The sequence below is a fragment of the Sturnus vulgaris genome, chromosome 10 (assembly GCF_052056855.1).
Source record: "Sturnus vulgaris isolate bStuVul1 chromosome 10, bStuVul1.hap1, whole genome shotgun sequence".
NCBI lineage: Eukaryota > Metazoa > Chordata > Aves > Passeriformes > Sturnidae > Sturnus > Sturnus vulgaris.
The window spans coordinates 16,704,166-16,846,697 of NC_142252.1; the positions used below are offsets into that span (position 1 = coordinate 16,704,166).

The 142,532-nt window shown below is 42.2% G+C and overlaps 6 protein-coding genes and 1 long non-coding RNA gene across 15 annotated transcripts in view; 3 read left to right on the top strand and 4 right to left on the bottom strand.

Moving 5' to 3' along the window:
- Window positions 1-2,780: 2,780 nt before the first annotated feature.
- On the bottom strand, window positions 2,781-16,020 carry LOC106850355 (cytochrome P450 2J4-like). Of its 3 annotated transcripts, XM_088170922.1 has the most exons (11): window positions 15,700-16,020; window positions 14,806-14,850; window positions 12,099-12,212; window positions 10,636-10,798; window positions 8,943-9,092; window positions 8,192-8,352; window positions 7,281-7,457; window positions 6,392-6,533; window positions 4,924-5,111; window positions 4,422-4,563; window positions 2,781-3,188 (listed from the first exon to the last, which is right to left on the bottom strand). In XM_088170922.1, the coding sequence occupies exons 4-11, from the start codon at window positions 10,760-10,762 to the stop codon at window positions 3,010-3,012; spliced, it is 1,266 nt and encodes a 421-aa protein (XP_088027048.1). In that variant the 5' UTR covers window positions 10,763-10,798; window positions 12,099-12,212; window positions 14,806-14,850; window positions 15,700-16,020; the 3' UTR covers window positions 2,781-3,009. The 3 variants fall into 3 exon arrangements, with proteins under 3 accessions (XP_088027048.1, XP_088027049.1, XP_014727091.1); XM_088170923.1 differs by lacking the exon at window positions 14,806-14,850; XM_014871605.2 differs by lacking the exons at window positions 14,806-14,850; window positions 15,700-16,020 and having other exon boundaries at window positions 12,099-13,911.
- Window positions 16,021-18,068: 2,048 nt separating this feature from the next.
- Window positions 18,069-26,538, top strand: LOC106850358 (cytochrome P450 2J4-like). The gene is made up of 9 exons (XM_088170924.1): window positions 18,069-18,415; window positions 19,434-19,596; window positions 20,109-20,258; window positions 21,672-21,832; window positions 22,690-22,863; window positions 23,065-23,230; window positions 23,860-24,047; window positions 24,157-24,298; window positions 25,995-26,538. The coding sequence occupies exons 1-9, from the start codon at window positions 18,245-18,247 to the stop codon at window positions 26,171-26,173; spliced, it is 1,494 nt and encodes a 497-aa protein (XP_088027050.1). The 5' UTR covers window positions 18,069-18,244; the 3' UTR covers window positions 26,174-26,538.
- Window positions 26,539-26,927: 389 nt separating this feature from the next.
- Window positions 26,928-39,886, bottom strand: CAPN10 (calpain 10). The gene is made up of 13 exons (XM_014871602.2): window positions 39,742-39,886; window positions 39,160-39,368; window positions 37,694-37,825; window positions 37,255-37,451; window positions 35,815-36,032; window positions 35,179-35,320; window positions 33,502-33,668; window positions 32,701-32,960; window positions 32,051-32,253; window positions 31,451-31,706; window positions 30,215-30,414; window positions 29,579-29,624; window positions 26,928-28,254 (listed from the first exon to the last, which is right to left on the bottom strand). The coding sequence occupies exons 2-13, from the start codon at window positions 39,301-39,303 to the stop codon at window positions 28,225-28,227; spliced, it is 1,995 nt and encodes a 664-aa protein (XP_014727088.2). The 5' UTR covers window positions 39,304-39,368; window positions 39,742-39,886; the 3' UTR covers window positions 26,928-28,224.
- A 4,216-nt stretch (window positions 39,887-44,102) lies between these two features.
- Window positions 44,103-63,564, bottom strand: RNPEPL1 (arginyl aminopeptidase like 1). The gene is made up of 11 exons (XM_088170928.1): window positions 62,758-63,564; window positions 56,277-56,417; window positions 55,499-55,650; window positions 54,955-55,071; window positions 53,553-53,788; window positions 51,161-51,274; window positions 50,027-50,139; window positions 49,217-49,325; window positions 47,600-47,827; window positions 47,189-47,331; window positions 44,103-46,522 (listed from the first exon to the last, which is right to left on the bottom strand). Exons 1-11 carry the CDS (start codon window positions 63,469-63,471, stop codon window positions 46,250-46,252), a joined length of 2,340 nt encoding a protein of 779 aa, XP_088027054.1. The 5' UTR covers window positions 63,472-63,564; the 3' UTR covers window positions 44,103-46,249.
- On the top strand, window positions 62,905-69,040 carry LOC148222681 (uncharacterized). 3 transcript variants are annotated; one of them, XR_015805749.1, is made up of 5 exons: window positions 62,905-63,025; window positions 64,370-64,589; window positions 65,254-65,316; window positions 66,881-67,149; window positions 67,772-69,040. It is a non-coding gene; the product is annotated as an uncharacterized LOC148222681 (long non-coding RNA). The 3 variants fall into 3 exon arrangements; XR_015805750.1 differs by lacking the exon at window positions 62,905-63,025 and having other exon boundaries at window positions 63,739-64,589; window positions 65,846-67,149; XR_015805748.1 differs by lacking the exon at window positions 62,905-63,025 and having other exon boundaries at window positions 63,636-67,149.
- Window positions 67,736-110,945, bottom strand: ABCC5 (ATP binding cassette subfamily C member 5). Of its 5 annotated transcripts, none has more exons than XM_014871597.2 (30): window positions 110,771-110,945; window positions 109,432-109,606; window positions 96,713-96,870; window positions 96,303-96,458; window positions 95,439-95,586; window positions 90,571-90,804; window positions 90,285-90,458; window positions 88,862-89,009; window positions 88,211-88,359; window positions 87,515-87,622; window positions 85,366-85,716; window positions 83,833-83,904; window positions 83,580-83,704; window positions 82,892-82,964; window positions 82,102-82,305; window positions 81,302-81,445; window positions 79,468-79,573; window positions 78,619-78,803; window positions 77,464-77,610; window positions 76,998-77,127; window positions 76,303-76,456; window positions 76,060-76,188; window positions 75,522-75,708; window positions 74,513-74,602; window positions 73,283-73,472; window positions 72,401-72,560; window positions 71,896-71,974; window positions 71,183-71,296; window positions 69,945-70,109; window positions 67,736-69,252 (listed from the first exon to the last, which is right to left on the bottom strand). In XM_014871597.2, exons 2-30 carry the CDS (start codon window positions 109,558-109,560, stop codon window positions 69,151-69,153), a joined length of 4,311 nt encoding a protein of 1,436 aa, XP_014727083.1. In that variant the 5' UTR covers window positions 109,561-109,606; window positions 110,771-110,945; the 3' UTR covers window positions 67,736-69,150. The 5 variants fall into 5 exon arrangements, with proteins under 5 accessions (XP_014727083.1, XP_014727081.1, XP_088027052.1 ...); XM_014871595.2 differs by having other exon boundaries at window positions 96,713-96,873; window positions 110,771-110,894; XM_088170926.1 differs by lacking the exon at window positions 96,713-96,870 and having other exon boundaries at window positions 110,771-110,894.
- Window positions 110,946-128,202: 17,257 nt separating this feature from the next.
- EIF2B5 (eukaryotic translation initiation factor 2B subunit epsilon) overlaps window positions 128,203-142,532 on the top strand; it is an 18,982-nt gene continuing 4,652 nt past the window's right edge. Inside the window, exons 1-13 of the mRNA XM_014871594.2 lie at window positions 128,203-128,381; window positions 129,473-129,597; window positions 130,346-130,531; window positions 130,628-130,805; window positions 132,003-132,083; window positions 132,744-132,821; window positions 132,902-133,214; window positions 133,792-133,937; window positions 134,230-134,365; window positions 134,818-134,919; window positions 135,558-135,665; window positions 136,543-136,633; window positions 137,433-137,556. Of these exons, the coding sequence (XP_014727080.1) occupies window positions 128,229-128,381; window positions 129,473-129,597; window positions 130,346-130,531; window positions 130,628-130,805; window positions 132,003-132,083; window positions 132,744-132,821; window positions 132,902-133,214; window positions 133,792-133,937; window positions 134,230-134,365; window positions 134,818-134,919; window positions 135,558-135,665; window positions 136,543-136,633; window positions 137,433-137,556 (1,821 nt within the window). The 5' untranslated portion in view covers window positions 128,203-128,228. The remainder of the gene's footprint in view (window positions 128,382-129,472; window positions 129,598-130,345; window positions 130,532-130,627; window positions 130,806-132,002; window positions 132,084-132,743; window positions 132,822-132,901; window positions 133,215-133,791; window positions 133,938-134,229; window positions 134,366-134,817; window positions 134,920-135,557; window positions 135,666-136,542; window positions 136,634-137,432; window positions 137,557-142,532) is intronic.

Genomic DNA, 142,532 nt, shown 5'->3' on the forward strand with positions numbered 1-142,532 from the left:
CTGAAAAGTTCAGGCTCATCAATAGCCACCATATGCACCAACCATGGGCTCTGCTACTTAACCCACCCCATATTTTTGATTCTGATGTTCTCTGCTATTCCTTTAATATTTTTCCTCACAGTTTAATTGAAAGGTGTTTGGGGGATGGCTCTACCTTTTAATTTTTTGCCTAGGACACACAGACAGTAAAAGACTACAATTGATCATTGGGTAACAGGAGTTTGATGGCAATAATGATGTAACACCCAAGTGTCCTCCCACTCTCTGATCAGGGAAGCAAGGCTGCAGTCTCCTTGACTTAGCAGAAAGCAAAATTTCTCCACCCCTCCACCTGCCTCTGGCTAATCTCCCTGGATTGCCTGCAGCAGGAACAAAGATAACATACAGCTGTCTCTGAGAACTTCTTTCACAAGTGCTCTCATGCAACTGAGCAACTTCAGCTCTGCAAAGGGTGGCATTTGATCATGATCAACACAGATTTGGCACCTGCACAGGAACAGCATTAACTTAGACTTGTCTCATCTGATTTAGCAGCATATGGGACTCTGGGAAGGCACCTAGATGGCCTTGCTGCTCATGTATCAAACTTACAGAACTGGCATGGCTAGAAATAAAACTTGTGAGGTGTGAAGGACATTGGTTACTCCAGAAAAAGGGCAGAGAAATAACATTTACCCATCTTGCTGGCCACTGATCAAACTGAGAGCAGGGATCTGCCTGAAAAACCGAATTACTCATTTCAGAGACCACTTTTGGAACTTTTAGCTCCTTCAGTGGTGTTGCATTTTCTGTATCTCAAACTGCTCCCAACTCTGAGTTTAGTATTTTCCAAAGTGCTCCTGGGAGGAGACTCACAGCCCCAAGGTTTGTTTGCCCTGCCCACTTGCAGCCCCACCTGGCACAGTCCTGGCTGGCTGCTCTGCACCTCCCCTGGCCTTCCAGGCTCCCTCTGACTTTTCCACACAGGTTAGCCACATTCTGGTGATTGCACTTCTCAGCCTAGACGTGAACTGCCTGCATGTAGGAAGGCAGCTACCAAGCAGCTTTGCCAAGTCTTTGGGAGAGATGTCAAAGGGAATAGAAATTGCTTTTCTCCTCACACAAGATGGTTCTGGAGGATTGGGAAGAGAGAAACCTGATAGGGTTTTGTAAGTTATATTTACCAGCTTCCATTAAGAGAATTGAATGCCTGGGGAAGCAGAGGTTAGAGCTGGCTGACAGCTCAGAAGAACAGAAAGGTATCCCTCTAAATGTGAATCCTCCTTTCACTCTTGCCAGGAAAGCTGCTGGCCCATTCTCTTCTTCCCCTTCCCTTCAGCCCATGACACAATGGATAAACAGAGCAACGCTGACTAGTCCTTGAAGCATACTTGAAATAACAATTGTAAAGTCTTTTCTGTAGAACAGATTGTGGAAAATTAGGAATGGGGCTTCTGAGCCTCATCCCTAATGGGGTACAGCTGTGTAAGACAGGTGGATGGTATTGAAGGAAGAGAAGTGAGGAATGCTGATGGGTATTGGCCATCACAAAAGAGTAAATGGGCACACAGGTGTTATGCATGTGAGGGAAAAGGGTATAAAAGGTTGTACTGGGAAATAATAGTGTTGATGTTTGTCACTATCTTTGGTGTCAGCTTTGTGTCCTCTGTTGAAGTGCATGGAGCAGCCCAGGAAGACAACAGAGAACAGGTATGCAGGTTTTCACTAGAGGATAATAAACTGACCGTGTCAGTCAGGTTGAGACCACTGTCCAGAGGTGCCAAGTACCAACACTGATACTTTTCTTCGAGGAAGGAAATGGGTCAAGTAACAGTAACCCTCACTCTGACCTTGGGTTTTAAACCTTACTGGGTGGGTAACAAGGCCAGTCTCACAGTGAGAGTGGCTTCTGGTGCTTGCCATCCACTAGCCCAGCCTGAGCACTGCTCCTGCCAGCTGCACCTTGCACAGCTCTTTCCCTCAGTGTGCATTTGGACTTAGCAGGCTCAGCTGTTAGAAGGCTGCTTGTGTGCAGCTGCCCTTCTGCTCATAGAAAACACTCAAGAGCTTTGCTTCTCCCACAGCTTTTGGGGAACACCACATCAATGTCTCCTGCCTTACCCCTCTCTCTGTTGCAGGTACCAAGCTTTACTGCACAAGTCTGCAAACACTGCAAGCTGCCCCCTGAACTGTGCTTTTGGGCATCAGTGAAGTGACACGACCAACCTAATCTGTTATTTATCACTGGCATATTATGAACCTTGGTGTGTGAGAGGACTCTCACCTTCATAGAAATGCCTCTAAAATGCACCACAGGAGTATATGAAAAAAAAAAAAATTAAAAAAAAAAAAAGATTTCCAGGCCAGCCCACTGGTCCTTATCTGTTTTCCCCCCACTGCATTTCACCAGCAGTGGGGCTTCCCTCCACAATTTCCAGCGGGCAACAATAGGAGGGGTTTGCCTTTGCTCTTGGTCTGAGTCACAAGCCTCACAGCCAAATGAAGGGTTACACTCTTATGTCTCTGTTATTTCCAGTCTCAAGCAATCATCTGCCCCTGGCTCTTGGCTAAATAGACAAAGCTGCTCCCAGCAAGGTGAGATGCCTTTCCACAGCTTTGTGTTCCCATGCGACCGTGCCTGGAAGCTCTGGCAGTGCCCAGAGCACCACCTCTGGGAACAGCATTCCCCACGCCATTCTGGATGTGAGAATGTAAGGAAAGACTCCTCAGAATCTGGCTCTGATGTTCCTGCTCCCTCCAGCAAGATTCTGCCGAGTTTCTAGTAAGACTAGACAGAGCAATAATTGTATATGTTTATTTCATTTGTAACATAGCAGAAAAAAGAAAGTACAGACACTGTCCAGACGCAGAAAAAACAGAATATTTTTCAGGGCTGGCTTCTAAGACATAACACAACAAAGAGAGATTTGCACTGAATTTGAGCTAAAAATGATAACCACAAAACTGCAGAAATCCTAGCACACTACCAAACCTGTGTCTGTGCCTCTTAAATCTCTAATGCTGAGCAGCCTAGCGCAGAACTGCACAGAGCTTGTATGGATGGGGTTTCATGGTGCTCCCAAAGATAATGTCTGTGTTGATTTCCTTAACTCCTTCTGGTACAGTGAACTTGAATTTCTGCAACAGGCTGCAGAAAATAATAAAAAGCTCCATCTTGGCCATCACCTCTCCCAGACAAACACGGTGACCTACAAGGGGAGAAGGGAAAGAAAAGTCAGTCCCCACCAAGGTGTGTAACCAGCACCTGTTTCCCAGCTTTTCAGAGGAGTATTGCTCACCAAGGAATAAAGAGCTTTGCTGAATTTGACAATTTCCTCTCTGATTGAACTGGACACACACAACTGAGATGACTGCAATTCATCTTTGCAGGATCTCCCCAGATTACAGAGACAATTCCAGAGCTGTTTCTCAGAAGTTTCATTCTTGCTTCCTAATCTACAGGACTCCCTAGTTTTATAGGGATTTTATAGATAGATATAGATATAAAGGGTATTATAGATATAAAGGATTTTCCTTTATAGAGAGGGATTTCAGTCTTTTGATTCCAAATAAAAACAACAAGAAGGCATTTTTAAAAGCATTTCTGCTTAGTACAGGCTGACTTACTTTCCCTAATAACACTGAAAAATCAGAAGACAGGACATTCTACACCTGATGAAACATTTTCCTACATAACTGTTTCAGTGAAAACAACTTGTTAAAGAAAAATCTCTTCCAAATTTATCAATTAACTCTATGCAGAATGTAATTCCCAGACACAGACAGTGGCAAGCTCTGAAATGCAGTGGTCAGGTCATTTAATTTGGATATGAGAATTCCTCTTCTGTACAATTTGGATCAGAAATCTGAGCCTGACATTTTCACATCTCAGCTGACAGGTCTGGAAACCAGGCTATTTCCTCCTGGTATGATCCCCAAGGGCTTTTGTTTGTTTAAGCTTCTATAAACTCACACACTGGTGAAAGAGTGGTTCCAGAAGCTCCACGGGAAAGACAGACTTCTGGATGTATTTCATCCAGCTTCTGGATCTCCCATTCATCTCTCTGCACTGATTAATATTGAATTATTTATACAAAATAAATCAGCTGAAGCACAGAAGCCTGCCACAGAATGTCCACTGTAATGGCATAACCTAGCATACACATAACCAAGGGCAACAGTGTATGAACTCAAGTCCCTAAGTGATTGGGAATTCTGGGACCTTACTTGTTTTATCTTCTCTGCATTTTCACAAAAATCTAAAGATCAAGTGTTTATATAATTGCCAAACAACTTATTTTTGCAGTCAAACATTTTTCTGGGCTGTTAAAACCATGTGCTCCTGCAGTTTGGGGTTACATTCCTCTTTGACCTTCTCCACAATGAAAACAACGTAGCTTCATCTAACCCACACAGCTGGGCTCAGTTCTCAGTGCACTCACCTGCTGAGAAGGCCAAGAAGGCCTCTCGGGTCACAAAATTTCCACCCTCGTCCAAGAAATGGCCAGGGTTAAACTGATGAGGCGTCTCCCAATAGGCAGGGTCAAAAAGAGCAGAATCTAGATTTGCCATAATTAGAGTGCCCTGAAAGGAAGATGCAGTTGGCACAGTTCTGTCTCTCACACATCAAGAAGAAAAGGACACAGATTCCAGATTTTGGGGGGAAAAACAATAATCTCAAGGGTTCTGAGGGGTATTTTCTCAAAAACAAAAAAGCAAAGAAATTTCAGTATTTTGGGTTCAGGGATTTCCCTGCTGTATTCCTTCCTGTCTCCTTTTCCAGTCTGTTAGCAAACACCATAGCATGTATGGTCTGCAGTTCTTCAGCACCTTATCCTAAATCTATTGAAAAGATCTTCCTGTCTTGAACTGGAGAGGAAAGGTTTAATGGTACAACTTTAACTATGGCCAAAGATGCCATTGGAATAGAAGGGATATCTGTACCTTTGGAACACGATACCCCAAAACAGTGGTATCCTTCACAGCTTCTCTAGGAATTGTGATTAAAACAATGCTGCTGAAGCGGAGGATCTCATGGACCACAGCGTTTGTGTACGGCAGCTTCTTCCGGTCCTCGTAGCAGATGAGATGGGAGGGACTCAGAACAGCATCCAGCTCTTGCTGGACTTTGTCTAAAAATTTTTTTAAATATCCATTATAGATATAAGAACACTGTTTTGCATAAAATAGAGCTTTCATTTCCTTTTTGGAATATAGTAGTGATAGAAAAAATTACAATATATAAATAAATTGTACTTACCATATCCTACAGTGTAAATGCATTTATACAACCAGCTGTTTATGATTTTACTACACTCTGTTTCCTAGCTGATAGGTTCTATGTTCAGACCCTCTTTCCACAAGCCAAACAGATTTATGGAGCATTATAGTTAAAGGAGGGGGAGAAAACTCCAAGTAATACAAGAGCTTCTTATTAAGAGATCAATTCAGTTAAGCTGTTGATTTTACTCCAGGTAAATATAGACTCACAGCACACTAATTAGGGTGTTGCAAGCAAGCCATCACATCAAGCTGATAAATGTGTAGTGCTGAGAACTGAAACGGGATCATATTACTAAACCATCACCGAGTGTTAATCTCTTTGGGCTGCTATCTAACCTTCAGTAACGAGCACACCTTATACAGTCTCAGATGGTTTGGGGTCACATTTCATGCTTAAAACTTGGGGCTAGTAAACTAAGAGGCATTTTTTTTCTTTTTAATTTATCAGAATTTGAAATGCATGCATGTGCACAGGGCTCTGTTCTTCTAGCATTCTAGCACCACAAGCATGAAAAGGATTTCTAGCCCTCAGCCTGAGTCAGCAACATGTACTTGACTTAGCAATTCATCACCTCCGAAAACCTTCTACCAAATCATCCAAAAATTTTGAAACTAGTGTGCAGCTATGCTCTTGTCTAGAATTTCTGGATCATCTATTTGTCTTCCCATTATTGTCTTCCTTTTCTGTTTAACATTCCCATATATTAGAACAAGTCTATTTTACAGAAATTCAACTGATGTCTCAGTTAATGAACTCAAATAATATAACCTTATTACACATTCTGGATACCAGAAAAGCATCACTTTTCCCTAACCTAAACTCTTATTTCACCTTGTTTGTTTTAAGCCTGTATCTTCCATTATATGCTTACAGTGCTGAAACAGTCTGACAAAAATCAACAAGACCCAATACAGTATCAGAGGCTGAATATCCCTGAAATTATTTTAACATTTCTGTCTGAAATTTTTTTTATGACATTGGCCTATTAAAAGAAAAGCTCAAAAATTATCTTTAAAAGAAAGAAAGCTTGATCTTTAAAAAATCCTTGATCTTAGGGAAAAAAAAAAAAAAAGTATAACAGAAAATTGCTCTACTTGAATCATGTCCATGCTTGTGTGTACAACTCACCTTGGATGTCAGGATAAACCAACATAAAGAGAAGAGCCCAGCACAGAGTGGTGGCTGTGGTCTCTGAGCCACCCAGGAAAAGGTCAAAAACAGACTGCACCATGTTGTCTTCATCAAATGTAGAATTGGGGACATTTTTAGTCTACAAGTGTCAATGAGAAAGGTAAAATGGGGTATAGCTGTGTAACAGCACTGAGCCAGACAGTGATCACTGTATCTAAAGGAACAAGATTTCTAGAGGGCAGAGAAAATACAGATACTTGAGCAGAACACAGATATAGGCAAAGAATTTACTCAAATGAGTACACTGATATTGTTAAATTACAGTAGCTGTTGAATATGTCAGCTGTATAAGTCCTGTTATGCTGCCTTCTAAAGGGGCATGTTGACTTCTGTTAACTTCCACAGCAGACAAACACATTTCAAGGTACCACCCATGCCACTCAGTGCATTTGCTGATTTCAGCAATCTATCCAATATATAATGTCATCCTTTTAAAGATTTATGCTTTTTTTCAGAGCAGAGACTGCCAACATCTCAAGATTGTCATGATACTCATATAGCACTACTAAGCACAAAAATAATACAAGGCAAAAAAGAATCAGAATTAGGCAGGCATTTAAATACCTGCACCTTTTCAAGGTCCTCCCTGCTGCCCAGCTCCTCATACTGGGATTCCCCAGTATGATAACAAGCCATGTAAATAACGTGTACTTCTAGAACAAGTTATTGAAGCAACTATTCAAAGTTCATATTTTGAGTTTTACAGCAGTTTTTAAGCTGTACTTGCAGAGCTCTGCAGTAATGCTGTTGTGGACAGACAACAGCAAGGAAGGGGCAGGGAATCCCTATGGTTGGATCTGTGTCATGTACAACATAAATTACTCACTTTCTCTATCTGCTTCAAGTAAAAGTCAATGAAATCTTCTGGTTCATCTATTCTTCCTTTTTCCCTGTGGCTTTTGATTTCCTGCCTTACAAAGGAACGAACAAAATCCCGGGAAAATCTGGCTTTATGTATAGGTCCTGGAAGGCGCTCTGCAAGCCATGGGAACATTTCACACATCTGGGGAGCAAGAATTCCGCACAGAGGCAGTTAGTGACACTGTAGAGAAGCCTTGTGATATAGCATAGACATTTTTGGTGCTAAATTGCTGAATTTCTCTGGGAAAAATCCTGTGTCCACAAAGAGAAATCTTTAGTACACGTTGAGTACATAAACACACATTAAAACCACTAATTAGGGACAGCACAGTTTTCACCCTGGATTTTTCCGTCCTTACTGCATAACTGTTAATTATGCAGTATTAATTTTCCCATCCTTACTGCCCTGTTAATTCACCAACAAAATATTCTACTTTTGCAGATTGATGTAACATTTATCAATATTAATAAATCTACTGTTAATAAACATTTATGTCTATCACCTTAGCACCAAAAAAACAAAAATAATTTTCTTTCATTCTCTCATTCTCACACAGAGTATCATCATCTCATCTTAACAATACTCATATTCCCATTACAGAAAAGGTCATTATCTCAAGCACATGACCTTTGCTAAGACATTCTAATAAAAATTATTAATACAATATTCATAATTGAATCATGTCAAACCCAAAATACTGCAGGTCCAGTTCATATTCAGTCCGAATATTTATGCATATTCAATAATGCAATACTTTAATAATATACATACTGATATAATTATATTGCAATAAATAATGAGATCGATAATCAAATAAGTTGCATATTAGTAATATTCTAATAAGTAATATATAATATCATAAGTAATATTCTCACATAATGAAAATGGCTGTTCCCAAAAGCCACTATAAAATCGAAGGCTTCAATCAGTTGGCGGAAAGTTTTATCCTCGAGGGAGAAACGATGTCCAAACACCACAGCACAAATCACATTGGAAACAGCATGGACAATGGGGAAGGAAGGGTCGACAGCTTCTCCTGCAGACAGAGAAAAACATTCATCTCCAAAGCACTTCCTTCTCCTCCTTTGCTATTTGGGAGAACAAGATTACAGTGACATTTTATAATGGATGTCTAGGATATTTTTACTGTTACTCAGAAAAACCCAAAATTCACTAGGAAATGTAACAAAAGAAAAACTTTGTTCAAAAATGAGGATAGAAAAGCTTTGAATCTTTAACTCCTGGCCTTGTTTTTTCTTGCTTTCCTTTTTGCTTTCTTTTTTCTTTTTTTTTAATTTTTTAATCTCAATCCTGGTATTGATCCCAAAACACAAACTGCTGACGTTCATCTGTACAGTAAACTCAAGGGTTCTGAGGGATTTTTTCTCAATAAATAAATAAGCAAAGAAACTTCAGTATTTTGGGTTCAGGGATTTCCCTGCTGTATTCCTTCATGTCTCTTTTTTCCAACCTGTTAGTAAATGCCACAGAACGTGTGGTCTGCAATTCTTTAGCACCTTATGATAAATCTGCAAATCTAAGGTGTGCTCCAAATCAATTTTATTCTGTAACAAAAGTAGTCTTTACCCTTGGAGTTAAGCAGTGTGTATTGTGTCAATGCCATACCCTCTTTGTCTCTGAAGAACTCGACCAGGTAATGGGCCTCGGTTTGTATCCCACGCTCCATTCCTTTATTCCCCATTCCCAGTTTTCGGAGAGTTCCAATTCCAAAATGCCTCTGTTGTTTCCAGATGAGACCATTTGAGACCAAGATACCTTTAGCCATCAAGAATGAATTTTATGTCATATTAAAGTGCATACAATTGTAAATGATAAACACAGTAAGTCATCTTCTCATCATGCTGTCGCTTGAAGGGGAGGAACACATCAGGGCAGTGTTCTTTGAATTGAATGGTGTTAGAGTCAGAGAAAACACCTTGATTAAGATATTCCCACCCTTGCAAAAAACCCACTTGGATCTCTGGACTCACACACCTGCCTTCCAAACCTAGTCCTATTTTTTCTGAAACATCCGTCTCTGGTCTTTGAAGGATCCTGCTCTACCAGGATCTTGACACCAAACATCGAGCTCTCACCCTGGATAGGTCTCTTCTGGAAAGACAATGAAGCCAGGGCAAGAACCACCCAGCCAAAATGAGAAGGAAAAATAAGCTTTAGCCAATCTGCAAACACCTTCTTAAGATCAAGAGTTCCTGTGAGACAGAAAGAAGTCTCAGGCTGCTCTGCTGTGAGTCTGTGTTCTCATGAACACAGACTCACATGAAGCATTTAATCTGAAGCATGAAGCATTTAATCTGCTTGGTGGGAAAACGCCTCTCCACCAGTCTAGCCTGCACTTCCCCTGGCATAGGCAGCTTGCTCCCTAGGACAGCTGCTTCACTACAGACTGGGATAACTCTCCCCTGTTCCTTCTGCTGTCCTGGGAACCAGGGACAGGCAGGTGGCATTTGTGTTGCAGAGTCACAAACTTGCAGATGAGCTGCAGCTGTTTGTTAAAGCCATCCCTGCTACAAATTGAAAGTTTTAGGGCACTTGTCACAACCCCGCTACTTTTCTCCACAGCACCCAGATAAAAAATGGCAATACAGATCCTTCCAAATGGACTGAAATGGCCTCAGACTTAATCATCTCTACACCTTAAAATGTTTTTTCTCTACTTATATTAGCTAGTATTACAAATTAAAGCTTCCCAGACTGTAGTTCACATGAAACAAATCCTGACTGAGGGTAAAGGCATCTGTTGTACATTCTCTGGATAAGAGGCTGATGGAAACAAGTTCAATTATTTCTGTTTAAAACATGTCACTGTCTTTATTCTCCATCCACTGTGATTCAGCAGTGTTTTTGATATCACAATACAATGCTTTGGACACTCTGGCTAATAAATTTAAGGCTCCACTGACCTTCCTGTGACTTTGTACTTTGGAACAAGACTAGATCAAAGTTCTGTATGTGCTTTCCTTACAGCAGCCTTTGCTGTAAACAAACAACTGGGAGCATAAAGATTTACTTTAATCTCAGCTTGCAGAGGAGGCTGCAGGCTCAGGATTATTTCAAATCAGGACATGCAGACAACACTAAGAATGGACAAACAAGGCCATGCTGCTTTGATAAGATTCTGAAATACATCTTGGCCAGAGGGATTTGGAGACCACTTAGGATGACGCTTCAGAATGATACAATTCACCTTGAGCACACAGAAAGTCAGCTGGGAACTAAGGATTTTTCAGTAAGAAAAATACAAGAGTAAACAAAGAAAGTCAAGGATGAAGTCCTTCCACAGACATGAACACCTTACCCTTTCCATTTGCCATTTCATTGAAAATGTAGGTCTGCATTCGCCCCGAAACGTCCTCTGAGTTGTTGGTGAGACCATTCTTCACTGCTTGGAACCCATAGAGCACCACCATAGGTTTGTGACCCATCCACAGGGTGCAGATGTTGCCATAGGTTTTTGCCAGCTGCAGGTAAGATCAGTGCCAAAAAAATACCCAATGGGAGAAACATCAATGAACACATACACATGATGGGCTGCTCTCTTCCAGCACATTACTCAGGGGTTCAGGGAGTGAAAAGGGACAGTGGCTGTGTTTTGTGATAGGAGTGCTTCCCTTCCCAGAAAGGATCTGGGCTCGCTCTGGGAACACACCACCCACAGAAATATGAGCAATGAAAGAATAAATGATCCTTTTCTAGAACCTGGCCTGAGTTACCTTTGTGATACCAACCACGGGGTAAATGCCCTTGAGTGTTTATGGAGCTGTATAAGGTTTCCTGTGAAATTTCACCTGCCCATTCTTGGTTAACCTTTTTCAACTCTGTATTTCATTCCCTTAGACAACAACCAGAACTTCTTGAAATTATGAATTCCAGGACTTCTAATACTGCAGATTTCATATTTCAGTGGTAGGAACTCTCCCCATCTTATACTGAAATACTGTCAACTGAAGCATCTAAGCATAGATTCCCATCTCTTGGTACTGATGGGGACTGCTGTCTGTGGGTATCCTGCAAGGGCAAAGTCCCCAACACCAGACCAAGAACTAGTACAGGTCTGTCCTCTCACAGTGATTAACGTGTACTCATCAGAAAATTTTAGCATCACAGTCTTTTAAGCTCCCTTCAGCTGCAGCCAGATACCCCCTGACCTGAAAGTTGCACTTAGCACATAAGGAAAGGTAGCAATTTGAAAAACACATTAACACATTGTGTTCTCTCGTGACATTTTGGCTCAGTGGAGGATGTTGAAAACTGAAAGAATCTGTATTAACAGGCTTAGCATGCACCTAATTATTCCCATCAATTCTTTCCTTTCACCATCATTTACATCTTTACAATGGATCAAAGGATTTGGCTGTATATGGGATACAATCTTGTTTCCATTCTATGGCAGCAGAAGATATCCTGGTGTGTTTTTCACATCTTCTGATTCAAGATACCTAGTTTTAAATTATTTTCAATATATGCCTGTGATGGGAAATCTGAGAATCACTTTTTCATTTCAAGGCCAAAGATTCCCTTAAAAATAGAAGTCTTTTCTGAGGCAAGATTAGTATGTTCAGTTCTGTTGAAAATGCATACATATCAGCTCTCTTTTGAATTAGACTGTCCACAGGTTTTTACCTTAACTTGTTTAGGCACTTCCCCAATTCACTTTCTCTCTGGGTTCTCCCCATTACCACACCAGTCTATCAACAACCATCACCATATTTTACAGGTTTTGCCTCAATAGCTCTTTAGTTCACATCTGCAAATACATACCTTTTTCAAGCTCCCATGATCAGCTCTAAAGTTTATCCACCAGATGCTGCCAATGATGGGAAATGGGGTTGGTCCAGGAGGAAATCCACGACTCTTCCATTGCAAATTCAGGAACTGTGCACTCAAAAGAAACAAAACCAGGGATATGAGAATTACACTCATCATCGTTTCACACTTCCAAACTTGTATTATAAAATTGCTCCAAATCTGTCTGTTGAAATGACTCTATTATTCTTCTTAACTCTTCCCTGTCGCATTGAAGATTTCTGAATTTTCACCTCCCTTCTTTCCTATCGCTCTTCCTGATCCAAGAAAATGAGGATTACTTCCGTTCTCGAGTGTTATTTAATACATTACTGTGGTGCAATATGCTAACAGATACCATTATTTTAAGATCCAGCAGGGGCTGGATCAGAGAAGGTGGGAACCTCAGCCAGAAACATCCCTTTGAGCAATCAGTTTGATGGAACGTGCCTCTCAAAATACTGACTACATGCATGCCAAGAACTCGGGTACAAAGCTGCAGCTGTCAAATGAGGGCAGGAGCACTCAGCAGGTAGCATTCTTGGGGCAGAGGTAAAAGGAAGCAGCCAATAGCCTTGTACAACAGTGGGTGCAGATGCAGACTAGGGAACCAAGAGCAATGAAGTGTTGTAATTTGAATTTTCACAGTAAAAAATACAGTGAACAATCAAACTTAACTAGTGCTATTGGCAAAAAGTGTAACAGACCTCACATTAAACTCCATTTTGGTGCTGAGTTCTTGTCCCTTATGAGGCTTTATGAATTACTTTCTGCCTTATCTCAGTAGCAGGAGTCCTGCTCAGCAGAATTAATTCCAGAGCCTGTAATTCTTAATTTTTAACTCATAGCACCTGAAGCAGCACATGCAAAGACCTCTTCAACACAAAAAAAAATCCCTACAAACAGGAGCAGTTCTTAGAAGATTCCTAGAGTACAACTATTGGAATAGGTTTGGGATGTTGGTACTAAGCTGCCTTATGAAGAACAGCAGACCTTACAGGGATGGGGCTGTGCAGTGCTCCCCAAAAGAGAGTCTTTAATTCTGTCAGACAGGATGAATCTAAAAGGCTGCAGAAGACAACTCCATGTATGCTGACTGCTTGCCCAAAAATATATAGCCCTGCAGAAAGAACACAAGAAGGCAATTACTGATCTTAATTGCTGTTTCCACCACACCCCTGCTGTCTTGCCCAGTGCTTTCTCTGAGGCTGTTGTTCTCACAGCAGAGATGTCCCTGTGGGCTGTCATTCTGTCTCATGATTTCCTGTCTAAAAAAACAACTTATCCTCACAACTCCACTTGCACAATCCATTGGTGTTACCAGCTGGTTGAAAGGGCATCAGGCAGGTTTAGAAAGCTCTTTTCACATTTTTTTCACTCATCTAAGTTCTTCAGTAGCATTCACAATGCACCTATCTCAACCACTGTTGACAAGGGCAAGAACACTTCCCTGGAGAAAAAAATCCTTCCTTACACAGTAATTAATCTGGGCTGGATTCCAGAAATTTCTTCCAGTGTTCAGGACACAGTTGCAATATATTGCAAATATATTTGCAATAACCATGCTGTCCTGTAGGAAAGGAGGAGTTGGTCCTAGGCTGTCTCTAAACCTCTGTCCCTGGCAAATTCATCTGAGCAAATCTTACCTCAAATTTTCTGTTCTGTCCACAACTTCTGGCATTCCAAGTGCAGCATCTGGGCTAATAGATACTGCTCTGGAAAATGGTCAAAAAGAATGCTGAGGCTGCAAATACTCAAACATTAGGAAATGCCAGAAGTAAAACTGTCTGTACAACATTAATTACTTCTTTCTGACGCTTTAGTGGGAAAAGGCTATGTGCTATGGTTCATTTATGAAATTCTTGTCTCTGTTCAGCTCTTCTGCAGCTGACTGCAGAGCACTGCCAAGATTACACAGCATTTCACAAACCAGGGAGACTGAAATGGCACCAAGCCTTGGCAGCTCCCACATCAGGACATACAGCACCACAGCACCAGTGCAAGGTCTGCATTGCTTTCACCCAAACTGCATTACAACACCAAAACAGGCAAAACTAACCAAGCAAACAGCCCAAACAGAACAAAAACAATGGGAAAACAAAAAGAGGAATGTTTATAAGAGTCATTTTCCTTCCTAATAGCTAAAGCTCTTGCTTTTTCTAGTTCTGCTCTCGCTGCATGCCAGGGATGCCAAAAACTTGGTATATCTCTATAAGATTAGATATACCAACTGGTTTTACTTTGAGATGATTGGGATGTCTATGTATTACTAGCAGGAAGAGAAAATGATGGATGGTACAATTCATTGTAAAGCAGAGTGACAGAATTTAAATGAACTCCATCAATGTGTGTGAATTGCAGGACTTAAGTGCACGAATTAAAATATAAATAAAGTAATTGTAAGATCAAGCAGGTAGGGGCAGGTGTTTACAGAGAAGCTTTCTGCAAGCAAGTTGTTTTGGGGAAAATTAGTTTTCCTGGTTCCAATATTTTCATTAGATGTGAACAGCCCCTCTCCATGCAAGCCTTACTTATTATTATCTGACACAGACTGCCACAAGAGCTCCTTGGCAGAGATGGAAGATGTTTAGTCAGCCCAGAAAACCCTCTTTCCCAATGAAGGTTTTAGAGCAGAGGAGTGGGAAGAAAATACAAGTAAAGAACAGAATAGAAACAGTCATACCTGCTCTCTACAACTTGACTTTCATTAGTCAACCTTCAAGCTCTTCTGAAAGTGAACATCAGGGTTGATTAGGCCCAGAGAGATAAAGCAAGTTCATGAGAGTCACAGACAAGCTATGAGCAAATCTAGGAAAATAATCTGAAGTTTCAGGTCCCATTCCAGTACTTTGTCTATGCAACCTAAAAAACTCATCAATCTTCAAGTCCCAACAAAACAGATGACAGCAGGAGGCAAAAGCCTGCATACTTTATTTATAATGCATGTCAGCAAAGTTCTATTTTCCTGAACTGAACAGAAACACAGAATGGGAATTTCTTTTGCTCACATTTCCCAGTCTTGTGTTCCAGCTGTGCTGTGAGCCACATCCTCCATCTTTCAATACTTGCCTGGACATGGAGTGTCAGTGTAACACTCTTCCCTCAGAGAAATTCTGACGCCTCCAACCAGTTAACAGCTCCTGTTAAGAAGCTCTTGAAAGTTCAAGGAGTGCAGGGGAGGAAGGGACAGCTAAGCTGACAAATCCTAATTAGTGTCTCCACTGGGGGGTGGGGGGGAAGAACAAACTCTCAAACAAATCCCAAAACCTGCTTAGCAATGCCTGTGCTGTTTAACTTGAGGCCAGGCCGGGCAGCAAAAACACCAGGCAATGTTTTCTAATACCTGCTGAGCCTGCTCCTGCAACAGACAAAAAATGAGCCCTGGTTTTCTGTCAGAGCAGATGACACACACTCCGGGCAGGTGTGCCAGGAACCCTTTCCACCCCCAGTATGCACATTCATCACTTGGCTTCAGACCTGTCTAAAGATGCTCTGCTTTGCTTCCCACTCCTATGGCCTGAAACCTTCATTACAAAAGCAGGTTTCCTCATCTGCTCAAAACAATCAAACTTAATACCTGTCATCTTAAGTGGAGATGCAGCTCTTGAAATAGTATTTGTGTCAGAGGAGATCGAGAAAGATTTACGTGAGCAGCTACTGCTCACATATACTGAAAATATTAAAATACACTGTATAGAAACAGCTTCCTTGCTTTTTCTCACTTTGTGAACTTCAGCCCAAGCTTTTGTGAAATAACTTTGCCTCACTGTATCTCAGTTTGCCCACAGCTCTCACCTAGCAACAGGAAAACACGCTGCCCACAGTGTTCAAAGAGTCAGGCTCAGACTAACACTCTTGGTGGATCCAGACTTATTCAGCTGGACCCAGATTTCTCTCACATTAAGCCCATTTATTTCTATTTGTTTTCATTTCTTAAGTTGCATCATAATCACTGTTATTAATAGGCAACTTCATGACTTAACCTCATCTTAATTCCGATAATTTTAAGTGTATAAATCATACCTTCACTGATGGACATGAGAGCATCAACAGCTTTCAGGCGTCCTTAACTGTTACAAAACTTGCAAACTTAACAAGTGATTTTGTGCACAAGTAAGAAATAGAGGAGCACTCACTCCCTTTTAACTGGACAGCACCAGCTGGATGAAATGGGAATAAAACAAATAAAGAAATGAAGTTCTAATGCACACAAGCAGCAAGTGAAGTTAGACAGTTTCATCAGGTAACTCATTTTAAAGTCTCAAATAACATCAAAATCTGAAAAAATGGATGGATAAATAACAGCTCAATAGCATAACTCAGTAACACTGCAATTTTTGGTATACATATGGAACTGTCAGAATTGGCTGACAAAACCATAAAAGAATTGAATTTCAAATTGCTTCCCTCAGTTTTTTGTTGATTTAACTCTTCAGCTGTAAGATTCATAGAACCATGCTGATGGAAATGATGCTAATCAAATTTTTCTGTTTCCATTTCTCTGCCCAAAAAGACCTAAACAAACAGCTAACAGAGGCACACAGGCATAGTCCTTGGCCTCTGATGGCTGCTCCACTTCCACACTTCCTGCAAAAGCATCTGCACATGCAGCACACTAAAGCAGAAGTGTTGCATGAAACGGCACAGAGAAGTCAAGTGGTGGCAGCTCAGGAAATAAGGCAAGAAAATGCTGCATTGTCACTGCTGCCCTGTGAAACTGCCCCTGTGTTTCCTGTTGGAATCTGAAGTTATTACAACCCACTGCAGAAAAAAAGACCAAATTGTCATCTACACATTTTTCAAGACTTAATCATGCAAGTTGCATTTACCACATTTTTTTTACTAACCTCCACACATACAAAAAAACTGAGCTCATTAAAAAACAAACTTAAATGAGTGTCCATGCCTGTAACTCTCAGTTTCTTGAAGCTTAATTTAGTTCTTAAGAAGCCCATAGATAGCATTAAACCTCTCTTCTTTAGAATTATAACATATATGGATTCCAATCAATAACCTTGATCTTGCAGAAACTTTTTGAGCTGAAAAGTGCAGACTGAAAAATGCATCAAGCCTGCTCAGAGAAATTATGATAAAATTTTGAAACAGGCAACTTGTACAATTGTATGGATTTCCTTAATCTTCTATTTAGACTGGAAGATAGCATTAGCTAGGTTCTTGAACAAAGTGTTGAAAAACACTGTGTAATATATCAGTAATTATGAAAAGTAAGTCTCAAAGTTTGCTACATCCTGGTACAAACCTCTCTGGTAAACTTAAGGGATCCACAAATCAGTAGGGATTAAAAGTTTTGTTTCTTTCTTCCATTTATTTGTTATTTTCCACAGATCAAATAGAACCTGTGCATGGTTTCATCTCCAAAATTTGCACCAGAAGATTTTAAAACTTAGCATAACATTAAATTTTTTTAAAAAGAAAAGTTAGACAACATCATACAATCTGATGGATAGAAAAATAATCTCTTGCTAGTGTTCACATAATATCATAAATATGATAAATGAGGAAAGAAGAAACTCTTCAAATTATTAAATTACCTTTTTTCTTATTAAAGACAGTAATTTAGCTTTATACTGCATAAATTCAATCTTTTACACCTCAGACACCTATGATATTGTGTAGATGTTTCTTCTTCTATAAAGAAACCACACAACAATTGTAGTTTTTCAGAATGACAATAACTAATGCATTTCAATGTTTAAATGCATGAAACTGCCTGAGGTGCTACCATTATGCAAAATTCTTGAAAACCTCAGATAACTATTCAATAACTGGAACTTTGACCCACTACCAAGGCTAAGAAGGAAACGAAATTCTAAGTGAAAAAAAAAAGACAGATCACAATTACATATTATAAAAAAGTGGGTGTGGCTTGGCTAACCACAAAGGATCACATAGTTTGTTTTTCTAAGGACTTCAGCTTGAGAAAACTGTAGATTGTCAGAGAGAGATGGCTACAGGAGGCATATCCTTAGAAGGAGTTTGGATTCAGTAGAAGAAACACATCTCCACAAATCCAAATTTTCAGAAGAAGTTATACACAAATTAAAAAAAAAAAAAAAAAAAAAAAAAGACAAGACCCAGTGAGAAGTTAAAATTTTGATAAAATGTTGGAGATTAGTGAGATTTTTATAGCTCTAGTAGTGTGTCTCCTGATTTTGCAGTTCCTCAAGCTGCAATGGATGCGAACCCAGCTTCCTCCAGGACCAGTTCCCCTCCCCATCATCGGAAATTTGTGGCTGCTGGACTTCAAACTTCGCCGAGAAACGCTCAGTAAGGTATTTCTTTATCTCTGTGGTTGAAAATCAGTCTGAATCTATTTAAACTTAAATTGGACATTGCATAGGAACAGCCTAAAACACTATTTTTTTAAACCTCATGCAAGATTACCAGCTACTTTCAAAGCCTCTGAGGACCCTGCACTATTAAAAATATTTCTGACTAACAAACACTACCATTGCTTTAGTCCTTGCTATTTTCTCTCTCTTTTGGTTACATTCTCACAAGCACTGTCATAGAATGGTATTTCATTGGCACTTTCATTCTCTTTCTATGTTGGTATCCAGCCCTGTAAGCCACCTCCACCAGAGTTCCCCTTTCCTGACACCAGTGCCACTGGAACATCTCCATTAGAAGACCAAACATGTACCCTAAACAGACGGTTTTTTCCTTGTTTTTACAGCAAAAAGATTCTTTGTCTGCTGTAAACAGGTTACTACTAAAACAAAACAGGAAAATCTGATTGCTGTTATGTTTACAACACAACCAATAAAGCCAATCAAAATTACTTTTGAAAAAGTAAGGAATTTGCTTCCCACTATTACAAGGAAAAATATAAGCATGATGTGAGGAATGACAATAGAAGAAAATAAGAAAAATCCTGTCGAAGTTATAGAAAATACAGCAAGAACATTTCTTTGCTTACTTTGTAAATTAGAGATAAGAAAATACCATATTTTTTGTTCATTAATAAAATAAAGATAAAAGCTCTGGGATTTGCCTGTAATCATTTGTTCTTTGATTTAGAGCTGACAAAGTAACCTGCTGGTTTTCCTTCTGTGAAATTTTCAGAGGTGTTCTTCTCAGAGATGTTCTTAGCATCTATCCCATAAGGAGCAATTATCTTCTATTCCCAAAGCACATCAATAACAGAATTTTTTTCTGAAACCTGCAGTTCAATTTGATGCCAACAAAAGGGTTTAATTATAACTACAGAAAACTCCAAAATAAATTGATATTTGAGTGCATGCTTTCCACTGATTTATAGTTACAAATTTCCTGTTATCAACTCTTCAGTTAACCAACATCTACGGAAACATCTATACACTGTGGATGGGACAGACACCTCTGGTTGTGCTGAATGGATACAAAGCAGTAAAAGATGGCATTGTCACCCACTCAGAAGAAGTTTCTGGAAGACCTCTCACCCCTTTCTACAGGGATATGATGGGCGAGAAAGGTACAAGGGGTTACACAAGATTAAGATAGAACAAGGTGCAAAGAAAGATGTTTTCCTCTGCACACACATCACCTACTGCTGTACCAGGGCAGAACTGGGATTTCATTGCAAAAATGCTTCATGCAGAGCTAAGAATGTTAAGGAAAAACTAAAAATGTTTTGTCTTATAAAGCACATCGCTCAGTCTTCTTCCTTCCCAATAGATCCAAAGGAATACTTGCCTGGAGAAGATGATCTTTAGTTGTATAATTTCTAAACCAGGAGACTGCTCATGTAGAAGATATCTATAGACAAAGCTGTTCAGTCCTCACCAAAACCCACTCAGTTTCCATGAACACATTTATGAGCAGCTGGGGGTCATAAAATCCTCAGAAACCAAAACCCAGCTTCTAAAATCTAATATCAGTGTATCTTGTTTGTGAAATACAACCTCATCTAAATCAAAAATTTGCCTCCTGCAGTGAAAGGATTTCCCTTCCCAGCAATGAACTAAATGTTTCTGTGTTTTTCAGGTATTTTCCTGACGAGTGGCCACACTTGGAAGCAGCAGAGACGCTTTGGCATGACAGTTATAAGAAGTCTGGCACTTGGTAAGAACAATTTGGAGCATCAAATTCAAACAGAGGCCTCTCATCTTGTGGATATCTTTACAAATACAAAAGGTAAATTCACTAGAAAAGCAGCACTTAGAGCTTTTCCTGAAATATTAGGTCTGGTAAATGTACTGGTTCACAGTACATTTTTACAAGTAATATAGATATTGTGGATATTAGTAGAACTTTCACTGGCTTCTTAACTGCATTCTTTGCAAAAAATGTTTTGTCTGCACAGTGGGCAATATAAAATTGGGTTTTTTTAAAAAAAGGAGAGTTTTAAAAATTATTATTATCAACACAGCTGGCAATGATTCTTACACTCGAGTATAGAAACACCCTCCTTAAAATACACGATGTATGACCTGCTGGAAGTCATTCTAGGACAGCAGGCTTTTAGGATTTGGCAGAGAAAGAACCCCAACACAAGGAATGTAACGTTCAGTTATCCAAAAAAATTTCTTTTCAAGGTTTGGATGAAATAGAAACCAATAGAATTTTAGCAGGCTGCCAAAATAAAGCAATTAAATATAAATATTCTGGGCAGCCAAATTCCTCACCCACATCATGTTCCATGTGAAAACACAGAGAGGTTGCCTGAGGTCTCTCTTCAACTATCCTTGGACTAGGCCCATCTCTTTTCTGAGAGCAAGATTCACACATCTTTAAAATGTAGGAGATGAAAAAAATCATCTACCTCGAGTCCCTGTACAGCCCAAAGCTTTACCTACCATGCAATCCCTTCTCAATTTAAAATCCAATAAATTTATTTACGCTTTCCAAGAACAACCAAGAGCATTGAACTGAAGTCAGAGATGCATTTTCCATAGGAGTATACTTCAAAGGTTGTCCTTGCCATTGAAATATGTACTTCATTTATTTTCTTCTGGATTTAATCCTTTTCAATGGGAGATATATTCCATCCTATTATATGAGTTTTGCCTTTTCAGTCTGTGGGGAAAAAAACACATCTATGGTTGGATTGTTAAGACAATACTTGAAAACCAAAAAGAGATAAATAATTTCAACAGAAGTAAGAAATGAAAACTCTATTTTTTTTCTGGTTTGTTTTTGCTTTTAGGGTTTTTTTGGCTTTTTTTGGGGGGGGTGGGGTGAGGATTGTTTGTTTTGGTTTTTAACTGTGAAACTTAAATATCTACCTCCATATTTGAAGGCATATGCTCTAATTAATTGTTTGTGTTTCCACACAACCCAGACCACAAGTCAAAGAAGGGAAAAGAAATTGTTTATCTTCTCAAAACTGATAATCATTATATTTTACAGGAATAAAGAGCAGATTGAAAATTAAAATTCCATGCACTTATAATTCATGAAGTTAATATGTATTAAACCAGGCTTCACTCAAGAATTTTTTCTAAAAGTAGAATGATGCCTTGTTTTTTTCACCATTGAAAAAAGTCTTCCTCGTTTTTCTTGCTGTAGTCTATTCAGAAGTTCTCACAGCACCTCCCATATTCACAGGCAAACCTTTTGACCCCCACACTTCCATCGTCCATGCAATTGCAAATATCATTTGTGCTGTTGTTTTTGGGCATTGCTTCTCCAGTGAGGATGAATCTTTCAGCAAACTCATCAAAGCTATTTATTTTGTGATCTACTTTCAAGGTACTATCTGGGGCAGGGTAAGAATCTAATTTTCTTGTTCCTTAAGGTGCATTTGTACTTGACAAGTCAAAAGAAATTAAAACTATTCACAAACATTTCCATTTCTAAACATACCATTGTTCTACAAGCCACAGTGAAGTAATAAATCAATATATACCTTGTATATGTAATTATTGGCTTCTAATCCTTCTTTGTGTCTGTAAATCACATCCTAAAATTAAAATTCTAGATCATCACTGCTTTTCACATATTTCCAATGAGCAATCATTTGCAGAATACTGTCTATTTAAGATTCTTAGTTCTTAAAATGAAAGCACTTCTAAAATGTAATTTTCATTTAGTCTTGCAAATCCAGAAATGCAGTTAAAAAGAACTAAGTCATCAAATGGATGCTCTTTTGAAAAGATATCTTGTTTCAATTCATAATTTATATTACCATGAAGATCTGAGTTATTCTGAGCTTCCTATAAGATACAAGTTACAACTTCATCACACTAAGAATAATTTTTAAGTTCTTGAAACCCTACCTATTGCTTAACTTGCACAGATTTTGGCACACTGGCATTCTACAACCCTATCAGGTTCTTCATAACGGAATGCCTAAAAAAAACCACAGTAAAAAATTCAAGGTTGGGAAAATCTGTTTGTGAGTCAGATTCTGCACTCAATTAATCACCCATTTTCAGAACCCCTGTTACACTACTAGGTATTGATCCAAAAAGCAAAATATAATCATGTTCCCAGCATTTAATCTCTCTTACTTGTGTATTGCCTCCCATGCCAATTTGGTTGCCCACGTGTTGCAGTGACTTCACAATTATCAGGGAATCAGAACTGGGATCTGACATTCCTTATTTTCTGTTTAACACCACAGCTGTACGATGCTTTCCCATGGCTCATGCACCATCTCCCAGGGCCTCATCAGGATGTGTTTGCATACAACGACTTCATGCACACATTAGTCATGAAAGAGGTCCAGGCTCATGAGAGGCACAACACAGGAGATCCACAGGATCTTATTGACTTCTACCTGGCTCAAATAACAAAAGTAAGTTTCTGTTTATCACACTCTCCCTTCCTTGGCTTCAATGCCTACTACAAACACTTGCTGTTCTAATAACTGCCAAAGGATTTTAACATTCACACTCTATTTGATTAACATTGAAGGTGTTTGATTTGGTGGGCTGATCACTGTTATCATCAAACAATGACAGTTTCAATGTGACTGGTGAAATTATCTACTTTATAGTCTTCTTGTAAATATACCCTACAGACCAAGGATGACCCTACTTCTACATTCAATAAAGAAAATATGGTTCAGACTGTGGTTGATCTCTTGCTGGGAGGGACAGAAACAACAAGCACCACCCTTCTCTGGGCACTGCTCTACATGGTGCAATACCCAGAAATACAAGGTGAGCAAAACCACTACCAGAGAGAACTGCATTCAACATCACAATAAACATCATTAGAGTAAGTATTAGCTCAATCACTTGCAAGACATGCACATGAATGGTGCAATATCAGCAATTGAGATCCAGAAAATGGAAGGTCAATAAATGAAAAAAACAGGTGCTTTCCCATTTGATTCACCAGCAACAGTAGCTGAAATTAGTAGTAGCCAGTTTTATCTCACTAGAAGGGGTTGGCAAGACAGAGTAGCAAATTAAAGACATTTAATTAGTCTCCTCCTAACCTTCGAAGTAGAAAAGTTTTTAAAATATACCCAATCTGATACATATTTATTAACAATAGAAATTCTACCTGTCGTTTCGAAGTTTAATATGATTTTTGAAACACAGAATGGTACTATCCTCATCACCAAGTAGGATATGTCTTAAATGAGACATCATCCTGTGCTTTCAGGAGATGAATTTCCTTGATCAACTGAAACCTACACAGCAATCAAACCACATGCCAGTGCATTTCACAGCAACATAATTTCTTTTATTTCCCTCGTACAGGACATTCTCATACAAAAATCTGCTGGGGGGAAAAAGGAGGGGTGGGGAATGGGAAATAATATTATTTCATTTGTCTACAGAAAAAGTTCAAAGGGAGATAGAGGCTGTTCTGGAACCCTCGCACGTTATCAGCTATGAAGACCGTAAGAAGCTGCCCTACACAAACGCTGTCATTCACGAGGCTTTGCGCTACAGCAATGTCACCTCTGTTGGGGTCCCTCGGCAGTGCCTGAGGAGCACAACTCTGCTGGGTTTCCACATTAAAAAGGTACAGATACCGTCATTTCTTACATCTTTGAGCTGTTAACATTTAACATTTATGTGACAGAGAGAGAAGGAAAATCTATGGAAAATAAGATCTCTGCTGCTTCTTGCAGGGCACGCTTGTGTTGCCAAATCTGCACTCTGTGGTGTATGACACTGAGCACTGGGCAACCCCTTGGAAGTTCAACCCAGATCATTTCCTAGATTTGGATGGCAACTTCGTGAACAAAGAGGCATTCTTACCTTTCTCAGCAGGTAACACCCTGACCTTGAATATTCCTGTTTGCCATGTTTTGCAGGAAGATTAAAAATATTACCTCTAAGTTCTAAAATTATAAAAACATACATTTATAAAAATGTATTTGACACAAAGATTTAAAGTCAGGTCTTCTGCTGTAAGAGCCACAAATATTGTTGTGCATTTTGTATTTTTTATATATTCAAACAGAGGATAAGTATGGCTGGGAGACACAATGCTCTTTCCTTGGCATATGCAGGGCTCCTACCATAAGGATATCTGAGCTTCTTATCTCCTAATGTGTTAAATGAGGGTAGTTACCTGTTCAATCAAGATGATTCCCCTAAATCAGGAAGCTGATTTACTTTCACCTTACAAATAGGAAGGCCAATGACAATGGAATGTGATTTTTCAAAACATGCGGAGAAAATCTGTGCAGTAGGAAACCAAACCTCAGTCTCCCAAATCCTACATTAATAGTCTAGCACCAGGTTTTCTTGTATCTGTAGAAAAGTAGTAGATTTTGTAAGTTTTCAGCAGAATATTATTAGGCAACCAGAAAAAATTCGTAGCTTTTCAAAGCATATTACAATATACAACTTAACTAACTTACAGTGCAAAATGCAGGGATTCAAAGATATGGAAGGGGAAAAGAATGCAAAGCAGTATCAAACAACTTTAGTGAGTTTCTCTAGTCCACCACTTTCTCCAATAAACTGATTATGAAAAAAAGCAGCACAAAAGAGGAAAGTGGTATCATTACTAAAAAATTCATCATAAAACCACTGGGAAACAGCTGAGGTTTTTTTGGTGTTACCATGATGTTATACTAACTATAAACTTCTTGTAGCAGAAAAGCAAAGAGCATACTAAGTAACACATAGATTAAATGTAGTAAATTCAGATTTTTTTAGAATTGCCTAAATTGTCTGTAAATCCTACAATCATCTTTGCAAAACAGGTATTTATCATCTTATCTCCTTCACTCACCAAATGGCCATGAATCAAGACAACTAATTTGGGCTCCCATTTCAGCTGTGGCATAGGACTATTTCTTTAACTTGCTCTGGTTGTTTTCTGTTTATGTAATATGAGTATTTATATATTCTGAATATTGATCTTTGGGGGATTTTTAGTTTGGAATATATAGATATCCTGAAATATCCTGTGTAAACAATATGCCAAAATGAGTCACTAAGTCTTTATATCACTGCACATTTCACTCCCTTAGCTCACACATCTGTTCCTGACACAAGGACTCAGTATACCCTTCTGAATTTCTGTTAAAGAAATCCTAATTATATCCTTCTCCTTGGCTTCAGAACTGCATCCCACACTGCTCCAACCCTCCCCTTCTCAGCAACCAAAATAAGACTCCTCAGTATATTAATCTTTTAACAATCTGGCTTAGCTAAGAAGCAATTCATGGCTCTCACAGAACAAGAATCAACAGAGAATCGTTTACGGGCTCCAGGGATGAAAAAAAAAATAAAAAACCCAACCACAACACCAAATCAAACACCTGACAGAGGTGCACAGTTTCCCAGTTAAATGTTTTGTCTCTCTCCTCCTAAAGCATTTTCTGTCCTTATAGAAGGAAATAGGAAATAATTATCTTACATTAACAGAATTTATGGAACTCAGTAGAATTGTGTGCAAAATTCTTTTACAGAATTTAACTTTACTCATGCAACTCCTGCTTTTCTTCTGCAGGACATCGTGTTTGTTTGGGAGAACAGATGGCACGAGTTGAACTGTTCATCTTCTTTACCAACCTCCTTCGGGCATTTACATTCCAGCTCCCCGAGGGAGTAAAGGAAATCAATCTGGAGTACATTTTGGGTGCAATATTGCAGCCACATCCATATAAACTCTGTGCTATTCCACGCTAGTCTGCAACACACTGCAATGCTGAGAGACTTCAGCCTGCTAATAATTGCAGATCCTTTAAAAATGTTTCACTCTCTCAATTCTATTCAGATGGAAGTAGCTCAACACAGCAAGTTAATAGTGTTTTTATTTAGGAGGTCTGACCTCATCTACTGAACTTTCTGAAATGAAAATAAGTCTACCTACCAAACTCATATAATTGAGTCTTAGGCATATACAAATAGACAATATTTCCCAAAAAATGTATTTTCAGGCTTACAGTACCAGTGAATTAGCTGTAGGATGATAGAAAAGTAGCCTGTATCAAGTAGTTTCCTGCATATGTGCTCTGTAAGGTATCACACTCTTAAAATGGGACAACTGCTCAGTACGGATGCTTGAATAAAATTTTCTTCAGTAAGCTGTTAATCTTCTGTGTTCATAGGTCTTTTCTTAGATGATCTTGCAGGAGGTAACAGAGTATACACAACTTAGTGTTGAGGCCTTTGCCTTTCACTCTCCCAGAAAGCATTATATTGTGCAGCCCAAACTTCACACACACAAAAATTATTGTAGTATGAGGCCTCTCATAACCCTGGCCCATTTAGAAATCCTTACAACTTTTTTCACTTCCTCAGTATCCAATTCTATTTCATCACAACTCAGGTCCATGCACTTTCACAAACCTTTCCTTCTGTTTAGAAACACTGTATGATCCAATAATTTCCTATTTGAAGAGAAAGTAATTAAGAAAATAAATGATGTCAACATCTTCAGTTGTTTTATTAGGTAGAGATTTATTACTCATGGTGTTTTCTTCTGTTCTTTCTCCACATCAGGAGATGTGGAAGGTTTTGACCATTTAAAATTCAGCTGAAAGCATCCTGAATCCTTTCAATTTTCAAAGTTAAACAGGAGCCAGCAGAAATTATGGCAGGATGTAGTTAAAAGCAAAAGCAGCATACTACATATTTCTGGGACATAAAACTAATGGAAGACTTGATCCTCCTTGCAAATATTTCCAATTATTCCCTTCCACTAAGTAAAAACCCCAGGGTTTTAACACATGGTAATGTTTGCTACCACAGAACAAATGCATACATCACTTAATCATTGACATTCTTTTCCTTTTTAATAAAAGCCATTTGAAAACTTTCAATGTTACTTTATTTTTATTGAGGAAAATATAATATTTTTAAAATCCTGCTTGAATAAGAAACACTTTCAAACATAAATTAAGAAAAAACTCTTAAACTTCACATTTCTTGCAGTGAGGGCAGCTCTTTCATAAAATACATTCTTACAGATTTACAAAAGCTGTCTGACAAGATATTCAACAGTTTTCAAGTCTTGTCTTTTTTATTTCTGATGTTCATTAAAGAAAAACTCACGAAAAAATAAAATAAAATAAAAATCTTTCCTTAGAACCCACCATCTGCTTGGTTCCAGAGAGGGCCCAAGGTAAAGTGCTCAGCAGCAGGACTGGCAGTGTCAGGTACAAACTTGGACTTTTTCTACTCCAATGTATTTTGATGGTTCTTGAGGTATATCCAGCTCTTCTTCATGAAAACTTCATGGTCACATGAAGTTATTCTGTCAGGTTGCATTCTTTTCCCAATAAAATATTACTTCACAATCATAAATGGTTATAGTTGGAAGGGATCTTAAAGATCATCTTGTTCCAATCCCCCTGCCATGGGCAGGGACATATTCCACAAGACCAGGGTGATCAGGGCTCCATTCAACCTGGCCTTACATGTAAGTTTTCTGGTTTTCTTCCAAAACTGCAGTTTGGATTAAAACATGCACATATTCTTCACCTGTATTTTTGAAGAACTGAGGTACATGATAATTTGCTGTACAATGCTCCTTCTAAAAATGTGGGAAGACAAAATATTCAGAGTGTTCATGATTAAAAGAGGTATTTTTTACAAAGAAGTCATCACAGCCCTGACAGTTGGTACCAGTGAAAAACAGCTGGGCTAAGAGCATCTTCTTATTATTCCATTTAAAACTGAGAAGAGCAAGAGATGAGGCATTCCTCAGCTTCCTGATGCAGTGCAAGAATTCCACATTACCTTTTCATCACAGTTGTAAAGGAAACCTATAAGAAAATGTGTAATACAGAGGAAAAAAAGCTATTTCATCAGGGTTTTTTTTGTCAAGAAGGAATTGAAGTGAATCAGAGAAAAGAAAGATTTAGAAACTAAGGTCAAAATGCAAACTTGTCATCTGAAACATCCTTTTAAAAAACCTAAAAACTTTAAAACTCATAAATCTCATCACTTCAGTAACTAGAGAACACAGTCAAACTTTTAGAAAAGTACACTGACATCAAGCTCTGTTGTTATGTATCTTTTAGAAAGCACTAGCCCAAAGTGAGGCAGACTGCCTGGAACCCTCAGAAGCTAAACCCCTGAAAGTTTAAAATTCAGTATTTAGAAGAGCCCATACTGTTGAAGATTAGATTCAGACATTAATTTCTCCCACTGATAGAAAAATGTAACTGCAATTTCCAGATTCTTGAAGCTGTCCTGAGGAATCTAAGTTGCCTTTGATTCTGTTTCCATGAAACAACATAAAGGAATATAATTTTGATATAATGGTCTTGCAACACTTTGTTCCCAAAACAATGGTAACAAAGGACCTTCATGACATAGTTCAGCCCCTAAATATTAAAGTTCTTAATATTAAAAATTAAACAGGAACCATATGGTACACACAGGTCTGTGCCCACTGAGTGAAGTACACAAAATTCACACTGTGTGGTTTTAAGAAAAAAAATGTAATCACTGGTCAACATGACCCAGATTGAGAAAATGAGTAAGCTAATTCTAAACTTGGGTGAAGATCTTTTCCTACATTTTTTGTTTTGTTCATACCCCAAGAGAAAGACCCAAGTATCTAGATGGTCATGTTCCACTTAATAAGCAGAGTGTTATCAAGGACATGTTTTGATCCACCAACCAAATCATGTATCTCCAAACCACTGTTAAAATAATACTTTATTTTTTAATGAAACTAATTTTAACTAAAGTTCTCCTCTGCACTCAGTAAAAACACCATAAGTATTAGTCACTCAGTATTCACATCTAACTCTTTTATATTACATGCCTATCTAATCAAGCAAAACAGAACCAAAATCTGAAATAGCTGTCATTAACTTGATCAAAACAACTTGCACTCCAGGAGGGATTATAATGGTGGGATGCTGTATGGGCTGGCTGTAGGGAAACAAATAAAAACCTAATCTTCTCATTTTGCTGTACTTTCTTAAGCCTTTAAACACTATATCATCATTAGAATTTTAAAACTGCAATACAGAGGATACCAAAAACCAATCAGATGGAGGAAGGATACAATATGTAGTTAAAACAAGCAGAGCTGTGATGACACCGAGAATAAATACATCAAAATATATCACTTACTTCTTGTAATACTTGTCCAAGTGTCTCCCGGCTGTGAATGCGCTTCCTGTTGAAAACCCAAACCACACTTATTTCTGTACAAAGCATTGGGAATCTTGCAAATATCAAGTATTTAAACTACTTCAAAAAGAGAAGTTATATCAGGCTTTGTTCCATACCCTTTCCCTTAGCAAATCTTTCTGCAACTCTATTGAGACTTACTGCAGTCATATGGAATTTACAATTCTGATTCAGAGCTGTTGTTATTCACATCATAATGAGGAACTACCTGGAATAAGGCTGGCTACTCATTGCATTTTCTCAAAAACAACCCTGATTTTTAAAAGGCATTATTAGCTTCCAACGTAAATCCTAACATTGATGATACAGCAGCTGGTATTTAATTACTTTAGTGTCATCTCCTCCAGCAATAGACATTCAGCAACTGATGCAAGAAGATTTAACAAATACTACCCTTTTTAGTCATTCTTCCAAAATACTCAAAGTGCTAAGTAGTGCATGCAAACACAACAGAAATACGAAGATGTCACAAAAAGTTTCCATCAAGAGAATACATTACTGCAGTCATTTCCATGCGTCCTGTAGTATACGCACTAAAAAGACTAGAAATGCAAATAAAAGGCAACATAATTTTACCTGTCTATTTTGGTTGCTATGACCACTGTAAAATTGCCTTCTGTATTGGGCAAGTATGTAGAAGGTATAATGACATAACTTCCTGCAGGAAGCCTGCAAAGTCGGCTGACTTCCTGGGAATAGCAGTGAGGAACACAGCTCACCAGTGGCTCCAAGTGTACAAAAGAAGTAGTTTGTGGTTTCCAGCTGTTGTTAGGCACCTGCAAAAAAGAATGCAACCATGCCTACCTTTTCATCTGTTTCAGGTCTCACAATGTTTCATTTCTAGGACACTACAGTGTGACATGGGCCATCTCTATTTCAAATACCCGCTCTGCTGTACAGAGCTAGAGAGAAGAGGAATGGAAAAGCTTCCAGAAAACCCAGATGGCAGTACTAAGAACAGATGAATCATTCCTAGCCTGTTTGTAGACAACCTATAGAACCCACTACTCACATAGCTCTAGAGCTTTCTCTGTTGTCTGATCTTATTCCTCCCTGCTGCATCCTAAAGCACTTCTTTTCCACCTCAGGGATCTGCTGAATAGACTGTGTCCTTCCTATATCTAGTAGTCTTTCCTGTACTAAAAAGTGATATTAGACTTCATCTCACTCTCCTATAGGCATAAAAAATGCAATTTTTTCTTCACATATTGTATACTTGAAGTTTTATTATTACTTCTGGCACCCAAATCCAGACTCTTCACTTAAGTAACACCTTTTTTTGAAGCATGTTTTCTAAAAATAAAGCTACCTTTCTCTGTGAAATAGTTACTTAAACTTTTGCTTCTCAGGTTACATTTATGCAGTTGAACACTGGCACACACATGTAGAATCTGTATCTATCCATATCAAATCAAATCTTGTTTTGTTTCTGATCACCTGCTCAGGATATCGCAGTCCTTTTCATCCAATATCATTTGCCTACGGACATTTAATTATTAGACACAAAGAAGGTAAGTTTTCATGATGAATTACCAAAAGGTCTGGTTCTCAATTACTAGGGCACTGAGAATTCTTTGCAAATCCTCAAAAGAGTTCATTATTTCTAAAACTCATTTAGAACCTTGTAAGAATTCAGTAGAACCAATTACCTGGTTACTATGCTAACTACCTAAGTTATTCCATATGTTTCATGGGCATTACTTCCCAGAGCAAGTCTGTGTTTCTCCCAGAAGCAAACTGCAAGGAGCTTTGTGCTCACAGGCTAACCTTCACTCTTGGCAAAAGAGCAATCAAACTGACCAGAAGCCTTACCTGGAAAATATGGAAACCTATTGGACAACACTTGCTATCCAGGCAGTGCTGACGGAGGGTGACTTTCACACTGCTTTTCCCCGGCCCAGCAGGAATGGAGAGGGGAAAGCAGGGATTGGTATGGAAGGAAGGGAAGTTCCTGCTACCTCCAGCACTTAGCCCATTCTTCCAGGATCCATGCAGCTGCACTGTCTCCCATTCACCAGCTGGGAGCTCTTCACAGAGGGCAGCATCTGTGGGTGGTGGCTTTAGTTCACTATCAAACATAAGAGAGAAAAGAAACTAAAATGTATAAAACATGTACTACCAGAATATAAACAAATCTGACCAGCTTTCAAACAGCTACCAACACCATATTTTGACTCTGCATATAGCACTAAGCTGCAGTTTAGAGTCAAGATGCTACTCATCTGGCTACTCCTGGCTAGTATTTTAACAAAAGGTAGTAGCAGCTTCATGACAAAAATCAGGAGCTGGGAAATCTTCATGAATTCAAAGACAACACCATGCTGTTACACAGCACTTTCAAAATATTCTGAACATTCCCACTTAGTGCTACACTTGTATTTTAAGAAACACTCTGTTTTGTTTTAAACCTACCTGAGAGAGATCCTTCCCGTCGAAAATACACGAAGCAAGAAATTGCCTACTGCATCTTTCAGAAAAGTGCTGGGAACAACAAGATAAAAGCCAGGCGAAAGGTCACAGCACACATGGACTTCTCTATCGTAGGAATGGCAGACGGTACCTACAACTGGAGGAGCAGAGAGGGTCTTTGGAAGGTTAAATCGTTTCTTCTCCACCTAGAACAGATGCACAGTGATGTGTGGTGGTTTAGGAAAAATGAGTAGCTTTTAATAAAATTAAAAATTATCAAATATTGTTTAAAATATGTTTAAGCATGCATGTATATCAGCAGATGACCTGAACATCAAAGAGAAGTAGGAAGAGTTAATATTCAGGAGCAGTAAATTTAGGAATGGCTTCAAGTAATCAGCCTGAAATGTCATGCATTAGTCTGGAACAATCCCAAGTGCTCAGTGATAAGAAGGAAGTACTGGTCCAGTAATAGTTTGTACAGACAGTATCTGTGAGATAAACAGAACCATTCCAACATAAACCAGAGACAGAAAATTTGTGACCAGTTGAATCAGTATCACTGGCACAGGAAATGAATGATTTTACTCTAATGTTTCAGTAATGCTTTTAAACTTCTATTTGCAAAGAGAAAAACATTACTTTTGTATTACCTTCCAGACATGCAATCCCACAGCCTGGTAATTCTTTCCCTGTACGCCTTCAGTCAAAGATGTATTTTGAATCCTTCCAGCCCAGTCAGTGCTGTATTTCCTGTGTTTCTGCAGCAGAGCAATGCACACCTCACTCGATTCACAGATCCTCAGCCAGAACTTGGGGTTGGTAGGGAAGCTGCTGTTGTTGCGGCAGCCACCTGCAGACTGGCCTCTCACCCAGGATCCAAAGAGATTCTGTGAGTGATACAGCACTTTCTCTAACAAAATAAGAAAACCATGGTGTGCATTTCAGACCTGGGAAGCTGCTTAATTTTACACAACAGGTATACGGCAGAGATTCCCTAGCCTAAGAAAACATGCTGTCATAGCCTGACACTTCTCCAAAGAAGAAATTAATCACCAAGATTTTGAGAGGCATGAGAATTAATGCCACTGTTGGTAATAACAGACTGATGACGTGATTTTTACAAGAAACTGTTACTAGAAATCTCAAGTGTATCTAACTATTAAAAATAAAACATCACAGGGCTGTCCAGAATAACAGCCCTCTGGACAGAGGACACTAATCGCTCAACCAACTAGCAAGTAACGAGATTTCATAGAAATATCAATGGTTTCTCTAAAGATCTTTAATTTCCTCTTGTTTCAGTAGAGACAGAAAAGGCCTATGAATCTTAAGGAGAGGGGAAAACTGAGAAAGAAAAATTATGGTCTAGTTACACCCATTTGCAATTCAAATAAATTCTTCCCCTTGACATAATGTTATTTGCATGAGAAACATGTCTTCCCATATCACACCTGTATAGAGGCTCTGAAGTTGTCCTTCCTCATTGACTGGAAAGCCCACAGTAATCTCATCAAATTCCCTGAAAAATTCCTCTTCGTCAACCCAGAATTCTCCCTCTTGGATCTGTGAGAGGAGTTCTGAAGCAACTACTGGATCTAGCTGGTTCCATCCTTGACCACTGCACATAAGACAGAAAATAACATTCAGCTCTTTGCCCCGTAGAGTTCCAGAACAGTGTTCTACCAAATATCTTATGGAGCAGGACAGCAAGAAGGGATTTCTTCATTTTACTGTGAAATAATTGCATTGAAAATTTCTCTGCACGTTGCTTGTCAGTGAGAGGGACCATAGGAAACACAAGTCATAACTTAGTAAAGAAAACTTCGAAACAGCCTAATACCAGACTGGATGCAAAACAGACTTCTGGGTGAAATAGGTGCTTTGTTTACAACAGTCACTACAGTAAGAAGTCTGAGAGCAAAATAAGCATTTTTAATTGTTGTTTAAAAAAGAGGCAAAAAAGTAAAACAAGCTGCACTGTGATTGTTCTGCAAGAATTTTAATGCTTTATATCAAAAAGTGCCATTTGTATTAAGCAACTGGCTACCCCCATGAACCTGCTTGCCAAGTCTTGATAAACCAAGAATTTAAATGCCTCATTATTTAGGGTTCATTAAAAGCTAGAATTTTAAACATTTCCCATTGTTTTACTAGCAAAAAAGAATAGTTCTGCACTTGAATAAAACAGGGCTCTAAGGTCACCCAATGAAACTCTATCCTCTTGCAACTACATGGCAACTTACTCCTTGACAAAGAAACTACAAGAGACCAAGCGTATAACCAAAGCACTGTCAAAAGAAAAGAACATCAGCTGAAGTCTCAATAAATGCAATTAAATTATCTTTCTAACTCAGGGAAAAAAAACACTTCTACAAAAATGTTCATTAACATCACCATATTGTTAACATATTTTAATGCTGAATGCCTGTTGCTTTGGTCAAGATTTGCATGTTCTTTTGTACAGTCAAAACATGCTAACATTTTCCAAAATAAGCAAGTACAGTCTGCCCTTTCATTCTTGTTACTTTGCTATTTGAGCTGCTACACATACTTCTGCAGAACCTTTAAAACAGTTCTCCTCTTTATTTCTACTTTATATGGACTCAGTTACAGCTTCTCCTACTTATATCAATCTACAGAAATGAGAGCACAAAAGAAACAATTATAAGTATCCTTCCTTCTGCTATAGTTTTATAATTACTCCTTTACTTGTTTTCTGCAGCTGAGCCAGAACCAAATGAGGAGAGTCAAGTCAAGCTGAGTGACTGCAAGAAACAAAGATGATCAAAGATACTTAGATCTATGGCAGAACAACAGAAAAGCAAAAAAATCAGAAACAAAAAATTAGCCAACACCTTAAGTTTGTCTCTGTAAAAAGATATGATGATTTGATAAACAAAAAATTTATTAAAAAAATTAGATTGTGACAACTAGGAGATCAAATCTACTAGCCTCAGAACCAATAAGCTATGTGGACTCCCAACTCTCTAAAGGACTGCAGACGTATTGAAGTCTCTTCTCTCCCCTGCTACAGATTATTAGTAGCATTTGCCTATGCAATACATAGATAAGCTTTGTGCTTCAGAACGTACACAAACGGTTTTCCAAAAGAACATAAAACTGCTCACCCCTCACACCAAGGCCCTTTCCAGCACCGCCTCCCCCAAGGATTTCGTATCCGTAGTAGGAAGATTTCCTTGCCTGACACTTCAGAGAGATTCAATGCATCTATCACAATAAAGGCATGAAATTCTCCTAGTTCACTTGCGCCTGAACAGAGAAAAAAAAAAGAATCTGTTTTATATTTTACAATAACATTAGTGAAACAAGGCAATTTTGTGATAAAATGAAACTGGTTTTAAATCTGTATTAGAACAGCACAAAGAAAACCCCAACAGTTCATTGTAGTGACTACAGAGAAATAAAGGAATATTGCAAAGTGTATTAACTCACCCCTTGATCTCAAATCCCTACAAATTCACTGTGCTGAAATTCATTCAGGTTTTCAATGGTGTTTTTGAGGTGCTTTTTCAAAGGAGTGCATTTTGGGGAAGGGTGCATTTGTTTTTGAGAACTGACCATATTAGCTTCTAATATAAAAAGCATTCCTCAAAAGCAGCCCCCATCCTGAACTCAGTAACATCCTTAAATCTTCATTTATCCAAACATTTCAAATTATACCATTATACCTTAGTACTAGAATCAGCACTTGTATTTGCTGGCTGCCTTGTGCTCTGAATGTTAATAGAGACATTTACTATCACCTTGTCTGGAGCTGAGGACTGAACAGCTTATTACACACTGTTCCTTCAGATTCATTAATCTTCTAAACACTGCCTTCTCCAAAACCATGCCAGTCTTCTCTTTCTCCACACTTTTTCCAGGGCCTTTCAGGATCCATCTTTCAGCAATTCCTCCAGTCAGATCAACCAAAGCATCTGCCACCTGTCCTGCCCACAACTGCTCATAAGATCCATGAACTCTAAAAAATTTACATTAAAAAAAATTTAGAAACACAAAGAAAAAGTTTGTACACACAGCAGAACGAAAGAAACACGATTCCTACACACTTGCATCCCCACTCTATATCATAGTCATGACTGTGCCCTACCTCATAACCTAAAGTATGTGAGAGAAAGAACATACTAGCTTATTTATATAGAACACAACATCTAAAGATTATGTAAGCCATTCCACTGCTTGATGGGAAGTTTCTTACATTCTCTTTATTCTATTTAAAAACTGCTGTTCTCTAGTACTAGACATTTGTACCTTATTATCCACTCCTTACATTATATTTTGTGATATACGAACTACATTCTATATAAATAAAAATATTTCTTTCTCTTCAATTATTCTTTTTTCACTCTGCACAAATAACCAGAGCAGCACTTCCCTCAACAACCTAAGCAAACCAAGAGATTGCCCCACTTGATGTAGCAGATGCAAAATATAGCAAAAGAAGTCAAGACTAAAACAGAATTACAAGACTGAACAATAAGATCTCTGCAGAAAACAAATATTATATTTCAAACCTACAGAGAAGCTTTAACATGACATTGGTGGTTCAGAGATTCTGCTCAATGTATCTACAGCTGAGTAAGTTACTTTATAATTGAAGTCTGCCTCTGCCCTCTGCTGGCAACCACAAAATCTTCTGCTCAGGTTCTTTGGGACATTAGGTATCTATCTTACCAGTGCATTTTGCTTCTAAATTGCTTTGTTGATGTGCCATACAGCATTAAATAGCTGCATTTTCTTTCTAAAACAATAGACTAACAAATTATACAAAATAGCAGTGAAATTCACATAACCAGAGCCTCAACTAGCACAAACTTACATAATGTTGTTGCCTTCCATGAAAATATCTGCATGCTTTCTGCTTTTCATTGAGCTCTCATCTTCCCTTAACAAGTTAGATAACTAATGGACAGAGACTTAACAAACATTATTTGAAGCCTGACAATTGATTGCAGCTTACTTTTCACCAGAATCATCGCCCTAAGACTGTCTTACTTCATATGCAACTGGAAGCACACTTTACAGACCTACAGTTTAAAGAACAATGTCTGCACAAGCCAGGATGGGACCACCAGCAGCCACAACACTCAGATCTATACCCAAAGCAGACAGGTAAAATAAATAAGCAGAAGAAATACACAAATATTGTAGTTCTATTTCCATCAACAGCAGTGTTCACATACTTTGCATAAGCTTTTTCCAGTAGTGGGAGCCAAAACAAATCCTCTGTCTGACACTGAGAAAAGCAGAGTTTGCCCCCAAGGCAAGGCAGGCGATCATCAATGGTCACTTCTACCCAGTGGCCAAACTGCCAGACCCGGCACGTGAAGCAGCCTTGGTAGGACTCATCTGTCCAGCTGGGCTGACCTGGAGGGATTACCTGGAGGGCAAAAGCCAAAATCAAGGCAAGCAATAATTAAATATTTTTATTTTTTGAAAACAAAACTAGTTTAAAATATACTGAATATCAACCATTTGTAACAAACACAGAAAAAAATATAACAAAATCAGTGAAACTGAGCATAATGAAGGCAATACTCAGATAACAGCTCGGGATTCCAGAACAATACACAAATGTCAATTAGGTGAAGAAAACTTCTCTAACATGAAACTTCTCCATACCTTGTTCAGCAAGTATTTGCTCTTCTGCAAAGCTACACAGGCACACAAGAACCAACAGTCTCCCAAAATTCCTTGTTTTACTTGCATATCCTGCAGATTGTTTGAAAATAACCGAGGAGAGGAACAAATGTCCTAAAATTAAAGAAGAGGAGTTAAAGCCAAATCCTGCATGACATTCTAAGAAAGTCTGTGTTTCAGGGACTGGGAGGGCTCCAGAGATTCTCTCATAAAATAAGGGAATTTTTACTTCTAGAAAATTTCCTTTTCATACGCAGCCTAAGTAAAAGTAACAAATAAATGGCTTTTGAGGGTATTTTGCAGGTACTTCATGAATGTAAATCCAGTTCCCACAAGAATTTTAGTACACAACTGTCACCATCAGGTGCAACCTTAGCAAAAGTGTAGTAAGTGAAAGATAACATAATTCATCAGCTCCTTGCTAGACTTGTGATCAATGTGACAGGGCTGATACCATCCACATTAAACTGCACATTCCAAATAACAAAAAACACAAAATTAGAACGAGGGAAAAACCTTTCCTAAGGCATAAAAAAACAGACTAGCTGGTAGCACAAGAGGGAATTCCAGATGCAAAGTCCTGAACACTTAATCTGATCTGAAAGTGAGTTTGTGAAATGGTTCTCCTTATATATAAACACTGCAAGAGATGGAAGTTAACTCATCAGCAATCAAGGTGTAAAGTACAAGAGCAGGAAGCTGCACATTCGACTCCATGAAATAATTTGTTTGCCAATTACACTTGATAACCAACAGCTCTGTCACTGTTCTACAGACAGCCCCAGACACAGGGGAAAAAATACAGCTCAAGACAACATACTTTTTTCCTCCATTACATTCTTATAGCCTTTTTTAGCCCTCTACATAAAGGTAGTATCATAAATAATTCACTTTAAATGGGTGTACTGCAGAAATGCATTCTAAAGCTTTTAGCCCTAATACAGCTTGCTCTGCAACCCAGCTATAAGTTTAAAAGCAATACAAGTCATATGACAAGTTATAATCTTTAAAAGTTTTCTTTCTTGTTATCAAAGAAATCAACCACAAAAAAAAAGCAATAGGCTCCTGAAAAACTCTAAAATCCAATTACTTATTTTGAAAACAGTCATCCAATATACCAAAAAATTTATGAATGACATAATGCTGCATTCTAACTTGGTATGCACATAATTTGTGTAATGAAACATCTTAATAATAAAATATCTGAATTCCTACTACAGCCACGAAGTTTAAAAGCTCTACAAGAGGATTTAAATCAAGCCTACAAACAAGCACCTAGACTTAAAACTGTAACTCATGTATTGTTAACACTGACACACATTGGTTTATCCACTTCTGTATTTCTAAACAAAAAAACCCACCCAGAAGTAGTCATTCAATGCTACCTTGCATTTACTACCTAAAAGCCCAGTTCTGCTAAAATCAGCCTTTTATACCTTAAAACTCACCTTAGGTCTCAACCAAGATATCTCGCCTCTGAACTGGGCAAGTGGGGTACAATAATCAAAAAAAATAGAGGTATCGCTGGCCGGAAATATGGGGTCTGTGTAAAGGTCTCTCGCCACCATTAACTGCTTTTTCTCTGCCAGCATTTTTCAACACAGTCCTAAGCAGCTTTGCCGCTTGTTCCTACGACTTTATATCGCCAGGCACCAACCTGCAACAGAAGCGAGTGTTACCGGGGAATTTTAACAGGGAAACAAACAGGCATGGCGGATTTATTTAGGGATGGACACCCTCGCACTCTAACACGGAGCACCTGGAACCACCACACTGCTGACTTCTTCCAGCACCTGATACTGCCCTACACCGCTCATCTGGAAGAGAAGGGGCCTCTGAGGAGACCTACACCCACTCAGGTCCCCTCACCCCGCTCAGCGCGCACCCTCACACAAAGCTTCCCGCCCACACCCTTTTCCTGACACTCAGCCCGAACAGGGCCTCTCCGCACACGCCTCCTCCTGTCCCCCAGTCCCCTGTCCCCACACGAGGTGTCGGCTCGGCCGCTCCCGCTCCCGTTTCCCCCTCACCGCGGGGCGGCTCGGCCGCCATTGTCCGGGGCGGCCGTTACCCGGCAACGCCGGCACGCGCGGCCCCGCCCAGCCGGCGTATGACGGACGGCGCCGTCGACCAATCAGCGAGTTCTACGTGTCACGCACCACGCGCTGGCCCCGCCCCTCCTCGGCTGAGGGGAGCAGGAGCGTCCCCGGGATCCGTGAGATTCCCTGGCCGGGAATACCTGGGAGAAATTGCAAACGAGCCTGAGGTACGGGCTCCTACGGGCGGAGGAAAATGACACCAAAGTGTTTTCATGAAGATTGTGACAGAGAAACCCAGAAAAATTGCTATCCTTCATCAAATGCTTTCTTGACATAACGGCAAAGATCACATTTTTGGATAGTTTATCACCATATAGTCGTCCACGGGCTGAACCGTCAAAGGAGATATGTTAATTCCCATATTCTGATAGCTACCACTGAGTAGTGATAGAAATAGGAAAAGTGCCTTAAAAGTACTGCCTAGCTCAGGAACAAAGAACAGAAATGCAGAAATAAGGGCCCTATGAGGCCGTCCTTCAGCACACCAAAGTTTTGGGTTTCAGAGCACACGGAAGGAAGCTGTTGTCTTTTTCATGTTTGGACCTTTCATATCAGTGTTTCTCCAGGAGCTCAGGAGTGGTCCATAAAGAAGCTGCTGAGCCACTGTGGAAGGATGAGGCATTTACGAAAAAATCTGGTTTTCACACTTGCCTGTGATGATGTGTTTTAAGTCTAAGGTCACCTAGTCCTTAGGTAGAGAGGTCATCTGAATGAGAGAGATCCACAGAAAACATGGGTCCGACTGGTTTTTATCACACATGAATGCTGCAATCCTCCTCTCAGCCAACCTTAGCAGATGGAAATGCTGTCAGGTAACTGCAGCCGCTGTCCACCCCCCTGACATTCAAAATAGGTTCTCTGCTCCTTGGTCATGCCTGTTGTACAGACTCAAGGCTTCTCTCCTGCATACTGCAAATTTAATCAACAAACAAGACTTTTCACATTGGAGTTTTGACCCTTTTGGGAGCAGAGGAAACATTGCTGGCAGTAAGAATAACCCTCTTGTCCAGGGCTCATGCGAGGGAACTGCAGCTGCGCGGCTGCGAGTGAGCGACACAGGAGAGCTCTGTTGGGGGATAGAAAGGGGAAAAAAGGCCTCTGTGTCAGGAACAGTGAGGCTCTGATCTGTGTGATTTCACCCCTGCATTCTTTAGGAAACAGCAATCACACAACTGCATAAATTCCATTAGAGGACCGATTCTAGAAAGCAGGATAAATGTTGAACTCTAACTGTAAATACAGGAGGTCTAGCCTGCAACAGTTAATTAGTTAGATACTTAACTATTTATTTATGAAGCTATTAGAAGAAGGAAAGAGATAGGTATCTGTCTTGGTCTCTCAGATACCTGACATGCTTTCCCTGCACCACGGCAAGGTTGGAAAGGGGCAAATTAATACAGTATGCAGTTGATTTTTTTCTGTTAACCCAAAACTCTTTGGAATGAAAGCAGCAGAGAACTTTCCCTGTTACCTCTTGGCAATTCTGCTGGATTAAACTGTTCCTGAAGACAAAACACAGGTCTATTTAGACAGAATGTCTTGAAGATAATGTTTTAAGACAAAATTACACATGCCTTGTTGTCAAACTGTTCCTTAGTCCACTTTAACGCAGGTGCTTTAGAAAGAAGACTGAGAGGGATTGAGTCCCGTTGCTATAGACATTTAAAAGGGATTTGTGTCCAGCTCATTTTCATGTGAATAAAGATGATTCTTTAGAATAGTGTTTGATATTTCCACGGTTGTTTGCCAGTTTTGGGGTTTCATCAATCCCATCTTTGCTTTTGTCTCCAATTTCTGGACGAGGAGTAAAAGTAATTGAGCAGCAGTGGCTGGGTCCAATATATGTGTTTGTTTCTGCAAATTCAGCATGGAAGCTGTTCACAAGGGAGCTCTTCCAATTCTCTGAATCCTGATAGCAGGATTAGGAAGGCACAAGCAATACTCAGCTGACAGTGATCAGACCTGTATCAAAGGAACAGCACAGAGTGTCTTCTTGCTTAAGGGAGATTTTGGAGTGGGTATTTGGGGTTATAGACGTCTCTCATTACCTCAGATACACACAGAGGTAGAGCACAGCTCCAAATTTCCAGCCTGGCTACCACAGCCCACAGGATGCTGCACCTCAGTAAATATGATTTTGGAAAAGGGTCTAATGCTCTGCAAACTCCACTAATGCCATTTCATTTTTAGAGAAAGACTCGTCTCTAGTATATTAGAACACCTTCCTTGTTGGACACAGAGCATATCATGTTCACCATAATCATAACTCTCTAGAGAATAAATCAGAGGCCTAAGACTTGAGTTTTCCAGTGCAGGAGGTACATGCAGGAAGAGGACTGAAGGGAAATTCTCACACAGGCTCAATCATTTATTGCAAGTATCCCTTTGTATAGAGTGAAAAGTCACCTCCAGAATATGGAATAGCTTTTCTCTACCCACCTTTATCTCTAAAAGGTTCTCATGTCCAGGTAAGACATATGCCAACAGGTGCCCAAATTACTACTGTTACTAATGGAAAAAACAGGATGAATAGACAATATTAATAGAAAATTCTTTTAAAGTTCATGTGGAATATACAGCAGCAACTGAGGTAATTTTTGAGAGACAGTGTGCAATTTCCACTTAAAAAGGATATTGAAACATCATGCTCCACCCAAGCTAAATCAATACACAAACTTGTGGAAGACACGTTGCAGCAATAGACTAATCAATCTGTTTTCTTTAAGAATTAAAAGTACTTACATGAGAAAGAGGTAAGTAGTTAATATGTGATTAAGGAGTTTAACTTTCAAAACAAAGCAGTAGTTTCCAGAGCTGGAAGATAAAAGTAGACAAATCCAAACTAGACATTAGGTATGCATTTCAGGGATGTACGTAATCAACAACTAAACCAATTTACTTGAGGATTCAACAAAATCAGTGTCAAACTGTGTCCTCACAACTGACAATAATTCTGTGTCACAGCGGACAGTGGCTTGAAAAATCTCACACAGTGTTTTCTAGTACAGTTTCTCTTGTACACCAAGTCTGATATTGTGGTCAAAGTGACTTTCAGATTTATCAATATATAGTAAAACATGTGAAAAGAAGTGTAATTTTAGTGTTGACTGTACTGTGTTGTTCTATCTTTGAATAAACAGGGAGAGCAAGAAGTGGGCTTGACCTAAGTGAATTGCGCAGCAAATGAGTTTAGATGTACAGAAGGTCCTGTGTTATCTGAAAAAGGCAATGGCCAAGGTCACTGCAGTGCGAGAACTTGAGAGTTCTGGTTGAAGCAGAATGTTTGGGATACTTGATAGAATTGTTCTTGGTTGATGGAGAATATGGTTAAAATGTTGCAATGTAGCATGACACCATAATTACTGATACAAGCTTAACAGAGTACACTGTAGCTAACAAGAATTATATTGAATGTATCAATCAATGTGGCTATGAAATGCTAAAAAATTAAGTCAGAAATATTCCAGTTTATTAAACGGTTTGGCTCTTCAGAGCTTTCCCACAAGTGATATTTTTAGATCCTCTGTTGCTCTGCTCAAAGCTGCAATGAAATAAAGTAATAGTTTTCATTTTCAAAATAAAAAAGATGACCTGATCTCTTGGCATCTGTTTGAATAAAACTGATTTAATGTCTGATATGACTTAAACAGATCAGAAATGAATGTACCAAAGATAAGGCAAATAGTTTATATTTAATCACAGTCTAATTTGCCTGTCAATGTGAAGTCTACTACAAATCAAGACAGCAAGTAGCCTGAAGCACCAATTTATTTTCTGTCAGCGAAAGGAAGGCTTATCTCCACAAACCTGCTGCCAATTTTTTGTCTCTACGAAATAAAAAATGTATTTTTCACTCACAGGAGAAAAATAAGTACTTGGAGGAGGGTGCATGGAATACTTCCAAAAAATCTTTCTCTGCTTCCGTGTTTCAGAAAGTCCTAGGTAAAAAGCCATTTGATGGGATCTCACAGAGATGAGAGCAGAAACACTAACTTGCATCTCGTGTTCTTTAACCAGGAAACAGTCTGTTCAGTTCAGCCAGCATTTCCTTGCTCTGCCGGGTGTCTATGCAAACACAGAGCTGATCTGATGTATTTCAGTCAGTTCTAATAACAATAGATATTTACGTTTGTTCATTAGCTTTTGCCACTTCTCCAGCACCTTCCTGTCCAGCTTTGAAAGAGCTTCCAAACTCCCTCTATGCTACACCCCAGAAAAGAACAAAACAAAGACAATGTACCAAGTTAGCTCTTCCACACAGGGACACCAAAAAACTGCCCAAAAGGCTGAACTTGTCACAAAGCTTAGTTTAATTTGACAATCATCATAAGGCATCCATGTAAATGAAAAATTCCCACCAGGGTCACAAACATTCTCCCACTAAATAAAATGTGTTAAAACAGAGGCTCGTGATTCCAAAATATGCTAGTGGTTCCTGGTCTCGAGCAGGCTGCTGCTGCTGGCAGTGGGGTCCAGGAGACACAGCACCAACAGCGGCAACTCCAGAAGTGTAAAGTCAGCTTGTACAAATCTCTTTCAATAGAACAACAAGTGAAAAGGAAAGAGATTTGTGTAGAAAACATCATTCTCCATCCTTTTTGGGAAAACAAAACAGAATTTAGAAGATAATCCCATTCAAGGAGCAAAGAGCAGAGCTTGGAGTTCTGAAGCCCAAAAATGCTGATGGCCCATTTTTAAAACTAATGAAGCACTACAGAGGCCTGAGTTTATTATTGCTTTATCCCAGTTCAGCCCAGGCTAAGGCTATGGTGAAGTCCAAATTCATTTAAAGCCAGAAAATGCAGATCCAGTAACAGCACCTAAGTCCCCATCCACACATGGGTGTAAACAGATACTTTTGGTGAAGGAAAAAAAAAACCCTCTCAAATTTCCTCCTCTTCCTGTCTATGCAGATCCCCATAGCAGGGCTAAAATTTGCCCTGGAGTATAAAACAATTTCTCTCTCACATCTCTGTTAGCTGAGCCTTTTCCAAATGTTTTGCCTTTTGTTCATAGTATCCTGGTGGTGATGCATCGGCTCAGAGATGCCTTGTGGGAGCTCACAGAGAGCACATGGGTACCCACGTTAAAAAGTTTGTGGCACAGAGTCTAAGAACCATCGCCTGTACTCTGCAATACGCAGGACACTTTGCCCTCAGCTTCCTGAGACCAATCAGCACAGAGGGAAGACAGTGTCTTCCCATTCTGCATGGCTGGCCAGTGATCCAGAGAAACAGCACACCAGGGAAATGAAATGGCACCTTATGCCCACCGTAAGTCAGAAAACAGACTTGGGTAAAGTGGGACTTAAAAGTTTTACATCAAGAAAGATAGTGCTTCCCTCAGACTATCGTATGACAGGGCAACTGTTATTCAGGCAAACATTATTCAAGGTGGTAAAATCTTAGTATGGATATTTTCATGGCTGACTTACAGGCCAAGATATGCTGGGGATCTTAAAAAAATTACAGGTCTTGTTAATTCCTCCAAAAGGACAGAATAGGAGACACACAGAGTGCATCTGATGCATGTGCCACACATCCTGACACACTAGCAAAAGTTGCAGCTAGAGTTGTCAAAACAGTTAAAAAAGATTTAGGCATCCAGCTAGTACCAGAATTGATGGCATTTGGGAACCTAATTTTAACTTTTTTGAAAATTCAAGCCTACACATTTCCTTATTGCTTGTCCCATCGAGTGCAAAGGAAAAATTGAGAGTAGGGTTAACTACAGAAGGATTTCAAATCCATCATAATGTTTCCCTGTTCTTTTTTATATATCTTTTAATATATATAAAGAGCATTATTATTATTATTTAGCCACCTATGGGCAGGGGGGAACAGGAGCTATTTAAAATTAGTTTATCATTTAAGCATTAGTCTCCTTCCTCCCAAATCACAATACCTCTGTCATAGGAAGGAGCATAACATGGAAACATGTTTGCTGCCACTAACAATTCCTGAGTCTCTCTTTTGCAGAACTTTAGCCCAAATATTAGGACAATGACAGCTTGACACATACACACTCCCCAACAACATACACACAGCAAGTAGGACATGCCTCAGTGGCCTCAGACAAAAAAAAGAAAAAAATAGTAAGAAAAAGAACCTGCCCCCCACCAAACAACAAATCCGGAGAAACCATCCAGAAGAGCCTCAGGAAAGGGAACTATCCACTTTCCATGGAGAAGTAACAGCCCAGGAGTCCCTGCCCAGTAAAAACTGAATCAAAATATTCATCACACAGCTGGCAGAGATCTCTGAAACCTGGCAGTATCAAACGCTGGTTACTTGAAGGCACATTTGCTTTGTGTTTTGGGAGAGAAATCCAGTTACAACACACTGCAGCTGCAAGCCTGAAGGAAAGGAGGCAACGCTCGGTATCCTTCCTCTGTTTCTGTCCCCATTTTCAAGCTTCGTGGCTGGCATGAACTGGTGATCTAAGCAGACACGTTGACATCCCTGAGTGAAATGGCACCATTTGTGGCCTCTGAGACTTTGTCCTCAAGCACCATTGCTGGTGTGTCTGTAGTGACTGCTGTAGTGTCTATGGCAGGAAGTGGATTCAAGCCCTGGGATAAGATCTGTTGGATCGTTTTCCGCAAATTGGGGTGTAGCTGGTTCTGGGTCTGGTAAAAAATTTCTAAGGCAAAAGACTTGAGGGTGCCAGTGCAAAGGTCCTCGTAAAGTGGAATTGTGTACATCCGAGACATCTACAAAAAAGGAAAACAAGATAAAAACACTTCAATAAAAGTCAAGAAGTTCAGCTGTTCTACAGCTACGCTCCAACAGCCCCCGAGTAACTTCAGACTGCAACACATTTCTTCAAAAGACAGATGAGTCTATTCTAAGTCTGATGCAAGGAATTTTATGAATGGTAATAAAAAGAAATCTGCTCTCTCTGAGACTGAGCTACTTCCACAAATAACAGAACTATTTTTAAAGGCCAAATAGAAGAGGCCACACTGAACATATGCATTAACCTTTTGCTCCTGCACAATAACAACTACTGAAAAGAACTCGATGAGCCCTAGCCTTGCTTGAAGTGTAAATATTCAAATAATCACATGATTTAGTAGTGCAAAAACTTGTCAGGAAAAGCCAGGGCTGCTACAAAGCAATACATAAAATGCACGGGGCAGAGCTGGGACAAGGTTATTGAGTCAGGCTAGAAAAGCAGAGATTATCTGTAGGCATTTGAAATTACATCTGCCCATTCCTCCCCACCGCTAGCAGGTGAGCCATGCTCAGCCCCTTCGCAACACACCTGGGCTACACTTGGCCAGGAAGCAGAAGTTCCAAGGTCTTTCACGTCGCATGTCTCATGCACATGTCTCATGCACTGAGAGGTGCAGTGATTTTAATCCAGCAGTTAGTACCTGGTTTTCCAAGAAGCGACGGACTTTGTAAAGGTCTGGATAATAGTCATTTCGGACTACAATCTGCAACCAGCGGATACGGATTTCTGCATTCATGGAGTCCAGCTGGGAGGAGTAACATTCCGAGAGCTTTTTTATCACCTCTGAAAAAAGTATATACACAGAGAAAGATGACCTATTTTGTCAATTTTGAGGGTCATCACATTAGTAATAATTCATAAAATCACAGAATCATAGAATCCATTGGGCTGAGAAAGACTTGTGAAGATCACCTATTTCAACCTCTCTGCTATGGCCTGGGACATCAACCTGACTTTAAGTGAATTATAATGTCAACCAGAGGCAGGGATCTTAAGAATTCAATCAATTATTCCAGGGATAATTTTCTACTATCCTGGTAAAAGTTCTCACCATGTGGCAGTGGTGATCCATCCAGCAATCTGTCCAGGAAAAGCACAGTTTGGAACGTTCTCCATTTAGTGAGGTCAACACTGCTGGCAGCAGCAACAGAGTCCAGGGGCTCTGTGGTCCAGAGTTTGAAGAGTGTCTCCACTGGTCTGGTCAGACTGGATCCCTGAGATAAATCTGGCTCAGCTAACGGAGGTCCTGTAGCATTGAGCCAACGTTCAAACTCCAGTCCTGGAATGAGGAGCACCAAAAATGTGGAGCAGAGATCTCTGCAGGTGGCTTGGCTGCCTCAAAGTTCAGAACCACTTCTAGCATAGTTAAGAGAGGTTCCAACAACAGCAACCAATAGTTACAGTGACACAACAGTCTTAGCAGCCTCAGTGGGATAGCCTATGGAACACCTAGAAGAGTGCCAGCAACACCTCTCCAAACCTCATTGTGAGTTTTCTAGAGCTCAACAGTACAGTAAGTACAAGAAACACACGTGCTCTTATAAGGCAGCCAGGTTGACAAGTACCTGCGTTCAATTTATGCTCTAATATTTGCATGCCTGCATTTCCCTCTCAGAGGAAGACTGACAAGTACAGAGAAAACCCATTTTATAAAACAAAAGGAGGTGAGAGGGCTGACTAAACTCCTCCTATCCACCAGTAAACTCAAGCAATTTATATTTATTTATGCAACTAATAACAACAAAAAAAAGTTTCTTCACAAGCAGCAGACCTTGCTTTCCAGCAGAGCTCTTCCTCTTGACCTTTTACCACCTTTTACTTTCCTAACCCTTGGCAATACTTCCTATTCCACACCATCTACACTAAAACTTCTGTCTTCTGCATCTCCTGAATATTAACCAGGCAAAAATTAGCAAATTCTGTGGTTAACTCATTAGCCTACCAGTGGGCCAAATAAAACAGAACACTGAGCTCATGCTGCAGCTTTTGCCACAGTAAACTCTCTCATCTACACCTCTCCACAGGCAGTTTCCTCTCCACAAAGCCTGCAGGCACCCAGTATCCTTAAGAGCTGTACTCTGCCAGCCTGGTTTAAACTGACCAATGGGCTCAACAGCTCCTCAAAGGGATGGACACATGGCAGGATAACGTAAGTCTCATTTCTTAAAGAAAGTGAGATAATAAGCACCTGATAGGCCACAGACCTTCCACAAATCCACCAACAGCTATAAATAGGAGATATAAGAGAAAGTGAATCATTCTGGAAGAGATTTTATATGTATGGGTACGATCTTGGGGAAGTTACAGTTCTCAAGGCATATTTTCAGTTATTAAAATGGATAACATTTCAAAGTGTGTTCACCTTTTCCCTGCATTTAAGCATGTATAAATCTCACAAGCACTGATCATTCTGTCTGCAGAGTGAAGGGTGAGTTAATGAGAAACTTAACCAAGGGACACTCAGCTAATTAATACCAAAAACTGCCAGCAATTGCAGAGGTTCTCATTCCCCAACATAGAGGCAGTAACCACAAATTCTGCCAAAAGTATGTTGTTTCTGAATTATTTTGTTTGCCTTAGCACTTCCCTGTGCATCCTCCAAGTCAAGCACAAAATTTATCATCCAGGTTTTCCACAGTGTTTACAGTTAACTTAGTAAATCTTCTACCTGCTTTGCTCTCAACACATTGCTCTTTCAGCTCTGGAAAAAAATTCAGGAAGGAATCCAGAAGATCTTGAGCCACAACGCTGGTAAATTTATACTTCTCAATGTAGGCCTAAAATAGTAAAATGTTCAAATTATGATTAGGAGCAAGACAGCTTCCTTTTGATGTAGAACCGTTGCATGCCACAACAATAACAAAAACAAAAAAAAATACAAACATAAGAGTAGGAACAATTACTTGAAAGTTTAAAAAAAATGAAGAAAAATATTCTCCCTCCTCACCCAGTTAAATAAAGAAACACCATAACAAGAAAAAAGAATTAGTAGCTGCAAATACAGCCGCTGAGTATTTCATTTTCCTTTTCCAAAACAAGGAGTAGCTGGCAATTTTCTAAAGGTTTTGCAAGCGTGCTTCCAGGCACTGACCTGCCCCAATATAGTAACTCATACCCTTTGTCACCCTGGTTAAAAAACCCCAAGTTAACACTTCTTAGTAGTGAATCGAGTCACATCTTTCCATTCACAGGCAATCTGTGCTGTAACAGCTTTCTAATTACTTGGAGCACAAACAAGAGATAACAAAAATATACTACTATTCTGTATCTAGCACCTCATAAGCTCAGAATCTCAGAAATCTTGTAGAAAGATTCATGTCGGTTGACAAGCCTACAACATTCCTCCATCTCTGACACACTTCTACTCAACTCTACGCTTAAAAATTAGCCATAGTGAAAGAAGCTGTGGAAAAAAACCCCAAACAACAACAACAAAAAATCAGCTCTAAATCTCAAGACAAGACATATTTACACTCACTCTTAGGAAGGAGTCAAAGTGTCTGGGGTCACCACAGAGCTGGGACAGGTAGTAAACAAAGCAGTAGCCTTTCTCATAGGTGAAGAGGTTCATTAAATTACTGGGATTTACACCTGAAAGGATAGGAAACTAATGAGGTGAGTGATTTCCAGCCCTTCTGAGTTATACAGACCCCTTAGAGATCACTAAGGTGAGACATAGTGACTTAAAAAAAGAGAATCTTGCTGTCAGTACATTTAAGTTACTGCAGTAAATTAAAGAGATGCAGTCCAAAGACACAGCCTGAAAAATTATATTCTTTTAAGAATCAATCATTGGAGGTAAGTAGTAATTCTCAATGGAATAATCACTGAAAACAGATCCAGAACTTGAAAAGAAGTAATTTTTTTCTTTTTTCAGTGCCACGTTCTGGGAATCACCATAGCACAAATTTTCAAAGATATCAGTATAAGGTAATCACTACTTGCTCCTTTTTTGAGGCTTCCAATGCATGCTTTTCCATTCCATTTGACTCCAATATCATCTCCACTGGCATTTTAGGTTGTTTTAAATACCATCAGATAGAAGACTGCTTCACCCACCCAACTGTGACCACAGAACTAGAGAACTACCAGTGAAGGAGATGGGTAAATGTGGAGCACAGTCATGCATCTGGCTCAGGGAATAACCCAACAGCCTCTGCACAGCTCAACTTAGAGCAACCTGTTAGAGCTACCGTTTATCTGCATGCTAAATACAATACATACATACTTACATACTTAGCTCTTACATGAACACATAAAGAAGAACATTGAATAGCAGAGGATTTTATATTATGTTTCTAAATATTTCCATTTTAAAATATGTTACTTTACACATCCAGAATTTCAAACCCATATGGCTTTCAAGGCAGATTTTCACATTCTTCTACTCAGTAAGTCTGCTCTTACACAGAACAATATCTACAAAGATGAGTTTTCCAACCTTGAAAAAAGTTTGAAAGCAAAGCTTCCTTACTTATTTTTAGACTGGCTTACAAACCTGGTGTTTGTTTGGTATTTTTTCATAAAGGACATGTAAATATTAGTCATTTTTTGTCAATATTCCATCATGCTGTATAATTTTGTGTAGAGTAGCCTCAGCCAAAAGCAATACCTGGCTCCAGTTTAACCTGAAGCTTGCTGACAGGGTTGTCTTCACCAAGGAGCTTCATCTGTCTGTGGAGAGCATCGAGGCGGAATGCAGTCTCCAAACAAGTGAATGCAGCTCCTATCCCAGAAAGTAACTTGTTAGTTGTGAGAAAATGATCAGCAAAACCTGATCTGTGCAGGACTGGCACAGGGACAAAGTAAAAGCTGCTGCAGGTGCAAGAGACAGAACAGTGAGACAGAACCACAATAATATAATGGCAGAGAAACTTGAATGCAGAACATCCGTGTAATTAGTAATGGAAGTTAGAACCTAACCCAGTATATTTCCTCACTCTGATCATACATCAGGCTGCACTGAAAAACAAAACAGCATGAAAACTATGCTAAAGTTTACATCCTTGGCATCATCTTATTAGATCTTTCAAGATAAGGAGAGCAGCACTGAAGAAAGTATTGTACAGGTAACTCTCAGGGAACAATCAAGTGCTACAAAAACATACTGTCACTGGTAGAACAGCAGACACAATTCCATATTCAGTGCCAAGGATATTACTAAGCAAATCTCACCTCTTGAGTGGAAAGAGAAAAGGATTGGATTTGGTTATTTTATTATAGATCCTGTGTATATTTTTTAAGCTTTATCCATCACCCTACCAGTTATTTGCCCGAAGTATTTCACCTTCCTCTCATTAGGACTTCTTACAGGTGTGACTGGGTAAGCTACTCCTCCTCTTCTCCCTAACTGCAATGTAGAGCATTCCATGTTTTCAAACCAAACTAGCTGTATTACACTGCCAAGTCAAGAGATCATTCACTTGCCCTTGCATACATTAGAAGCTGCAGAAAATGGATATTTAGATTTAGAAGATACTTAACATCCATAAGTATTAACATTTTAACCTTCTTTGCTGAATTTTTAACCTGAATATAGGGCTTGTTACATAGATAGAACCTCAGAGTCTCGATGTAACACTCGAATCCTACATAGCCAAATGTAAATTAAGAACCAGGATATATTTAGAAAACAGGAGAACCTGTATGAGCAGAGAAAGAAGTGGACGTGCTTCCCAGGGGAAAGCAAGAACTAGGATAACTAGTGTTAAGGGCAATTACTTCAAGGTACAGAGAGGAGAATTAAGCAAGATCCAAGAGGAGCGGTAGTCAGTGGACTCAAATTTCCCTAAACAATATCATTGCAAAGATGCCTGTTTACTACCAACAGAAGATATTCCAGAAGTTATGTCAGAAATGGTAAGATTTAGATCAGAGGTTTGTGTTGGAAACAAAATAGAATGGAGAAAGAGCTTACTAAAGAATTGCACAGAAGCAAATGCTTCTTGAAACAACCAGCTCTAGAGACCAGACCAAAATCAGCAAGAATTTTGTTCTAGGTTGGATGGAACAGACTAAGATGATGAATAGGTTGATATCTGCTGACCTACTCACTTCACTGCCATATATAACGTGACTTAGGACAGTACAACCCACTGAGAATTACTCATCATAAAACGGCTTTCAGAGATACATAATATGCATTGTAACATCTCCATAGATGCTCAGAGCACTTCTTTGCCTAAATTGTCATCAGCTCATGTCCAGAAACAATGTACATTAATAAAAACAAATGCTTTCTTCTAAACTTTTTTGCTGCCAAGATTTCTAGGAACTTTTCTAAGATTGTTTGCAATGGATGCTTGAGAAAACACATGGAACTGGCTTTTGAGAACATAACGGGACAAACTAGAAAAGCATACATTCCCATTATTCACTTCAATAACAAGCCAGTTAAACTTAAAAGCAAGAGGAATGATTTACTACTTACAGTACCAAAAAACTGACTGTGAAATTCACTGACACAAACAAAGGCAGGGCTTACAATCCTGCAGGAAGCCTCCAGTACATAAACAGCTACATAAATATGTGCAATTTTTTTTGGTGCTACTGCCATCATTCTTTTTAACAGTAGGTAGCTACTGACTGATCAGAATTAAAAGGACACTTGCTCAGAGGACAGTTATTTCACAACATAACTGTGACAAGATTTCTTACATCTTTCTTTGAAGCATCCTCTGCTCACCTTGCTCTGGCATATCAGCACTTCCTGGTACCCAACTGTAGTTACAAGTCCCCACAGCATTGTGCTAACACACCTCACTCAAAGCCCCTGGTACCACATCAAGTATTGAGCCCACTAAAGCCACGACAACGTCAAACTCTAAATATGCAAGATGTTCAACACAAAGTTTGGGGCTGTGTGTGGGTGTGTGTTCCAGAAATAAAAAAATCCTAACTGAAAACCAGCTCCCCACAGACTTCTGAGCTTCCAAGGCAAATCCTCTAAGCAGGGAACTCTGAGTTATGGTAAGGAGCACAAGGAGAGGTTTCTGCAGCTGTACCGTAGGTCTCGGTGGTGATCCGGCGCTGCGCGTAGGTGGCCAGGCCCTCGCTCAGCCACATCTCCTCCCACGTGGCGTTGGTGACCGCGTTCCCAAACCAGCTGTGGGCAACTTCATGAATGACATCAATGATCAAAAACTCATCACTCTCCAGAATGGAAGAGATGATGAAGGTCAGGCATGGGTTTTCCATGGCAACAATAGGGAAGGATGGAGGAAGAAAAACAATGTCATATCTAAAATTAGGGAGAAAAGAAAGAAGATGAGTAAATTGCAGCTAGAAAACACAGTAACATTTTCTTCTGTCAGAAGGCACAATAACACTTTTCTTCCTTTAGGGAAGGCTAGCTCTTCTGAGACCTTCTTGTGACTTCAGCGACAAACCTTCTAGACCAGTGGTGCCTAATTCTTTGAGCAGAGGATCGCAATTTATTTTGTTGGCCAAGGACCTGCTTGTGTTTGGACATAAAGACTCGACAGTCTTTTAATGTACAGTGGATGCAGCACATCCTGGAAGCATTGTGCTCCCTTCACACACACAAATTCATCACGAGTTGTGTATCTGGGATCCACAAGAATTGTTTACACTATAAATAGTAGTGTAACACAGTGTTGAGTCCCCAGAGGCTCCTAGGAAAGAGAGTTGAAGGAAGCTGTCAATGATTTAATTGATTTCCTATACATGCAGTGTCAGCAAAGTAACTTTAATCTGTCTACTTCAGAACACAACAGTAATAATTGTTTTGTTTTCTAAATTTTACCAGTGATCAGCTCTGGCACACTGGGCCATATTCTCAGATTATTTCAAGCAATATTTTATAAGTGAACAGCAAGGCGATCTTCCTGCTTACCTTTAGCAAAGAAATATAGGAAACCTTTGTAAACATTTTCTCCCATCCAAAGAGTGAAAGTATTCTCTCAAAACCACTCTTTTTTAATACATAGTCAAGCTATTCAATGTTGGTTTGGGGGACTTGGATTCTCAATGACTCTGTACTGAGATTTTCAGTATTCTCAGGCATGCCACAATAAATGCAGAAATAAATGAGATAAAGGAAACAATACATTTACAATTACAATTACAAAATAAATTTTAAATGGTGTCTGGCCCAGTGCTGGACTTACACCACAAAACACTGTAGTATGAGAAAACCTCACTCCTCACGAAAGTTCCACTGTTTAGAAATTTCTAGTTCTGCCCTGCAAACCAGCTAAAACACCTCCATGCCTCCATGATCCTCCCTGCCACTTGTGGAGACAAAAGTCCAGAGTGTTTTCAGCCACTACAATGCTGCCAGTTGAAATGCTAGTTTGCCCTGCTATAGGGAGAAAGCATGATCATTTCTCAATACTGTTTTATTTTGTTCTCATTGCACATTCCCAGGAGACTGATTAAACTCACCTTCCCCATATATAGGGGCCGTACAAACTCTCTGCAGCAGTCAACCAGCGTTCAACAATGCCAGAAAGCTTGCTGATGGCTGTTGGCAGCAGGCAAGGCTCTGCCCACACTCTGCTCCTGTCAGAAAACAGAAAACATCAGGTGATATTTCAGCAAACTGAATTATCTCTTAGGAAAAGAAAAAAAAAAAAAAACCTTGACTGCTTACCACACTTCCATGTATGGTAATAGAGCAAGGAGACCTCCCATCAGACCTGGGCCCTCCTAGACTAATGCTCCATGGAACATGGCACTAGGTAACCAAAAATCCCTTCAACAAGGCAACCAGAAAGCAGCTGTAATGACTTCAGGGAAGAGTAGGCAACATTTATGAAAGAGGAACATGTCTTTGCCAGTGCACTGCCATGAATTTCTTTATACCCAGCTACACTTCAAACTCTCTCCGTGCTCACAGCTCATGAACCCAGCTGCTCCCTTATCAATGACTCAAACATCTTCACTACTTTACAGTATGAAGCCAGAATGAACTCACTGCAAATCTTACCTTGGACCTATGTCTGCATGTATGAGGTCTCCAGCCACCAAGGCCACTAAGTAGGCAGGAACTGGATATTCCATGTAAAATTGATATACACCTTCCTCTTCTAGGTAGGAACTTTGGGTGGCACTCATCAACACCTGTATGCCTGCTGGAGCCTGGAAAACCAACATCATACACATCAACTCACCAGATAATCACAGGTGAATGACTGAACCACAGATCTTTGGTTCCTTTTCATCTATGCCTGATGATGTACATTAAAAACAATCATTTATAGAACACAAAATGTGAGGTTTTCATACCACAATCTGCCCATACATGAAAACATACCAACCAAACACATTACTCCTCCTATAGGAGCTGCCAGCTGTCCCAAAAGCACCCACATATTATTTAATCTATACACAATGCAGCATTATTTGATACAGATTCCAAACAACTTCAGGTTTTTTCTTCCAAAAATTGGTACAATAAAGTTGTGCATTATCATCAATAACCACTATTGGAAGGGACCAAACAAATTCTCATATTTGCATTTCATAATTACCCTTTCAGCATTAAGTACAAGAAAGGCAAGACCCAAGAGTGGTAGGCAACAGAGCTACCTTTTTGGTACTACACTGATTCTGGCCCAAGAACCAGAACTGAACCGAAAAAATTCACTATTCTTTGTAACACTGAACCACAATATTTTGACCAGGTAAACTGCTAAAAATACCTGATGTAACTATGTGTCAACAGCAACTAAGAGCTCCATGAACCGTTCACAGCCATCTCTTACCTTGACAGTAGCTGAGTAGGTGCATTTCACTGCAGGGGTGTCAAAACAGGGGAAGAAGGAGCGGTTACACACCGAGTGTCCCTGTGTGAAGACAAAGGGCTTGGCATTGCCGTATGTCAGCTCTGGATCAAGCCACCAGATCTGTTGAAACACGATGGGAAGAAGAGTGAGGGAAACAGAGAACACGGATAAACTGCCAAAAACAAAACATGAAATCAAGAGAATTGTGGGGGAGAAGCACCACCTTAGCTGTTTAGCTCCCCAGATGAGCACCTGGCATGGGACACATTTCCATCTCTAACAATACCTCTTTCTACTCCAGTTTATTTGCTGGGAATGCTCAGAAAAATTTCTTACTGTTTGAACACTGAGTGGTGACATGCAACAGAGTAACTTCCAGGCACTCACTATTTCTGTTGTATCAATTTGCTTGGTTAATAATAAGTCCCTAACAAACATCCACACAGCCTTCTTCTCAAAGGGACTACACTGGATATCTCCATGTTTGTAACTCACTATGAAAAGGAATAGAAGGACTGAGGTAACATAAGCTGAAGAGGAAAAAAAAAAAAACCAAACCCAAATCCACTAACCAAAAATCCCTGAGGCTGAACAGTGTACACAACATTATCTGTGACCCTGACACTGCCCTCCTGGCTACAGCATCAAACATTTTGACACTATGCAAAAAAGTCAGTATATGTAAGAAACATCTGGTCAAGGACACTGGAGGCCCCTTTTTACGGAATGGATAAGGAGATTCTGGGTGGTCACAAAAGAAAAGCCAACAAAACACACCACTGAGCACGTCAATTTTCAGCACCAAACAGCGAATAAATCACGAGTCAGACCCTCAGCAAATAATTAGAACAGATTAAGAATAATAAGAAAAAGTCCAATTATTTGCCTTTTGGTTTTTCTGTTTCCAAATTTGTGCTTTCACATGCTCCCTACCTCCAACTTTGAAGTGTAGGAGCAATTTAAAATAAGGACTTCCTTGTAATCCTAGAACTCCGGAGCTGAACTTTGATGGAAAATATCAAATATTGTGAAATTTGCAATAAAATTGGAACCACTGGAAGTCTTGGAAACAGTCAAGCCCAAGGAATAAAACTTCTGAGTCTTCTGTATTCTTAGATCAAAGCAAGCAGTAAATCTGAGATCAGGGAACAGCAGTTCGTGCAAATACTAGTTCAGTTCTGGCCCTCAAGGGGTAGGAATGAAACACAGAAGAGAAGCCTGGGTACTAAGTCTGCTCATGTTTTAACAACATATTACAACTCTGTCACCTAGTCAACTTTTGGAAGCTAGTTTTCTCTCTCCTTCTGTCCTATAAGGTTACATTTTGATATCTTCTTCCCTCGCCTTTAGACCTTTTTCCTCAGATGCCAGTGTGCTCCTCTCCCAAATCATTCATTGGAGCAGTACCCCCGGGGATCAGTGAAAGGTGAGGACAGGAAACACAGTCAGCAGCTTTCAGTTATTCCCATGGACTCTCACACTTCTGCTGGCAAATGTTTGGGGTTTTTAGATGGGAGGCATTACAAAATTAAAAACCTTTATCTAGAAGTAAAATTAATCTCTTGAAATTTAAGATTATTCTCTTCTATTACAAGACTGTAAGGCCAGAAACAAGCTTAAAGCAGGACTTCTGAGGACCTCAGTCTGTTCACATCCACGTGCTGCATTTCAGCATAGCACTGCCCACAGCCTTGGGTCACAGCCCAGGGGCACCTACATAGCCACAGATTTCCTACATTTCTCATGGATACCAGCGTTTCACAGCAATGAGTATCATTTCTGCAATGCCGTATTATGGAACTGGAGACAGCTGTTCCAGAAGGCATTTGGGGACATGTCTCATTACACACCAATAACTAGTAACTTCCAAGCAGAACACATATTTACAAAAAAATGAAGGTGCTGTATTTTAATATAGGGCATGGCCCAGGGAAGAGGCTCAGAAATTAAATTTCAAAGATTTGCCCCAATGCCTTTTAAAAACACTCCTCTGATCAGTGACTTTGTGCTTGTATCACTGAGTCTGACTTCCAATCTGTACCAGCTGGCCCTGCTGAGGAGACTCATCTTCAAAATATTGTTTCCTTTGCTTTTTGAGAGACAGAAGAGGCTAACACAGGAAACAGAGAGATAAGGCACCACCACACCTAAGTTGCAACACTTGAGTAGGAAGGAAAAAGGGCTGACAGATGATGCCTTTACAGCAGAGAGATAAGGGGAAGTTCTCCCTAAGCAGTGCAGGAGGAAAACATACGCAGGAAGGGAAGGGGAACCAAGAGCTGATTCTTGTTTACAAGAAGCTCCATAAATTAAGGACAACGTCTTTTCAACCAGTCCCACTTTATTTGACATTTGGTTGAAGTTAAGCGAAGCACCAGCCCCAAAAGCCAAGAGGGAAAACATTTGCAGAGGATGAAGTATTTTTTTCCCCTGTTTTCTAATGTCTGCAGCTACATGGCAAGCCTCTGTCTCGCTTTCCAGATGCACTTGGAACAATGATGAAAGTTATCCTGAAACAATATAAATAGATCTGTAATATAAATAGACCAGGCTATGCTGCCGGACAGAGGCAGAGCTATGGGCTGGGGAAAATGAGTATAAGCAGCATCCCAGAAAGGAGTGTAAGGCACAGGGTGCTGCTGGGGCAGGTGGTGGAGCATGGGGACAGAGCAGTATTTGGGGCTGTATCATCTACTCCACATCCAAAATCCTCCTCCACTTCCCCTTGGGAAATACACATGACATCGTCATCATGCTCTTCATTTTTATCTAGCTTTTCATGTATACAGGAAAGCTGTTTCACACATTAAAGCCATTCTGTGGTGCATTTCAATTAAAAAGACCTGCTTGATTCCTCTGCTGAACAAAGGCTTTGGGCAGCCCAGGCTTTCCCCTGCCTACATACTGCAAAGAAGCTCACACTTTATAAGGCACCTGCCAAGAGTATAATTTTTATTGACTTAGATCATAATCTTTTCCCCAAATCTGGCAAATGACAAAGGCAATTAGCTAAGCCTCTTTTAATTTTAAACCTCTCCATGTTTCTACATGCATTATTGATGAAGGTCGCAGGAAGAGCTGCAAAGCCACAGCTTCTGTTCTAGGCAAACAAGCTGCTCTATCTGATGACAAAGTAAACAAAAAACCTCAGATGTAGAGCACGTGACAGGAGCAAGGCACACCTGGGTGGCAGCAAGTCATTCTATGGGGACTGAGGAATCAAGACAAATCTAAGGAATTACAGGGAAGTTTCTAGGACTGTAAAGAGGGCTGTCCTTTCTGCTAAATCCTGAAAATGAGGAAATGTTATAATTTTTTGTACCAGAACCCAGAGGAGGATTTGCATTTAAGGAAAGAAAATAGCCTTGGTGTTTGGATGTGCACTGCCAAATCAGAGGAATGACACAGTGGGCAAGAGATAGGTGTAGATTTTTCTCAATAGGGAAGGAAAAAAGAAAATATCACATAAGAGTATTACCAAGAAGTAAGGGATGAGGAAGAGGAAGAACAGGACTACTATCCCTGACACACCTGATAACTGTGTGCCTTCAGCCCACACCAGGAGAGATACACAATGATTGTGACAGTCTTGCTCTGATGGAAACTGGTGATGTACTGAGCATATGGTTTCCTAACAGCACAGGGAGCTGGAATGCTCTGTGAAAGGCAGATTTAATCTCTCAGCTGTCTCTCAATGTCCATCAAACACCCAAAGATCTTGGCTTCTTCCTCCACATGAGAAATAATGGGACAGTCAAATAACATGTCCAGATGGCTCAAACCAAGTATATCAAGACAACAGGTTTCCAATTTTAAATACTATCTCTGCTGCTGATCTTACTGCCAACACATTCACACTGTACTGTAACATGCATTTACTGTTTTATAGGTCCCACAAGTATGCTAAAGGTCCCACAGAAAATAAACCCTCACCCAAGGAGAATAAACTCCTAGAATGGCCAAAGAAAACAGAACTTCTAGAAGAGAGAGTTCTGACACTATAAATCTGTGCCTCACTGACAGAGAAAAGGAACTGCCAGAGCATTTACATGACATGAGTATAAAGCAGTTGACCCTTATACACATATGGGTTACTCATCCCTGTTAAAGTGCAGTGCTGTGCCAAAAAACAGCAATGACAGAGAGCACTACAATAGCACCAAACTGCTTTGGATCCAAACAAAATAGTTCAGCATGCTGAACATGAAGGGCTACAACAGGTGCTACTCGAGGACAAATATTTTGCCAGCCAAAACCTACAATAGAGAGTGAGCAAACATGGTAGGATTTATGTCAGTGAGAATGCCTGCTTCTGCTTTCCAGTATCACTTGGAAAGGGCAGTACATGTCCCCAGTGCTGTGACCATCAATAATCTTGACATGAGCCCTTGCAGGTTCATTTCTGTTGAAGCAGGACACACTGTTATAAGTACAATAAAGACTCCAAAAAATAGCATAAAGAATAGGTAGTTCACCTCTGATCCATGGGGAGCAAGACAACAACAGAGGGAATGGAAGAAATGCCCTCTTCCAGCATCCACACAGGACTGCATGTGGGGCCAAGGAGACAATACATTAATACAAGGTGAGACTAAATGAACATCACATCAGTGCCCTGAACCTTCCAGTGGTTTTCACATTCTCAAAGCCAGATCAGTATTCCAATCATACTGAGATGGTTTCTTCATAGATTCAGCAGGACAGGCTGCCCCTTTGGCAACAGGGCTGGCAAAACACAGGGGAAAGCACAGGCTGGCCTAAAATAAAACAATTTGTTCAAGAGGAGGAAAGCATGTTATCGTGTACTTTGGGAGGTGTGGCTCAGCCAGACTGAGAACGATTACGGAGAACACAGCTATGCCAAGTTAGCTTTAAAGCCTTCTCACCATAAACAAGGCAGAGAGTGGACAAAAGAAACAGGTTTCTTCATAAACCTGGGAAAAATAATGAACAGAATTTTCTGAACACACTGTGAGCTACATGGCAGAGTATTGTACAAGGAAATAGTAAAGCCAGGAATTCCAGAGATGAAAAGGAACAATACCCAAGTGGATCTCAACTTTAATAGTGCCAGAATCTTACTTCATTTTTGCACTTTTAGGGAAGGATTACAACATTAAAAAGTCACCACGTGACCACAGGAAACTACTGTCAATAAAAATCTTCATTTGGAACTCACTATTCCAAGTAAGCCAATATATTAAGACTACCCAGATCATTCCAAGGATGAAATTACTTTTGTGATCTTCCCTGTAGTATTAAAATTAGACTAAGAAACATCCAGCAAACACATTCTAATCAGCAAGACTTTCCTATCAAGAGGAAAGGCCTACTATTTACTTCCTGTGGGTTGTTTTGCAATAAGCTTTTATGTTAAATTCCTGCCCTTGTTAAATACACTGTAAAAGTCAAATAGATCCACGCATTTACTGGTTTTGACCAGTGCAACGGCAACATCAAATCAGAGGGCTGAGAGACAATTCCTCTAGGCAAGATAGATGAAATAAAGTTGCAAGACTCTTATTAAAAAAATATTTCTTTTGCAAATAGATTCATGAACCACATGATGAAAATCACCTCAGTTGGCTTTCCAACCTGAACAGACTGTACAGTAATAGAAAGAACAGATGTTTCAATGGGAACTTCATGTTTTCACTGTCATAACATCTTAGAAACACAAGATCTAACAAGCAGCACTAAAAGGCTGGCAATAAGGTGCTTCTAAATACCTGGGGTTTAAAAGGAATGACAGAATTAACAAAGCATTTCACTGCTGAAGAAAACTAATCCACAGACATGGAAGAACCTCCGTGTCTACATCCAAAGGGGCGTTTTGGGCCATTTCTCATCACTTTTTTCATCATAACTTGTAGGAACATGTGGAATCAGCTCTGCTCTTCTCAAAACTCCTGACCATGGCTCGTTGGAACACCAGCCTAGGTGTGCAAGGCCTGATTTTGTTAGCAGCTGGCAAAACCCCCAGAGAAACTCCTAGATTGTGGATGACATAATTTATCCTGAAGGATTAAGTCGAGGCAGGAGTTTGCAAATTTTCACTCTCCTTGCCAAAAACTACAATGTCCTTAGAGAACGAAAAACTACTAAATTCCTATCGTGAGGTGGGATCAACAGGCTTGGGGTCCATGCGATGGGGAGAAGACAGGAGGGAGAGTGGCTAGGTCGGTACGAACATCGCTGCTGAGTGCGGAGGGGACCGCGGGGCTGGCAGTGCCGAGAGCCCCTGCGGGCAGGGGACAGATGCTGCTGCCAGGCGATGGGGCCAGGGACAGGACTGGCAGTGAGATCCTCCCGCCGCCTTCGCTGCCGAGTCGGGGCGCTTCCCCGACGGTCACTTAGAACAGGAGCAAAGATGTGCGACGGGCAGGGGCGGCACGGGAGGGCTCTACCAGCCACCTTGGGACCCGCTTTCCTACGTTACCAACCCCCGCCCGGTACTCACAGCGGGGCCGTCGGCCGTGGTGTAGCGGACGATGATCTGGAAGGGCTGATGTGGCTGGAGGGCGGCGGGCAGGGAGATAGTGAGGGAAGAGCCGTAGTCGGTGAAGGGGTCCACCCTGAAGCCGACTGGGCAGGCGGAGCTGGGCGGCTGGGCGAAGAGGGGCAGCGGCGGCGGCGGCTCGACAGCGGGCGGGGGGCCGGCGGGCGGGTCCCCCGGGGGGGCGGCGGGGGGCAGCGGTCCGGCGGCGATGCAGGGCGCCGAGAGGAAGGTGGCGGTGGCGGGCGGGCTGGCGGCACAGGGCGGCGCGCAGGGCGGCGGCGGCGGCGGGCAGGGCGGCGGGGGCGGCGGGGCCGGGGCGGCGGCGGCCTCGGCGGGCGAGAAGGCGAAGGCGCAGGGCGCTTCCCCGGCCGCGGCACGGCGGAACGCGGCCGAGAGGACGCGCAGCGCCGGGTGCACGTCCAGCACCAGGGCGCGCGGCTGCGGGCGCAGCGCGCAGAGCTCCAGCACCAAGCAGCCCGCCAGCGCCCGCGCCTCGGGCCGCAGCTCCAGCCCCAGGTGCAGGTGCCTCAGGCTGAAGAGCTGTGAGCTGGACGCCGACGCCACGTCCGGCGGCGGCTCGGGAGGCGGCGGCGGGGCCGGCGGCGCCTCCGGCCCGGCCGCGGAGCCCTTGCGGCAGCAGCACAGGCCGGGCGGCCGTGGAGCCGGAGCCGCCATGGAGCGGCGGCGGAGAAGGAGGAGGAGGAGGCGGCGGCGGAGGCGGCGGCTGCTATGTGAAATCCATGGGCGGGCGGGGAGGAGGGAGGCCCCGGCGGCCGGAGCGGCCGGGGCGGGGAGGGGGAGGCGGAAAGGACCGGCCGAGGGAGCGCAGGGCCCGGGCCCAGACAACAGCGGCGGGCGCGGCCGCCTGGGGGCGCCGCGGGGCGCTCGAGGGCGGCCCCGCCCCGCCCGCTGCGCGCGCACCCACCCCGGCCCCGCCCCGCGGCGCCTCAGGCCGGCCCGGGAACAACTGGACACAGGGCCGGAACCGGGACAGCCCCGGACATTGGCACCGCCCCCGGGAGAGCAGCGTTCCCTTGTGCATTTACTCATTTCTTCACCCGTTCGTTCCTTCACTCACAGGCGTGGGTATCCGCGCGTGCCGCCCTGCGCGCCCCTTTCACAGGGCAGTTTTAACTGGCCCACGCAGAGCTTCGCTCCTCTCCTCACAGCCCAGCCCCGGTGCCTGGCCTGGGGCTGGCCATTGGCACCGCCACAATAGCCCGCTCGGATCCCTCCTGTCCCCACCGTACCGCCTGAATTCTTCACTTTCACCGTCCCCGCCCCAGCTCCACCACAAACACCCCCAAACCCTCCACACTGCACGGTTCCCAGCAGGGCTGATTCTTGCACCCTCATCCCACCAGTACCTTAGTTTGGCTTCCTCCTGGTCACACCCCCACATCGAGCTCACAGCTAACCCTAAATAGCCTCCCTTCTCCCTGCACCCCTTACACCCCCGGTTTTTTAATCCCTTCTCTCCCAGCTGGGCTGCCCGTAGTTTACTGCCTCCATCTCTCACTGCGAACTGGTCTCAGAGCCCAGCTCAGACATAATGTACTTTCCTCTTCCCCAGAACTCGAGGCAATCAATCCCACACCCTCTACTGCTACCTTCCTAGATGGGAAAGGACAGAAACCACAAAATTATCAGCTTTGTACAAGCACTTGTTTCTCTGCATGGCAACAGTAGGAGTCAGCAAGCTGGAAGGAAGAAGATTTGTGCAAGTAACTGTGATTTGCACTCCCCCCCAGCCCAAGAGAAGTGCAGTCTCTGCCCCATGTAATGACAATTCTGTAAGTTATTTTCACTCTAATTTTCATTGTTATGCTTTGCCTACCTCACTGCCTGATGAGGCTCCAAGGCACATATTTTGGACAAGACAGGAACATTTCTCACATGGTTGTGGGTTTAATGAATCTGTAGTGGTACATTCTGAAAGCCTCCCCAGCCTTACACTAACAACTGCAGCATTTGCACCAAATTCCATCTCAGTTTCCACTGTATCGTCACACCAGAGGCACAAACTGTGGCCTCAGCACATTGTGGCTGCGGTTACCGGCTCAACCAAGAGTTAAACAAACCACAGTATCACCCTCCACCGACCTGAAGCTAAAGAAAACCTTTGTGTAATCACTTATATATAGTAAAACACATGCTACAGTTGCAGTAAAAAATAACAAGATAGGACTCAGGCTAGTTGGTTGCTGCGTACAGCAGACTGCACTTTCTCAGTGTTCTTTTTGAAGCACTTTCATAGAGAAATTTTGCCTTTGCAATAAATCCCCTTATAACTAAGAAAAACACTCCATCCTGCCATTGTTGCTGTCCACATCCTCCTTTAATAAATCAAATGTTCTGCTTTTATCCTTCTGACACCTTTTCTCACTCATACCTTTCAAAAAAATTTAGCTTCCTCCAATTTTGTTTCTACTGATGCACTAAGTCTGTATGACCCAGCTTTCAGGTACAGGTGATGGGCAAAGCACCTCAGGATCTGACCCTGCACAACCTTCACTACGGGTAAGAGTAACATGTCCTCAGGTGTTCAGTCCAGGACAACTTTAGGGCCCGAGTTTACCAATGTAACTGCATGTTAACTCCAGGGTAATTTTAGAAGAATCCTACCTGTGCTTTTGTTGAAGTCCCAAGCAAGTGCAGTGTGTCCACTCATCAGACAGATGAGATGAGCAGGACCACATTCTCTTGAAGAGGCTCTAAGCTTTTGATAATGAATCAGGATCAGCTGCACTCACTGTGTTTGGACAGAATAAACAAAACTGACGTAATGGAAATTCCAGAGAACAATACAATAAGCATTTATCCCAAGCAAATCTCTCTCCTCTTGCACACCTGCTGGTCTTGAGCCACAGCCTTTGCTGTAAGATGTGGTTTTGGCTGGGCTAGAGTGAATTTTCTTTACAGTAGCTGGTATTGGGCTGTGTTTAGGGCTGGTGCGGAAAGCAGTGTTGATAATTCAGGGATGTTGTACAGCTGTTGCTGAGCAGGGCTTGCACAGAGCCAAGGACATTTCTGTTCCTCAAATGACCAGCAAGGAGGCTGAAAGTGCCCAAGGAGATGGGAGTGGACACAGCAGGGACAGCTGACCCAATTGACCACAGAGATATTCCGGACCATATGGCATTATAAAAGCTGGAGAGGAAGGAGGGGACATTCAGAATGATGGTGCTTATTTTCCCAAGTCACCATTACAGCAGTGGAGCCCTGCTCTCGTGGAGAAGTGGGGAATGAATACCTTGTTTTGCTTCACTTGTGTGGCTTCTGCTTTCCCTATTAAACTGTCTTGGCCTTAACTCCCAAGTTTTCTAGCTTTTACTCTTTCAATTCTCTCCCCCATCCCACAGGACTGTGTGGGGCTTAGTTGCCAGCTGATATTAAACCAGAATAGAAGCATGTGATATCTCCATGGCATTTTCAGTAAGATCTCTTTAAGGAAAGTCTCTGTCCCAATCCCAGTGTCTTATTCTATTCCTCATAGGATGAGGTCTTCTCTGGATATTACACTATAAATTCTAAAGCAGAATCCAACTCTTGAACATTCCAATCATCATCATCAACCTGTTTCAGAATGCTCCAAAGATACAGATACTTCAGTCCCATTTGTAAATATTAATGTTTCTTCCCTGCACTTCAGTGACAGAGCCCTTAGCCAGGCCTCAGCTTGTTCCTGGGTTCAGGAGCATCCTGATGAAAGCCAGTAAAAAAATTACAGCTACCCCTGTGAGCAGCAATACTTCAGTACACCTGTGAGACAAGTGCCAAATGAAGCACAGAAGTGATCACAACAGAAAGAACGTTTCCTTCTGTCAGTCTCTGTCTTTAATTCCAAAGTAGCAGTGCTGCAGCCAAGGTTTAACAAAATGGTTGAGCTAATCCCTGCTGTTCACAGGTGACTGTTCACCTGCTCCATCACAGACCCTTGTTTGACACCTTGCTGAGCTGTTTCAGCTGACCAAAGCTGCAGCAAAGATTCAACTCTTTAAGAGAGTGTAATTGGGAAGCAGCAGTTGGGGGCAGTGAATGCTGAGCACTTCTGTCTCACACCTATGCTACTGTTACTTTTCAGCACCTACTGAAAAGAGCAGCCCCACTTCACCTCCCTTCCTGTGAGTGGTGCCTTCCTGTCTCCTCAGCATTCCTGCTTTCTGCAAGTTAGCTTTCTGAACTGGACCACACAAGAGCCACTGCTGGCATCGGGAAGGGAAGAGGAAGTCCCAGCCTGGAAGAAGAAGGAGGACAAGATCAGGATGGCTCCCCTTTTGCCCAGACTGTCATTAGCTCAGCATTAGCTGCAAAGTCAAGTCACACACTGACCCCAGCAGCACAGAGAACCAGGTACATTAGCCCATTTTCTTCAAGGGAAATATTGAAGTCCATGGGGTAAACTCCAGGCCTGTGAGCAGGTTAAGGTCTATGCCAGTTAATTCTTGCTTTGGACAAGAGTTAAGAACAATCCCAACAAAGCTTTTTGTGCTACTTCAAGCTACAGTGCAAGCTCTGTTAATGCCACAATTTGCCTGTGGTGGTACTGGTAGGTAGAAAAGCTTCTTTGTGACTTTGCAGTCATGTCACTCTATAAACTGTAGTGCTTTCAGGTAAAGAAAATGGAAAATATGAGCCTAAGGAAGTTTTCCACCTGACTTCAGCCCTTCTACTTGTCTTGAATACTTACACTATAAATTATTACTCCCTGTACTACTCAACATAGATGTATTGCAAGCTACTCTCATGCTGGAGGGCACAAAAATTACCCACTACACTTTTAAAAAAAACATCTTTACTCTGAAGATAGATCAGACGGCAGTGCATGACAAGAGGAAAAAAAAAAAAAAAGACCCAAGGCCTGCAAACCTGTTCCCCAGGGTTCAAAAAAGTGCAAAGTTCTTTATGTGCCCAAAACAAACCACTTAAGCCAATAAAATTTACAAAACCCAAAATAATTTTATTTACTTTTTAGATTTCTGCCTCAATGAGACATTTTGCAAACATGCTAAGGCTACAAAATGTCCAAGTTGACAAAGACATGCAACGCTGACCATTCAATAAGTCACGGCTATCACAGGAGCGACTGTGTCCCCCGGGCCACAGGTCCCAAAAAACAGGGATGGTGTACAGTGATCATGGCAACGCACTACGCAGGACCCAGTAACCTGAGGTAGGTCATTTACAGTAAGAAAACCATGTCCTACACCAGTGTTACATCCTGATCAACAGGAACCTCTTTAAGGTTCTGAAGATGTGGGGTCAAGGACTGCTTCCTTAACAAGTGTGCAAGAAAGAAACCGGAAATATCAATGTTGATTAATCTTAGTATTAAGTGAGCAGAACAAAGAGTTAGTGTTACCCATGCCAGTGAAAGCCAACCTAAACCTCGAGGACTGTTAGCAGCTTCAAGATAAAGTGTCAGTCAGCTAAAGCAACTCTGAAAAGGCTTTCCTGCCAGCATACAGGGTATGATTTGAACCTTATGATTAATTTGTTACAGATCATTCCACAAACAGTAAGATTTTGGTTGTGTTAGATCAGCGAAGCAGGAAGAGCTTGGGCTTGCTTGCATTAAACTCTGATACAGTAAGAAATACTGTGTCAGGACACTGAGAAAATACAAGGCCTTAATGTGACCCAGGAGTGGTTCTCCACTCGGATCACTAAAAACCCTGCTTTGGAAAAGCATCATGGGAAGCAGCAGCTGCTGCCGTGGTGAACATTAGCGATGCCCCAAATAGCTTTGATAAATTACAATGCAATAGTTACACCACAGAGCTCTTCTCTGCTGCGCTAGACAAAGATGTGACAATAAAGGACACTATTGCAAAGCTTCACTTCCACTCAGACACACAGAAAATCCGGCACTAAGAAAAGACGAACTGTAAAAGACAAAACATTGTCTGATACAGTTCAATAAAGCCAGATCTCTGGTACCATAAACTGTACAAAAATGATAGAAAAGAATATGCACTGTTATTAATACAGTGCTTATTTTAATATAAAATAAACAGCTTACATTTCCACTGTAAATATAGGCTATATACAGAATTATGTATAGATATAGCTACATGTATAAAGCTTCATTATAGGCCTCTGATACATTTATAACTATGGCTCCCTGAGCCATTGTAGAGTGCATTTAATAACAAAAAATTAGTAATATGGAATAAATACAATAATAAAAACATGAAGAGTTCTTCTGACATGGTTTTAAAAACTCTCTGTCTTGACACATTGTGCTAAAAATTAAAAGATGAAAAGGCAATAATCTGCGAGGAGGAGGAAGAGCTGGCCTGCCACAGGCAGGGAGCATAGCTCTCCAAAATTAAAGTGACTTTGCCCTGAATTTCAGCCCTTGACAGCAACCTTGTTCTCTGCAGCAGCAAACATAGCATAGAAGCGCGAGTTCTCATTGGCCAGAAGGGCAGTCGGGGTGTCGAATTCCACTACCTGAAACCAAACAAGGCAGGTAAAGTATGTCAGTAAAATTCAGCAGAGAATTGACTCCCACCCCTTGAACTTGTGATGTGATGGCAAAGAATAGAAAACACCACATTCATCTTTAGATGAAACACCAGGCAGTGAAAGTACCTGCATTTATGGATACTGTAACCTGGAATGCTTCAAACTGGCTCAAAAAGTGGAACTAGCCCAACAAGAAGCAACCCCTGGAGGTTCTGGCAGAGGCAGATGCTATGGGCTTTTGCCTTCTCTACCTTAAAAAGCCTTGCCCAATGTTCTTGTATTTAACTGGTTAGGGCTCCCAAATGGAAGCCTGAAAAATAGGTGAAGTATCTGTCACAGGTGTGCTTGATGGCACAGGGCTTTATGAAAGTAATGGAAAACTGCCACTGAGCCCCAGCAGAGATGTTTATGTTAGTACCTATCTCAGAATTAACCTACAAAGAAAACTCCAAGACGATTTTTAAAGACTGACTTATTCCATGGTACTTTCTTGGTGTGAAAAAAATTTTTTGCCATCTATGATCTTGTCACAGGCAGCAACTGATTCTTTTGGACTATTATCACTGAGGATATGAATGAACACAGAGGATTTTCTATCCTGCAGTGCAGCTGCTCCCTCAGTTCAGTCTGCACACATGGCACCACCAGACCAGAGGCAGAGATGCCTCCCTGCTCACCTGTCCCTGTGTTAGCACCATGATCCGATCACAGCCCAGGACTGTGTGCAGGCGATGAGCAATTGTTAGCATAGTGCAGTCTGCAAAAGCCTCTCTGATGGTCTCCTGGATCAGTAAGTCTGTCTCCGTGTCCATAGCAGCTGTTGCTTCATCCAGGATCAATATCTGAAAGCAGCACAGAATCCTGGCTGTTACTCATGGTCACACCTTCCCTCCCTGAATATAAAAATACATACAGTGGGCAGAATGGCCACAACCAAGCATTGTCACAACTGGCAATCCTTATGGAGTTGTGGGCACAAATGCAGGTTTTACAAGTACCCTTTCAGTTTTCTTTATGTAATTGCCTTCAACAAAGCCTATGGATGACACTTATATTTTATGGTCACATCCTAGAGCTACATGTGGCTTATGACCCAGGCCTCAAGTTTCCAATACTTTCAATCTTATATTCAGTAAATGAATCTCAAATTTTACAAATTTTACCAGTAAACTAACTTGACACACCCCTGGTGATGACATTCCTCCTGAAATGAGTCAATACTGACTAGGCTTAATAGCTTTCTTACACTGGGTAAAAAGTCTCTTCCCCTCAGACATAAACTGATTTGGAGTGATTTCTTGTCAAAGCTAAACTGGACATGCTTTGTGCAGGTACTGCAGAGACAGCAGTAACTTCTGCTGAGTAGTCCGGCTTTAAAACAGATGCAGACTGAACTTGAAAATATTTTATGTTGCATTTCAGAAAAAAGGTTGTTAAAACCAGAATCCTGGTCCATCTCAATCCAAACATCCTTTCTTCTTATAATTATTGTTTGCATTCCATTCCTGCAAAATCTTTCACTTAGCCAGCATAGCATTAATCCCAAATTCCACTTGGAGACCACATTTTAGTGGAGCACCATGTAGAAGGAAAACCCTTGGCTCATATTCACAAGAAGGTGGAAGAATGGAAGAAACTGATACTTCCCAGTAACAGGACACTAAACAAATAATTAGGCCAGTCTGACACGCTATTGTTAGCACTTGCAAGCAATGCCTTTCCAATGGCAGGACATTAGAGGAGCTGGCTACAGATAACTTCCTGGTTGTTTTGACCTTACATGTCTCTGGGTTGTAATAATCATTGGTGTGATTCCTCTGAGAGACAAAGACAGAACAAATCCAGCACAAGAAAAGGCTTGTTTAGTCTTATAATTTCGGTAATCTCCAGCTATTTCTCCCCCTGCTGTGCTCACCTTGCAACGACGCAGCAGAGCTCTAGCTATGCACAGTAACTGTCTCTCTCCAACAGAAAAGTTCTCCCCATTTTCCATCACTTCTGAATCAAGTTTCATAGGCAGCTGTGCAATCTGTGTGGGAAAGAAGAGGCAAAAATCTTAGAGCACTGCACAAAATCAGAGAAACAGAAAAAGATCTGACAATCTTTGTCACCAGAAGAGAGTGAACCTAATCCCTGCAGGAAATCCTGCAGCCTATGTTCCGTATCCGTACCTGCCACCTGACTTACAACAAAAAGCTTTGGAAATGTCATGGCAGTAAGATTTGCTGAAGAGGGCCTTGCAAAGGGCAGGTTTTAAGTTCAGTATGAATTTGCACATGTGACATGTACAGTCACGAATGGAAATGTAGAATGCATACCTAAGGCACATACAGAAAAATGTAATGAAATGTTTTAACACCCTAAGAATCCCTGTGATGAAGCAGCACTCTGCTATGCTCTATACTAAAAAAAACCCCACAGAATATGGCATGCTCCTAAAAAACCCAAAAATATCAGTCTAATAAAATAATGGGGGAAAAAAGATAAAAAAGTCAAATAAAGTAGAGAACAAGGGGAAAAAATGAAGAGAAAAAGCTTAGATAAAGACTTCTAAAGTAGCAACTAACAGATTATGTTGCTTTGGAAGTCAAATGCAAACATGTATCTCCCAGGGCACATAATACTTACACACTCCTTCATATGAGTCCTTTCCAAAGCAGCCCAGATTTGTTCCTCACTGTACTGATTGAAAGGATCCAAGTTTGATCTGGAAGGGGAAGGAGAAAACAAGCAAAATTTTAACTCAGCAATGAATGGCAAACGAGCAGTGTGCTAATTCATCCAGACAGGCGATTCCCATCTAGCCTTCCACTAACAGTCTCCTTGCCAAGGAAATCAGATGCTCCCAGCACACTGAGGTTAGAAGGGCCAAAAAGCAAGAGTAGAGATGGAAGACAAAGATACTAAAACTTCGACCACATCTGAAGGGAAGCACAACTTCCATACAGGATGATCACACCCAGTGCAGCACTGGGCCAGCTAAAGTTATGCATTTGTGGGGCTTTTCTGTTTCAAAACCAGAACAGAAGCTAGGATGCCTGAGAGCTACTACCTCACCAGGCACCCTATAGCATTTCATGTATAAGATGAAAGACTGCTCAGTCCCTTCTTGCCTTCTTATGGTCTTACTAACCTCACAGTGCCACTGAACAGCACAGGCTCCTGAGGGATTATGGAGAGTTTGCTCCGAAGATCTGCCAAGCCAATGTCATTTATTTTCACACCATCAATTTTAATGCAGCCTCCAGACAATTCAACAAGACGAAAGAGTGCCATTCCAAGGGAAGACTTCCCTAAAAACGAGACAGGAAAATCAAGACCGGTGTTTCTACAAAATGATAACAGCTTTCAGATGACAAAGCATTTTAAAAGCTGTCCACATCTAAGAAAAGTTTTAAAATAGCAAAAAGTCCTGGTAAGCAATGCTCTGGTAAGTTCTGAGGTTGAGCATTTAAACTTCTGAGCAATTGTGGGGGCAGTTCCTAATCTCTCCTCAAAGAAATCATCCCTGGAGTGCTACCCCAACCCCACTGCCAAAACCCTGCCATGAAAATCCAATACAAAAATATAAATTACTTATTTAGTAACTCATTTTGAGGTTGATTTAAGCCATCTCACAATCAGGGGTTTGGATTCTTCTCACTACAGAGTTCTGATATGGCTGAGAGCCAAACCTGGCTGCAACAACAGTACAGAATCTTTCAAAAGTTAGACAAGTTGTAACGAGCACATTGTAGGCACCAATCTGTGCTGGTCAGTGGTTTAGGGAGTTAAATATGATCAACATACTGGCTCAAGCATAGTAGGATATCCCTCTGCTCTAAATGGAAACTTGTTTTCACTACTGTTTACAGGGATCTTGCTTACATATGGATATGAATGGAAACCTCCAGGGACAGAGTGCTCAACCCCTCCTGTGTAACCAACTTACTCAAACACAGAGGAGAACTAATATGACTGCCCCAATCTATTCTGTAAAAGTAATAATTTAACTCTGCTTAGTGTTTTTTCTTACCTGAGCCTGTCCTCCCCACAATGCCAATCTTTTCCTTCGGTTTGATGGTAAAGGACACTTTTTTAAGTACTAGAGGAAGGTTCTCTCGATACCGCATCTCTGCATTTTCAAACACGACTTCACCTTCCTGTGGCCAGTCCAGAGGAGGAGTTTTATTCTTAATTCGAGCAGGAGCTTCTAGGGAAAGTGTCTTTTAACAGAAATACAGAAGTTCAGTTTCCAGTAAGCAAAGCACCAAAGGAAAATTATCAGCTGCAACTTTCAGCAGTTCTTCCCTGCAGACTCAGCCCAGATCATTTATGGCAGTTTCATGATAAGCTGCTTGGCTGGATGTGGGCCCAGTGGTCCAGAAGTTTGCAGTATTACACTGACCACACTGCTAATTCCCCTCCTGTTGCCTCAGTAATGACATCAATCCCTCTATACAACAGTGGGGTTTTTTGCTACGAATATCAACTACTAAATAGCCCAGATTTACTAAATAAATATGTATATATCCCTCTGAGGTTCACAGGGAACTTTAAATGGAAAAGCCTTTCACCTCACACACCAGACCCAGTAGGAGGCTTTCTCCTGGCTACACCTCCCCACTGACCTATGCCCAGTTCTGCATACACAAATCCCAGTTACAAAGCAAGGGTTACAGATAATCAGCAGCTTGCTAAGCATTTAGCCTGGCACATTTATCATGTTCAGCTGAGCACATTTCTCCTGTTTGCAGTATGAACATTCCCTTGACTTTTCAAGCATGTAGAAATATGTTATGTAAAACAGCTGTAGAAAAGTAGGCTTATTAGGATGAAGTGGAATTACTTGTAGATAAAGTAGCAAACAGTTATCTGTGTTTAAATGAAGGAATTCCATTAGGTTTGGAATAAAGGATGCCAGTACACCATCCTTTTACTGTAAAATAATGTTTTGAATCCCCAAGTTACTCCTTTCACACACTCCACTCTTTATTGCGAGTCTCAGCAAACTTCCAATGGCCTTATGTAAATCCAGCTATGTCTCCAAGTTTCGTTACCTGCCAGCTCTGGGGCCATTCAGCTCCCCAGTGCTGACACATGTTTCACAAAACAAACTCACTGTGCAGTGCTACAGCACAGGCTTTAGTGCCTTTCCAAGATGAGGAACAGACATTCTGTACTACAGCAGACTATGGCTGAGGCCAGCAATGTAACAAGCAACACAAAATTTCACAACAGGCAGTTGAATGCATTACAGTCCTACCTTGATATAGTGGTCAATCCTCTCCACTGAGGTGAAACGAGCTTCTGTCTCTGAAGCCAGTCTGACTGTAAACTGGAATAACCCTGTTAACTGAAGTGGTGAAAAGAAATCAAGTTTTTAGAACTGTGACTTGTTATTTTAATCAAGAGATTAATGTGGCCAGCAGGATCAGGGCAATGAGTGTACTTGGGAATTGTGAGCTCACACCTCAAACCCTGTGCTCAGTTTTAGGCCCCCCACTACAACACAGATACTGAGGTGCTGGAGCATATCCAGAGAAGGGCAACAGAACTGGGGAAGGGTCTGGAATCCTGTAAGAACAACTGAGAGAGGTAGTGGGGGGCTCAGCCTGGAGAAGAGGAAGCTCATGGGGGACTTTGTCACTTTCTACAACTCCCTGAAAGGAGGGTGTAGCCAGCTGGGGTTTGTTCTCCCACTTAACAAGCAACAGGACAAGAGGAAACAATTTCAAATTGTGCCAGGGGAGGTTTAGATTGGATGTTAGGAACATTTTTTCAGGAAAAGAGCTGCCAAGTACTGAAATAAATTGCCCAGGGGTATGGTAGAATCACCAATCCTGGAGGTACTTAAAAGTCGTGTAGATGTGGCACGTGGGCACATGGTTTAGTGGTGGGTTTTGCATTGCTGAGGTGATAGTTTGACTCAATGACTCAATTACTGGTGTTTCCAACCTAAAAACTTCTATATTTGATACTCTTGACATTGGGCACCATATAACTAAAGTGTTCAAGGCAAATTAATTAAATAGTCCATTTTAAAATCACCATAATTTATTAATCCCTTGACAAACCAGCAGCTTAGAAATGTTCTCAAGAGCAACAGCTTTTAAGTATGAGGTGTCTAAGCTCTTTAATTTCACCTCGCCACCACAAGGAGGCAGAAGAAGGCAAACAGCAGCTCCACTGAACCGGCGCTGGATGCTATTTGGTCATTAGCAACAGCTACATTAAAAAAGAAATTAAGTACTACAGTATGTGGTCACACTCACCTGCACAGCATATGAGATGGCCAGCCCAGCATAGGCAGGAGGGATCTGGCCATGCATCAAGACAATCATAAGGCCAGTGGTTGTGATCAGAGCAATGCTGATGATGTCCAGGCGCACAGCCAGCCAGCGCATTGCACAGCTGAAAAGGTAAAACGGGGCCTGGTTGTCATCCAGCAGCTCCTGGTACCTGAAACAAACACAGCGAAGGTTAGTAGACTCCATGAGCCTGATGTTCTACAAATATCAGACCTAATTAAACCCCTGTTCCAGTATCAGGCTTCAGGGTGGGAAGACTCATTAGTGACCAAATTTCAAACCAAAACGTGATGGCAGGGTTTGCAAGCTTTTCCCACCACTGCTCTTCCCAGTTTTCCCTTACCCTTCCTTCTGTTCTCCCCAATTTTTTTCCCCCACAAAATAAACTTTCAGTCATAGAACCAATGACCTATCAGACCCCAGTAATAAATCCTTCTAAGTGCCAGAAGCTGTTGCATTCAGCTTCATGCTCCACCATTCCCAGATGAATATCTGGACTGACCTGTGCAGAAATTCCTGTCCTTTGTGGTAGGCATGGATTGTGGAGAGACCCTGGATACTAGATGTAATATGAGACAAGAATGGAGACTGTGTGATGTTGTCTAGACGCTTGAGCTCTCGGATAAAGACTCTGTAAGGAAAGAAGCACTTGGAGTTTCATACAGAACCACCATATGCCAACCACTATGTTGTACTTGAAGGTGAAAGGATCTGTATTTTTAGCCAAGGCAGCTGGTACACTTACCTAGACACAACATGCAGAACTGTGAACAGGACAATGAGGGGCCCCACTGCCACCAGGAACCAGGGGAAAACCCCAGAAATCACTCCCACACAGAAGAACACAAGGATGACGTTCTGGATGAACATTTCTGCTTGAAATGGCAAACGAACGTCAACTGGCAAAATGGAAGGAAAAGAAGAAGATCTTGAGTACAGAAAACTAGAACAACCTTATAGAAATCAACTCAGTCCAGCTGTACATCAGTAACAGAGAAATCACTCTTTAAGTTTATTCATATTAAAAATGTACATTTTCATCGAGATGCTTTTACCGTCTAAGCTTCTGGTAGTCTAATTATTCCCATTTGCAGAAATGGAACTCTGACCACATCTGATTGTGCACCTCTGCTGCACATCAGCCTCACTCCAATGTTTTAAGTTGCTTCTGCATAAACTGCTGAGAGCCCATGTGCAGCCTGGAGGTACAACAGCAGCGGCACATTTCCTTCTTTGTAAGTGAATGATCAGACCTGAGCTATCAGCTGCCTTCTAGAATCATAGCCCAGGTATATCCCAAGTCCTGCTTTGTTTATTGCAAGTGCACATTTGGCAACAGACACAGGGTACAATCACCCCAACAGCAACAGACTGCAGAGGATTCAGAAATTAACTGGGAGGTGTGAATGTGGGATTTACAGGGCACACAGTGAGAGATACCTTCATCCATGTCTTTGGAAAACCTGTTGAGGATCCTCCCAGTGGGGGTAGTGTCAAAGAACTTCATGGGGCTACGCAGAATCCGTCGGAAGAGTTCATCATGGAGCCTTGAGGATGCTCTGAGAGTTCCCTGACAATGCAGAAAACAGTGCAGGGTTATAAAGCAGTGTCTGCCTTCCTGCCACTGCTTCTCCTCTGGCACCCAAATATTCTACTCCATTTCTCTCTCCATCCATAAGAGGTTTTTTACTGCATTCTGTGCTTCCAACCAATGTAAGAAGCTATTAATTTGGGCAGAAGTTTAGCAGAAACATGGTGCAGCTTCAAGAGCTGGCTATGGAAATACTACAATCCATGACTGACTCTGGTTAAAATGTCTCTCTTGGGAGATGACCAAAAGAACCACAGTGACAGCAATTTCCAGAAGTAGGAGGAGGGGGAGACAAACACCAGCACTGGCACATACCTTTACAAAGACCACACCACGAACAGCTTTCAGGATCAACATAACTGCCATAGACAGTGCATAGATGCCAGCATAGTAATGCATGTGAGGGTTATCTTTCATACTGTTGCTTATGACAGTCTCATTTCCCAAAGTCACAGTGGTGTTCTGCAGAAAATTCAAGGTTTCAGAGGTTGGTTAAGACAAGGATGAAGCATGTATACATTACATGTGGTAGAATTTAGCTGTCTTGTGTCTTCTCCCATTATATTTGATATTTCTTCTTTAAAGTACTTCAGTGACCATTGAATACTTCAGAAACTCTTCCCTGGCAGAGATGCTTGACTTGTAGATTTGTAGCCCTTGATCTTTTTCCTTTTTGCCATAATGCCTATTTCATTTGATTTCTAATCTCTCATTTCATGCTTATTTCCTGTGTTCCTCTGAACAACGTCAGATACCTGCATACTGCCACAGAGTCATATTCACCTTGGATAGATCTCTTTATCAAACACTGTTGTTATGTCTGCCACTATAAAATAATTTCTCTACTGTTACACATTCTCACGCTCTCTTTTATTTTTGATCTTTAAGTATGTTTAAGGACCTCACTGCTGATTCTAGTATTGTTGGCCATCTGCACTTCATTATTTCATCTGAGATTAGCAGCTTGCTCTCAGTGCCCCTACAAAAAACTCTTGCAGTTATATTTGAATTTTTAAATGCAACAAGACTTGCAGTCAAAGCCCTGAGAGTAAGAAAAAGCCCAAACCACCCCAGGTCATCAGAATCTTCAAAGCAATTTCCAGAAGTCATTTGACTCAAAGCCATATTTTAACAAAAATTATCCTATTAAGTATAAGATTACATTTAAACAAAAAACAACACTAAAATTAGCTTGTTGGCCCCTTTCATATTTTCACTTCCTTTTCTTAGGCTAACCAAGAAAAGGAATAAGAGGGCAGCAGTAAACCACATAAGTGATTATATCTTTCTTATTATTGGAGCTCCCTTATTCTTGGAGATGAACTCCCTAGTGAGACCATCTCCTGAGGAGCATTACAACTTATTTCAATTAGGAAGCACCATTTGGTCTCACAAGACTGCTTGGGATTAGTCTAGCAGAGCAAACCTCCAGCCCATTAGACACAACAGTAGAAAGGCTATTTAACTTACTCCACTGCCTTGCTTGATCCAGAAACTCAGCCACCAGTTGCTAAAAGCTGTGCTGCCCACATTCAGCACAAACAGTGCCATGATGATGAGGAATGCAAAGGGGCCTCCAGCTGCCTGAATGTAGACACCATAAACAGACCAGGGCACAGAGCCTTTGCCTTTCTCTTCCAACTGGACCAACTGGCCTGTGAAACAGGATGAAGAGGGGATGAGGAAAATAAAGCTCTTGCATGAAACTCCCATAAATTTGTGAACATACAGAAAACTAGTCTTTTAAACAGTGCAGAGTACTTTCAGAAACACACACTTCACGCTGAGAACTCAGTGGTTCAAACAGTTTTTCAAGAAGTCGCATTTCTTCTGCAGAATCATTTAAGTCATGGTACAGCTAAAACGCCTCATCAGCACAGACTTAAATGTTAGGCTGGGATTAACCTCACTATTGCTTTTTAAGCCCTGAAGTTCAAAGCTAACATTAAACAGAACTACAGAGGTCAGAGCTTCCCTTCATCCATAAATGCCATGTCCTGCCCAGGACTGAGTGCCAAGCTGTACACATGGCCCTCTTAGGACAAGAGGGAGAGGTGGTATGGGACACAAGGCAGTATCAGTTCCTTTGTGCTGATGGCATCTGACCAACAGGATAAAAACATTGTACAGACAGCTGTATTTAATGAATTAATGAATGTTTTTTGCCCACTGCCTGCATACTATCAACCACACTAAGTGATTAGGATGGAGACAGCTTCCAAAACCTGAGAGGTACATTAACAATATACTTTGAAGCACATATTTCAAGCTTATAGGAGTACAAAATAATTACAGCCAGAAATTTGATTACATAGTTACCCTCTTCTTCCTTCTTTACAACTTTCTCCTTCTTCACAGACCCTGTTTTGGTACTTTTATCCTGGGGCCTTTTCAGTGAATTGTTTGTGTTCTTCTTTATATTAATCTACAGGAAAACAATGACACTAAACTTATCAGAGTAGTTGGCTTCAACATTTTCATATCTAAACACAAACATTTTTTAATCTTCCACCTAAGGACAAAGACTTTGAATAGCTCAGCATTCACATCAAGGAGGGTATCAACTTCACAGTTATTACATATGATTGCCAACTCTGGTGGATTAAATTTTCCTCCTCTATTAATCTGAACTACTACCAACTTGTACAAGTAGAGTGCAAGATTAATTTCAGAATCAGTGAAATTATGAGTAGAGGAGTGATATCACTACTACTGCCAGAAAGATAAAATCTCCCTATCCCTTGTAAAAATAACTCAATTTTTTTAAAGAGGCATTTTTTCCCAAGCACCCTAGCACTTAAGAGACATTCCCTGAGAGTTTTCTTAAGAAAAGTCAGGTTAATTTGATATTCTAGAAATCCAATATCCAAACACTGAAGTGCACACTTTTAGTAGAAGCACTGTTCTAAACCCAGCCGCTTCCCATGACTGGGAGTTACTGCCTATTCAGAGTCAGCCTACATGGGCTGAAACCCCTGACACACCATGTTCAGGGTTGCCTTCCCACACTTTACACAAGATCAAACCATGGAGAATCCAACTGATCATCCATTTATTCTTATCCCCTAGGGAATTCAATTGAACAGTACTTCCATGAGCTAATGTTTACAGCAACATTGAAGGTCAGCTAAGCTTGAAGACTGGAGAATCTCTTGTTCATTATATTATCATTATATTAGTCTTAAAACGGCAGAACTATAATCTTCATGGACCAAAGGATATGCAGAGCAATGCATTATATCCTTTTGCTTCTTTCACAAGCATCTCCCAGGAAAATATGTCACCAAGCTCCTTCTATATCTGTAATTCTTATAATGCTTTCTTCTCAGAAATGTTTTGTTTTAAATATCCTGTGAGTAAGGAATCTCTCATCTCTTAAAAAATAAACTGCTGATGTACTTTAATTTTTTTTTAAGGAAAATGCACACAAAATTTAGACAAGTAAGTTATTATAAAGCAAAATGCAAAGATCCTTACTCCAGAGACTGACTGCAGGAAACAAAGAGCAGAAGGGTGGGAAAAATTGAATTGCTGGCAATTTAGTTGTTGCACTGAATGGTTCTTGTTATTTTTCTAGATTTACAATTTTTGTATCAACTGAAATACTTGAACACATATTCAAGCTTGCATTTACAAACTTTGTTATAACAGAATTCATGTCAAGGCAAAACATTTTTTCTCAAACTCCCCCAAAACACAACATCTTCAGTTATGCTTCCAATATACTGTCACATCTAACTTTTGACAAGCTGTGTCACACCTGCTGTGCCTCATTCACACTCCATTGAAAAAGCAGTAACAAGCCAGTAAGAATTTTTTCAGATAAAGGTTGTTGAAGAGCTGTGCTAATTCAGAGGTAAATTATGGAGTGGAGTGTACAATAAGAGAAAAACTTCCTGCTCTGAGCATCAGCAGGGGAGACACTACAATATTTTCATGATTAACCCATGAGCTCAGTGGCAGAGTGCTCTCTAGCACATATTCCCTAAAAGCAAACTGTGACAAAGTGCTAGTGAAGCACAGATTAGTCTATAGGAAATCTATTGGTCAGATCAATACATGAAAATGTGTGAAGCCATTTTCCAGTTTTCCAATATCACTTGGTTCACCTCAGAATAGTCAAGATTCAGAGCACTTTAAAATAAACATGTACCTCAATATGTGGTGTTTCTCCCAGCTGTAGGCTATTAAAAATAGTTGCATAATCTCCATTTAAATTCATCAGTTCCTCATGACTGCCTCGCTCTGTAATGCAGCCTTCTTTCATGAAGATCACTTCATCACAGTCAACAAGATACTGGAGAAAGTGGCAATAAGAACAAGTCTCTATCACGATGTTCAATAACCAAACACTCCCACACAACCCTTCTCAGCAGCCTGTAGACACTGGCACACAGCACACCTATTCCCACATAACAGACAGCTGATTTTCAGAGATCGTCCTCTGACTGGAGCACCATGATTACTCACACTATACAAATAAAAAGTTTGTGTCCTATCAAAAACAATCTCTTCTGGAAGACATGACTCAAGATATTTAAACACTGCAAATACTGATAGACTAAGCATTAGTATTTCTATGCACAGAAAACAGCAAAAAAATCTCAGGCACATCAATTCTGATTTACTGACACCAAATAAAACTGTTTTCTGCTGTGATGAAATAGCTTTATAGCAAGTTAGCAAAAATATTTTTGAATGGGGTATTTCTTTCTCTGATAAGTTTCCTTTACCCAAGTGTTACCAGTCCCAATCAGATATCAAGTAGCACTGGTATCAAGTAATTAAATTGTGCTCGGTGCGTATTTGCAAACCTAGTTCATAAATGTAAACCACACATTCCAGAAAGACAGGGCTGTCCTGTCATAGGTCAGGGCATAGAAGTTTCCAGTATGAAGGCAACTGATTAACAAACCATTTCAAGAAAGTCCAAGAAAGTATGAGATTCAGTACCTGAAGCTGATGTGTGATAAAAAGGACAGTCTTTGTCTTCAGGTGTTTCCTTATTGCACTGTTAAAAATGTGATTTCCAACATGAGCATCTAAGGCACTAAGGGGGTCATCAAGGATGTAGATGTCCCTGTCACTGTACAGGGCTCGAGCCAGACTGATTCTCTGACGCTGTCCTCCACTCAGGTTAGCCCCTCGTTCACCAATCTGCACAGAGACACACCCATTGTTTCATTTCTTCAGCACCATGCAACACAGACGACCAGAATAAAGCAGACCATAATATTCATTTTTTATATTTATATAAATATACTCCTCCATAACATTTTATATTAATATATAAATATTAATATAAATAAATAACATAAATAAATAAAATTATATTAATACATATATGTATTCAAGTTCAGGTGTCCGCTTTGTGACATGTGTTATACATTCAAACTCAAGGTTAATATGCTTGAAATGTGGCAGTACTTTCTTTGCTAATTTTACCTGTTATGAATTAACATAGCCATTGTTTTTACCAGCTATTTTATATCAAGTTCAATTAGGTCTTGTTAAGGCAGCTAAATTTACAACATAATAAAAAAATCCCCAAACAGTCAATATCTGAGTAAGAAACAGGGTACAACTCTTAACAGTCCAGGGCCCACTAAGCTCAGCTCAAGAGAGTGCATTCAGCAGCTTGTCTCATATGCACCCAGACTGATATATCTTTGCTCCAGTTTACCCTACCAAGTTAAAACTCTCTTCTCCATCTATTAATTAGTTTAGTATAAGCAAAACATACCTCTGTCAGGTCCCCATTTGGAAGGATGGCCAGGTCTGGCCTTAGACAGCAACCATTCAGCACAGTATTGTATCTGAAGCACATGTAAATAAATAGTTAGGAACACCAATTTTCCCCACAATTATTTATCTAGTACAGCATTATATCACTTTCTACACTAATAGCAGATATTCCAGCAACCTAAAACAAATCATCTGCCTTGGATTCCCAGGAGAAAATTGAGGGCAATTAAATTAATCACCTACCTCAGAAGCATTTTGAGTATAAAGAGAATTTGTTTCAGGGATAGTTGGCTAAGGGCCACAGGAAAGTCCCCCACTGGAGAGGAGCCATGAAAGATGTCAGTACATTGCACACAGCAGTTGTGTTTGAAGAGGGCAAGGCCAGGACAGAAAGAGCAAATACCACTTTAGTGCTGCTCACAGGAGCTGCTGGTTTTAACCAGAGGTCCAGGATGAGGCCCAGCCTCACTGCAAGAAGCAGTGACAGACAGTGACAGACAGTGACAGCCACCAGCCACAGGGCCACGTGCAAGAGAGGCAGGATCCTAAATGGGACTTAGAGGACACTTAGAGACAGACTCCAGAAGGGCATAGAGCCTTTATCTAAAGTGTACTCTGCATTAAATTTTTCCCTTGGGCCAAGAATTACCAAGCTTTGATGAAAATCAGCAAGCAGTCTGACAAACCTTTCTTCATCATAGTCCTTGCCAAAAAGGATGTTGTCCCGGAGAGTGGCGTTGAGAATCCAGGCCTGCTGGGCCACGTATGCAAAGGTGCCGCTCACTGCGATGCTCCCCTCCAGCAGGGTCATCTGCAATTACAGACCAGCTGTGAGATTCTGCTACCCCATGGTTACAATAGACTGCTTTCTACAGGGTACAAACAAGTCAAACAGATGGGAAAGAGAAGAGCAGAACTACTCCAAACAGGATTTCTCACCTGTCCTAAAACTGCTGAGATAAGTGAAGTTTTTCCACTCCCCACACTGCCACAAATTCCAACAAGTTTTCCCTATACAGAAAGGAAAAAAATATGGTATTTATTACATTCTTCACCCTTTCAGAAGTCAGACCTTTAGTACCTTTAGTACATATGAGAGGACAGTTGGAGATGAATGACAGCTCTAAAGTGGCATAACAGACAAAAAAAAGCAAGTCAGCATTTTAACATTCAAATTGTATAGAGTGAATACAATACCACAGTGAAATAAAACTGAAATCAACTCTTCAGGTAAAAAAAAGTGTTTGAAGATCAGCTTCCCTCTTCCTAGGGATACAGGCCCAGAGGATCAATATACCAAAAGCACAAAGGCCTGCCTGAACAGAATGCACCAAGATGCTTTTGAGAGTGATAAGGAAAGATATAAAGAGGAAAAGTCTGAAAGAAAAGAGAATTTAGCATATATGGGTCCAGTAAAATTACTTGCCAATTAGATCCAATTTGCTAAAGAACATGTACCAAGAAATCACTAGGATTCAGTCACCTTGAAGAATTTCTTTGCAATAGAATGGGTAGGTTAATACCCACATTAATTAATCAAAACTATTTCTATTCATTTTGTAAAAAATGTAAAGTGAATGAAACAGGTATACAGACACTTGTGGAATACATTGCTGGCCTTCTCTTGATAGCACACTCCTAAGACAAAAACCAGCCTTTACATTTTCAAGTAATTGTACTCCTTTTTGAGGCAATTTTTAAACTATGCCTTCTCCCCCAGAGTTTACAATATAGGTACTTTTACTTTTTAAAATAGTTTAAAACTCTCCCTCTATTTGTGTAACTACATAAGACAATTTAACTATTAATATCTTCAAAGATATATGGATGCCATCATTACAATATCCAACTGCAGACTGATAAGCTTTTGTGTTTATAAATAATGTCATGTATTAAGTTCAGTGCTTTCTCTTTGACATCTTACATGCTTTGACCCACCCTGGAGCAATAGCTCCAAATGCTTCTACAATTCTTCAAGACCTTCATGCTAATGCACAAAAATTCTCAAGGAAGAAAATTGCATATTCTTCAATGAAAAGCACTGTTATGCTCTACTGGAACACGTAACCACCTAAAATATTCACCCAAAATACTGCTGAAACTCTGCAAAATTATCAAACCACTGCAGGAACACACTGTTCACCAGCACCTGGTACCTGGTGTCCTGCTGATTCTCTGAGCTCAGTGGCTCACATGCTGTTCTGAGAGCTGCAAACCTCTCAGCTGGATGTGCAAGCTATAGAGCCTGCCCTTGTTTCACAGACTGTTTGCAAAGATCTAGTCACTAAAACGGCACAGCTGTTTACAGCAAGATCAGACACTGCATCCTGGATACTGCAGTTGCCATGGATATTACAGGAGTAATATGCTCCATTTCATGCAAAATGAAACAGCACACAGCTCTCTGTTCCCGGGGCAGCTAAAATGAGGTCTTTATAAAAGCTCAGATTTCCTCCTTTGAGTTGTTCTTACCTTTTCTATCTCCATGTCAATGTTGTAGAGAGTCCTCTGAAGCCGAAGGTTGACCAGGTGGATGATTTTGTGCTCCTCTTCAGGGCTGTGATGGTCGTCACTGTCCACTAGAAGATGGCCCTTCTGCTCTGCCAGCACAGCTTGCTGTCCCTCATTCTGTAGCTTCATTTTCTCTTTCTTGCTCTTGGCGACTTTCTTGTCTTTTTTCACTTTAGGGGTCAACTTTGGTGAGCTCTGGACGCTGGCATGGGAGAAGTCCCAAGCCAAGGTAGCATTTTTCACCTCTATCGCGGTGTGAGGATTGGCTGGTTTTTTCTTTATCATATGAACCTCTTCCATTAGAAATAAACTCTGATAGGAGTTGTGAGAGAGGTGTAAAGATGAGACACCTGATCAAGACTGGGAGACAAGCCTACGGCACACTCACGCAGCAAAACACATCAGGCTATATAGTAGGAGGAAGCTGAAGAGCAAAAGGTAGCTCATTAGTGTAACTAACTCCAGGTCTGCTAAGTGGCTGGGGCATTCCTGGATATGGTGGAAGCACTTGGATACACTTGACTTTCACAGAGCTGCAATACTCTGGATGTGATAAAACAGGGGCTTCTTCCTTTGACACTGTTTGCAACTGCAGCTCGGTATGTTCCAGATTAAAAACACGTGAGCAGAACACACAGCTTGGAGAGGAAAAGTTACTCGAGACAAAGTGACTGACCTGTCCTGCACACCAACTCATTATGGAAGGAGACAGAATGACTTGTAACTTGAGCCTTTACCCATCAACTTTTCTACTGGGAAAATGTCATCTTGCATAAGTGTAGCTGATCTATCTCAGGCTGCTTGTCAATATGAAGTAATCCATTAAGTCAACTGTATCATGTTTTCCACCACATCCATCAGTATTTACAATCAACAGATTAGGAAGACATTTTTCACACAGTTTAATTACAGGATAAAATGTTTTCCACTTACACAATGTTTTGAACCAAGTACTCTTTTGTGACTAAAAAAAATCTCAATTAATTCCCAGCCTTATTTATTCTTGCAATTGCTATGTCTGAATCACACACTCATAAGAAAGCTCAAATCCATTTACAGAGCCAAAAAGTCAATTAAATTTTTACTGTGATGTCAGAGTATCCCCACCTTCTTACATTTCCTACACAATTTATAGCCAAACTGGGAGATAATTCAGTCTCCTTTTTCTTCTCTTCCCTCTCAGAAGATTCCCTTTAGTGCACTTGGATTTAAGCAAGGCTGATTTTAGGCTGACTTAGAAGATGAAGCAAAATTGTTCAAAAGCAATGGAATCTCAAAACAACTCTACAGATCCTGTTTTTCTCACACAGAGGTTTGTTTCATGAATACATGAATTCTGTGCAATGCATCTGTCAATGCTTCTGAAAGTTTCTAATTGGAAAGTGCTATTTTCCATTCTGGAAATTTCTACAATGTAATGTAATACACTGTTATCTTCAAGAAACAAGACAAAGTAAACGTCTCCCCTCTGAATAAAGTACACACAGTGTATCCATCCTCCAATCTCCATGATGTGAGATAAGATTGTTCATTATCAGAGTTTTACATTTTCTACCATAGATCTGTTTTGCCAGATCACATCTCCATTTTATTAATATAGGGGAATTTCAGTTACTTAATCTGGTCTGGAAATATAAAACCTCAGATTTCTATGGCCACAGATACAACTCCACTGTTTTTTGTCAACCTGCTTACCTAGAACCTGATATTATCAAAAAGTTTTATTAGCAAAGCATAAAATTTCATTGTGTACTTCTTGCAGTCTTTTCATACAGATGTTCTTAAAATGTAGCTAAAAGTTATTATACTATGAGCCACCAAATCCTTCACTCTCTTATCTCTTCCTGTGGCCAACTTCAAAATCATACAATCATTGAATCACATTATTTTGCTTCTCACCCTGGTATTATTTTTATTCTTAAACTGCTAATATTTTTTCACTACATTTGTATCTCTTGCAGAGTCAAATCATCTGGAATGCTAAGTGTAAAGAAAAATAACTTCTCTGCCATTAAATCATATTACCTTCCAAATGCTCCCTTTGCATCTACTGAACACATACAACACTCCACACTTACAAGGAAAACTGTGAGGCCAAATGACTGCTTACCTTAAATCTGTCAACAGAAACAGATGCCTCAGACAGCGACTTCACTGAGAATGGAGTAACTTTGAGAGCAAAAGTCATTGAGTTAAAGACAGTGACCACTGTGAATGCCTAAAAACAAGACAAGAAAAATAACCACATTTGGATGCAATATCCTAACAGCTCCAGCCTTCTAAAAGCTGAAATGGCACCACAGCAAGTCAAAACATAGAAAAGGCCAAGTCCAAGAACAGCCATTTAAATATTCAGTGTATTCTCAAACAGCAGAAAAATCTACCTAGCTCCTTCTCTAGTGCCTTTAACAGACCAAGACAAACCTGCTTTCTTTGTAGGTCTAACAAACACAGCTGCCAGCAAATTCTGCATTAACCTAAAAATGAAGGCACAAACTCAAATCCTATTTTTAGACATTTGTGCTCTTTGCATCCAAGCACACTGCAAAACAAAAACATCCAGTAATCTGCAATGCCCCATCTGAACAGGAGTACTCATTTACATTCAGCCCAAAACCTGTTCTGAGGAAGGCACGAAGAGCCTTTTGTGCAAAATATAAGGCTACACCTGCTGCTGTCACAGCCATCAGATATTCACTTCCATGAGTGAGGATACAGCCTGGCACATGGGCATAGCCACACAAGAAATGGCTCAAAAGAAAAACTACAGAAGCAAAAGCATAAAGAATAATTTTCATCAGTTTACCTGAGCCGCTGTAAGGTCATAGCCAAGGATCATATGGACAGAAAAGGTCACCACACTGGCAATGACAACAACAATGGGAGCCACTCCCACAGTGATGCTCTGGAAGTAACCTGCACGCTCCAAGATTTTGCGTTCCTCCTCACGAATTTCTAGAAATACAAATAGGGGCACCACGTCTGAACAGTCATTCAGTGAGTACAAACACACAACAGCCAGTACCACAATAGTATAAACACTGAGTAAGAGGCATAACTGTACACTTCAGTGTTTATCACATTATAAAACTTCTCATAGAGAAAGCAATTATAGAGGAGGAAACTATAATGGTCTGTAATCTCCACACAAATGTACAGATTTAAATTTTTTTAAATTAGAGTAGCCAACACATTTCTTAAATTATGGAAGAGGAACAAAACTGAAAAATTTAGGATTAGTGTCATGCCACAAACATCATTACACTAGGAAGTGACATTTTAGAAGCAGGTCTGTTTGTCCAGCCCATTGTGCATAACACAAAGGAGCTTGAAGGATGACAGTGTTCTTACACTGCTCATACAGCAGCACCTACAGCACAAAGTCAGGCTGCACCAGGCCACAAAGCTATGGGGCACCTGCAGCAAAGGAGACATTTACAGACTGTAGGAAACTCACTTTGAACGTTCTGAGAAAATGGTTTGACCCAAGCATACATTTTAATGAATTTAATGTAATTAAGAACTTCATTCATCTTTTGCACACGTTCATCTGTTGTTGCTACGCATTTTCTTCTGAAATAAGCTGTGAGGCGTGACACAAACATCTGAAACAAAAGACAACACCATGAAACATTAATGGCAACTCAGAAAAAGCAAGTACATTCCATTCCTAATTACCAGAGAAAATTAATTTTTAATCTTAAAAGGGGATTCAGGGATAGGGCCAGGCAACTGCTGCTCTAACATAAAACTCAGGCTGGAAACACCATTCATTTCCTCCTGCCCCATCTGCACCAAACACCAGACTTATGAGAGCAATTTTCAACAAAAATTTGAGAGAATAAAGGTGTGCACTTTTACCAGTATTGAACAGTACCAGTTTAGTTAAAGTTTCTGAAGCACATAATTAACCTAAAGACACACAAAGTTGGCCCCCACTTTAGCCAGCCTTTTAACTTGATTCTGTAAGGCAAATCAGGACTTTGCCCAGCCAGATCAATTTCTAGTCTATGCCAATGCTATGAAGGTAGTAAAACAGTTTTTAACACTTTTACTAAACTAATCTAAAAATGGAAAGTTGTTTGACATGTTTTAAAGTATCTGCTACTCCTACATTCACCCCATTCCTGGTCTGAATTTCAAACCCAATACACTACTCTAGGAAGGTTTATCTCCTTGCCTTTATTTACACACCTGCGAACTCTTTTGAAGTTCCCCATCATAAAGGAGGGCTGCTGGAAAGAACTGGAAAACATGCTCAAACTCCACTCCTCACTCCCCTCTAATATGCAATTCCCACTACATAATCCTTGCTTTTGGCCAGATAAATTGAACCACAGTGAACCTCACAGCATTCAGCCTCCATGGTTTATAAAACATGTATTATGAATACAGCGACAAATCTTCAGCAGTCTTACAGGCATTTTATAGGCAAGAAGATTTTGGCTTGAACCTGCCTATTTCACAGCTCAGCAGAAGCACCTCATCAAGAACAAGCTGTGCCAGATGTGGTGTTTTTCAACATCTTGTGTTGAGTCAAGAAATCAAGAACACTGCAACACTGAGCTACCATACACAAGCTGGAGGCCTCATGTCTTTCCAACCTCAACCATGAGCACCTGAATATTCTGCAGTTTCATTTAGCTATGGATATTAGTCTCAGTCAAATCTATCAGTTTTCCTATCCCCATTTTCTAATTTTATCACTTTGAGCTTCCTGTTTCCAAATTTCAGCTTCATACACTATTTTATAAACAACTTTAATAATGTGCAATGCCCTAAACTGACTAAATCTAGCCCATTTCTACACCTTTTATTTAGAACTATACATTTTTCTGACCGAAGAAAAATGAAGCAAGTCTTAACTCTTTCCAACTCACCATTGCTGGGTAGAAGAGGATGAAGACAGCAGATCCCAAGAAGCCTGTCGGACCCAGAATAATCACATTATAAACCATTCCCAAGATGGCCACAATAGGGCCCCCAGCCAACAAACTGCCAACTGCTGCAGCTTCAAACATCCTCTGACCATCATTGGAACAAACATTTATGAGCTGAAAAACAGACAGAACAGGTTATTTAGATTTAAGGCACAGCTCATTCTCAAAGGAATATATTACACATCCCTTTTCACACTGCCATTTCCAAAACAAGGCTGCAGCTTACCTCTCCAAGAGACTTCTCCTTGATGTTCTTCAGCTTAAGAATTTTCTTAAATGCCATTGTCAGGACAGCCCCACGCAGTCTGACCCCCGTGCGATAATTCAACGCCCAGGTTAGTGCCAGGGACCACGATCGCACCACTTCCGTCATAAAGATGCCAAAAACTAAAAACAAGCTGTACTGCAGGTTGGACTCACTCTGCTGGGTATACTCCAAGAGGTGTTTCACAACGAATGCCTACAGGAAGAAATGCAAGCTTGCATGAACACCCCATCATCCCAGAAGACCACACAACAACTTTATGTTAAGTTAGAAATAAGTAGGCTACTTTGCTTTTAAAAGAGCCGTTTGAAATAGAAAGCATCTTCTTTCCAGAAGTAAAAGGTGTCAATACAAGAAGTACTGTAACACAAGCCCTGCTGAGAGCCAAGCACTGAGTCAAATTTAGTAAGTAAAGAGAGTTTAATTTGGAACCGTATTCCTCGCAGCACGCTTCTAATCCTCCGTGTCTTCTAACTTAACATAAATGTGTCAGTTAGCTGAAAGCAATGCATTATCATATAGAAGAGTTTAAAAATATAGTCACTACTTATACATCTGCACACATTAAGAAACATTCCTTTACGTGACATTAAGACCTTTTTTATTTTATCTTTGGTTTGCTTCAAACGTGCTTATTTGATAAAAAGGAACAATGTACCTACAGTTGTAGAGGGGAAGAGTGAGAAGGACATTTGCAAAACATTCCTGGAAATAAACATCAGCAGTTTAATAGTAAAGAAAAAAACAAGCCAAAAGCACAAGGTACGCAATACCACAAATCATTGGGGACAAGGGAGAAAAAAAAAAAAAAAGACAAAATTAACCATTCAATCCCTCCCCTTACCCTCTTCCCCCAAGAACATAAACACTTTACCTCAGGAATCACATTTCAAACATCACCTGTAAAAAGAGGACAGTCCCAAGAGCCACCAATTCCCAACTCCAGCTTTGTGGTCCAATGGCACAATAAAACATTATACAATTCACAACCACCAGCATTAAATATTATTAACTGCGAAAAAATAGGCTTTTATTTGAAATGAAGTGTCATCTTATATGGTAACATCTCAAAAACACTGTACAACAGGTAGACCACTGTATAAACATACAATCTGCACATACAGGATAATTATAAAGGGCTAATATCTAACAGTCAGTCTTAGCTTCCAACAACTTAGATTTGAATCTACACACAAAATTAAAGATACAAAAACAGAATTGTATTTGTTCACGAAGTCCAAAAGAAGTCAAACTTGAAGATACCAACAGAGGAGGCTTCTGAGGCTGCACAAACTCTGAAATCTGGTTTCAAAAGTATCTTACAGTAAGGCTTCACAGACAGCAAAAAACTTCCTAGAGAGCTTTTCAACAAATGATGTTTTAAGATACTGGTGCTTTTGAAATACTAGTACAGAGTAGAGAATTACCTTTGCCCACAAGAAAAATCAACAAAAAAATCTGAGACCAAAGAAAATATTGAGAAGCCTTTCACATCACAGTCCGTGGAAGTCCTCTTGGATATATCATGTTTTGCAAGTAGGAGTTCTGTATAGTTTGAAGAGAAAGGAAAAAAACAAAACCCCACTACTCCAGCAAAGGTTTTGATAGCTACAGCCCAGCACCAAATAACAAAAAAAAAAAAAAAAAATTCATCTGTTCAGAGGAAAGTAATTCTGCACATCAGAACCAAGGAAACATGCTGTAAATAATTTTGCTCTTTTTCACAGGTGTGAATTAAAGCCAGATGTCCATAGGGTTCTAGAATGGCCACTGAGAAAATTTACATACCGATCACTGAACAAATGTGAGGAACTCACATTCACAGATCTATTGCATTCCAACTTTCTCCCGATTGGATTTAATTTTACATCGACTGTTTGGATCACAACTGCATACAGTTGGTTTGCAGTTACTGTGAAGATTACTGACTTCTTTTTCCAGTATTCAATCCAACATATGCAACCGAGTCACTGAGCAACTGGGGTGAAAATGCCCCTTTTTCCTCATGAGCTGTAACTCAGCATGGTCGCAGACTGCAAGCATTTTCTGACACACACAGCATTGCTGAAAGTCTCCAAGAGAGGATGTATAACGATAGCAGATGTTTCCTGGTGTCTCATTCCTCCCAAAACTTTAGTGCTACTTTGCAGCACCATTTTATAGATTCAGCATCTCCCATGATGGAATAGAAACCAGCTTACATTATACCCCAATTTATTTTTGTTCCGGAAGAAAGAAAAGAGGAAACAGTAGATTAAAGGGAGGGGAAAAAAATATCACAGAAAATTAACATTTACATCTGAACAAGTACTATTCAAATTCATATTAGTTTAATGAAAAGAATCCAGCATAAAGTTATTTACAGAACAAAAACATTACAGTATATAAACTAAGCTAAGGGGGGAAAAGAGCTCCTGTGGCTATTACCGCAGCGGTTGGTACAAGCTGCTCAGCTGTCTTAAGCATTCCCATGGAATAAACATTACCTTACCTTTGCTCTTGGCGGTGGCTCTGCCCAGCAGGAATGCCTCATCCTGACGCAGAAAACAGCCATCCTGAAAACGCTGAAGAACAGCTTCTGTCACTGGTCCCACTGCAGTGCTGGCGTCCCCACTGCAGCCAGCGCGCCACGGCACGAGGCAGGCTGCAGCTGGAGCCAAATGGGAAACTGGAAAACTTACCTCCCAGAGCTTACCACTCCCCCCTCCAATAACTGACCAAACTGTCAAGCTGTGCTCCACTAAAATAGCAAGTTTCCCTATCTCCCAAATGGGAAGGATAGCTCTGAACAGCAGCAAACAGGTACATTGTTCAGACCTGGAGTTAAACTGATTATGTTTAGTAATCAAGAAACTTCTTTGCTCCTCCACCAGAACTTGAAAGTTTTGGTAGCTGATCAAATAGTAGCAAGTATTTATTGGAGATAAATAAATATCACCTATACTAGTACATTCTGATGGTTATTACAAGGCAGTCTGACACATGCAGCTGACTCACCAGGTTACAGGTTTAGATTCTGTGCCAGATGCAAAATTTATCAAAATGAAAAAAAAAAAGGAGGACCCTTGAAGGATCTGTTCCCCCCCCAAAAAAAAAATCTCAAACCAAAGCAAAAGAGTCCACACAGGAAGTCTTGAACAACTCTTTTCCAGTTATAACCATCACAATGCTCATTAGCAAAGCCACAGCCATTTGCTGGCATCTCAAGATCATAGACATTCAATTAAAATTTTTGAAGTTTAATATAGTGTTTAACTCCACTTTCATAATTTTCCTCCAATACATGAGGTCAAGTCAAGTGCTTTTCCTAATCTCCCTTTTCATCTTCAGGTGACTGAAAGGGTGTAACAATACAAGAAAGCACTGATACTTCTGAGGAGACAGCATAGGCATAGCCCTGAGGCATGCCATTTTTAAAAACAGGGAGGAGGGATGGTAAAGACTTATTTTCATGCCAAATGGTGGAATCAAAAGTGAATTTGGCCTTATTCAGAAAAATGAATAAGGTTGTCTGTAAATGGGCAACTGTCTATAGATAATTTTAAGTTACCCATATTGAGCACCAATTGCAGCAGTAGCCCCCAACATAATCAAGCTGGTTTGTTTTTTCCTTTCCCCTCTCACTCTCTCATTCAGCAGTTTGGCTGAGAAAAACTGAGACCATTATGCTACAGAAATTAGGGGTAACCCTGCTGCAAGCTCTTTGCAAAAGATAAAAGCAGCTCCTCAAGCCCTGTAGTGAAACAATGACAGAAGCTCTTCTTGGGAAAAGCTAGTGCTGTTAAAACCTTAATCATGATTTATTGTTAATTACCAAAGTATGTTCATATATTTTATAATAAAGACAACTATAAAATACTACAAAGAAAACAATACCACAGAAACATTCATTGTTATTCATATTACATGAAACAAAGCAAACTTTAAGAAGACTTAAAAAACAGAACATTTTTATATAAGACATTTAAAAGCAGGAAAACATTTTAAAAAGACATTTCACCTAACAGTGCACCCAAGTGTACTTACCCAAGAAATGAACCTCCAGCTTACCAGCACACTGAAACGTGTACTACTAGCAGTAATACTGCTCCTACTCCTCAAGGGAAATGTGTAGAGAATAAATTTAGTCAAAATTTCAACTTTAAATCTGCACAGCATGTGCAACAAACAGGTGACAAAAAATGGTGTGAATGTCAAGTCCCATGTTGTTATCTTCAATACGACCCTTAGCAACACACAGCAGCCGTTCCTAGAGGCAACAACGTTTTCTAACACTTCTACCTGAAACCTGTCTGGCCATTCTCTGTAGGGTCAGTAAAAACTATGCCCACAGACTTCTTGAGACCTGCTCACATTAGTTCTTAAGCAGTGCTCTCAGAATTGTTTCGGTCCACTTCTTGAAGACTGTTATTAATGCCAATAATTTAAGATTAGTGTTTTATCAGACTGAATTTTATTACAAGATAAATTTACACAATTTCAAAGAGAAAAACAGAAGACCTGTACATAAAGATCTTATGAAAAAAGCAAGTTATGCAGTTAAGGAAGAACTTTAAACTATACTCAAAATCAAAGAGACAAACCAAAAAATCCATTTCGTCCAGGATACCTAAACTCCCCCTCCCTCCTCCAAGAACTTGCCTGGGTATTCAGCAACTGATCCATCAGCTGTGGGATTCTTGGATTATCGAATTGCTCTTGACTTTTACCCCAAAATTTCTAGCTAGTCACAACATTTAAGTGATTCTGCAATGAAACCTTAAGATTTTACAGTTGGCCATGAGATGGAGCCCTCTGGGGTTGTTAAAAAAAGGATGGATATTACTTACTGGTCCACTGAAACCCGCGAGCTGCGTGATCATCAGACACACTATGGAAAGGATGAGCCTGGTGCGGCAGAAAATCCACACAACCCTCCGGAGAGAAGCATCATCAGGCCCATTTTCCTTCAGTTCTTCCTGCCACAGTCTTTCCAGTCTAATAAAAATAGAAGATTGATGAGATTTATTCATGTCATAAATTTTTCACCATGAGCGAAGTCAGTCTCATAGATACTTCTTTGTTAAAACTCTAAGTGCTTCCTAGCTCAGACCAACAAAAAATATTAAGAGAAATAAGTACATTCTGTGAGGTAAAGAGAAATATCTATGTAGTGTTACTTCCATAGGACAGAGGGATGAAAAACAGTGCCAAAGAGATCCCAGGCAAAGAAAAAACAATCTTGATATTCTGACAGCCTTTCTCTGCTGAACTGACTGAAGAGCTGTGGTGTCAAACCTAAAGAAATTCTCACTAACCACAGAAGGTTAGCCTGATCAGAAGATCTGACCCACATTCAAATCACCTTGCTACTGACAGTATTATTTCTCATTTTAGCACAAGACTTTTTTCACTGTAGCCTTGAGAAAAAAAATTTCGTTTAATAAAGAATCAGATTAAAGACATGCAAAATCAGAAGAATTGCAAAACATTCCTAAAGATGTAATCCTCTAATTTCACAGAAATCGGCAGGGCTACAGAAATTGCACTGTGTGAGAAAGTTGTCTCTGAAAGATGAAAGTGAATTCCACCATTCTGAGAAAGGCAAATCAAAATGTCAGTGCTGCTCTTCTAGGGCAACACTGTACCACTGCCTGCACATTAACATGTAATAAATGGAAACAAGAAAATAATAATGAACTAGATGTCTTTACCTTCTGCAATTGACATCTGAAGACTCATGCCTTGATAAAGACCATACATCATCCATAAACAGTTCTCCTTTCTTGTATGCTCTGTGGGCCAAAGGAGTGAGCCAGGAGAAGGTCATGGAGGAGAAAAGCCCAGCATTATCAACAGGGTGCTGGTGTCTAAAAGAATTAAAAAAAAAAAAAAAAAATCACAAACAAATGAAAAAGGAAACAGGAAATGCAAGTCTTCAAGAAAAACAAAGCCTCCTCTCATTGAAAGCACTCAGAGTACCAAATGGTCCATGCCAGCCACACTTGCTAAACAAATTCTGATGTTTCCAGTACCAGTCAGCAGACCTACATCTGCAATTCTGCTTTGTGACTGGTCTGAAAAGCAAATGCTGTATCAGTTCTGTGGTAGCCTAAAGACGTACTTGGAAGTGGTCCGTATGGGTTTCAGTGCATTCAGACCATGGTGGTATTTGCCCTTGTGATGCTCTTCATCCAGCATTCTCAGCTGGGAATGCACAGAGGTGTCCAGTGGCAGGCCCTCTGCCCGAGCTGCTGCTTCCAAGGCATCCTGGCATTCAATCTGCTTTTACAAGAAAGACAACAGATTCAGACTTCAAAACTACATTTGAAGTCCATGACTCCCATCTCCAGCAATTTTGCACCTCTTCCTTCTGCAAATTATTGTGCAACAATCAGTCATTTCAGTGTTTCAGACCACAGGCTTCATCCTGGCAGCAAAGCCATGGAAGGCACAGATTCTAGATCTGTGTTAGACTGCTGCATTTGTAAAATATAAATTAGTACCAGTATTGTACCTGTGCATTCAAAAGATAAATGGATAGACCTGACTAATCCTGCCACAGGAAGTACAATAGTACCTATGACATCAGTTCAAGAAATGAATGACTGGCTTACGTAGTGAAAATAAAATATTTTCTTGATGAATTTACACCCTCTCAGTATAATTTAGATATTCTTATCCACAGAAAATACAAGGTATTTTCAGAATGCTACTGAAGTCTCTTCTTCAAAAACACTTTAGATTAGATTAAAAAGCCAAATATGCACTAAACAAAATTGTATTTCCTTTTATCATGTTTCCTGTTTTTCCTCTTTTCCTCTAATCTAAATGGAACAAAGATGACAATTTTCTCTGCTCCCAGGAACAGCTTCTCAACGGCTCAGCAACTTTGGCAACAGCCACTTCTTTAAAAGGCAAAGCTTATCTCAGGGAGGGTTTCCACATCCTTAGTGAAAGGCAGACTTAACTGCTAATCCAAGAGGAGAAAAAGCAGTGATACAGGATAGTCAAAATGTTGCAGAGTTCAAACAAGTCTTTTGATGAGCAGCCAGATGTGGCAAAACAACATGAGGAAATGAGCCTGTTATCTGTACTGGCAGAGGGCCCTTGACTGGTTCTGCTAACTTAATGCGCCGTTCATTGCAGGACCACATTACCTGCTTGTATTCTAGTTTATTGCAACTGAGCTACTTTGTAGGAAAAAAAAATAATTTCTGAGGTAAAAACCTTCCTGAAGGTCTTACAAAGATACTATGATTGTACCTTTATTAGCTGACCTATCAGAGCCAAATTACTTATTTCCTCGAAAAGAAACAACTGCAATGCATTGTAGTCTCTTACAAGAACTAAATACAAGCACTTGGTTCCTGACTTCCAAGTCATGTGATTGTTTTTGGAAATGTCATCATTTATCATTGGCTTTGTACTATATTATTATGTAATAGTATAGCACACTAAGACATTGTTTCCACCCATGTGGAGGATGAGAACAGGAACTGATAATGTCATAAATCTGTCCCTTATTTACTTACCAAAGTACTTAAATAGTGCCTAAGGATGTTGTCAATCCATAATTCTATCTCAAAAAACGTATTTGCTAAACTATCACCTAAAACTATGGTAACAAGAGATAGCCAAATAACACGAAAACAAAAGAACATTAAAACCTTATGACACATGGAATGACTCAAAAATACACAGTACTTTCAATCTGCATTACAAGACTTCTCACTCAATTTATATTAAATTACTGACTCACTAAGGCAACACTGCCTTACTAAATCTACACAAACAAGCATTAATAAGGGACCTGCCATAAACATCCCAAAGGAGTCAGAAGTAGGGAAGAGTTCTGCACCACCTCTTTTCTGGATACAGCAGAGGAATTCTTAACTGGTTTGTTGTGTTACCCTCACAAGAGGCCCCGGGCAGATCTGCCCAAACATCTTGCTGCTGATAACACACTTGTTTCTAAGTGATGCCATAAGCCAGTTGTATAAACACTGCTTTTCAGAGCCCATAAAAAAGTGCCTATAAGTAAAAAATAAAAAAACTTCAAAATCAAAAAACATTGATTTTTCATGAATTTGTGATGTACACAAAAATAGATTTTGATCACCTAGAAACAAGAATAGCTCTTTAATACATAAGCACAATTGCAAGGGGTTTAGGCAGTCCAAAGATAATACTCATAAACAGTCACTGTTAAAAATAAACTCTCCAGAGCTGCTCAAGTGAGTTATCTCAGCAAATGTGGAAAAGCTGCATTGATAAATATGAGGGCACTACCTTTTAAAAGCCTTTATAATACCTTGCCATAAAGACAACTACAAGCATAAACCCCCCACGGAGAGGAGCATTGCTCATCTCCATCTTGGTGAGATTGTCAAAATCCCACATGTAAGACTATCAAGAAACAAATGCATCACACCACTGAACAATTAAGATTTAAGAACAACTCTACAGTTCTGCGTAGTTCTTTGAAGATTAGAAAAATCTTCAAAGCAGAGTTTATCAGGAAGAAGCAAGACTCCTAAGTTGTTATACAATGTCCTTCAGGAACAAAAGACTGAAGTAAAAAAAACCTAAACAACCCCAACACTGTTCATTTAGGTTTCTGATTAGGTTTTCTGATTGCCTGCATGTGTGCACAGTTTTCCTGGAAACCAATGCCTTGAGTTCTTACTAGTGTGCTTCAACAGGCTCCAGCTCTGCTATAGAAATAAATGTCTAACAAACAAAAGTGAACTGAAATAACTTGTTCTAATCCATCAACTTATTAATACGCCAAAACAAGCAATGAAATTAGTGATATGACATGATATTGATAACTCCAAAGAAATGCTCACAGAAACAAAACAAGTCTAAATCAGATATTGCTAACTGGAAGAAGATTCATTCAGACATTTTTATTGAGAAACAGCAGATGACTACTCAGCATCAACAAAAGGTCAAAAAAAAAAAGAATTGTTACAAAAGATACAAAGGATAAAGCAGAAAACATTACCATACCACTTAAAAAACCCTAGGGTTTGCATCCTTTTTGACTGCCAAACTATGTCCCTTGTCACTTCAGTTCAAAAAGGGTATTAAACTTACTTTCCTTGATTGATGATAACAATGGGGCTTGGAATAGCATAAACTTAAGATTTTTCAGCTGGATAGAAAAAAGGAATAAAGGTACAGGTATTTGAGAGGTCCATAAAGCCTCAAGAAAGAGAGCTGGAGAGTGACCACCAACTGTTCTTACAACAAAAGAACGAGGCACACTTAAATTTCGAATTCTCTATCATAGGATACTGTAATGCTCAAATGCATAAATGGACTAAACACTGGAGAATTAAACTCACATAGGATAAGCATATCATGGCATACTAACACATGGCAGAGGGCAAGAACAATCATTGATCCAGCCAGCATCTTACTGATAGCTGGTGGATGCCAAACAAATTTTCTTCAGCCACAGGCATCTCCTAACAGAGCACAACAGTTGGGCACTCCACATGCCAGGAAGCTCTGACACACCTGAGTACAGGCTGATACAGTTCAATAGATTAGTATAAGAATTAACAGATTAAGAAAACAGTTAAACTTTTAATCTTGGGCCCAATCCCCAAGACTGGGGCAAGCACCAAGGAAGTATCACTGCACATACGATCTTCCTTTATGGGTGGGTCACAGAGGGGCAGAGAAAAAAAGAAGCACAGCTGGTGCTGCTATAACAGAGCACACTTGCCCCATCTGACTTTCTACAGCTTAGGAAAACAAAACCATACCAGCACCTGTTAGCATGAATTCCTGGTCAAAGTATTGGTCATAGCAATGATAAGGTAATGAGAGAGTCAGAAAGATTACATGGTTGGCTCAAGACATATGACAGCCTGAGTGAGGTGAAGAAAATGAGTGGTTTAGGGGCAAGGGGAAACTATTTGCTCATTAAGATGGAGACAGATGTACCAAATCCACACAATCCAAGGTCATGAAAATGCAGGAAGTTTAGGAGCCAAGCTACAAAGCTCTCACATCCACATGATGTCAGAAGTTCCATAGGAAGCAAGAATGGCATGAGGAACCTTACTCAGAAAGGTAAGCAAACTCAAATATGTGAACTTGCACACTTCTGAAAATGTGCTAAGGAGGCAACATGAGCATCTGAGGATGGGGAACAGGTAAAGAAAAAGGAAGGATGTGTCATGTAGGTGGGAAGGAAAAAGCCACCCAAGGAGATTCTAACCTTTCATACAGTCCTATAACCATCTCCTATTTAAGAGAAGGTAGCAAATTATTGGTTTGACAACTGTAACATCATACAACTGCAAAACCAGACAAGATCGGAGGCAAAGAAAAACAGAATTTTCCATCCCTTACTCATCCTGCAGAGGGAAGAATCTGATGTGTGCATACAACTGAAACCCCACCCACAAACAGCTATTGACCCTTCTTCCATAAGGCAGAACATCTTCCAAGGCTCAGATCACAGCAGGGAAGAAGCTGCATCTCTTCTGGTCCTACCAGCTGACAGGAAACTAGAACAGATCTATAACTATTTTTTAACTAATCCTTGCAGCTGACATAGAATACAAAAGCTACTGAGGTTGACTTATATTACATAAAATTTTTTGATTTAAGCTGTAAAGGTCTCTGAGCCGGCAACACCGCAGAACAGAACTCCCACTTCTTGCATTTCACAGCCAGAGCTCAGCAGGCTTCCTCATGCCTTTAAAGTTCCCAGCAAGGAAAGGCAAATGGGAAACCTAGAGACCAGAACAGCAGAGCTCAGAACTAGGTGGGCATGTGATGAGAAAGAGAACTATATCACCAGCAGTTCTGCTCAGTGCTTGAAGCATTCTCCACACCACAACTCCAGGATGAAGAGTAACTCAAAAATATTTAAGACTTCATTTAAAAGACTGGTGTTGCAAAACAAGATTAGTTATTAGTTTATATGGGCTGGGGAAAGGAAGAAAAAAAAACAACTTCCATTTAGCTTAAGCACGACTAAAATAAAACAAGAGTCCACGAAAAGATTCCTTGAAGTTGTAATTACATTATTTTTCCCAGAAATTCCTCTGAGTCCAAGAATACTCCCACTAGAAAGGAGTAAGGAGTATATACACTGCTTTTGCAGATAACACAGCACTGTTGTCCAGACTGCAAGTTATCAAATCCCAGAGCATCCAAAAATTAAACAGCTTTGCAGATCCAAACATTGTCAAGTCTGTAGTTGCTTAGTGAAGCAGCAAGTGCACGATGAACTTTATAGTCTACTAAGACAATTCTCTTCTCCTTTCACTGGATTCAACGCAGTACACAATCTATAAAAATATTAACAAGGTGATTTGCAGCATTAGGCTCCCAGCCTTCTCTGTATCTAGGATACTTTATAATACCCTGCCTGATTAAAACATGAGCCTATTTAAGATTACTTTGGTGTATCATCCACCCATACCAGCTGTCTCCCTGATGCAAGGAGCAGGCACTGGGCTAAATCAGAGACAGTGGGTGTGAGGAAGGAGACATTGATCCTTTAGGCACCTGCACACATTGATTGCACAGTACAGACAGCACAGCTGAATTCACAGGGCACCAAGGTGAGACCATCAGATAGTTTCAGATGCCTAGAAATTATGGTTACAATTTCCAGAACTGTTGAAAAGAACCAGATTAAGAAGTCAGAGACTCCATTTTCTTCAACTTCCTGAAAAGGGGGGGTATTAATGAAACCTCATGTCTCTGCTGCCTTCCCAGCTTCTGCTACCCAGAAGAACAGCCCTTGAGAGAACCAAACCCATAGCCAAATGCAAGAATAAGTACAGCTGTGCCATAGTTCTCTTAAAAGATACAATTTAACTGTTCAGAAACATGCTCTGATTTACCACAATAGTTCAGTGATGGAAAAGCTTGAAGTCCAGCTATTCACTTTAACAGAGTTACATGTGACTTGATTACACAAGATCTGCTGTTACTTTTCTGGGCCTAAATTAGCAGAAGTTGTACTAATATTGGAGTCATGGTTTCAAAACTAGCCTGAGTTTATGCACCCTCAGATTAAAGCAGAAGTTTCCCAATAGTGCTTGGTACTGATATCAAGGCTCTGTAGCCAAACAAGGTCAGGGTACTTACATTTGGTAAGCCTGACTATTTTAGTCACATATATTGAGCATTTTTACTTGAGGCACAGAAAGTCCTTGGTGAGGACAGGTATATCAGCTTCTCAACAGGAATATTTCTTATTTTACCTTGCCCTTGAATTCTGGCCAGCATCAGCTTTGAGGTGAGATGTTCTCAACTCTTTCCTAGCAAATCCACTTACTCCTACATTCCAAGAAAAACCTAGTTTGGCATTAAGTGTTTATTTTAGGATTTTGCAACAGTAGCTGCTATGAATGCACCTGACAAGCAGCTGTGCACATGCTTAGGCTTGTGGTATCCATGAATCCCTGTCTCTTGTTTTGCATTAAAACCAGTATTCATGATCTTGTAAACAAAGGTTCTAGGATTCATTCAAAACTAAGGCTGTATATTGACCATCCAGCACTGGAGCTACATAGCTCATGTACAGTGACACCAGACTCCTGTGGAATTGGAAACAACCAGCTTTAGAACTGGCACCCTACACATCTCTGACTACATAGATGGAAAACCAACTCCCCACTAAGCAGATCAACCTAGCACAGCACAGTTTGAGAATTTGGCTCCTGCCTTGCTAGCTCTGCTCTCCTGAACCACCCTGACACCCTGCCATATGCTGGGGGTGTTCTTCAGTAACATCTTTATTCAGGCCATACCTAAGCCAGGTCACAACATAAGCTACACAGGAGAATTTTGTACAAAAAATGGAGTATACAGGGTGCCTTTGAACTTAAACTCCTACTGAGTGGAATCACCAATGAATGACAGCAGAAGCCTTTACACCATAATCCAATAATCTTGTATTGAATTCACCTTCCTGTACCAACACATGCTTCCAAAAGCAAACAGTAAACCAGGAAACGCAAACTAAACATCTCAGGGCTCTAAACATGTTGACTTTGAAATTTGTTAACTTTCATCCTCAAAAACAATTGAGACACATTCTGTTTGTGGAACAGCTTGTTTGCCATCTGTGGTTCAGAGCACAACTGACTATTCCTTATCACTAGGATATAAGTTTTCAAAAACTAATAAACATCTCAGTGTCCCAAGATATCAGAACCCCCCACATATATGCGAATTTTAAATTGCTTCAAGCTAAGTTCACCAAGAGTTTGGGATAGATGCAGTAAATACTTCTGGCAACCCTTATAGTTGTACACTGAGTTTCTGAAACAGCCATAGAGCAGAATGTCTGCAGCACTAATATAGAACACTACAATGGAAAAGATACTAAAAGATTTCCTTCACTGATAGCTAATTTACTCCTTACACACTTCTGGTCAAGAGCAGGCTGATTTAGAAATCTGCTTTGAACAAAGGAACAGCAACCCACAGTAGCCAAGGACAATACCAGCATGTGGTCAGAGCTGAGGTTTTATAACGTGGCTAAGACTTAGACAGTAAGGAAAGCAGTCAAGTTCCAATGGAAGCAGTGAATTATCCAGAATATCAATTATCCTCTAGAAAATGTCTCCGCTCAGTCACAGATTTGGCCTTTTTGTTCCTCCTGTTAAGTGGAACGTTTCTCTGATATCCTAAAATCCCCACCAAGTGCCAGATAAACTTTTCATACATGACTGGCTGTGGATATGCTCCTTTCTCAGATGGTGATAGGTACATCTAGCCATGGAGGACATGGTAGAGATACCCCTTCTTCAGTGTGGTTAGAAGATCATCCTACAGCATACACCAACAAACAATTCTAGGATCTTCCATCAAGTGATCCTTGACAGAATCACTTGATTCTGTGATCACTCTGTCAGTGACTGCTTTATTAGCAGAAGTTCAATGGCAAAACAACAAAACATGATTGTTACCAATATATTCAGTTCTTTGGGGAGATCATGGAATTAATGCATCTTTAGAAAGTACCATGAATGTTTGCTTCTGCACCTAGTCTGTGTTCAAAGCTTTCAAACATAATAGAGCTGCTGCTGCAAAAAACCAGATTTTAAAATTTTGCTTTCATTTGACTTGAAAAAGTAAAAGAGGAAGTGTTTACTTAGTTATGAAAATATGCAACCATCTGGAAAAATGCAGACATGCAGCAGCTTCAGCTACAAGTAACAGTTTATAGTTAAGCTGTCTAGGACTGCTCTAAGCATGGAGTGCAAAGGCAGAAATACCCAGGCTACACTCACACCCCTATTTTTAACCTGTTGTTCAGTTGACTCAGATGCTTCAGAGAGGTTGAGGAAGAATTGATCTATTTAAATACTCAGTGATAAATCACTTCAAAGCTATCAGTGCTTGAAGGATTTACATCAATTCCAGCAAGTTCTGATCAGATTCCCTGCTGTCTTGGGCAAAAGATGTCAGAGACAAACCTGAAAAACAAGAGATCAAGGTAAGGACAGGAATATTAGTAGGGCTTCTGATAGCTAAAGTTAGCAACACATTTCCTGCATGTTTGAAGCTATCTCTACAATTCTTCTGGCTGGTGCCTGGAAATACAGCAATTTGCACTTGAGATTTACTGCAGACACAGTCATTATCCTTCAGTAACAAGAACTTAATCCTGAACAGTACATTCCAGCCAGAACCAACTACAGCTTAGAGTACAATTTGTAAATATGTGCTGTAGCATTGTTAACGTAAGAACTCTAATTCCAAGAATTCTGTTCTCATAAGCTCTGTATATCATAGAAGCAGCTTGTTTTCATATCCTCCTCTATTGTAAATGTAATAGGGTAGGAAAGCAAAATTCATTGCCTACTATTCCATCAAATAAACAAAATCAACATTTGATGCAAGCCTACTCCAAAAGCATTTCAAGAACTAATTATTTCTCTTCCTTGTCTGTCATTTTATAGCATATTTCATGGACACAGTGGGGTCTGTCCTCCACAGGATACACTGCTTCCATGAAAAAAAACTACATACAATTACTCTAGCTGCAAGTTGAAGGGCACAGGCACGTTCTAAGAACGGAAAGTCCTAAAGGTGTAAGTACAAATCAATACTTTAAAGCATCCCTTAATTATTACTCATTGGTCATGTAACAGCTTTTACAGATGAAGACCACTCACTGTAGTGCCAGGCAGCAAGTGCACCTACAAGTTCTCCAGCAGAGACATGTCCCCAAATACAATAAGCTGAATTAGTATGGTACTATGCAGTGGGAACATGTAGTTAAGATTGTTTTGTAAGCTACATTAAGGTTTCCAGAGACTTAAAAATCAATTATTATCAGAACACATTGCAGACACTTGTTCATGAGGTGAATATATGTATCCACAAGCTGAATAAATTTTTTCTTGAATTTCAGTCCCAAAGTGCCTATTTCGAAGGTCCATATTTCTATAGCAACATTCCCATTAAGCACCAGAAAATGTTGGATTAGACCTACTTATACTGCAGAATTATTTCAATTATGATTCCAGGAAGCCTATTTGAAAAGCTCCTGTCTTTCAAAGATGTGATCTTTCAAGCTGTGACCAAGCAGCATTTAAGCTTCCAAGGAAAGAATTGCACGATTTTTTTTCACGATTGTCATGAACACACTTGTGGTAGTTTGAAACAGCAACCTTTCTGTAGGAAATAAACACAAGAATGGAAGTTTCAGGACACAAAATAGAAAGCTGAATATAACCTTTATGCAATGCAAAGAAGAGCCATACATAAAAGCTCTGGGACCTTGGCTCAATAGTAAAACAGGTCTTTCACCTAAAAAGACCATGATCAGAAAATCAAGTAGACTTGTCCGCTTCAAGTTAAGGATGCAGAAAATGAAGCAATATAGGCAGCAAAAAAACCCAATGAGTCATTATTGAAAAGTCAAATGTACTTGTAGCCCTACTAGAAGTGGTCATCACCACTGGCTATGAACCAGTGGCCCTTGACTACTGTCCCCAGAGCATACAGGATTCTACCTCACCCTGTAAGGGTGCACCATGTTAGCAAGAAATCTACCTCACGCAGTGAAAGTCTGCTGGAAAACAGTCTCAAACTTGCATTCCACAAAGATCTGGAGTTAGTGCTGAAATAACAGCCTACATCTGTTTGCAGCTTATTCCTGGCAATACAGATCATGCTTACAGCTTAGTCATTTTCTGGTCAACCTAGTTCAAATCCTGAGCCAGATTTTCTACAATAAATTTCAGAGTCATAACATCTCTACTGATGGTACAGTGGACTCTGTTGTCCAAGTGACAGTTCCACTACAGCTTATCCCTCTGTCTGAACTGCTGTGGTCCTACCCCTCCTCATCACATCAGCCCTCTGTTGTGCTCTGTCACCAGCCCTGCCAAGTCAATTTCGGCATCTAACCCAATCAAGATTCCACAAAAGATACAGTAGCAAAGGACAGAGCTCCTTCTCTTCCCTTGAAACACCATTTTCTTTACAGCTTCTACCATCTTCTCACATGCAGAGGGAAAGTGCTTAACCAAATAGACAAAGATCATCCTTATGAAAGAAGTCTGCTCTTCCCTAAGCCAAGTATTCTGCTGAAAGCAGAGCTTGTTTCAACTAAAATGGGAAAAAAACTTGGTACACAAACACGAATGCTTAACTTAGATAAGGTGCCATGAATATTGCTCCTTTTACTTAACCTTAGTATTCTGCAAGCAAGCAGGATTTTATCTCACTGGCATGTAGCAACAAATTCAGAGCTGTTTGTGTCTGTGGACTACACACACCCCAGCTGCAAGGCTAGCAAAACAAAAATGGTACCAGTGTCTGAGCTAGAAATTAATGCAATCTTGGCACACTGAACAAGATAACTACCAAGTAAAGTGGGCAGCCTATCAGAACCAGAAGATTCCATTAGCAAAACAAGTTAAGTTCATTCTTCTACTCAAAGAGAACAAACCAGATAAAGTTCAAGGTATGAACTTGAGTAAGCCCTTTTCTTACATCAGTAATTACAAGTTTACAGAACCTCTGTTTTGCAATCAATTATCTGTGTGTACTACCCTGTAGCCATAGGCAGCATACCAAACGGTAGGGGTAGAAGGGTAAAAAAGATCAGTAACAAAGTTAAGCTGACCTGAAGCTGCCTCAGAGTTAAAGATTTTTATGCCAGGCTGTACAGACATGCAGGATTTGTCTCACTTTCAGTCTTCACAAAAGAAAAAAACCAAAAAAGTACTCACAAATATGCTGGTTTCATGATTTCATTTAATTAAAAGTTTACAGGTAAGATAAAAAGTTAAACCCTGATTAGATGATGCAGGTCATGCAGACCAAAAGGGAGAGAACATGCAATGATTATTGCTGAACTCCACTGCCACTGGCCAGGAAACAGAGCTGCCCACCAATGGCATCACTGTTGTCACCAGTAATTTGACAGAGCAGATTTGCCACTGGACAGGGTAAGGTCAGTGGCAAGCCCGTGACATCAACATAATAAAGGCTGTTAAAAATCTGCACCATGACTCCGGAGGGCTCTTGGTTCTGCATCAGTGCCTGCTCTAATGAAATCAGACACCACCTTGCTGGAACACCGTCAGCAGCACTGTGCTGAGTCATAGAGCCTGTGGGGACACTGGAGCTGCAGGGCCTGTGAGCACTCACTGCACTCAGCTGCTGCAGAACTCAGCTCTCCAACCCCAAAACACAGCAGTGCAGCACTGGGAACCCCTCAAATCCACCACAGTAAGGGAAGCCTTCAGCTGAAATACACAGTATCTCAGCACCTATTATAATACAGCAAAGATTAAGCCTTTTTAGAGGTCTTCACAATTCCTCCATACAAATACAGCAAGTTCCCCTATTTCCAACCCTCTCACAGCAGCGCTGTCACAGGCAATCAATGTGGAACGATCAGCAGCACATCTGCAAGGAACTCATCAACTTTATTTGTTTGTCCTCAGAAAAATCTACAGTGTGTATGTGCCTGTGTGTTTATATATATATAAATATCAGTCCTTGGAGGATTTCAGAAAAGGTCAAGAACAGGATAGGCAAGAAAATATTAGCTGCTCTGAATGCTGGCACAGGAATATCTTTAACCTTCTTCAGCTGGTAGGGTTATTGGTTTCTGACCATATCTTTCACTATCGTGGGTGTTTCCATCTCTGAGAGTTTTTTTCCCCTATAGCACTTGGTAGTATACACACTCTTCCCAGTGAAAACATGCTCTAAGAATTAGAAGCTCTGAACAATGACAGGCTAGCTCTAAGTCAGTGGTTACATCAAGATCCAGCTCTCAAAATAAACTAGAATTATGATGGTACCTCACCATGTTAAATACATAGATGTTCAAGAAGGCATTTAATAATTACTTTCATCTGAGGGCAAAAGTAAAAAAGTCATTCTACTAGAGCAAGCTAGACATCTGTTTTAGAAAATTAATCCTTGAAACAACCACAGCATGATTAAGAGTTTTTTCAGCTGCCAACACTGAATGGTGCATGATTTGTGCCGAGTTCTTCACTGCTCTTACTCGGTTGTAATGATTCTCTAAAACACAAAGGTTTAAAAAATTTCCTTGATGCACATCAATAGCTGAATACTTGAAAAAAATTGTGTTCAAATGTCACTGAAAAGCCACATTTAAAAGTGAAAAATGCTTAATAGATGCTCAGGCATATTATCAAAAAGGTACAGCACCCCTTGGAATGACCTCTTCCACACAATAGGCAATACTCATTATTGACCTTCAATGCAGCAAATCTATATAGAGCTGGCATAGCAAAAAGGCTGCAGCATGGAATTAATAAGCATAAAGACTGCAAAACAAACAACGAGAAAGAAACTGACCTTAAGCTTAGAATGCTGAAAATTAGATTCTTCCTGTTCTTCATGCTGCACCGAGTCAGCTCTTTCCCTCACACTTCTATACCCAGGACTGGGTATAATGTACTCTTTTCCTATGTCGATGTCTTTCATCTTCTGTAAACGCCAGGGTTTACACGTGTATTTTCACTTCAAGTATCTGAAAAATAATTAAATTCCCCTTCATTATGTGTTTTGCCAATACACCAATTACTTTTAATCACCTATTTTTAAAGTTTATTTTCAAAATCAGTAAGCAATTGTAAATGAGTTATATTACAACAGGACTGTAATAACATGACTTTCGAAGTCCACACAAGACTAACTTCTCATGAACTAGTTTAAACATACCCTGAGGTAATCACATAGTACAATGATCTTCAATGCACTAGAGTGCTGTCATACTTCCTCCCTTAGATCTCTGAAATACAATTATGCAATCTGACAGATTAAAGTAATAGCTACAGCATTTAGCTGAAACCCTGAGAAACTTGACCGGGAAGATCAAGCCCCCCAAATCTTTTGTAAAGAGTCTGAAATCGCAGATAACCAAGAATTTATCGGAACAAAGTTTTGCAAAACCAATGCCTCTAGAGAGAGCATTTGATAAAATTAGTCAGTATAAACACTCTAGAGAAAACTACATTCCTTCTCTATAGCATAGCTCACTTATTCCATAGGCTTGAGCTATAATTAAGTACAGACAGGCACAGGAATTAATCACACCTTCATGGCTGCAGGTTTACACCCAGTCTATGAAACTGCACTAAAAGGTCAGAAGGAGAACCAGAGTCTGGAAGACAAAATTCACTTCCCTCTGCGAGACTCTATTTTACCACTCCGCTTTATTGCACTCTACCACTCGCCTTCAGCTAAGGCGATAGGAGACGCCTGGTTGTGCTACGGTGCTCAGCAGCTCCGCCGGGGTGCGCGGGGCTGCCACGGCCCCGCCGCTGCAGCATCGCCGCCTTGGCCGCCGCGGGGCTGAGGATGCTGCACCCGCGGGCTCCGCGTCCCTCCCGCGGCGGGGATGCAGGACAGCCCCTCCGGCCGGACATCCCCCAGCAGCCCGGGGGGAGCCCCTCTCCGCTCTTCCCCCGCCTCCCCGCGCCTCCGCCGCACTGGCGTAAACACGGGAGCCGCCCCGCCCAGGGACAGGTGCCCCCCGGCTGCAGACGAGGCGGGACGGAGCGCGGTGGGAGAGGGCACCGTGCAGCCCCTTCACCAGGGCGAGATGAGGGGGCTGCTCGGCCGGGCTCCTGACGGCAAAGCCGCCTCCTCACCATATAAAGGTTCATCCGCCCCCAGTACCAGCCCCACTCACCTCCGTCCACCGACGGCCCCGCCGCAGCCTCTCCACTCCGCGGCCGCGAACCCAAACAACGCCGCTTATAGCGGTTCCGGCGTCCCCACTGCGCCTGCGGGCGGGCGCTGCGGCGGCCGCTCCTTCCTTGCGCCCCACGGGAGATGTAGTCCGCTCCTCAGAGCTGGACACTCACTGACTGCTGAGCGCGAACTACATTTCCCCCAAAGCCCCGCGCGGGCCAGCTCAGTTTGGCCGCGCCCCCGTCCCGCCGCGCCCCTCCCAACCCCGTCCCGCCACCGCTGCCGCAGCGTGGGGGGTCTGGAACGTTCGCCGCCCACCGGGGCGGCCCCGCGGCTGGGTGAACGCACCGGGGCACCGCACCTCTCCGCTCCTCACCGCTCGGGAGGGCGGCAGTGCAGTGCAGTGCAGTGCAATACAATACAACGCAGCACAACGCAGTGCTGTGCTGAGCCGTGCGGGAAGGACGGATCTTTCCACCGAGCCCGTGCCAGTGGGAAGAATTGGGGTCCTCTCTGTTGGGATCCCGCACACAGAACCGAAGGGCTGGCTCGGTACTGGAAAGGCGAGGAGTGTCTCGGTTCCGCCCGTCGCGGCGCTCCCGGCAGCGCGGCTGCCGCAGGGCGCTCTCTGGTTTGCAGAGGCGGAGCGGGGCCGGTGCCGGCGGACAGAGCCGGAGTGGCGGTCTCGGTGTCCGCCCGTCCCGGCCGGCCCGCGGCTCGCGCCAGCCTGTCACTCGGTGCCGGTTATCTACAGCCCCTTGGCCGGGGAAAGTGCGGCGTGCCCTTCCTTATCTGGGGCTTAACCTTGGCCGCGGCCGGGCCCGCAGTCAGTGCCGGCTCCTGTGCTCAGCGGCCGTGCCCCGGCAGCCACTGCCGCAGGCAGCGACGAGCTTCCCAAGGAGCCGGGCGTGCTTCCCTTGCCAAGCTCCAGCTGTGCCCTTCCAGCTCCTTCAGACCACCTAAAGGGACCGGGAACTTGTCCCAGGGCTTTCACAGCCGAGCTTCGCCGGCTGAAAGGGATGGAAGCTGCGGCTGTGTGTCCCTGTGTGGTGGTGGCTGAGGGCCAGCAATCCTGCTTCCCCAAAGGAGTGTGGCACAGGGTGTCCAGCCCCCGCCTCAGGGGAATCAGTGAAGGAGATGGACACAGCTGCGTTTCTTCTCACAAAGGCCTGTAAATATCCTTAACAAACCCTGAGCTGTAGCTTCTCCCCTGCTGCGTTTAAATACCCTGTCCTCAGCTGACATCTTCCTTCCACCAGCCAGATTTGGCTGATGTCTCATTTAAGTGGTTTATGTAACGAGTGCCTGTTTGCACCGCAGTCCTTGCTCTCCTGTCAGGAATATTTGTGAGAGTCAGTTCGATAGAAATGCTGAAATGAACTCAGGTAAAGAAGGGAGATGAGAATATGGAAATAAAGTGGACCATAATATTCCCTCCAAGCCCACAAGCCAGAGGTACAGGTAAAAGATGTCACCATGCAAGTAACAATTCAAGGACACCCTTAAGGTACCAAAGAATCCCTGCAGAGCTCCCTGACACACATGGTCACACATCCTGCAGATCTCTGATTCTATTTTAGGAAAAAATGAGAATCAGCTCTATTGCAGAGGCTCTTAATATTTTGGGACAGGGGAACTGACAGACAGACATACCTTGCCCTGATATAGCAGCCAAGAACAAGTGTAGCTGCTGCATTTTTCTGCAATCTCTTCCTCAGGGCTCGCAATCATGCAGTTTCAGATTGGTTGGACTGGCATTTTGTTGGGGAAGGTGCCCAAGGTGCACTTCATGCTTTATAAATGCTATGTCCCGGCAAAATGTGGATTTTAGGACAGAAGCCAGGAGGCAATTTACAGTAAGTCCCTGAACAGTCATTAAACTGACCTTTGTCTGCACCAAACACACTAATGTAGGGGTGAGTAGATGATCAGATACTGAACTGTGTAGCTAAACAGCCTAAACAGAAAGGACAAAGCGTGAATGATGGGGGAAATTAAACTCTGTTAAAGCTTCAAGGTGAATCACTGATATTTTAGGGTGTTGACCTGAAATTTTTCTGAGTGTGAGCATGTCTTTGGCCTCTGGGATGTGGAGACAAACAGAGCTGCTTTTTGGAGGTGGCTGGCTGTTTTTTGAGCTGCTGACATGGTGAAGCCCAAAGGCTCTGCATCACATGCCTGGGAAGGAAGAAGAATATAAACCTCCATTATGCCAAAGTCATTATTAAGTGTGTTCAGAAAGATGAGCAGAGAGTGTTGTTAAAGCCAAGGGAGCCCAAGCCCTGCCTACACTTGTTCCGTCCTCTATTTCTCTGGTGCTGGAGGAGATCTGAGAGTAACAGGGAGGACATGAGTGCTATTAGAAAACTGCTGGTAAGTAATGATGTGTACACTCCACTCAGTTCTGGGCAATGGGCTGGCAGCAGTATCAGGAGTGTTGTCACACCTGTGGTCCTATGAGTACATTCTCCCTTAGTACAGCAGTGGGATGAAATGCTTAAGTAGGCATAACCCACTTTTTAGTGTGTCACAAGTCTCCTCCAGCGCTTTTTCTAAAGGCTATAAATGTACTGGTGCTACCAGCCAGAGGAGTTGCATCTTTAGCTCCAGTGGCAGCAGCTAATGCTTTTAGTGCTGTGAGTCCTGGATTCATCCCTGAGGGATGGGAGCTGTTACATAAACAAGGCCTGTACAGTATTAAAACTTGCCCAGATTCAAGATCTGGGATTTGCTGTAATCAGTCCTGACTGCAAAAGAAAAGCAGAGCCAGACCAAAGAGCCAGCAGCAGCTTCAAAGCCAAGGCCTGCAGACCAGGGCGAGGAAGCAACACCTGACAATTAGTTTTCTTAGAGGAAAGGAGCTGCTCCCCTCCACCCCAAAACAACCATCAGCAACAAATCTAAAGCAATGCTTGAAACAAACTGATTTGAGCCATTGGAGCAGAAAATGGAGCATCTCCAGATTAATCAGGAAAACCAAGGTTCAGTTTGTTGAGATGTTGGTCTTTGTTCATCTGTCTCTGCTATTACATCTTCCCTGTAGGACCTGCTTCTGCGTTTTGGGGAACTGGAGCGTGTACTGCCCAGGTGAATAAACTGAGCTGAACCCTGGACAAAAACAGAGAGACAGACTTCTCAGGACATATGAGCTTGAGGAGCATGGCTGCACTCAGCATTCAGTGTTTGGGTTCATATCATTGCAATTAAGATTAGCCATGCGAAACCCTGTTACACACAGGACTGGGAAGCAGAGAATTTCTTATGTGTTGAAGGGAGGCAAATGCCTGGTGAGCCCAGAAGACTGGCTGCAAAGGCTGGGTGAGTGACTAATGGGATGGTGCAGTCAGTGTTTTACTACTGGTAAAATATTGCAATGAGGCACTGATATAAAACAGCTTTTCTCTTTGCCCTGAAAGAAAAGCTGTTCCTCAAAGAAGCAGCACGATGTGATTGGACTGATGTCCATGGAATTATGTGGAATACCAGGAGGGTTAACAGGAGTGGAGAACTGTCACACCAGACTTGCCACCTACCCACTGCCTCTTTTCAGGCCTGTGGGCTCTGTGATTTGTCTGGGGAACACAATATGCTTTGGCCAGTGTGGATGGCTTTGAGGAGGTGTCTTCCTTTGACACTGATCTGGACACTGGGAAGACCAATTCTTTCCCCTCTCCCAAATCCCCTTTCCTATGTACCTTATACCAGAAGACATCATCTTCTTACCCTTCCCCAGTGGGATGCTTGGTCTAGGGTGCTGACACTTGCATTTTCAGCATGAGTTTCCTGAATGTGTCTCTCCTGATGAGCATGCTGACAGTTGTTATGCTTGCTAGTGGTTTTCTACTCTCTTGCTGGTCAGAGCTCTCAGCAATGAAGTGCAGAACTCACAGATTAATTGGACAGCTCAAGTAGAAGTCCCATGACCAAATTTAGCCTGCAGCACTGCAAACCGTAGCAAGCCCAGAAATAGGGAGGTCTGAAGAGATTGCATTATCAGCTTGTTCATGATTCTCTATCCCTGTGTAGTGGCCAATCCTTTATTGTCCATCATGTCCAGGTCTCCCTCCCACACATAGACTGTTCAAGACTTTGAGCTCCCAGAGCAGCCCAAAAAATTTCCTATTGCACTGTAACTACTTCAGGTCACTCTTCTGGAGAGTTATAACTTAGCCTCAGCTGGGCCACATGAGCCACCAGTCCATGTGGGCAGCTTGGCAGATTGAAACAAGCTGCCCACAAAGGTAGGTGTATGTTGCCAATAACTGAAGGGTAAAGAGACATTGCCATTAATTTTCCTTTATATCCTGTATCTACTTTCACAGTTCTAGAGGAAAGAAAATTTTGTTAGCAAAAGCATCAAGACCACTGAGGGTAGTCATTCTTTATCCATCATACATGGGCTAGAGAGTTAATATCCCCTTGCAGAAACAGGGAGGGGGCAAAAGTCAAGTTGGTACTTGTAGCAGGGCTGTCACAGACTGCTGTGGCTTGTTCAATCATTCCCCTCTTCAATCTCACTACAAAATAAACAATTTGGGGACATCAGTGGGCTGGGTTTGTCACATGAAAACCACAGTCCAGTTTTCTGCAAACAATGACGTTAATATTCATCAATAACGTTGCCCAATAGGTCACTATTGTTACAGCAAGAATCAGGTATGGTTGCTTTTAATTCAAGAAAAGTTTTGGTCTCTAATGGATACCATATTAAAGAACTAGAGGTACCAATACACTCTGCACATATTTAGTGCTGCTAGCATCAGAGTCTTCCCAAATATCCTCCTGCACTGGCCGGGAGAGGGATCTGAGCACTGCCCTCCAAGCTGCCTGCAGCAACACCTGGATAGACACAACTGTGCATATTGTGCCAGGGCCCTGTCTGCTGGACATGGATGCTTGTCCTCAAGACTGCACGCACCAACCATACACAATTCATGCCTACCTGGTTCCATCCAAACACACAGCATGGGGCTGACAACCTCCCTATATGAACCTGGTACCAAAAATCTTTCCTCCATCCCAGTCATAGCTGCACAGAGAGGGGTTAGCACACTTGGAGCACTAAAGACTCAGTGGCACAAGCCAAACATTTCCTGGAACTCAGCGTTTTCCATGTGGCTGCTCTGATTTTCAGGGCATGTGAGGCACAGGACCTTGTGGTATGCTCAAGACCTAATCAACACCACAGGAATCCCTCACTTCACAGAATGGCCACTCTCTGAGCTCCCACTTTTTCATTACTGCAGTCTCATTGTGCTTACAGCTCTGCAAATGACTCATCCAGGCATTCAAGTTCATGTGCTTTATGTTGGTTCAGTGCTGAACAATCTGTGTTGCTGATCAGAAGCTGATGAGAGTGAAGGCCAGCTCACACAGCACAGTGGAGAACTGTTATTTTCCCTCCCTTTCCCCAGAAAAATAGTCAAGAGGGATATGATGTGTTGGAACTAGAGAAAATAGGAATCTTTCTCTTTCCTTGTGACCTGTTTTAGCAGAAGAAGTTCATTAATATCTTAATATACCTGTGCATTTGGCTTTCCTGGAAACAAGCTGTACTTGCTTGATATTTGTGCAAGGCTGTTGGTAGTGTGGGTGTTCGCATTGTGATTATGTTTCAGAGGATGAGGCTCCTAAGCTGATCCAGGCAGAGATACCACTCCAGGCTACAGCAGTATCACCTATTGCCTTCCCGTCAGTTCACGTGGGAGGATGAACCTTCCTAGCCAAGCTAACGGTGTTTTACTCTCAACAGCTTCTACAAATAGCCATGCTTTTGCAACAAATGCCTCAATGTTATTTTTCTTTTCTCAGGTTTTGATCATCCTGCCCTCTTTTTGCAGCATTTATGCTTGTAAAAGTGCAGAGGTAAAAGGTGCAATGGTATGCTGTATCACACAGATTAAATTTTGTTTGTGATTCATCGTTCAGGTCAGGAGGAGAAAGCACTGATAAAGTATCTTATTTCATATGCTACTTTCTCTGGGGTTTGGAAGAGTGGGATACAAATAAAACCCTCCCAACACAATTAGCAGCAATTTATTCAGAATTGTGGTTTTTTTCTTACAGGGAAAAACAAGAAGGTTCCAAAGCTGTTGCAACGTTTTAAGTGTAATCCAGCGCAGAAAACCAGTTCGAGGCAGTTCATACCTGGACTGATTGTTCGATTTTTCTTCTATAAATCTGAAAATTCAGAGGACAAGATCAATTCAAAGCCAAAGCGCTGCCCAGGGAGCAGAAGCCAGTGCAGACCTACATGGATAGCAAGTTTCATGACTCCTACGCCTTGCACCACACCCACGGCTAATGAGTAATCGATAGAAGTCAGCAACATGGGTTAGGCTGGAGCCTGCCTGCTCTCACTGGCACAGCAGACTGTGTTGTATGGCTAGTTATTTGATGAAATTAGTGGAAAGGACAAACAGTCCTGTGATAAAAAAACTGGAGGAGTGTCTGAATGAGCATTAATGGACTGGGATGCATTCTAACTATACCACTCTGGCTTCGGGAGTTAGGTCCTTTCAGCTGGACCTGTGGTTCATTTCCCATAGTCTGCAGATGTGCAGCAGTGGCTTTGGTTATCCTGGGGCATGCAAGGAAAAACTCTAACCCCTCTCCAAAAACAGCCCAGGGTTAACCCCAAGTGGGGGCATAGAAAAGGGAAACGGCCACATCAGAGTGTTATGGTCAGTTTAGTTTGCTCTTGTGAAACAGTTTTTGGGTTGGCCAGGCAGCCATGGCTGCAGCCATACACAGGCTGTGGCAGAGGGGACTGGTTTAAACCTGTTTAAACAAAACCCAGAGCTGGTGGCCAGAGCATGGTGCAGCATGACCTTCCCACTGCCTCCCAGGGACACGATCACAGTCTGCTGCCAGAGCAAAGCACCCTCTGTCCACTCCTCATCTGCCTCTGCAAAAATAAAGCCATGGGTCCACTGAGGTGAAAGTGTCTCTGCGTCCAGCTGCATGGAAACAGCAGAGCTGGGCACAGCAGCAAGGTCACTTGGCTGGCCTGTAGTGGGATGTGGGTTTCTTTTGGTTGGCTGCTTATGTGGCTGTGCAGGGCCTGCTGGATGGACACAATCAGGATGTACTATGGAAAAATTATGTGTAGATGCAGCAGTGACAGCCCAGTGTAAAAGTGCAAAGTGCTGCCTCCTGCTGCTCTCTCTGCCAGCACCCACAACGCTGCAGCTCCTCTGAGCAGCTCCCGGTCCATGAGCTGCACATCAGACATGGACAGACACCACCTTTTTCATCTTTCAGCAGATGATGAGCTTGCCACTAGCCATGTCTTCCCTCCCATTCCCACAAATCCTCCTCATTTCCTATTTGTTGTTACGTGATCCTGCCAGCAAAGGGTCTTGGGGATGCTGCGTATCAGTGACATCCAACACCTTCCTCTGCTGCTCTCTCCTCCCCTAGGACATGGTTCATGGTACCATCAGCTCTCTGTCACCACCTGTTCTCATCCTCTGCAGAGATGCTTGTTGATGACAGCTCAGCTGGTCATTACATACCTCACATCTGCATTCTTCCCTTCTCCCGGGAAGATGGGATGCTTCCCTGGTGCCTGACAGGAGGAATGTAAGGAAGGCACTGCAGGGCCTACCACTACTGCTGGAGCCAAGGTCTCTGTTTCCCCACGTGTCCTCAAACCCTGGGGCTTTTCCATAGTGGAAATACAGTCAGCTTGTATTTGCCTCCATGCTCTCAGGTATCTCTCTGAGATGCACGGGAAGGATGAGCCAGCCTGAGCAAGCACACAGCAAATAGCCTGTGGGGAGAGGGCCATTCTGCCCCATTGGAAACAGTGTAAATAGCACAAATAAAAAGGGCTTTCAAAAAAACGAGAAAAATAATTAAAAATGCTGGGAGCCCCTGGCGGTGCCTGGAATTCCACGTGGTGGGGAAATGGCAGTTTGGGATGCCAATTTTGGAGCTCGCCAGTGTGATCAGCCAGTTTTAGAAGCAAATGAGGACAGCCAAGGTCAGAGAGCTTTGGGCCTCTGGGATTGTCGCCGTGCAGCTGAAAACTAGGGAAAAGGGGAAGCTGCAAGTCAAACATAGCTCTGTCCTTGCTGCTGCAGCTGTGGCTGGGGCTCGCCCAGGTCTCAGGGTGGCCAAGCCCCAGGGGCTGGCCTGGCTGCCCACAGGGGTAACGGGGGCAAGAAGCTGAGGTTTTTAGGAGACTCCTGCTTGGGGTTGCAGGGGAAGGCAGGCAGCTTTGTGTTCAGAAAGCAAGGTGATGGGAACTCTAGGGATCAGTAATTATCAGGGCTTGGGAGATTTGCTCTGTTCTGGTGCTAGGGGAGAAAGCAGAAGAGACAGTTGTCTCCTGCTTTTCCCTCCCAGAAAGAGCAGGTTTCCTCGGGGCTCCTCAGACACCCCCTGTGTGTACATCTTGTTTTGCTGGGCTAATTACTTTTGCCTCCACGGGAAGTGCTGCCTGAGCACCAGCAGCCACCCTGCACTGCCATCACAGCCCCCAGACTCCTCAGGAGTCCCATGCTTCCCTCTGTGCATTGCTAACCCCAGCCCCACAGGGCTTGTGTGGGACTGGCACAGAGTGGTGGATGAGTGTACGTGTCCTGGTGGACTCTTGGCCCCTGAGCAGTGGATTAGAGCCACAGTCCAAGGAGGCCGAGTCTCAGTCTGGGTGGCCATGGCACTCATTCAGACCTTCTCTCATTACTTCAACCAGTGGGACCATGGGGATGGCCATTGTGGGACAACAAAAAATTTGGGACAAAGCCTAGGCAACAGCCTGGGTTAGCCATGGTGAAGCCTGCAGTGAAGATGTATACCCCGAAAGGAAATACTGATCAGTCTGAAACGTAGGGGCTGTTAAGGCGGCAAAATCACGAAAAGAAAGGCATATGCCTGGTGTAGGTTTGTTTTGCCACACAGAGCCATGTCACGTGCCTGTCCCATGTGCTGCAGGCAGGGACAATCCCCCAGCTGTTCTGAGCTACAAATAGGAAAAGCCCCCTGTGTAATCATGGCTTAGGTCAACTGGAAACAAAGCACTCCAGCTGCTGTGTGCTGCTCTCCATCACAACTTGGGAGGACAGGAACCTCCCCCAGCTGTGGCTGCAGGGATGAGAACAGTGCTTGAGGAGTGGGAAGCAGTTCAAGGGTCTGCAGCCTGGCTAATTCAAAGCACAGCCCCACAACCCCACAACATTTAGAATAGCAAACAGTCTAATACTGACAACCAGAAAATATCTCAGCCTCTAGACTCCCCCTGCCCTCCCCCCAGGACTGGGAGTGCAGCACGTGGGAGCTGGAGGATGAAAAGCCTTTGAAGCATCAGGACCACTTCCTCCAGAATGTACTTACAGGGTGAGAGCAGGGAGGCAGTGGTGAATTTTTGGAGGGGTCAGCAGCTTGTTATGTGACCACAGCCATACCATATCTCCAAATTGTGGCTCAGTTCCTCCTCCTAAAAAATGTGTGACTGCTGGAAACCATAGATAGAGGCAAAGGAGAGTCACTGTATGAAAAGCAGAGCAAGGTCTCAAACCAACTGCTGGGCAGAAGATCCTCCCCATGAGGGAGCAGCCTCTGGCTTCTTAAAGACAAAAGATTGAACAAGTTTGAACTAATGAAACATACACTGTTCAGACCCAGCTCCTTGTCGAAGTGAGGCACATGTACCATCAATCACCAGCTGCTCCTGACTTGAAAATACATCAGCTCCTCATGTGGGTGGGAAAAATGAGCTCCAGCATTGTAGGCTTTTGTGAATCCTACTGCTGCCTTCTCTGTCTTTAAAAGAGCCAGAGTCTGCACTCTGCAGTGCACTTATTGTGGTCGGTCTGAATTAAGTTCAACTCTCAGTGTTTGTCACTTTTCTGTTTCCTCAATGTGTTTACAGTGATGCATAGAGATGGTTTTAAACAGAATTTATTGCAGGCATTTATCAGGTCAATTAGATCACACGCTGATGTCCTGCTTGCAGGCAGAGATATGATTCAGATCAAGTTTCTAGCTGAACACCTGTGTCACCTGTAGGTAAGAGTTGGCCTGGGTAATGTCTCTGCAGAGAGAATACCTGCACATTCCAGCTGTGGGGGGAAGAGCTGGGCCCTGCCTGTTCATTTAGAGCTGCATGCTCTGGATTCTCACATCAGCATGGAGAAGTTACTGCAGTCATGGTTGTTTGTGCTTGCCTTTGCCCTCATTTGCACTTCACGTCATTGCAGACACCCATTCAAAGTCCAAGCCAGGTCTTTACAGATGCCCCTAGCCATGGGGTTGTGACTGCCTGAACTGCAGGGGTCAGAGATGCTGCATTATCTCTAAGGGCCAAGGATCAAAGCTGAGTATTAGGATGCTGCTGAGTGTATTTATTCCCATATATAGTATTGGCACTGCAGTCATGTCTGGAGTCTCTCTTTGGAAGTAGAGGCCCTCCAGTGGGGACAGACAGCCCCAGATGCAATCCAGACTGACTCTGACAGCATTCATCAAGCCTGGCTGGGTCAGCAGCTTCTGAATGCTGAGGAGGGGGCATATTCCTACCTGGTGGAGTTAATTATTTCATTTCATTTCATCTCATCTCAGGTTTGTGACAAGAAACAATTTTGATAACTATAAGGCAGTAGGTGTCAAACCTTGTGATTGGTGGTATCACCAGTGCTTTGGATTGTGGTTGATTGCAAAAGGATGAAAAGAAGTAGAAATAAAACATCTGTTTAGGGCACCATAACAGAGCCAGCACTCAAACGAGAGAGCTGCAGACAAGTGGAGACTGGGAAGATGTTCTCAGAGAAAAAGCATCCCAACTGCCTGTGCCTAATACTCCCACTGATGTGACAGAAAAGTGATAGGTACAGACCCTCCTCACATGGCTGAGCACATTGTGTTATAGCATTATTAATTGCTTTGACTTGGAAGAAACAGTAAAAAAGAACCTTTAATCTAAGAGACTTTATCTTTTCTTTAGTATCTACTACAGCTGGAACAACCACATCTACACTACCAAGAAAAGGGTCATTAATCAGCAACTTACTTCAACTTTTCTGCAACCATGTGCATGTTGCACTTTGAAATATATCCCAAATATGACAAATTAAAAGAAGTGTTGGAATGAGTCCATGGGAAACACAAGTTCAGTAACCAGATCTGTAGTATACAACATCTGTCAAGATAACGTGATCTCTCAGCAGCTTTGATGTGGTAGAAGGGAGCCACTGAGTTCCCCTGAGAAAGTTTCCCTTCATTCTCTTTATTAATTAGACCTATAGGCAGCCTAAGTACAAAGATTTTCTAAACCAAAACCCTGGGTGCATGAACAACTGAATGGATCCTTGAAAAGGCACAGTTACTGAATATCACCAGTTCTCAGACATCCCAAGAAATGTGAAGTCCTTTGGGCTGAAAGTTCTAATAATGTGCCTTTCTTGTGGAGCTCCAGGCTCTCAGGGACAGAAGGGTTAAAGGAAATATGCCCTCTCCACTGAACAGGGCCCTTGCAGGAAAGGCAGTGATCAGAGCACAGATAGCTGTGCCTTGATCAAAGCTCCCCCTCACTTCTGGCAGACCAGGCAGTGAGAAAGCAGAGCTGTCTCCTTCCTGAAATGATGTATCTGGGGCCAGCAGCAGGGAGAAGGCAGAGGGATGGACTCCTCCTCATTCAGCATCTTCTCCAGGCAAAGCTGGGGCTGCTTTGAAGGGAATGCTGCAAGAGCCCTTTTTGTCCTCTGGGCAAGTTGAGGGATGAGGAATAACCCTGCTCTTGCACAGGAGAGGAGCAGCCCCATCTCAGAGCAAGGGAGCAGGAACAGAGCAACAAATCTGGCTGGTGTTTGCTCTGTGTTGGTGATATAAGGTTCCAAGTGGGAGGAAGTAGAGGGATGGGCTGGAGCCAGATAAACTGCTCTAGAAATGAGGGCCTGGGTCAGACAGTGGCCAGTCAGCCTTCTTCTGGATATTTGTCCTGGCTGTTTAGAAACAGGGAGTTGCCTCCTCGCCCCTGGCTACCCTGACTTGGCACCATGGGTTCCCTTCAGGGAAGGATGCAGGTGACACTAGGTCTTGTCCCTGTACTGCTGTGCAATACGGTATTTTTCCACCCATCTCCACAGTCCCAAGGTTGTGGTTATCCAGCCCCACACCTTTTTCTCTCTGGCTCAGCCCACAGATCTCTTCCTAAGAGAGATTATTAAGACTATTAAATGCAAGCCTGCCTGGGCTACCCTGACATACCTCCTTGGAGAGGGCCCTTCCCAGCTTCTCTTGCTACACATATCCACACATATCAGAGCTGGAAATGGGTTATCCGGGAAAACAGGAGGCAGCTCTGCTATGTCCCACCTTATGCACCACTGAACAGGGAAAAAGAATCTGCTCAGAGGCTGCCACCCCATTTTGCATGGCTCAGTGCAGAGACAAACAGGAGTGCAAAGCAGGGGGTAAACTGTGGACTAAGGTAGGGTTTGAGGCCAGAGACCCCAGGGAAGGAGGTGCTGCTGGTGCAGCAGCAGTGCAAAACATTGTATGTGAATAAGGAATAGAGAAAGGGCAGGGGAACTCTGCAGACTGAGGAGCCTTGCTCCAGGGTGTTCATGCTCAGGCAGTCCCCATGTGACTGGGAGTGCCTGTCCCTGTGACTGCTCCAGCACTCTCCCCCACGGGAAATGTGCTTTCCTCTTCAGGCTTAAGCAGCTTCTGGGGTCACACAGGGTGTCTGCCTCCAGGGACTGCTGTCCCTGTGGCTGGAGCACATGCCAAGCTCAGATGGCCACTGACTCATTTTCCACCCCTGGACAGGATGTCCTCACTGAGCTCACTGAGGAGTTTGTGCCTGCCATGGCCAAAGCCTCCTTAATCTCTGAGAGTGACCAGAGGATGAATCAGCAGAGGATGGAGCCAGAGCATGAGCAGTAGTAGTGGAAGGGCAGCACGCAGGTGCTCCTGCATCTGCACATGGTTACCTGGGCAAGACCATGTCTGTTAGCTGGACATGAGCATCATCATGTCTTATCACTCTGGGGCTGGTGTTTCTCCTCGGGAGAGCTGTTGGGAAGGGATAATGGAAGCAGTGTCCTGAAGGATGAATCACATCACACAGAATTCATCCACGAGGTACCTAAGAAATCTGGAAGGAGCTATTGCTTGCTGAGATCATGTGGAGAAAGAAAAACCATTGCAAGCAGAAGAAACTGAAGCAAAGTTTGCAATGGAAACTCAGCTAAAATATCCAAGGGCAATATATCCTACTGCTCAGCCTGTGTCTATGAGGGCAGAGCCTGGGACCAGGAAAAGTCCTAAGAAAAAGTAAATTAGAGAGAAGTTTACCCTGGGACTTTGCTATGCTTTCCCTCTCATTTCAGGTTCCTGAGCTCCAGGCAGGGCTGCTCAGTGGCAGACAGACTGTCACGTGGATGTTCCTTTTTTAAGTAAGCAGAGGGGCACTTCTGCTGTCCCCTGTCTCTCCAGGGAGACCTGTGCCCTGCTCAGCTTAACATACCTGTGTGGTATCCAGAGACATGGGATGAACATCCACCAGCAGCCCCTCTCTGCTGCGAATGCTTTGCTCCTTGCAAATGGACCCCTCCAGCCTTCCATGTTCTGGCAGCTGGGGAAGTGCTGATGCAGCTCCTGTCTCATTGCATGTCCCAGCTGGTACAGCAGCAGCTGAGTACAGGGAGTTGTGGTAAACCAGAGCTCAGGCAGCAGTAATCCATTCTCCCTGTAAGCAGGTGAGGGATGCTGTGCCCAGCATCTCTGTGGTGGAAAGGAATTCCAGGTACAAGCAAGTACCCCACCCAGGGGAGCTGGAAACCCAGGGGGATGCAGACAGGGTGGCTGCATGTCTGGTTCACCTTCTCAAGTCTGTCAACCCAGGAGCCAAAAGTGGACGAGGCCCAGCAGTTCATCTGACAGAAACTCTCTGCTGAGAAGCACAGGAGAAGCCCAAATGAGCAAAAAGTAGATGAATAGCCTGTGAGTCAGTATCCCTGCTGTCCCTGCTTGGCCAGAGCCCAGGGTGTGGGAGGGAGGGAGGCAGAAGGGTTGGAGTGTAAAATCTGTCTGGCTTTCATGCTTACTGACTGACTTGCGGTCTGCACTTTTATTTTTCCCTGCAGAACTTGGTTCAGTGCTCAGGTAAATCTTGTTCCAGGCACAGAGTCATTCAGATGTCTGTGTCCTGGCCATTGTCTACCTCTTCTCCTAGGGGCAGGAACTCCTTCAAGGGTGCTTGGGGCAGGCAGACTCCTTTCTAGACCTGCTAAGTGAGCATCAGCTGGCCTGGGTAAGTCCAGGACACTGCCCTGAATGCCCAGGGTTCTGTATGCCAGGGTTCATGACCTGCCCCTGTCACCTCTAGCACTGTGTGGGAACAGCCCCAACCAAACCAGGCTCCCTGCCAGCATGGAGTGGGCCAAGAAGAGCTGAGTTTAGGCACTAATTACATCCCTGACCTGGAGCTGACATGACAGAAGTCTCATAGCTCTGCTGAAGGCACAGAAGGATGCTCTAAGGGCATCAGAGCTGCTGGCCATCAGGCAGGACATGTGAGGGGAAATTAACCTTGTGTTAGTTACATGGTTCATCCATGCAGACTTCCTGTGATCCTCCTCATTGCATTGATCTTCATCTCACCATTCTGGGGACTTCTTGATCTCACTCAGCCCCTGGGGAGCCCCAAAGCTGTCTAAGATAGGATCAAACCCAGAGCTACCTGCCAAGGCTTAGAGATGCCTCATGGGCCATTGTGTCTGCAGAGGGAAAAGCCAGAAAAAAACCAAATGCTCAGAGAGAGCAAATGAAAAGAGAACAGGGTGTAAAATACAGGAACAGGGACCAGAAAGATGTCCTAGGAAAGCAGAGCATCCCTACCAGGCTCATCATTCCCAGAGTTGGTGTGTGCTGTTCTCTCCAGGGTGGCGCTGTCCAGGGATATCCAAGGATGAGGCAGCAAGGAAAAGTCCCACAGTCTCTGTGTCTTCCCACCCCTCTGCCCAGCCACTGTGGGATACTGGGATTTATAGACCTCCAGTCAAACCCAGCTCAGCCTCATTTCAGTTTTCCTGAGGTAATTTCAGTTTTAAAAACTCCCCTGGAATTACATTGCTTTCAGAAAATGTTTGGCCTGGGTGCCGCTAGTCTGCAAGTTCACAGTGAGATCAAATGGAAGTATGTCTGCAAAGCCTGAGGAATATTTATCAAGCTGATTTTGAGTTTAGTTCATTAGCAATTACCTTGATTTGTCTTCCCCTGTTCTTGCCAATTTACCAGGGCAACGTCTTGGAAATTCGCCTCATTTGGAAAGAACAGGATGTAATTAGCCAGATAATCTGCTGATTCCCCCATCAACCTCTCTGTGCCCGGTCCCAACACACGCAGTGGCTGTGCAGGCTGGATCAGACCTGATTTCTGGTGCTGTTTATGCACTTAGTGCCACATAGGCAGGAACTAAGATGCTGTCCTGCCCCCAGGCAATGACAAATCCACCTCTTGGATCACTCCTCAGGCTGTAACCCCTGGGCTGAAACCATCTGGGAGCTTTCTGGGGTTAGTTCCTTTGCCAGGGCAAGAGAATTCACAGGGGTATGCAGATACCAATTTTGAAAAGGATGGGGATGATTTATTTCCCATGGGCAGCCCATTTCTATTTTCTTGCTGTGTCCATCCTTGCTGCTTTTTTCCAGACCACTAGCTAAGGTCAAGCAGCTCAGCCTCAAGTTGCGGCACAGCAAGGGCTCAGTCACAAGTCACTGGGCACAGATGGCACCACGTAAGTGACGCCTGAACATTTTAACTGCTCAGGGAAATTTCAGGGAATACCCAGTGCTGCAGAGTCCTTCAGGAGACAGAGGAGACTTTGTTTTCTACAGCAGTCCTGGACCTGCAATTCAGCCGATGGGGAGGAACACTGCATGTTGCCTATTACAGCTTTCTTCCCTTTAGTAAAGAGCCTTCAGCAATGTCACGGGGGCTGTACAGCACTGCCCATGATATTGGGGCAATGCTGTAGGTCTGTGGTTAAGTGGGGCCTCCCTTTATTTCACTCCCTCAGGATAGAAAGGCCATACTGTGTGCCTTGGGCTGATAAGCACATGCCACCTTCCGCCCTTGGGAGAGGCCCTACCATGGAGCTGGGGGTGCAAATGCCCTGGGTTTCTTTCAGACTACAACTGAATTTGAGACTCTTTGAGTCTTTGGCTTGTCACTTAATAGCAGATGACAGCAGCGAGGACCAAAGCAGGGTTTCACAGTGGGTCGGTTTGTGGGGGCCGAGAGACATCAAGAGAGGCTGGTGAGGTGACAGAGCAGGGGCTGTGAATGCCTGTCCCACGTGGAGAGGGGCAACGGGACAAGGCAACGAGCACCAGGTCCTGCAGCAGCCAGCACTGGAAAGGGCTCTCCTGCTGCCAGGCTCAGGACTCTCTACTGTCCTGCTGCCATCCCATTAGGAGCTCCCTAGGGAGGTCTTTCAGCCTGTTCTGGTTTTGAATGCAGGGTTATCACACAACTTTTCCTCAGTGACAAATGAGCAAGTGCTGTGTGAACTGTGCCAGGTAAGTCCTGCAGCCCTGGGACCAGCAGCAGGGAAAGGCAGCAGAGGAGGGACGCAGTTGAGGGCAGGTTTCTGTGCTGAGCGCTCTGCATGGCCCATCCCATTCTGCGGACCAGGATAGTACTGAAGCACAATCAGAGCTGTGCTAGGACAGAGCCTGGGCTGGGGCACAAATGGCTGGAGGGGATGGGGAACTGACAGGGGGGACAGCCAGACACCAGCACTGCAGCATCCCAGCTGCTTCACCAAGCTGAGAGGAAGAAAAATGCCACCTCCACCTTCAGAAATCACGTCTTCTTTCCTCCCATCCACTCTGGAAGGGTCTCTGAGTGAGCTCCGAGGGGTCTCTCAGGGGCTGTGGGTTTTGGGGACAGCTTTTTGATGGCAGGTGTGAGCTGTGCGTGACGGGCTGCTTCACATCAAGGCTATCCTTTGCAGAAGGAGCGTCTGGACATTTGGAAACGCAGCACAAACACGTCGCTGCTAGGAATTGTATCAAAAAACATCGCTGCTCCCAAAACCAGACACCACCAGGGTCACATCAAAGCACTACGCACACCCTGAGGCCACCTGGGAATGTCGGTGGGGACATTCAGGCCTTCCCCAGGCCGGGTCCCGGCTGTGCCCAGCCCTGGCACAGGGAGCTGCGCTGCTCTATCCCCGCTCCCTCCTCGGGGGATGGCGATGAAACGCCTCCCCCCCGCTGCTGAGGCCGTGCAACGGCGGATCTTCGCCACCGAGGTGATGCCGGGAGGAGGAAGATGGAGATGGAGATGGAGAGGCAATGAGCAGCTCTCGCCCCGCTCCCGCCCCGTTCCCGCCCCGCTCCCGCCAGGACGCACCGCCCCGCGCTGTTGTGGCCCCGCCGAGCGCCCGTTGCCGCTCCCGTCGCGAGCGGAAGCGGAAGCGGCGGCGGCCGCGTGCGGCGATGGCGGCCCGCGGTACCGCGCGGCGCGGGGCGGGCGGTGGGTCCGCCCGCGGCCCCGACCCGCAGGAGGAGCCGCCGCCGCCGCTCCAGGCCGTGCTGGTCGCCGACAGCTTCAACCGCCGCTTTTTCCCGATCTCCAAGGACCGGCCGCGGGTGAGAAATCCCCTCTGGGTGCTGCTGCCTGCGCCGTGCCGGTGCCTCCGGGGCCGCCTGTCCCGGTGTGCACCGTCCCGGGAGACCAGGCTGGGCCAGGAGGGGGCGAGGCCTCCCCCGGCCCCTCGGGTTCGGGCATCCCCCGCCGTGGCTTCTCCTGCGCTCCGACAGTTCTCGCCCGTGGGAGTTTCTGTCCCCCGCTGGAGAGGCAGCGAGGGTCTAATTGCTGTGTTGGTGCTGTCCCCTTTTCCATATGGCGTGGCACGCTGCGCTGTTGGCTCCTCGTCTGTGGCTGGTGCAGGACTGACAGCGGGTTTGGACAGGCTTGTTTCTGATAAATGAAACAAACAAAATCTTGGTCCTTGACAGCTGTAATACGTGGAAGAATATGGCCAGAAAAATGGATGGGGGTAGTATTTCAATTATCCAGCTCAAAAGGCTGTGTGTTAAAGGAACATAAAAAGCTTCTGGAGACTTCAGGTCTGAACAATTATCTTATGTCGCTTGCTGATTAAGTGTTGGTGGTGCTTGTAATTATACACGCGAGCTCAGGCCTAAAATGAAACAGCACCAAAAATCAATTAAGGAATGGTATGCCATCACTCAGGTATGACTCAGTAACTCAGTTTAAATCTCAAGCCAAGAGAGTACTTACTTCACTTTAGGTTGAGCTTTTTTTTTCCCTTGTTTAATTCTGGACACTCATATTCCTGTGGCTTGATCATTCGTGTCTGACAGGTTTTTCTTGAAGCAGTTAATGCCTGAGTCAGGGAATCAGCACTTTTGATTTTTTCCCAGTCTCTGTCATTTATCTGAATCTTCTTGAACAGTTTTCAGTGATAACTTCACTTTTTTTATACCTTTCTTTCTGAACTGAGGATCTGCCCCTAAAAGATCACAAATTAGCTCTTACTGTTTAGATGAACTCTGAAAGATTTTTATAAAACCTGGTGGAGCACTACTTGTGTTACGTTTCTGATACTATTGATGACATTATATCCCCAAGCTGGAAGGGGCTGTTGCTGATGTTGGGGTACTGAGTGTTTGTTCAGCTATCTGTAGGGTTTTTTTGTTTTTTTTTTTTTTTTCAGGCTCTTTTACCTATGGCAAATGTGGCCATGATTGACTATACCTTGGAGTTCCTAACAGCAACTGGAGTGGAAGAAACGTTTGTTTTCTGCTGTTGGAAGTCAGCTGAGATAAAAGAGCATTTGCAGTGAGACTCTCTTCTTCTTTTTAATTTTATAATGGAAATTATTCTTGAAAACATTGAAAGCCTCGCTGATTGTTATGAAAACTGTAAGAGACACCCTTTCAGCAGTGGTCTCCTAGCATGTCTCAGAAAAGACCATTCCTGCTGTGTAGGAGGCTGGTTGTGCAGTGTGTTAAAACGGTTGAGTGTTGTGGGACTGCTCCTCAGTTCACCTTCTGAGTGTGCCTGAGCCTGGCAATAGCGGGGTCACTGTCATAGGATGGTCCTTGCATCCCCTTACAGGTGTGGCATGCACTGGGACACTATATCCTAGTGTGGCTGCAGGAATGTAGCCGTGGAAAGGGGTTTTAACCCTTTAAGTGCGGCGGAAATAAGATGCACAGCTACATGGTCGTCTTTCATGACAGGAAGAATGAGACAAGTTTATTCAGAAACACACTTGGTTTTATAGCATGACTCGCAACTGCAAGAGTAGAGAAAAGGTGATTGGCTCAGAGAGAAGACACCCCATTGCCAGGGCCTGGTCACACACCACAACGGGTGTTCTATCTTGTTATTAATTCCTTTTTATTTTGACCAGTTTATCACCCTAGGAGAATTTTTCCCTAGCCTTGAGCTGGACCAGCTTATCGGCTGGAAAAGCTCTAGCCTGGAATATTTTTCAGGCTGTAATTTTCTTACTTTCTCGATATGTGTCCTACAAAGGAACAGCTTCTTTGTGCCTTCCTGATGGATTTTTTCCTTCTTGCAGGAAATCCAAGTGGTGCCGGCACACGTCTCCCAACACAGTGCGCTTTGTCACCTCGGACCTGTACCGCTCCCTTGGTGACGTGCTGCGAGACGTGGATGCCAAGTCCCTTGTTCGTTCCGACTTCATCCTTGTCACTGGTGATGTGGTGTCCAACTTCAATATATCCAAAGCCCTGGAAGAGCACAAGTAGGTGCTGGAAGAATGAATGCTTGCCTGGTGTGCTGAGACTGCGGTCTGTAGCTCTCTGAGGAGTGTTCTCATAGTTCTGCCCTCCTTTTTCAGGTTGCGTCGTAAGATGGAAAAGAATGTGTCCGTGATGACGATGATATTCAAGAAGTCCTCGCCTGGCCACCACGCCAGGTGCAAGGAGGATGACATTGTTATTGCTATGGACAGTGCCACAAACCGTGTCCTTCACTACCAGAGAACGCAGGGGCTGAAACGATTCCGCTTTCCTATGGTGCGTCTGGAACCTGGCAGGTGGAAAAGGGCTATGGTAGTGAAGCAGCTCACCCAAGGAGATCTTCCTTGAATGAGGGCTGGGGAACTGTCCTAGCTGCTCCTCTTGAAGGAGTAGATGATAGGAAGTAACTTGGGTTAAACTGGCTTTTTTTCCCCTTAAACTCTATTTGAAGCTTGGTGAAATGATGATGGCAACGTGCATGTTTGTGATTCATTTTAGTTTGAACATGAGGCAGATGTGTTTCTCACAGTTCAGGTTTTGCCCTTTATTTCCTTTCCATGATGTAAAGCAAGGGAAGATTATTTGTACTATCACAGGGGCTCCCAAACTGATGTGCATATACCACTATCATACACAGACCATTTTTACCAAATCATTTAGGTTGGAAAAGACCTCTGAGATCAGAGAGTCCAATCTTTGATCACCACCTTATCAACTAGACCATGGCACGTCCAGTCATTTCTTGACCACCTCCAGGGGTGGGACACCAACACCTCTCTGGGCAGTCCATTCCAGTGTTTAACATCCCTTTCCTTTTTGAAGTGTTGTTGAGCCTCACATGGGATGGATTACAGAGGTGCAAGGAGTGGTACCTCCTATTACCTGTTTGTTCACCTAATAACGTAGTAAATACTCTGTAAATGTCTGTGGAGACACTTTCTCCATGAGATAGATGGACCAGTTTCTTTCTTCAGCTCAGAACTAAGGCTGTGATTGTATAATATTTTCATCCCCAAATCAGTAATCAGGAGGTTATTTCATGTCTTCAAATGGAAGTACAAATCACCGTAGGAAACCAAAAAGGAAAACCAAAAGAAACAAAACTCAACAATACAAAACTGACCCACAGCTGTAAAAATTGTGTTTGGATTTATCAGTGGTTTTTTGTACAGTTTTAGCTCCCAAAGACTGAATTAAGGAGCCTTCTGGAAGAAGAGTGATTGTTGGAATTACAATCTGTGGGAGACCTGCACTTTGTAGGGGCAGGGGCAGTCTCTGCTGGCTGACTCAGCTCTTTGTGTGACCAGTCTGTGCCTGCCAAGATTGGGTCTAGTGTAGACTGTAGGTTTCTCTGATCCTCAGAACTTCAGCTAGTTTAATAATTCAGTCAATACTGCCCCTGGATTACGGAAGGCTTTTGGGGTTCAGTACTGCATGAGACACTCAAGTCATCTGAATTTTTTCCTCTTTCAGAGTCTGTTCCAGAGCTCTATTGAGAATGTCGAGGTGCGCCATGACTTGCTAGACTGTCATATCAGCATCTGTTCTCCACAGGTAGGCTCTGTCCTTCCAAGGGTCCAAAATTCAGTCTTGCTCCCTTGGTACTTATTGCTGGTGTGCAGGGTGTGTGTGGCCTGAGTACTGGGTTTGGAAAACAGAACTGGCTGAGCTGAGAGCCTGGGTGATCATGTGGTGCTGCTGTGTGGAACACATGGGCGCTCAGTCTGTTTCTGGCATCCATCGCTCAAGCTCAGGCAGAACTACATGGTGGATGCATCCAGAGAGTGTCTGATTTGGCACAGGATGAAACTATTTCAGAAAAGAAGTGATTTCACTTTGGGTGTAATAATATCTGTGTAGCAGAGGTGGTGGCTGTGCTGTGGAGGAGTGTCAGTACTTGTAAGCTGGTACCATGTTAGGGTAACATTCAGGGTTGTTCCAGCTAAGGCTCACTAACATATCTTCCAGATCTGAAAAAGTTTGTCTGCAGCCTTCATCTGGGGGTTAAACTACATAAGGCTGGGAAAATTGTTTAGAAATGCTTAAGCAATGTCTTGCCCCTTTTGGAAACCAGAATCTGTTCATTCTGGAGGAGTAGTAGGAGGAGGAGATGAGAGAGTCAATATTCCTAGCAGAAGGAGTCAGACCATCACTTTGCCATTTTGTATAACTTGACTCTAACTATGTTATTTCCACGTACTTTATTCCTGGCAGGTGGCTGAACTGTTCACAGACAATTTTGACTACCAGACACGGGATGACTTTGTGCGTGGTCTGTTGGTGAATGAGGAGGTAAGGAGAGGGTTGTTTCAAGGGAGATCCTGTTACTTTGCCTTAGAGAACTTTCTGACGTGCTCCTGCCTGTCTGCCAGGTCCTGGGGAACCAGATCCATATGCATGTAACAACAGAAGACTATGGTGCTCATATATGCAACCTGCTGATGTATGAAGCTGTGTGCTCTGACATCATCCGGCGCTGGGTTTATCCTCTCACTCCAGAGATGAACTTCACTGATGACAAGAACCAGAGTTACACCCACTCTAAACACAACATTTACCGAGGGGTGGATGTGAGCCTTGGGCACGGCAGCGTGCTGGAAGAGAACGTGCTCATCGGGCAGGGAACTGTCATTGGCAGCAACTGCTTCATCACTAACAGCATTATTGGGCAGAACTGTAGGATAGGTGAGTGCAAGAATGGGGGATGTGCCAGCCTTGCCAGGCCAGGGCACACATTTGTTGGGATTCAGTTTTTAAAGTGTGTTTGGTACTGAGAGAGGATAATAGGTGGGTACTGATTGATTGCTAATGGGGAGAAAGGAGAAGAACTTGGTTTTCCAGCAGAGGAAATAGATCAAAGTTTTCAGGGTACCATAATGAAGCTGGAAAGTACTTCATGCAAATGAGTTGTTTCAGCAGCAGACAATACATGACCCTTATTGATCTAGATTTATCAACCACCAAATTCCTGCAAATGAGGGACATCTGTCCCTATTTTCATGAGCTGTTTCCTAGCAGCTAACTCCTTACTTTGCTCCCTCCTAGCTCACTCCTTCTTAGCTTTGGCTGGATTTTTGATTTTTCTTGTGATTTGGCTATGTTTGTCCAAAACTGAGATGTCAGTTGTTACTCTCAAGTCTCTAACATCCATCATGCATCAAGGCCACTGGGAGTCAGTAAGATGCTTCCTAGTAGACTCAACAGTGTCAGAGAGCACCAGACAGCCTTCCTCAACATATTTGTACTTGGTGGTGTATAACAGGTGATGAAGTCAAGTTGGATGGAGCTATTCTGTGGGACCGAGTGCACATAGCAGATAATGTGGAGATCCACCATTCTGTTATCTGCAATGAGGCTGAAGTGAAGGAGAAAGTAAAGCTAAAGCCCCGCTGTGTCCTCTCTTCTCAGGTGAGCTGATTGATGTCTGTTCTGCTTTCTGCCCCTCTTGGCAGGTTACTCATTTTACACTGTACTATTCCAGAGCACAGGGCTGCCCCAAGCCTTTTTGCAGCGTTGGAGACTGTGCTATTGCTCCTACCCTTTTCTTCTTTTTGCTTGGCTGGGGCAGTATAGTATGGAATGTAGCAGTTCTGGTGTCTTCAGTTGTACTTGTTACTGACAGCTTGTCTGGAGCTGCTGGTGGAGGTACAAGGAGGCAGTCAGAGTGTTTTTCATTAAGATATGTTTCACATATTTTCAGGTAGTAGTAGGTCCTGGCATCACTCTTTCTGAGGGCACAGTGATCTCTCTGCATCCCCCAGATGAGGAGGAAGAGGACGATGACCAGTTCAGTGATGATTCTGGTGTGAACAAGGAGAGCAAAGTGAAACTGAAAGGTATGGGAGTCTCTGTGCACTAAAGCTATGCAGAAGGTTTTGTCTCCCATGATCTTTTGAGGTCTTTACCAGCCCCATTCCAGATACTGCAGTGTCAGGGTGGAACTTAGTGCTGCATTCAACCTGGAAACTATGTGTTTTCATCAGGGCAAGCAAGGATACTCAGGTGTGTCCAAGAGCTTTGTCCTTGTGAAGTGCTGTTGCTACAGTGTGGGTTTGTCAAGGAATCTAAACATGGTCTGCCTAATGTTGCCACTGTAGGAAGGAGTAAGTCACTTGTCAAGGCATGTGAGAAAATCAAAGCTGAAATCCATATGCATCTGCAGGAATCCCAGCTCCCTCTTGATGAAAGCTATTTAGGGGCAGTAATATGCAGGTTATACCAGTCTATTTCAGGTTTGCCTGTAAGCAGATCTAGTACATCCACACTCTGATCACTGATTCTTTTTCAGGTTACAATAAAAAGGACGTAGGTTCAGAGGGCAGAGGCTATCTCTGGAAAGCAGATGACAAGAATGAAGAGGATGAAGAAGAGCAGAGACAAAGCCTATGGGGTGAGGAAAAGTTTAGTATGGTCACCTGGGGGTGAAAAGACTGGCATGTGTGGGGGAAACTGGCCAAGTGGGATGCTGGTAATTGTGTCTAGAGCAAGACCTGGGCTTTGTGAAGCAAACTGGCTCCAGATAACAGCTATGTGTGGAGGGAAGGTGAGGAGTAAAAGCAGGTCATGGACCAGATTCTCTATGTGTGCTCTGTGGAAGGTGTTTGTTAGATATTTGCCTTGCAGTAACACACAGAGCTGTCTGTGCTGAGAATGCTGCACTATGGGACACCAGGCCCTCCCTCAGATGGGAATGTGCTTTGGCTATTCTGGGTGCTGCTGGCTTTCTTCCTGCCAGTGGCAGTGTCTGCTGACATTGCTCCATTGTGAGTCAGCAGTCTGCGCAAACTGCAGTTGCTTCTGTCCCTGTCCTTTGTTGTCTGCCTGCAGACTCCCAAAAATTCCCATTATCCTAGTGCCAGCGGTAGTGTTCCCTCTGCAGCAAATATAATCATCTGGACCTGTAAATAGAAGGTTGCAAGGACAGATAGTTGCTGACTTGGTCGGGAAGTCCCTGGGACACCTGCTTCCTCATGGCATGTGATGGTTGCAGCTTTTGAGTGCTGAATGTTGCATCTTCTCCTTCCTCAGGCCCAGCTATGCACTCAGAGGAAGAGAGTGAATCTGACAGTGACCTGAGCGTGGGCTCTGAGGAGCCAGACAGTCGGGCAGCTTCCCCTCAGCTGGATGACATCAAAGGTGAGATGGACCCTGAAGAAGTACAGTGGCTCTGTAGATAATGCAGTGTATGAGGTTTGTGCTGCTTTCTCTGGGTGTATTGGAAAATTTGTGCACCCCTATGATACGTTGTTTCCTGGTCTCATTTTCTGCATTTTCTACAGAGTTCTTTAATATTCCCTGTATCACTGCTGGGCTAAATGAAGGTAGTCAAGGATGAGAAACTAGACAAAGAGCTAGATTTTTCTTACTCCTGATCACTGGACCTTCACGAAAGAGACCTCCCTGAGTTGTCTCTTTAAATGGCAGTGTCATTGCCTAATTTTAGAGACTACGGGAAGGTCCAGGTTTCTGTATGGACAGCTTACTACTGTAATCATTCTTGAGAAATAAATGTCCTTGTAGGAGCTGCCTCTTTTGGCAAAGATGTTTTGGTTTTCTGTTTTGTTGTGTTAAGCTTACGTGGATTTGAAAGAGGTTCAGGCCAAATTGGAAAAATCCTAAAACTTCTTCATGTTGGAATATTTCCCCAAAGGAAATTAAAGCAATAAATTTTAGATTTTAAGTAATACTTTCAGTTATGGGAAGATGAGGTTTGTCTGAATAAGAAAGGCTTGATTGTGAAAGTGTAATAGAAAGTCTGCCCTAAAAGGCTGCAGAGGTAAATAGCTCTGTACTCGTTAATGTGGGTAGATCAATATTTAGTAGGTAGTTTCCTTTGTTTGAATGTATCCCACTATTTATAAGTATAGTTGCTGTGTGTTTGTGTCAGCTTAAAGAGAACTAAGACATCTGTGTCAGAATGCTTTTTTTGTAAGGGGAATCATTCGTTCAGTAGTGAGCAGTTTGAAGAATCTCTTTTTCTCTCACGTCTAACTGCCTGTCCTTTTTTCATTAGTTTTCCAGAATGAGGTCCTGGGTACATTACAAAGAGGTGAAGAAGAAAACATTTCCTGTGACAACCTGGTCCTGGAAATCAACTCCCTCAAGTGAGTTGGGGATGTCCTCAGGGATCCTCAGGGTGTCCTTAGGGATATTGTCCCTTGTGCTGAACAGTTGGGATTGACAGCAGAAAAGGAGATTGTCAAAAGAAAAGGAGAAACCATGTGAATGCTCGTTGTTAGACATTTTATCAGTATGGAGCATGAGAAATGCAACTTAAACATCATGACTGAATGACAACAGGAGTTGATGGAGAGCACCAGCTGCATCTCTAGCATCCTTGGTGGTTAGGCTTTTCCTGCCCCACCTCTGTAACAAGAGATTGAATTGCTGCTAAATAACTGTGGACTGAAGAGAACAAGCCAGTTCTTGGCACGGCTGCCTGGAAGTTCATGCAGGGTCTGCTGCTCTCAGCATTGCAGCATTCAGCCAGCTGCCTGCAGCTGGGGCTGGCCTGAGGTGTGGCTTGTCCACAGTATTTTTGCAGCAGCAAGTCTAGAACACATAATCAGAGTGCCTTTTATCTAGTGTTTGTCAAATCCAAACCTGTGTGCTTGCTTTTGTGCAGGAGCATTCCTAAAGCACTCTGGTAAATGTGAGGGTGCTGTCCCTGCAGCAGCTTGTTCCAATTGTGTTAACAGATTTTCAGGACTTGCAGCCTTATGCAGGGCCTGATGCAAGGCAAAGTGATTTTATTGTCTGACTATTTGGAAAATGAAATAACCAAATAAAAAATAGATTGAGAAGATTAAAATCAGATTTTCTGCTCTATCTCTGTGAATAGCCACAGTCTGCAGAGATCAAACAGTGTGAAATGGTGAGGGTTTTTTGCCTTTTTCATCGTAGGTATGCATATAACATTGGTCTGAAGGAGATGATGCAGGTGCTCAGTAAAGTGATCCTGGAGTTCCCGCTGCAGCAGCTGGATGCAAACCTGGACTCCCAGAACTATTTCTCAGCGTTACTTCCTGTGAGTCCTGCTCCATTTGACTCTTCTTTGGCTTGTCTCCAAGGGTGTAGCAGTCTTTCTGTGTGCCCTAGGTAGATGCTGCCTGAGGAATCTCTTTGTTTAAGCGTGGAGCCACTTGAACTCCTTGAGTTCATGAGCCTCTTTGTCTTCTATAGAAGTAAAAATTCACTGAAACTGTTATTCCTCTTTGACAGAGCACAGCTGAGACTGTAGGTGTGGGAGCTCTACTTCAGTACCTGTGGTTGTTTCTGTTGCCTGTGTGAGACAGTAGAAGTGTATCATTTGTAAAAGAGAAAAGAGGAGGTGTCTAAGAGATATCTTTACAGGCTTGCATTCCAGCAACCCGGTTCCAGTCCATCTCAAGTCCTGTCCTGGGGCACTGGGGAGCACTCCTCTCCCAATGGGATCCTTTCCAAGGTGTTACTTGTCTGCATACTATGACTGATGCCAGGTTTTTTTTCAGCCAAATGCAAAGGCATGATATTGTTGTCTTGGTGCAAAGATAAAGTCCTGCTTTGTTTCTAGGGAGATGGGTTGTATAGTTGGGTGTACCAACTTCGATTTCCTACCTTATGGCAGACAAAATAGTAGGATCTGTTTTAAAAAGCAGGCAATCTTCTCTTAATGGTTTTGTTCACCCAAGCTGAACTCATTGTAGTATTTTTGTCTCCCTGTTACAGTCCATTTATGTATTTGACTTTGCAAACTCTACAGATTCTAAAGATGCTCTTTCAGAATGAATAGGTCTGACACATGTTCTGACACATGACTACTTCAGTGTTTTTTTAGGACTATTTTTTTCTTTTAGGAGATTGACAGGAACACTAGACTTCCTCATAATATTTTCTCTGAGGAAGTATGTGCTTTCAATTGATGAGAAAGGGTGGAAAACTAATTCTCCTTTGTGTTGGTGTAAGCATGCTATTTAGTTCACCTCTTGGACATGTGGAGATGCCTTCTGCAGAAAATATCCGTGTAAACTGATCTGTTCTTCAGATGGCTTAGTGAGATTTTGCTGCTCACTCTGTTTAAATTCTGCTTGCTTTTGTTCATTTTTCCAGACTGTTTTCTTGAATAGCATGTCCTGTCTAGAAAAAGAGAATTGAAGGAGGAGGACCAAAGAAAGTGTTGCAACAGGTGTTAGATTCTAAGTGGAAAGCAGTACATCTAATCAACAGCTTGGTAGCTATATAGGATTTTTTTTTATCCCAGCTGGGATATGGCATCTCTTGGTCTCCCAGATTAGGCTCCTACTCTAGCATGAGAGGGAAAGGAGAATTTCACTGCAGCACCCAGTCAGAAGATGTTCTAGTCTGGAATGAAGCATATAAATGCATAAAGTTTTGCATAATTGCCCTAAACCCTTAGAAGCTAAAAATAATGGTAGTACATGAAGAGTTTCTCTGGGTAACTTTGCCTGTATATTTTTCATCAATAGAAAGCTAATGCTCATGTTTAGCAGCAGACAGAGCAAGTCAGCTCACCTTTAATGAGAAGTAGTAATAATCAAAATGTAATATTTAGAGTGACCATGTGTCATGTCATGGGCAGGTGGTATTTGTCTAGGCAGGGAATTGTGTTCGTTTATGAAGTACAAATTACCCTTAGATAAGAAAGCCAGGTGTCAAACCCATTGACCATCATGGCAGCCAGTTTCTTCTGATTCTCCCTTGTAAAAAAACAACCAGAAGTTTATTAGAGAATCCTTCTCTGGGACAATTTGTGCCACGACTGGTGCCTTCAGGGTGTTCAGGATTGCTGTGCTGACTTTCTGCACTGCATTCAGCAGGAGCACAGTGTCCTGGTGAGGTACAGGCATGTTCACTTGCACTCATGATATTTGTCACTGTTATGATAACCCAATATTTGGGATGAGATGTGCCTGTAATAGAGGCAGTGAACCAGCCTTCAGAGGTTTATTAAACACACATCACTGGTCTTCTGAGGCAGCAACTTTGTGTATTTACCAACAGTGCTCTGAAAAGACCAGTTCTTTGGGCAGAAGTTGTACAGCATCTGAATAGTTCTCTGCAACTTGCAATTCTCTGGTTAGCAAAAAGTACACTCCATTAATTTACTGATTCTTATTCACACTCTGCAAATCCCAAGCACAGGCTTGGTATAGGTTAGTACATAATGAAAGCAGCTGCTGCTGAAGTTTGCAGCTAGAACTGCCTCAGGCAATAGCAATTTTGGGCTGAGAGCTGCTCATGATGGAGTAGTTATGGAAAAGTGGTTTTACTTGTGTGAGATGGGACTACCTGCATTTTGAGAGTGATGGGTATCAGAAGCCCACTGAACCATACAGGCCTGTTCAATATTTCTCACTTTCTTTGTAGCTCAGCTCTGACCAAGAGATGCTGAAGTAAGATGGGTTGCTTATGTAAAAACTATGGTAGAGCAGTCCCAGGCAGCTCAGGAGGGGAAATTTTGGGAATGCTAAGTTATGATATATGATTTGACTTGAAACCACAGTATGTGGTCTGAAGTGTTGGCCCCTGAGCATGAAGCTCTAAAGCGTTGCAGCAATTTTAGGAAACAAGCATCTGGTAAAGAATATGCCTGTGGGTATTTTTTTCAGATGAAACATGAAGGCTTGAGAAAGAGAGGTATCCAGTTCGATGTATATCAGGTGTCTCATTCAGCTCTTGTACAAGTTGTAAAGCAAAGAAGGTACAGAAAAAGGCCTTTCCTAGAACTATAGACCTTTCCCAGAACTGGGATTCTGTAATGGTGTGTGTAGGATTGCTTATTTGGGAACCAAATGGATTTCTGCTGTCACTGAAGCCATTTATGTTGATCAGCACAGATGCCGTTGTGGTCCAACAGGTTGGACTTACAGTTTTGTCCGTCGTGTTTTGCATGTTCTTGATAGTGTTCTGTGCTGGTGGTAGGTGTGAAGTTATCTTGGTGTTGAGACTGTCCTTCTGATAAGAGAGCTGGATGACAAACCTCTTTAAAGTTGTTAGAATATCGTTGACTAGATTTGATGGAAGATGAATCTACCTGTCAGAGAAGTTTGATTGTTTTCTCCAGACTGTAGATTGTTCTGAGGAGTTATCTATGTAGAGTCAAAGCCTGAACAATTGTGATATTGTCCATAGGGCTTTCTGTCAGGTAACTTTTCACATTTTTCAGTGTTTTATCAAATCCTCATTGCAAGCTTCTAATTTTCCAGTTTAGGTTTTCACGAAACTGCCAAAATAGCCTCTCTGGTCATACAGGCTCAGAGGATGTTTTTCTGAGGGGCTCTGTGGGGCTGAGCCCTACTATCCCCATTAGCACCAGTTACAGTGCAGTGCATGTTCTCAGCTTGACATAGTATATTTTTTCTTCTTTCCCTTTTCCAGCAGCAGGCACACTGAATTGAGTTCTGGGGTTGTGAGTGTTTTCTTAATAAATAACCTGCTTTCAATAGCTTCTGGTTAGATTAGTGCCTGCTTATGATTTAAAGGTGTTAATAGAAAGGTATTGCAAAGTGTTTCTTAGCCTGGAAGGAACTTTCCAGTAGCTTTGCAGCAGTTGAGGTGAAGATTCCAAAGAATAATAAGAATGGGGAGGTGGTTGTAGAGGAGGGAAGAGTGTTTAGCATTAAGCATTTTGCTAAAGTACCTCCTTTAAATATGCCACAGAACTCTCAGTTGCTTGATACTGTGATGATCAGGATCATTCTGTGCTGTTACTGTTGTTCCTTAAACCAGTCAATGTACCACTGTACAGATGAGTTTGTTTGAACTAATCTCTTTCTTTGTTTCTGCTTGAGGCATGCAAATTCCAGTACGGTAGCATAGCAAACGTGTCTGACGGGGTGATGGAGTGCAGTACTGCAGAGTAGATGAGCAGTGTTTCCTAGTTCAGGCTACCTTTGGTAGTCCACACCAGCCTGGACTATCTCCATAGCCTGGGTTGCAGCTCCACTGTGTGTCCTGGAGCTCTTCCTCTCTCAGGTCTACTGCCTGTTAACAGTTATCCTGGACAGTATAATGTTGATTAACCCCAAATGTAGGTGACTCAAAGCTTCTTCCTCACACCCCAAGCCACTGTGAATTGCCAGTTTCTCTTCAAAACAGACCAGATGTGTTCTGTAAGGAGACACTGCTGAAGACAGCAAACCTGTGTATCTGTGCAGGTGTAGTTTCAGGGTCAACTGCTGTTGCATTACTCCATTTAAAAAGATGTGGAACTCTGATTCAGTTTCCTACGTTGTTTTTGTAGGATGGTGAGGTCATGATGTGGCCAATAAAGAGTTTTTATATCTTATCCAAGTTCTGATACCTTTCAAAATTTTTATGGACAGGGATTTAAGTATTATCTCCTATCCCAGACTCAGGTCAGTCTGTACTTTGCAGAGCTCCCTACTGCATATTTCCCAGATATGTACAAGGGAAAGAGCTGTGGGGGACTCAGAAGTATTTTTTTAAGAGGCAGCACTACAATCATTAAACTTAAGACTCCAAGAAAAATAAGTCTTGGAGGAGAGAGCAACTAATAGTGCAACAACTTCTTGCCCTTCATCCTTCTCACTCATTCCCTGCAGCAGGCTTCAGGATCCAAACAAGCCTCTAGGCACACAGCAAATGTGTGATTTGCACTTTGGGGCTGCTCTGACATGTTCCTGTTTTAGGGGTGGTTGTTTTTTACTGTTCACTTCTACTCAGCTGGTAATTAACCTGGCATTATCTTTTTCTGTGTTTCCTTATTCGTCCTTCTGCTTTGAAGGAAAATTCCACTGAAATGTCAGCTGCTCTGTGGGGGGAGGCTGTGAGTATCATGTAGGTATCTCTCCTTATCAGTCTGCAGTGAAGAGATTTTGTTTGAATACCAGACTCCATTGAACACTTTACTGTGATGATCTGATATTCTATCTGGGCAAAACCAAGAAAGCTTATAGATAATCTGAAAGCTTAGTAAAACCAGGTTCTGACCTCACATGTGAGACATGGATAGAGAGGGTCAAATATCTGAAGTAGTCAGTT

Bases quoted from the DNA above. Each gene is read 5' to 3' on its own strand.
- LOC106850358 (XM_088170924.1), top strand. From the start codon at position 18,245: ATGTTGGAGATTAGTGAGATTTTTATAGCTCTAGTAGTGTGTCTCCTG. The intron at 19,597-20,108 runs GTACAAGGGGTT...TGTGTTTTTCAG, and splicing joins GGATATGATGGGCGAGAAAG to GTATTTTCCTGACGAGTGGC. The intron at 22,864-23,064 runs GTAAGTTTCTGT...TCTACTTTATAG, and splicing joins ACCTGGCTCAAATAACAAAA to TCTTCTTGTAAATATACCCT.
- RNPEPL1 (XM_088170928.1), bottom strand. From the start codon at position 63,471: ATGGCGGCTCCGGCTCCACGGCCGCCCGGCCTGTGCTGCTGCCGCAAG. The intron at 56,418-62,757 runs GTGAGTACCGGG...GTGTTTCAACAG, and splicing joins CCACGGCCGACGGCCCCGCT to ATCTGGTGGCTTGATCCAGA. The intron at 55,072-55,498 runs GTAAGATTTGCA...GTTTTCTGACAG, and splicing joins CATGCAGACATAGGTCCAAG to GAGCAGAGTGTGGGCAGAGC.
- ABCC5 (XM_014871595.2), bottom strand. From the start codon at position 109,560: ATGAAAGACATCGACATAGGAAAAGAGTACATTATACCCAGTCCTGGG. The intron at 88,360-88,861 runs GTGAGTTTCCTA...TTGTATTTCTAG, and splicing joins ATTTTCTCAGAACGTTCAAA to AAATTCGTGAGGAGGAACGC. The intron at 77,611-78,618 runs GTAAGTTAAATA...AATTTTCTGCAG, and splicing joins GGATCAAGCAAGGCAGTGGA to AACACCACTGTGACTTTGGG.
- LOC106850355 (XM_014871605.2), bottom strand. From the start codon at position 12,263: ATGATGAGTGTAATTCTCATATCCCTGGTTTTGTTTCTTTTGAGTGCA. The intron at 6,534-7,280 runs GTGAGTAATTTA...TGACACTTGTAG, and splicing joins ACTTGAAGCAGATAGAGAAA to ACTAAAAATGTCCCCAATTC. The intron at 5,112-6,391 runs GTGAGTTGTACA...AAAAATTTTTAG, and splicing joins GGTTTATCCTGACATCCAAG to ACAAAGTCCAGCAAGAGCTG.
- CAPN10 (XM_014871602.2), bottom strand. From the start codon at position 39,303: ATGCTGGCAGAGAAAAAGCAGTTAATGGTGGCGAGAGACCTTTACACA. The intron at 32,961-33,501 runs GTGTGATATGGG...TTATTTTGTTAG, and splicing joins ACTTCAGAGCCTCTATACAG to AGAAAGTGCTGTATCACTCA. The intron at 30,415-31,450 runs GTAAGGCTTCTG...TCTTTTTTGCAG, and splicing joins TAGGTTTCCATATTTTCCAG to GTGCCTAACAACAGCTGGAA.